The sequence below is a fragment of the Dama dama genome, chromosome 16 (genome assembly GCF_033118175.1).
Source record: "Dama dama isolate Ldn47 chromosome 16, ASM3311817v1, whole genome shotgun sequence".
Taxonomy (NCBI): domain Eukaryota; kingdom Metazoa; phylum Chordata; class Mammalia; order Artiodactyla; family Cervidae; genus Dama; species Dama dama.
In genome coordinates, this window is record NC_083696.1 from 27,733,164 (window position 1) to 27,850,972 (window position 117,809).

Here is a 117,809-nt window from a genome sequence, read left to right on the forward strand (position 1 = left end):
GCTCATTGAAGTTAAACAAATTAGAGGGGGCTGTTATATTGGGGAGAGAGATGTTAAGTGGCCTCAGGGTCTTGAATACCACCACATAAGATTTGTTCATTCCACTAGGTTTAAACTTCCAGAGATGGGATAAAGAATTTATATCCTGTCACAAGTAAGCAAAAGAAATCTAGACAGATTCACACAAAAATATCCCTTCACAGATAATTGTTATACCAACTGCATTTTATCAAAAGCAGAGCTAAGGCTTGGTTACTTGGCTAAAATGTGACTGTTTCAATAATTGACACTCACCTAAGTTACTTTGCAAAGAAGTGGGAATAGAAGAAGAAAAGGAACATAATGATTAGTAATAACACAACTCTGTAATGCATTATTTAAGAGATAATGTTGTTAGCAGATTTCATGAGTTTGAGCAATAATTCATGGTCTTGTTTAAATGGCCTTTTCCTGAATTTAGATATTTCTTAATTTAGGGTTTGAGCATATTTGCTTATATGGAAAAAAATAGTCCATTTCCCCTCCATTGTGTTTTTCTCACGTTCCAAGAAACAAAGGAGATGCCATTCTTTGGAGCAGCCTCCAGTCTGTATTGCTCAAGGCAGACAGTCACAAAGTGGCAGGTTTTTCCACCCTCTGCAATCTCAAGGAGCTGTGACCCAAGGGCAACTGTAAAACCCACGTGTTAGAATAATTTAGATTTCTTGTGATAGACTGAGTAAACAAATGGACAATGGTTCGACTTCATCTGACAATAGAACTCTGACCCACAAAAGAAAACTTTGCAGCAACCACTTCAGAACTGTCAGGACTTAGTGAGTGGCTAACAACTTCTTTTTTGCTTCCAATTCCAGGACAAACCAGAGAAATCAAAATATTCTCCCAAAACATAAAATGTATCATTTTTAGGTACTCTTCTTCCAGCTTGCTTATAATAACAGCCTCCAATCAGGGATTATGGAAACTTTCCACTTTTCTCATTATAAAGCTTTCCATCACCCAGACAAGATTTGTGTCCTTCCTTATATCATGTTGTTTCCATGTAGGGAACAAGTTGTTCCCATGCAGGTGCTCTTCACTTATTTCCACGTGTGAATGATACTTGCGTGGACGGCCATGCGTGTGTACATACTAAGTTGCTCAAGTGTCCAATTCTTTGCCACCCTATGGACTGTAACCCGTAAGGATTCTTTGTCCAAGGGATTCTCCACGCAAGAATACTGGAGTGGATTGCCATGCCCTCTTCCATGGTATCCTCCTAATCCAGAAAGACGCATCTCCTGCATCTGCTGCATTGGCAGGTGGATTCTTTACCACCGAACCACTTAGGAAGCCCCATTGATCACCCCAACTACTTCTAAATAAAGAAAAGGAAAAGAACAAAACAAAAATTTCTAGTCATTTGCCATACAATATATATTTCTGTAAGCACCCGAGAATTCCTGGCTGCTAGCTGTGTTTGAAAGGAAAGAGATTCTACTTCAAAGAGCATAAAATAGACATTTTTAATAAATTGATTTTAAAAAATATTTGTGCTTCTACAAAGGTTACTAATTTAATTTTAACTAAGAGTTTTCAAATCGATAAGCACCATGACTCTATTTTTGTTATATAATATAAAAGAGTTATGGGTGAGCGGTTGAGGGTGTTTATTTTCTAAAATATACTTTCTATAACGAATATGTTTCTTATATCATTTTTTAAGTAACTTTTAAAAAAGTTTCTGAATTAATTTCCTCAAATTTCTAGCTCTCCATTTTCTCCTCTATCCAAAACATTTCTTCTAACCATGTAAACCTAAATCCTAACATCAAACATAATTAAACCACATTTTAGAAGTGGATTTCTCATATCTCAAGAGAAGTACTTTGGATACTTCTCCTGAAGTAAGACAGTCTATCCTTCTCTTGAAGGAAGACAATAATCCATAATCCAGAGAGTGGAGAAGCAAAAGTGGTTTCCACCCTTTTCCTCGACTCTTCTCCTTTATATTAAGACAAATTTTCTGTAAATAGCTCGTTTCTGTTGGTTTTAAGACAGGCTTGAAAGGCGAGAAGACCCCCTGACCGGGAAAAACAGGAAAGGGGCATAACGAAATGCACGCCTCTCTGCATACCCACCCAGCCCACCCCTTTGCCTCCTGAGATTTGGGCAGTGACCAGTCACAAGCTTTGAGGAACTGCCATTCCGCTCCGATTCTTCTCAAATCCAGCTGGTACCACCCTCAACCCGGGAGGGACCACATCCGCCTGCGGGCCCAGGGTTCCTCCAGCCTGCTTCACCTTTGCTGTTGAAAAAGCGGGAACCCCTAGACAAGACAGTTCTCAGTCTTCCCGCAGATTTTCACTAAAAACTCTAGGACTAAAGGAGGTACAGAGTTACACTGAAAATCCAGTTGGGGCTCCCTGTAAGCTACTTTTGGTGAACCAGCCGAGCATAGGGATTGGAGGTAATTAGTTGATGTTGGTCCCCAGGAAGGCGCCGGACCCCTCCTCAGCACTGCCCACGGACCCCCAGCTCTTCGTATTCGGTTCCATGGAGGCTGGGACGGCCTTCCCGGGGACAAGTTGGAACAGAGTCGCATCACGCGCCCGGAGTACCCTACCCACGCCCGGAGGCCCTGCCCGCTGACAGCTCAGCCAATCGCCGCGCGGGCAGGCGGGAGGGGCGGGGCCGGGCGGGCCGCAAACCCAGGCCTTAAAGGCTGAGTCAAGCGCGACCTGGCCAGCACCTCGGACCTCGGCGACCTTAGGAGGGATACGTGCGACCGTGGAGTGCGCCTGCGCAGCTTTGGAAGCCGCAGGTCAGGGACCCAGTCGGGCTGAGGCGGGTCCGGGCCAGAGACTGGAGGAGGCGATATCCAGGGACTCGGGGGAGGGAGTAGGCGCGACCTCCAGGAAACAACAGCGTCTACCCGCCGGGAGTTAACGAAGTTGGGTCGGCACTGCCTGGAGCTTTGGCCTCCTTGAGGTGGTGAAGGGGGAAGGGCCATTTTTGGGAAACCCAGGGCGAAGCTGAGACCACAGGGGCGACTAGGCCGGTCAGTCTCTGGGCGACAGCGGGCACAGAGTCCCGGCGGATCGCGGTAGTCTGACCTCCGAACGCCGGCTTACGGGACCAGTCGGTCGCTGCGCCACCATAAACATCCTCTGGAAGCGACCGGCGTGCGGAGGCCTGAGAGTGGGGCGGCACGTTCCTGGGCTGGCCCCACCTGCAGCGCTGGTGTGGGCTCAGCCCGGCCGGGTTCTCCCAGCCCTAGCAGTCAGAGTCGGGCCCTGTCCGGCTCGAGAACTGGGGCTCAGGTCGCCGTCGTGATCGCGTGCCAGTTTGAGGGAGAGGGAAGGAGTGTGGGCTACACAGGACAAGGGGAGGGACGGGTGGAGGCCTGGGTGCACTTTGGCCCACCTTGTCTTGGGGAGGCTTTTCAGAAAGTTTTCAGGTAGCGAAGATTCGAAGGTGCAACTCCCTCTGCCGTATATTAGTCAAGAAGAAAGGTATGAGGTAGCACCTAATTCTTCGGGATTCATGTCTGTCCCTACTTTGGATCAGACGTCCTGATAAATAAAAATTTTTCGTCACCTCCGTACCTTCAGTAAGTAACCTGAACCAACGGTTTCCTAGCTATTATTATCTTAAGACTCCGACCCATAAGATGGCAGAGACCCTTGCGTGCCTGTATACCTGTGCATTCAGTCCTGTCCGACTCTGCGACCCATGGACTGTAGCCGCCAAGCTCCTCTGGCCATGGAATTTTCCAGGCAGGAATATCTAAGTGGGTTGCCATTTCCTTCTTCAGAGGATCTTCCCGACTGAGGGGTTGAACTGGAGTCTGTTTCGTCTCCTTCATTGGCAGGCGAGTTCTTTACCAGCTGAGCGATCCTTACCATGGTGAATTTTCAGTGCACGCATAGTCAAGTCGGTTTCAATTCCTATAGCACTTGTCAGCCTGTTTTTTCAATTTGATGGCTGAATCAAAATGTAATAATTTTGTGTAATATTTTATGTTTTTCTCTATCTGTATCTTTAATCTTTTTCTACAGACCTTTCATAAATATTTGAGAAGATCATTTAAGTGTTCTCAGTCCACTATAGTGACTGTAACATCTCAGAAGAAAGCTTTTTTTATTTAAGGATTGGCCTCATCAAATACTTATTTCTTTTTCTTTCTTAGGCTTTTGAAACATGAATCCTTCATTATTCCTGACTGTCCTTTGCTTGGGAGTAGCCTCAGCTGCTCCAAAACTTGATCCAAATTTAGATGCACATTGGCACCAGTGGAAGGCAACGCACAAGAGGTTATATGGCATGGTTGGTAACATCTGAAAATGTCCAGAGGGACCCCCCACAGAGAATGGTCTGTGCTGTTGGTCTGAATAATTTCTGGAGTAGTTTTGTCAACTTTGACCAAGGTAGTAACTTAATAGCATATATTTCTGAGCACAGCATGGGCATATATTCCTGTGTGGGAGTTTGGAGAACAGCTCCCAGAAGTATAAAGCCATTCCTAACAATAATTTTTCTCTGTCTGAAAATCCATTTGGTGAACGTGGGTTGGGTTTTAAGTAGAAATTAAAATGATCAGTTACATGTTTATATCTAGAATGAAGAAGGATGGAGGAGAGCAGTGTGGGAAAAGAATAAGAAAATAATTGACCTGCATAATCAGGAATACAGCCAAGGGAAACATGGCTTCACCATGGCAATGAATGCCTTTGGTGACATGGTGAGTGTAGCATGAGTTGCTGAATTTCTTGTGCCTCCTCTCCTCAGTGCTTTAGCAAAATAACTTCTTACTTTTTCTACATTTTATTTACTTTTCCTTAAAGACCAATGAAGAATTTAGGCAGGTAATGAATGGTTTTCAAAATCAGAAGCATAAGAAGGGGAAAGTGTTCCGTGAACCTCTCCTTATTGATGTCCCCAAATCTGTGGATTGGACTAAGAAAGGCTATGTAACTCCTGTGAAGAATCAGGTATGACAGTATTCAAATTCAGATATTTTTAAGAGTGTTTAGGTATATGGATTGTTGTTGGTCTTTGTATGTCTTGTAAACTGATGTCTCTTTTATTTTCAGGGTCAGTGTGGTTCTTGTTGGGCATTTAGTGCCACTGGTGCTCTTGAAGGACAGATGTTCCGGAAAACTGGCAAACTTGTTTCACTGAGTGAGCAGAACCTGGTGGACTGCTCTCGGCCTCAAGGCAATCAGGGTTGCAATGGTGGCCTCATGGATAATGCCTTCCAGTATATTAAGGACAACGGAGGCCTGGACTCAGAGGAATCTTATCCATATCTTGCAACGGTAAAAGGAGCTCCTTATCTTGTCATTACAGCTCTGCTTTCTAACATTTTCAGAGATAAGAGACACCTTATTCCGCATTCACATTTTAGATGCAAACTGTTAGAACTGCCACTATAAATTATCAGCTATTGCAGAGGTCTCTGATTTTAGATGGTTAACATAGTTTGTCTTCTATGCCACATGGAGAATATGCGCACCATTCTATGTGTGCATGCGTGCTAAGTCGAGCCAATCATGTCATCTTTGTGACATCATGGACTGTAGCCTGCCAGGCTCCTCTGTCCATGGGATTCTCCAGGCAAGAATGCTGGGGTGGGTTGCCATGCCCTCCTCCAGGGGATCTTCCTAACCCATGTCTTATTATGTCTCCTGAATTGGCAGGTGGATTCTTTACCCCTAGCGCCAGGTAGGAAACACCATTCTGTATATAATGCATATTTCTCCATAGTGAAAAATTTATTATGGCCAGGTAGATCTTAATGGCCTCATTGAAGAAATATCTACTACTTTTTCAACTTCAAACCAATCAATAGCATTTTTCTGGGCTGCTTTATAACAAAATTGACTTAGAAATCATTAAGTTGCAAACTGCTGAGTCTTAATGGTCCTAGAATTCATGTTACCCAGGAGGTGAATGGTAGTAATCAAGTTTTTTCCCCTTTACCTTTAAAAGGACACAAATAGCTGTAACTATAAACCTGAGTGTTCTGCTGCCAATGACACTGGCTTCGTTGACATCCCTCAGCGGGAGAAGGCCCTTATGAAGGCAGTGGCAACGGTGGGCCCCATCGCTGTTGCTATTGATGCAGGCCATGCATCCTTCCAGTTCTATAAATCTGGTAGGTGTTTGTCTTTTATTATAGAAATTCAGGCAGTCAAAATTGGAAAACACCACCATGATTGACTTTGGGATGGAGTCCTGTTTTCTAGGACTAAAGAATTTTGAGTCTATTCATTTATTTATTATTTTTTTGAGTGTATTCATTTAATAACGGTGTTTCCATTTGACATTATGCTTTAAGTATTTTCTCATGATGACAAACTCTTCATAAATATTTTTAAATGGCTATGTAATTAATTCTTTATATACAATCTATATGTAACTATTCTTCAATTGTTGGGCCCTTCTTCAAAGTGTTTTATAGTTAGAACTGTAAAGAATCCAATAGTTCAAGTATTTTTTTGTTTTGTGCTATTTTCTTAGCTGACATTCAAGGAGTCAAGAGGATTATGCTAATTATTATTAGTAGGTATTATTGGAAACCTTTTTTAGGTGGAAAATTTATTTTGTTGAATTTTGTTGATTTCTAGTAAGTCATTTTTATTTTTATTTTTCATCAGTCATTATTTTTGGTTGACTATTTAAGTCTTATTTGGAATTTGTTTATGATGTTTCATTGAATTTTGAGATGCTTCTCTTAATTAGTTGATAGGATGGGTTACTTTCATGTGTCACTTGGAGCTCCTTATCCCAACACTGAATTTTACTCTCCCAGGTATTTATTATGATCCAGACTGCAGCAGCAAAGACCTGGATCATGGTGTTTTGGTGGTTGGCTATGGCTTTGAAGGAACAGATTCAAATAATAATAAATTTTGGATTGTCAAGAACAGGTATAAAACCCCAAATGTTATATTTTAACTTGAAAAGAGGAGTATTTAATTACAGGTACAAAAATTTTGAAATCCCAGAAAGTCTTTCTCCTTGTTAGAGTAAACGGAAAAGTATTAATATGTGATTATAAGATTCTGTAGCGAGTTTGTTGGGATTACTAGTGTGTATTTGTAACATTGCATTTTTAAATTCTGAAAATTTTCTTAATTCAGAAACACATCCAGCCCAAGGGTTTTAGATAAAGAATTTTTCACCTATAGAGTTGAGAGCTGCCTTCCTTTTTCTGTCTCTAATTTTTGAACAAGGAATAGTGGGCAAAAAACATCTGCCTCTACTGATTCTTTCAATCTGAAAGATTGTCCAAGAGTCCAGTGGCCTCTGTGCATCCTTTCTTTCTATTATCATTTGATGTCCTGCCATTGCGTTTTACTCCCAGCACTTAGAGGTCTTTGAGGGTTGTAAGAATCAATTTTCACAACTAAAGCTCTTTAAAGTGAGGTGTAAGATAGCCTGTGGAGACAGGCTGCTACACTGGAATCTCAGTTCTGCCTCAATTTCCTACCTTAAAAAGTAAAGATAAGGACCCACAGGAGTAATATAAGTATATGTAACAAAACTTACAATTGTACCTAATACATGATAAGTACTATTTTAATTATTAGCTACTATTAATGAAACTAACGTGTACTTGATTCTTTGTATAAAATGGAAAACATATTCTTCTTTCAGTTGGGGTCCAGAATGGGGCTGGAATGGCTACGTAAAAATGGCCAAAGACCAGAACAACCATTGTGGAATTGCCACAGCAGCCAGCTATCCCACTGTGTGAGCTGATGGATGGTGATGGTAGAGGACTTGAGGACAGCATATCTGGAGGAATTTTATCTTAAAGCTGACCAAACCCTTACTGTATAAGATCATACGCTTGAATCATTGAGGATCCAAGTTGTGATTTGAATGCTGTGACATTTTTATAAGGGTAAAATGTTACCACTACTTTAATTACTATTATAAATAACTTTATAATGTTGAAGCCTCATTGCTTAACTCTAAGACTTTTGAATTTTCATTTTTTAAAAGGATATATAAAACTCTGCCTTTTACAATAAATTTTAATTCAATACATAAAGGTGGAACTTTCTCTTTTTAATGCATTAACTTATAGTAGTTGGGGTATATAATTGGCCTATAAAGACATAAGTGAATGTGCCAATGTTGCATTAGGACTAGACACTGGGTGACTTTCTAAATATTCTAGTTTTAAACATGCATATTTTACGTCAACTGTGTTACCTAGTGTTTCCAAAAGTAAATTTAATGGTTCTGATTACCAGATTTTCAGGTGCTTGTTAATAACTGGAGAAGTGTGTTCAAGATTCATAAGAAATGAGGCTGAGCTACAAGAATAGTCCTCTGGCCTCAGAAGACTAATGAGAGATCACTAGGGCACACTTGGGCTTAAGCTACCTAATCTCTGAATTAAAGAACCTCAGAAAGGAGCAAAAGAGGCTAATCATATGGCTACACAGTGACTACAAATAAAACAGTATTTTTGTATACTTAAAAGATGGGAAGGAAAAAAAAAAGAGGGGAAGGAAAAAAAAAAAAAGGGGAAGGAAATATGCCAACTTCTGGATGAATTAGGGATGATTATTTTCTTTAAGCTGTTGTGAAGAAACTATGTATTTTTATTAGGAAAAAAAATTGTAAAAATGCATGTACATTTCCTGCATGCTAAAGAAGCACGCATACATGTTTAAAAAGTCTCATGTTCCCAGTCAAAGAAATACAAAGAATAAGCTGCAGAAATATTTAATTTAGCTGTAATCTATTGTGAAGGAAATGAAAGATGGAGGACAACTGGAACCTTATATCCCACAAAACCTTTAATAGTCTTTGTCCACAGCCATTTCTGGAAAATACAGTTTACCACATTCAGCCAGGCTTTCCTTCATCTTACTTTACAACAGCAGGCTAACTCAGTGCTGTCTACAAACTCCCGAAGCAGCTAAAGACTAAGGAAACATGTAGATGCTAAATTGAGTGAAAGTATGATGGCTTTTTATTTAATAAAAGTTTCAAGTCTGCAAAAGCAGAATACCTCCTGTAGATGTCTAAATTGTATTTTAGTATATTTGATGTTTCTAAACCACATCTATCATCTAACAGGATTTTTTTTTCAGAGGAGACAATAGACTTGAAGTAGAGCTGGAAACAAATTTGATCGTCACAAAAATCTGAAGTACAAACTTACTACAAGTATTTCCTATAGTCCAGATATTTGAATAGTTCCTTATAATAGTTAAATTGCAAAGGAAGTAAAGAAAGCTGAGTCGGAGATGACTCAGCGACTATCACTCACTCACTGACTCACTTTAAGCACAGAATTTCACAAATGTTCATGATCTTCTCTATTTCTAAATAATAAACTATTGCTAAGAGTTGCCGCATGGTCTTGTTCCTTAGTACTATATTTTGAAACTTTTGTAGTTTATATATATTTAAATATTAAATTCCCACTTTTATGTGACAGCACTGTATGGGCTCTGGGGGCACGGGAGTATAGCAAACAGTCTCAGTCCCTCCATCATGGAGCACACATTCTCATGTTGCTGAGCCCATGCATAACCTCCATCCCTGCCGCAATGGCCACTTTGTTCACAAGCCCGTTGGTAATGATAGGAGTGGCTGGGTAAAGAATCTGGTATCCACAGCACACTTCATCCTATTCACTTGATTTACCGAGGTCACCCTTAGGTGAGCATTCACCTAGGACTCCGATATACCAATGCTTTTTGCCCATTCAGAGAGCTCTATCCACACACCTCTTCTCCAGACCTCTTTGCTGGCAATTTTCCAGTTATGTTCCAGATCTCTGATCATCGAGCCAAACCATGGCCACAGTCCATGGATCAGTGTATACTTACACATCTGGCCATTTTTCCTTCTAAGCAAAATGAACAGGATGCTCAACATTCTGCTTATAGGGAGAATTATCCTTTATCCCTGTCCTAAGAGTGTCCCAGAAATGGACTTTAGTGCTGCAGCTGTCCATTTCACTTGGCGCCTGCATATCATGCAAAACCATCTGTAGCTCATATTTAAACATTCATTCTCTACTAAGACCCAATAGCAATATAAAAGCTGTTTCTTAAAAGAAAGTAGTTATCCACAGAGGATACCATGACTTTGCTCCAAAAGCCAAGGGTCTGCATTATGATTTGCCTGTCAGTCTCAATGGTTCCAAATAGCATCTATTCTTTGCTACTGATACTTTAAACACAATTAGATCTACCGGATCACCTAGCCCAAGTGGCAGAGCAACTTACATGGCAACATTGGCATCCTGGACTTATTAGGGAATCTTGTTCTCTTGTTGTTCAGTTGCCCAATCATGTCTGACTCTCTGCGACCCATGGACTGCAGAGCACCAGGCCTCTCTGTCCCTCACCATCTCCAGAAGTTTGCCCAAGTTCATGTCCCTTGCATCAGTGATGCCATCCAGCCATCTCATCCTCTGACGCCCTCTTCTTCTGCCATCAATCTTTCCCAGCATCAGGGACTTTTCCAATGAGTCAGCTTTTCACACACATCAAATGACCAAAACACTGGAGTTTCAGCTTCAACGTCAGTCCTTCTGAGTATTCAGGGTTGATGTCCCTTAAGATGGACTGCTTTGATCTCCTTGCTGTCCAAGGGACTCTGAGGAATCTTCCCCAGCACCACAATTTGAAGGCATCAATTCTTTGTCACTCTGCCTTCTTTATGGTCCAGCTCTCAACAACCATACATGACCACTGGGAAGACAATAGTCTTGATTATATGGACTTTTATTGGCAGAGTAATGTCTCTGCTTTTCAACACTGTCTAGCTTTCCTGCTAAGAAGCAAATGTCTTCTGATTTCATGGCCACAGTCATCATCTGCAGTGATTTTAGAGCCCAAGAAGAGGAAAGCTGTCACTACCACCTTTTCTCCCTCCATTTGCCGTGAAGTCATGGGGCGGGATGCCATGATCTTAGTTTTTCTAGTATTCAGTTTTAAGCTGACTCTTTCACTCTCCTCCTTCACCCTCATCAAGAGTCTCTTTAGTTCCTTTTCCCTTCCTGCATATCTAAGGTTGTTTATGTTTCCCCCCCCTACCTTGATTCCAACTTGTAACTCATCCAGCCCAGCATTTCTCATGATGTGCTCAGCATACAGATTAAACAAGCAGGGTGACAGCAGACAGTTCTGTCGTACTTCTTTCTCAATCTTGAACCAATGAATTGTTCCATACAGGGTTCTAACTGTTGTTTCTTGACCTGCATACAGGTTTCTCAGGAGACAGGTAAGATGGTCTGGTATTCCCATCTCTTTAAGAGCTTTCCACAGTTTATTATGATCCACACAGTCAAAGGCTTTGGTATAGTCAATGAAACAGAAGTAGATGCGTTTCTGGAATTCCCTAGCTTTCTCTATGATCCAGCAAATATGACAATTTGATCTCTGGCTCCTCTTCCTTTCCTAAACTCAGCTTGGACACTGGAAGTTCTTGGTTCACATAAAGCTGAAGCTTAGCATGCAAGATTTTAAGCATGACCTTACTAGCATGGTGGGGCTCAGCTGGTAAAGAATCTGCCTGCATTGCAGGAGACCTGAGTTCAATCCCTGGGTTGGGAGGAGCTCCTGGACAAGGGAAAGGCTACCCACTCCAGTGGTAGCCTGGAGAATTCTGGCCTGGAGAATTCCATGGATTGTATAGTCATGAGGTCGCAGAGTTGGACATGACTGAGCAACTTTCACTTTACTAGCATGGGAGATGAGTGCAATTGTGTTTGTCTGAGTCCCACTCAAAACTAAGCTATTTGGGTTGCTCAATCAATGGACCAAAGTAGCTTGCCCAAATGAGAACTATGTTGCCTCAAGAAGCACACTAAGCATTGTGCCTCTTTTTTGGTTATAAGAGGGGCCAGATGAAACAACTCATCCTTCTTCTTAGAAGGGATATCTTGACAGGTTCAACTGAACAACTAGAAATTTAACTGAGATGAGGAGCCACTGAATTTTTGTAGAATTTATTACCCACCCTCTGACATGAAAGTGTCTTACTAATGGGACAAATAAGTCCACGGTAGTTGCTACTTCTTGCTTACTAGTTTCATTTAACATAATGTCACCAGTGTAATGGGTCAATATGATGTCTTGATGAAGGAGAAGACAATCAAGACCCATGCAATCTAAATTATGACATAGACATAGAGAGTTGATATATACCCAAGGCAAGACAATTATAATGTATTATTGACCTTACCAGTTGAAGACAAACTGTTTCTAGTGATCTATCCTAATATGTATGGAGAGAAAAGCATTTGCCAAATCAATATACTGTATACCAGAAACTAGGGGATTATTAATTTGCTTAAGCTATTTAATGGAACATCTGGAACAGCATCTACAATTGGAGTTACCACCAGGTTATATTAATGATAATTCACTGTATGTCCCCCAAATACATCTATTTTCTTCACAAGTCAAGTAGGCAAGTAGAAAGAGAATGGGGTGAAAATTACAACCCTTGCATCCATCAAGTTCTTGATGGTGGTACTAATCATTGTAATCTTGAGGGAATGAGTCATTCCTTTTGGTTTATTATTAATATTGTGCTTGATAGAGGTAGTTCTAGTGTCTTCCAATAGGCTTTTCCTACCATAACAGCCCTCAGTCCACATATAACCCTTTCATGAATCACAACTTTGTCATGGTGAAGGGACTTGCATAACTTAATGAAGCCATGCCATGCAGGGCCACCCAAGAAAGACAGGTCATAGTGAAAAGTTCTGACAAAATGTGCTCCACTGGAAGAGGGAATGACAAACCACTTCAGTATTCTTTCTGAAGAACCCCATGACCAGTATGAAAAGGCAAAAGGATATGACACCAGGAGATGAGCCCCACAGGTTGGAAGTTTGCTACTGGGGAAGAAGGCAGGTCAATTAATAATAGCTCCAGAGAGAAGGAAGAGGCTGGGAAAAAGTGGAAAAATGCTCAGTTGTGGATGTATCTTGTGGTGAAAGTAAAGTCTGATGCTGTTAACAATATTGCATAGGAACCCGAAATGTTAGTTCTGTGAACCAAGGTAAATATGATGTGGTCAAGCAGGAGATGACAAGAGTGAACACCAACATCTTAGGAATCAATGAACTAAAATGGACAAGAATGGGTGAATATAGTTAATATAACCATTATATCCATGACTATGGAAAAGAATCCCTTAGAAGAAATGGAGTAGCCCTCAAAGTCAACCAAAGAGTCTGAAATGCTAGACTTGGGTGCAAGGATTTTGAGCATAACCTTGCCAGCTTGTTCAAACTACCATATAATTGCACTCATTTCACATGCTAGCAAGGTTATGCTCAAAACCCTTGAAACTAGGCTTCAGCAGTATGTGAACCAAAAACTTCTTGATGTACAAACTGGGTTTAGAAGAGGCAGAGGAACCAGAGATCAAATTGCCAACATACATTGGATCATAGAGAAAGCAAGGGAATTCCAGAAAAACATCCACTTTTGCTTCATTGACTACATGAAAGTCTTTGACTATGTGGATCACAACAAACTGTGGAAAATTCTTAAAGAGAGGGGAATACCAGACCAGCTTACCTATCTCCTGAGAAACCTGTATGCAGGTCAAGAAGCAACAGTTAGAACTGGACATGGAACCATGGACTGGTTCGAAATTGGGAAAGAAGTATATCAGGACTGTATACTGTCGCCCTGCTTATTTAACTTATACACAGAGTACATCATGTGAAATGCCAGCCTTGATGAATAACAAGCTGGAATCAAGATTGCCAGGAGAAATATCAACAACCTCAGATATGCAGATGATACCACTCTAATGGCAGAAAGTGAAGAGGAACTAAAGAGCCTCTTGATGAGGGTGACAGACAAGATGGCAGAAGAGTAGGTGAACGTGGAGGACATCTCTCTCCTTGGATGCATCAGGAATATACCTTAGACAAAGAATATCTTGCAGAACACCAGCTCAGAGTGGCCAGGAGTCCCTGACCACCAGAAAGGAATATATAGATCCATATAAAACTTGGTAAGATGTAGGAAAGAGGGGGAAAAAAGGAGAGTGAGCAGGACTGGATCTGCACCCAGTGGGTGGGGGAACTGACACAGGGGTCAGCAATTCTTGCTGTAGCCCTACATACCCTGGACTGGACAGGGAGACAGTTCCTAGAAACCATGGTAGCTGGAAGCTCAAGTGCAGGGATTGGAGAGCAGTCCCAGGGTGAAGTCTGCTAATGACTATGGGTAAATGGCCCAAGGGCATGTGAGTCAGGAGATCCAGTTTGAAATGCCTGTGGAGGAGAGCTGGGCAGCTGTGGGGACAATACTCCTGAGTCACACACAGCGGGTGGAACCATCACTGCAGCCTCTCTCTTCCCACACACCAGCACCAGCAACAGAGCAATAGAGAAAGACTCCATGGAGGGTGGCCCTTTAAGTGCCTAATGTGTGGAGCAACAGAGAAGAACCAGCCAAAGAGGCCCTTGGAATGCTAACTGCCAGAGGCTAGGAAAATACTCTAATTGGGCCATAGTTCTTGCAGTTTCCCTCATAGCTCAGTTGGTAAAGAATCTACCTGCAATGCAGGAGACACCAGTTTGATTCTTGGGTCAGGAAGATCCCCTGGGAAAGGGATAGGCTATTCACTCCAATATTTTTGGTCTTCCCTTGTGGCTCACTTGGTAAAGAATCTGCCTGTAATGCAGGAGACCTGGGTTTGATCCCTGGGTTGGGAAGATCCCCAGGAGGAGCAAATGGCAACCCACTCCAGTATTATTGCCTGGAGAATTCCCATGGACAAAGGAGCCTGGTCAGATGGAATTCCATCACCTCCACTAGATTTGTTCCCAGTGATGCTTCCTAAGGCCCACTTGACTTTGCACTCCAGGATTTATATCTTTTCCCAAATTTGAGAAGTTTCAGACACTATTTTTTCAAGTACTTTTTCAGTGCTACTCTCTCTCCTCTCTTTCTGTGTTTCTGATGGCATGTGTATTAACTCTTTTGGTATTATCCTACAAGTCCTTGAGATGCTGTCTTTTTTTAAATTCTATTTTGTTGTGGTGGTTTCTCACATATGGTGATTTCTATTGATTTGTCTTCAGATCTCTGAATCTACCCTCTGTTGTGTCCACCTTACTACTGAGTTTATACAGCAAGTTTTTCATTTTGATTATTGTATTTTTCAGTTCTCTAATTTTCAGTTGCGTCTTTTTTGAATTTTTATTTCTTTGGTTAGATTTTCTATTTTTTATGTTTCCAAAAATATGTAACTGCTTGTTGAAACATTTTTAAGATGACTACTTTAAAACCCTTGTCAGACAATTATATCAGATATATCTTGGGGTTGGTGTCTGTTCATTGTCTTTTCTCATTTCTTTTGTGATTTTCCTGGTCTTGGTAAAACATGTGTGTTTTTGTTGTTGTTGTTGTTATATCTGAGATATTTTATATGTTATATTATGAGATTATGGATCTTATTTAATCCTCTTTTAGCAGTCATAGTTCAAGGGCCAGGTGGGTGTGTTTGTTCAGCTTCCTGTCAGGATCTTCCAAAACATCCTGGCCAAAATGGGGCACTGACTTACGTTCCTTTGTTGTGAATGGGTAGGGTAAAAGTTCAGAACCCTCATCACCTCATTGTCATCTGTCTGGCAAAGGTGGGGCACTGACTCACATCGCATCGTTGTCTCTGAGTGATGTTGTATGATCAACTCACTGCTTGGCTCTGCTGCCTCCCAGGTGGGGAAGAAGAGTGAGCAGAAGGCTGACTTACACCATTTTGTTACTGCGGGTAGGGTTAAAGGGTCAGCTCCCTATGGGGCCACACTGACATAAGGCGAGGGGGAAGCAAAGCATGAACTGCCTGTCATTGCACCATTCCATTCTGCCTCACTGATGCCAGATAAGGTAGAGAGTTAGCTCCCCAATAGGCCTTGATGACGGGGTAAGAGAGGTGAAGCCTCGTTGTAACTATGTCTGCCTTGTAAACCTTGTGAAGTTTCACTGTGGCCATGTGGGAGTGGAGGATCAGTTCAAGGCTTGATCCCACTGATGTTCTCCTGAAGAAGCAGGGGGAATCAGGCCACTGCCTGCATCTAGCAAAGTATGGAATTTCAGCCCTTTCAATACTATTCTTTCTCTGCTTATTTGTGTCTGGCTTTTAAAAATATGATGGCTTTGCTTTGTGAGAGCTCCTGTTTTTATTCTCTTCTCTCATTTCAATTTGAATCTCCTCTTTTCATCATCTCTGTTTTCCTTATCATGCTTGATTTTGATTCAACCGCAAGCAATTTCTTTTCATTGTGGGAACTTGTCCCACAAAAAGGGAACCCCAGCAGGTCAACTCAGAATTCATAGCAATTATATTGCTATCTCTCTCTCTTTTTATTCTATCTTAACATGGGCCCCTTGCACCAAAGTGGCATGGGAGACAATGAACTTCCTTTTAGAGCTGCTGTTCTCAAACTAGCCTATCTCATTGTTTCCCTTGCATTCTCTTGCACAGATTCTACTAGTGTGCAGATGGTGTGTCTCTACACCCATATTTTGGGATTTATGGGGATATCTTGTCATCTTTTTTCCTTTTTTTTTTGGTAAATTTATCCTTGATGCTTGATGTTTAGTTTTGTTTTGATATCCAGTTGTTCTGTTTTTTTTTTTTTTTATGACTAAACAACTTTTCTGACACTTTCATTGTCTTCCAAGAATCCCCTCTCTTTTTATTCTTCATTTTCTATCGTTCATTCTTCTCAGAACAGTCTGTGTGGTATTCTCTCTGCATTGTTTCTTCATGGATACAGTGGCATCACAGGTATTCACAGGTTATCCAAACAGAAGAGAGAATTCTCGTTTTGAGTCAATGACTGATTTAAGCCATCCCTCCCACAAGTTCAATGATGATGTGCTCAGTCGTTTCAGTTATGTTCGACTCTTTGCAACCTATGGACTGTAGTCAGCCAGGCTCCTCTGTCCATGGGGATTCTCCAGGCAAGAATACTAGAGTGGATTGCCATGCCATCCTCTAGGGGATCTTCCCAACCCAGGAACTGAATCCATATCTCTGGCATCTCCTGCATTGTAGGCAATTTCTTTAGCCAACTGAACCACCGGGGAAGCCCATTAGTGCATTAAGACCCCCTAAACCTTGTTCCCATTAGCTCATGGTATCAGAATGAGGAGAAGTAAACCTACAGGTCTGTCTCCTGACTGCCTTCCTAAGGCATGTAACTGGTCTGTTATCAACTGCACACAGGCCTCCTGAATGCATAGTTTCTCTAGTCCTACAGAGCTTCTTAAACTGCTGTTGTAAGGGACATATGCAGTAAGTGAGTGCACCAGTATAAAGACAAATGCTAATTGAATAGTGTCAGAACAGCTTTTCACATACTCCCATCAAGCACAGGATATGAAGTAAGTGAAGAACAGAACCAGGAGAAGTCATGTCCTAGAGCAGGGCTGGTGGACACTGCAAGTAGGCTGTGTAGGAGTGTCCCGTGCACTAGTAGGTAGCCAAGAGATGCACTTCACACCATGTTTCTACCAAGAAATCGGAAGAACCAGGTCTGACAGGGAAACATTCTATCCCTAAATAAAAACAGAGTGCAGTTCATGGCCTCTGAATGCACAGTTATGGCATAAAAGAATTTCAAATCTCTGTTTTCATAAACCAAAAATCTCAAGTCTTTGTAATTGAGTTTCACATTAACTGGCACTTTATTTGCTTAAAACCTAAGCATTGTCGGTTTGAGAAGTAATCCACTTAGATATATAGATCTCTCCATCTAAATTCTATGGTTTCTTCTTTTGATCCTTGATAAAAAAATTTTTTATCCAAGAAACAGAACAGATACATGAACCATTAGAGAATGAAATAGGAAATCAAGAAAGATTTAAGTTTTGGTGGCCCTTGCTTTTTTTTTTTAAAGTTCTTTAAAGACTGTAGCAGAATAAAAGGACCACTGGCTCCGAGTCTCCTAGAGACAATAAGTGATGAAACTAAAACAAACAAACCTACATCCCCAAACAAGTTTCAATTCAGTTCAGTTCAGTCACTCAGTCATGTCCGACTCTTTGCGACCCCATGAATCTCAGCACGCCAGGCCTCCCTGTCTATCACCAACTCCCAGAGTTTACTCAAACTCATGTCCATCAAGTCAGTGATGCCAGCCATCTCATCCTCTGTCGTCCCCTTCTCCTCCTGCCCCTAATCCCTCCCAGCATCAGGGTCTTTTCCAATGAGTCAGTTCTTCACATCAGGTGGCCAAAGTATTGGAGTTTCAGCTTCAGCATCAGTCTTTCCAATGAACACCCAGGACTGATCTCCTTCAGGATGGACTGGTTGGATCTCCTTGCAGTCCAAGGGACTCTCCACAGTTCAAAAGCATCAATTCTTTGGCGCTCAGCTTTCTTCACAGTCCAACTCTCACATCCATACATGACCACTGGAAAAACCATAGCCTTGACTAGATGGACCTTTGTTGGCAAAGTAATGTCTCTGCTTTTTAATATGCTATCTAAGTTGGTCATAACTTTCCTTCCAAGGAGTAGGCGTCTTTTAATTTCTTGGCTGCAATCACCATCTGCAGTGATTTTGGAGCCCACAAAAATAAAGTCTGACACTGTTTCCACTGTTTCCCCATCTATTTCCCATGAAGTGATGGGACCAGATGCCATGATCTTAGTTTTCTGAATGTTGAGCTTTAAGTCAGCTTTTTCACTCTCCTCTTTCACTTTCATCAAGAGGATTTTTAGTTCCTCTTCACAGGCAACCCCAATTCCCTGCCCTGCCCCATGGTAAAAAGCATGAATACTTAGGTAGCAGTTCAGAATTCATCTTCATCTCCTACCTGCCCCATCAATGGAAGTTCAAAGTCATGATTTTTTTTGGACATCCCTATTTTTGTATATAGAATATAAACTTGTATTAGATGATAACTGATTTTTTTTTAAATTCAGGTAGAGAAAGAAGCAATAACTTTTAACTAAAACCTTCTACATTTTTTGATTACTGTTCAACTTGCTACCATTTAGCAAAAAGCAAAATTTCATATGTTTACCTCAAATCTCATGACTTTACGACTGTGGCACACCTTCCATTAAAAATAAAAAGATGAAGCAGTCAATCCAGTGATTAATTTAACACGGCTTTCATTGGGAAAAGGGGGGATGGGGAAGAGGGGGTCATGACAAAGAGGAGTCCAATAGACAAAAAAGGTAAATTAAACATACAATGGTTTCCTTTAAAAAAAAAAAAAGAAGAAAAAAAGTTATTTTCAATTATCAATTATTATCAATTCAGTTATCAATGGTGATAATTGAAGTAAAGGAAACTTCAGCTAGTCTTTTACATCCAACAATGTGGAAAGATAGGATGTGTTTTTCAAGTTTAAAATTTCTATGTTGACATTAACATTTTATAATTAGGCATAATATAAACCAGTTAAAATTAATACATAAAACACTTGCTACATGACTAAGACCAAGAGACTGATTCTTCCCTACAAATGTTTTAGCAATTTTTTAAGTCAGCTTGGTTCCACAGTTGCCAAGCAATAGAGATTAAAATGAGTCTAAAAAGGTCATCTTTTAAAATGAAATAGAAAATAATTTTATCAAGAAATTAATTTTTCTAGTTGAGAATCAAAGGATAACTCAAAATCCCTTATTAAAGGAAGCCTATCCTTCTTTTAGAAATGGCCAATTTTCCACTGGTACTCACATTTAAAAATAATTCATCATGTGAAATTTGCATAAGGAAATAATGAAAAACTTACTGGTAAAAGGCTACTAATATGTCTTTCTTATGGTTACTAATAGATAAATATGCTCTAATTCTAAATAACTAAGGTTGCTTCCCGCCAATAACTCAGCAGTAGTTTGTACTTTTAAAAATGAAAAGATCTTCATGACCCAGATAACCATGATGGTATGATCACTTACCTAGAGCCAGACATCCTGGAATGTGAAGTCAAGTGGGCCTTAGGAAACGTCATGACAAACAAACTACTGAAGGTGATGGAATTTCAGTTTAGCTATTTCGAATCCTAAAAGATGATGCTGTGAAAGTACTGCAGTCAATAGGCCAGCAAATTAGGAAAATTCAGCAGTGGCCACAGCACTGGAAAAGGTCAGTTTTCCTTCCAATCCCAAAGAAGGGCAATGCCAAAGAATATTCAAACTATCGCACAACTGCGCTCATCTCACACACTAGTAAAGTAATGCTCAAAATTCTCCAAGCCAGACTTCAACAGTACGTGAACAGTGAACTTCCAGATGTTCAAGCTGGTTTTAGAAAAGACAGAGGAACCAGAGATCAAACTGCCAACATCCGCTGGATCATAAAAAAACATGAGAGTTCCAGAAAAACATCTATTTCTGCTTTATTGACTATGCCAAAGCCTTTGACTGTGTGGATCACAACAAACTGGAAAATTCTTAAAGAGATGAGAATACCAGACCACCTGATCTGCTTCCTGAGAAATCTGTATGCAGGTCAAGAAGCAATAGTTAGAACTGGACATGGAACAACAGACCGGTTCCAAATTGGGAAAGGAGTATGTCAAGGCTGTATATCGTCACCCTGCTTATTTAACTTGTATGCAGAGTATATCATGAGAAATGCTGGGCTGGATGAAGCACAAGCTGAAATCAAGATTGCCGGGAGAAACATCAGATATGCAGATGATAGCACCCTTATGGCAGAAAGTGAAGAACTAAAGAAACTCTTGATGAAAGTGAAAGAGGAGAGTGACAAAGCTGGCTTAAAACTCAACATACAGAAAACTAAGGTCCTGGCATCCGGTACCATCACTTCATGGCAAATAGATGGGGAAAATAATGGAAACAGAGAGAGACTTTATTTTTTTGAACTTCAGAATCACCACAGATGGTGACTGCAGCCATGAAATTAAAAGACACTTCCTCTTTGGAAGAAAAGCTATGACCAACCTAGACAGCATGAAAAGCAGAGACATTGCTTTGCCAACAAAAGTCCGTTTAGTCAAAGCTATGATTTTTCCAGTAGTCATGTATGGATGTGAGAGTTGAAAAATATCTTTATGTTGTTGGACAATATCTGTATATCTTTATACTGAGTGCCAAAGAACTGATGCTTTTGAACTGTGGTGTTGGAGAAAACTTTTGAGAGTCCCTTGGACTGCAAGGAGATCCAACTAGTCCACACTAAAGGAGATCAGTCCTGGATCATTGGAAGGACTGATGCTGAAGCTGAATCTCCAATACTTTGGCCACTTGATGTGAAGACCTGACTCATTTGAAGAGACCCTGATGCTGGGAGGGATTGGGGGCAGGAGGAGAAGGGGACGACAGAGGATGAGATGGCTGGATAGCATCACCGACTAGATGGACATGAGTTTGAGTATGCTCTGAGAGTTGCTGATGGACAGGGAAACGTGGTGTTGTGCAGTCCATGGGGTCGCAAAGAGTCTGACACGAATGAGCGACGAACTGAACTGATAGTCACTTTTCTCACAGCTTTTAAAATCCCACTGTTCACAGAAAACTGTAGAATCTTAAAATACAATTGACTTTTCATGAATCTAGGTCCTTTGGGCTTAGCCTATTTTTTTGGTCACATCAGTCTACATAAATGTCAAGTAATTGACTAAATTCTGAACACTTTTAATATAAATATGATTTTCCACATTTTATTAGATCTCTGATAATATGTTGTTAGAATAAGCACACACACATTCCCAAAATATTTCATTTTATGCATTCCAGGCGCTTTTTATTAAATTAACAAGAGCTATAGTAATTGGAATGGGGTGGGAGGTGGGAGGGAGGGGACAGACATATACCTATGGTCAATTCATGTTGATATATGGCAAAAACCAACACAATATTTTGCAAAGCAATTATCTTCCAGTTAAAAGTAAACTTTTTAAAAATGTCAAAAAAAAAAAACTATAATAATCAGGATAGTGTGATATTGGCATAAGGATGGACCTACAGAACAACAGAGAAGAATGGCAAATCCAGAAATAGACACAAACATTTATGTCTGTTCAATTAATTTTCTATACAGGAGCCAAAGTACTTCAATGAACAATGATAGTCTTTTCCATAAATAGTGATGGAATAACTGAATATTTGTATAGGGAGAAAGCTTAATCCTTACCCCATACTCCTTATTATGCATAAAAATTAACACAAAGTAGATCATAGACCTTACTTTAAAGGTGAAAAATATAGTTTCTAAAGGGTGAAAAATTTTTGTAACAAGGATTTCTTTACAAATAACGTTAAGCAAAAAGAAAAAATCAATAAATAGACTTCATCATAATTAAACCTTCTGCAATTTGAGAGAATCTCTTAAGAAAACAAAGATTAACCATGTGATGAAAGGTTTTATATGCCATGATCATCGATGTCAAATCCTGGTTATGATACTGCACTATAGTTTTGCAAGATATTACCATTGGGATAAAATGGGTATATCTCTTTACATTTCTAGCAACTGCATATTAATCTATCAGTTCAGTTCAGTTCAGTCACTCAGTCGTGTCCGACTCTTTATAATTATCTCAAATTAAAGACTTAATCTAAAAAGAGCACATCGCAAACTGAGAGAAAACATTTGCAAAATATATATCTAACAAACAGCCTATATACAAAATATATTTCAAGATTTTAGAGCTAAAAAAGTAAGATGATGAAACTTAATAAAGGTAAAAAATTTGAACAGATCACTCACTGAAAAAGTTGCATACAAATAATGACAGGAAAATATGTTCAACATAATTGTCTATCCCAGAGATGCAAGTGAAATCTCCATCCAACTGAGTGGCTAAAATTAAATGACTGACACTTTTCTGGTTCCAGGCTAGATGTAAGCACATGCCCCTATCTATGTTCCTCACACTGCCTTCAAAACAAACAGAGAACCAAAATAATTTTAGACGAAGTTGATAAAGCAAGCAACAAAAGATCCCAGAAGTAAGAAGTAAGAAGAGGGAAAAAGATAGATTGTATAGAGACCTAGAGACTAGAGAAAAGCCAGTGGTGATTGCCTGTAGGTTTTGTTTGTTTGTCTGTCTGTCTTTGTTTTTTGCCTCACATATCATAGCCTGGGCACTTAAGAGTCCTGTGACCTGGAAAGAACAATGGGCAAAAAGAGAAAAACTTCCAGAAAAAGCCCACTTTCTCCAGCATAAGAACCAGGAAAAAGGACAAAAAACTTTGACCATTCCTTCCCAATTTAGGAAAACAGAAAAGAGCACACACAAAGACAGACACACTCACCCCTTAATTGTCATTGGCCATTGCAGCTACAAGGATTGTAGACAGTCTTGTTTTTTACCCCACCCTGCAATAACAGGGAGACACCTTTTTGTCAGCCACAGAGCTGACATGAAGTCTTGACACTCATTCCTGACAAGTAGTAATGGAATAGCGCTTTACATTTACAGCCATGGAGACTCTGGGCAAAGACTGATTTTTGGTCTCTTCTCTTCAGGAACTAGGTGGAACTCAGCCCTCGCCAAATGACCACAGACTGTGGGAACACACTTGCCTTTCATCACTGATCTGCAATAGCAAGGTGGTGTCCCTTTCCCTCCACATGGGACACTGCAGTTGCAGAGAATATCAGCAAAGTTCTGTCTGTGCTTACTACCCTTTAGAAAAGGGGATACACCTTTTGACTAATTAATAGGGGGTGGGAGTACAGAGGACTATAGAGAGAGTTGAACTAGAGAAAGGAATTTTCTTAATCTTTGCATGAAGTCCTGGGCAGAACTCTGAACAGCCCATGCATAAACCAAAAAAATAAGAAAAGGTTTAAGAACTGAAAACTGGTGTGGAAATCTGCCCAGGTTTCAAATGCTGTCATAATTTAAAAAAATTAAAAGTTAAAAAAAAAACCCTGAATTTTGCAATAAGGGGCTCATTATATGAGCCACAGTCAGCTCCACAAAGCCACAGGTCTTGCTTTAGCTGACTGCATAGAGCTTCTCCATCATCATCCCTTGGGTTGTTGAAAAAGTTTGCCATGAACAGTGTTCTCTTGACAAAACTTTGTTACTCTTTGCCCTGTTCATTTTATACTCCAAGGTGAAACTTGCCTCTTGACTTCCTATTTTTGCATTCTAGTCTGCTATGATGTAAAAGACATTTTTAATTTTTTGAGTGCTAGTTCTAGAAGGTGTTGTAAGTCTTCATAGAACCAGTCAAGTTCAGCTTCTTCAGCATTAGTGCTTGGAGCATAGACTTGGGATTACTGTGATGTTGAATGGTTTGCCTTGAAATGAACTGAGATCATTCTTTCATTTTTAAGATTGCACCCAACTACTGAATTTCAGACTCTTTGGTTGACTATGAGGGCTACTCAATTTCTTCCAAGGGATTACTGTCCACAGTAGTAGATAAGATGGTCATCTGAATTAAATTCATCCATTCTCGTCCACTTGAGTTCACGGATTCCTAATATGTCAATGTTCACTCTTGCCATCTCCTGCTTGACCGCATCCAATTTACCTTGTCGTGGACCCAACATTCCAGGTTCTTATGCAATATTGTATTCTACAACATCAGACTTTACTTTCACCACCAGACACATTCACAACTGAGGAATGTTTCTGCTTTTGCCCAGCTACTTCATTCTTTCTGGAGCTATCAGTAATTGCCTCCCACAAGGGATCAGTTACACTGGGGCTTCCCAGGAGGTGCTAGTGGTAAAGAACCTGTCTGCCAATGCAGGAGACTCAAGAGACATGGGTTCAATCCCTGGGTCAGAAAGATCCCCAGGAAGAGGGCATGGCAATCCACTCCAGTATTCTTGCCTGGAGAATATCATGGATAGAGGAGCCTGGTGGGCAACAGTCCATAGGGTCACTAAGAGTCGGACACAACTGAAGTGACTTAACATGCACACACACTTCCTCAGTAGCATGTTGGACATCTTCCTGGGTGTCTTATAGGGGGAGCTCATCTTCTAGTTTCATATATTTTTGCCTTTTCATACTGTCTATGGGGTTCTTATGGCAAGAATACTGGAGTGGTTTGCTCTTCCCTCCTCCAGTGGACCATGTTTTGTTAGAATTCTTCACTATGACCTATCTGTCTTCAGTGGCCCTGCCCTGCATGGCTCATAGCTTCACTGAGTTATGCAAGCCTCTTCATCACACAAGCCCCTGTGATAAATGAAGGGGTTTGTTCCACTGCTTTCTGACATTTTTCAGGTGACTTCACACTTCCATCTTTCCAAAATGTTTATCTTTTCGAGCAAAGAACACTTCCAGGTGCCTTTTATAGTCTTCCAGGGAATTGAAATTTTTTCCAATAAGCAAATTTTGTAAAGACAAAAATAAATGGAAATCTGAAGGTGTAATGTCTGGTAAATAAGGCAGATGAATCAGAACTTCCCAGACAAGCTGTAACAGTTTTTGCATGATCATCAAAGAAACATGAGGCCTTGTTTTATCCCGATGGAAGATTATGCATTTTCTGTTGCCAATTCTGGAAGCTTTTCTGTGAGTGCTGCTTTCAGTTGGTCTAACTGGGAGCAGTGCTTGTTGGAATTAATTGTTTAGTTTTCCAGAAAGGATTCATAATAGAGGAATGCCTTACAATCCCACCAAATACACATCACCCTCTTTGGATGAAGATCGGCCTTTGGTGTGGTTGGTAGTGGTTTATTTCACTTGCCTTGTGATCTCTCCCATTTCACATTATTGTATGGTATCCACTTTCCATCACCCATCACAATTTGTTTTATAAAGGGAACATTTTCCTTATGTTTCAGTAGAGAATTGCATGCCGAAATATAGTCAAGAAGGTTTTTTTTCACATAAGTTATGTGGAACCCAAACATTAAAGTGATTAACATAATCAAACTTGTGCAAATGATCTTCAATGCCTAATTTGTATATTTTGAGTATGTCAGCTATCTCCTGCATGGTATAACATTCAGTTCAGTTCAGTTCAGTTGCTCAGTCACATCCAACTCTTTGCGACCCCATGAACCGCAGCACGCCAGGCCTCCCTGTCCATCACCAACTCCCGGAGTCTACCCAAACCCATGTCTATCAAGTCAGTGATGCCATCCAACCATCTCATTCTCTGTTGTCCCCTTCTCCTCCTGCCCCCAATCTCTCCCAGCATCAGGGTCTTTTCAAATGAGTCAGTTCTTCACATCAGGTGGTCAAAGTATTGGAGTTTCAACTTCACCATCAGTCCTTCCAATGAACATCCAGGACTGATCTCCTTTAGGATGGACTGGTTGGATCTCCTTGCAGTCCAAGGGACTCTCAAGAGTCTTCTCCAACACCACAGTTTAAAAGCATCAATTCTTCTGTGCTCAGCTTTCTTTACAGTCCAACTCTCACATCCATATATGACTCCTGGAAAAACCATAGCCTTGACTAGACGGACCTTTGTTGACAAAGTAATGTCTCTGCTTTTTAATATGCTATCTAGGTTGGTCATAACTTTCCTTCCAGGTATAACATTGATTGTTCTTAATGTCTCAGTTTGATTGCTATCAACTTCAACTGGTCTACCCAACCATGAAGCACTGTCCAGCAAGAAATCTCCAGCACCAAACTTCGCAAACCACTTTTGACATGTTTGGTCAGTCACAGCACTTTCTCCATACACTGCACAAATCAATTTTTGTGTTTCAGTTGTGTTTTCACCTTTCCTGAAACAATAAAGCATAATATGCCAAAACATTACTTTTTTTTTCATCATCAATATTAAAATGGCTACAAAAAATTCACCAATTTTGATAAGATTTTTTTAATGCATGCATTGTGACAGCTGTTACAACACAATCTAATTGTTTCAAATGAAGTTAAAGACAAATAAGTGCTACTAGAGCCTTCATAAGAAGAACAAAAATTAAAGAACCTTTTGGCCAACCCAATAAATCACAGAGAGAAAACAACCCTAGGGACCTATGGGACAGAAACCAAAGGTGTGACATTTAAATCATCAAAGCACAAGAAAGAGAGAAGAAAGAGTGTGAATAAATATTTACTGAATAAATATTTGAAGAAACAGTAACTGTGAAGTTCCAACACTTAGAAAAAGACACAGAAAAAAATCTAATGTCTGAGGAAGCTGAGCAAACACTAAAAGAAAAATCCAAATAATCTGTACCAAGACATATCAGAAGAAAATTTTTGAAAAATAAACACAAAGAAACATCCTTGAAAGCAGCCAGAGATAAATGAGGGTTAACCTCAGGTGAATAATGATTTGAGTAACAGCTGATTTATCATTAGAAATGATGGAAGCCAGAAAAGGCACAACCTTTCTAAAGTGCTAAAAGAATGAACTGTCAACCAAAGTTTTACATCCAGAAAAAAAATATTCTCTAAGAGCAAAGATGAAATACATATTTTCAAATGAAACAAAACTAAGAGAATCTGTCACCAGCAGATCTTCTCTAAAAGAATGATTAAAGTAAGTTCTTCAGACAGAAAAGAAACGAGAGCAAAAGAAAACTTAGAACACTCAAAATGGAGAAAAGTCAACAGGAAGAATAAATATATAGCTAATACAATATACTATTTTTTCTATCTTTTGAGGTTTTCCTTTTTAGTGGGTGAAAGCAAAAATGATAAAATTGTCTAATGTGATTCTCAGTGTAAGTAGTAGTAATATTTAAGACAATTATATTATAAAGAGGGAGGTTAAGGGCTCATAAAGTTTCTCTATATAATCTTTGAAGCAGTAAAATATTGATACTAGTAGCCAATGATATGTTACTGACCTTGGGAGAATGGATTACAAAAGATAAAGGCAAAATTTAAAAAAAACAAACTATATGCTATGTACAAAATCTCACATGAAATGTAATGATTTAGGTATGCTAAACCTAAAAATACCAAAAAGATATAACATGCAAACACTAAGCCAAGAAACTTGAAATGACTATATTAATATCAGACAAAGTAAATTTCAGAGCAAAAAATTTACCAGAGACAAAAACAACATTATATAACTATAAAATAGTCTATTCACGAAGAAAATTAACAGTTCTAAATATATCTTCATCAAACAACAGAGATTCAAAACACAGTAGATGAAGTAAAATCTGACAGAATTGAGAGGAGAAACAGACAATACATTATAGTTATAGTTTGGATGTTGGGCTATCCAGGTGGTGCTAGTGGTAAAGAACCCTCTTGCCAATGCAGGAGATGCAAACAGATTCAGGTTCTATCTCTGGGTCAGTAAGATCCCCTGAAGGCAGACATGGCAACCCCCTCCAAAGTTCTTATCTGGAGAATCCCTTAAACAGAGGAGTCTGGAGGGCAACAATGCATAGAGTCACAAAGAGTCAGATGTGACTGAAGCGAGTTAGCACACGCACATAGTATGGGATTTTAACACCCCTCCCTCAGTAATTGACAGAAGTAATGAACAGAAATTCAGAAGAGATAGAAAAGAATTGAAGGACCCAATCAATCAACATAATCTAGGGAACTCCTTGGTGGCCCAGTGGTTAGGATTTGGTGCTTTCACTGCTGTGGGCTGGGTTTGATGCCTGGTCAGAGAAATAAGATCCCAAAAGCCATGTAGCATGGCCACACACACATACACACACACACACATACACAAGCAAAAAACCAGGATCTAATTGAAATGTACTGAACAACAGCAGAATACATCATTTCAAGTATACCTAGAAGATAAAGACAGTCTATGTCCTGGGTGTTCATTGGAAGTACTGATGTTGAAGCTGAAACTTCAATACTTTAGACACCTGATGCGAAGAGCCGATTCATTTGAAAAGACCTTGATTCTGGGAAAGATTGAGGGCAGGAGGAGAAGGGGACGACAGAGGATGAGATGGTTGGATGGCATCACTGACTCAATGGACATGGGTTTAGGTGGACTCTGGGAGTTGGTGATAGACAGGGAGGCCTGGCGTGCTGCGGTTCATGGGGTCGCAAAGAGTCGGACACAACTGAGCAACTGAACTGAACTGAGCTGATGTCCTAGGGTATAAAACAAATATGAGAAACGTTAAAAGAATTAAAGTCATACAAAATATATTCTCTGACCACGGGGGAATCAAATTTGAAAGCAATAACAGTGATCAGAAAGCCTCCTAACCTTGGAAATTAAATAACACTTTTCTCAATTATGACAAACTCAACATTCCAATGGTCAAAATGAAACTTCATGAAAAAAATGTGTGTGTGAAAGTAAAACTATAGCATAACATCTGTTGGATGTGGTTAAAGCAGTGCTTATCAGGAAATTTAGAGGACTAAAGTTATATAGTAGGAAATAAAACCAATAATCTAAGCTTCCACCTCAAGAGAACAGTAAAAGAAGAGAAACTAAACAGAAAGCTAGAAGAAAGGGAATGATAAAGATAAAAACAAGAATCAGTAAAATTGAAAACGTGAAAGCAAAAGAGAAAAATCAAAGTCAAAGCTTTGGGCTTTTTTTAAAATTCAAATGAAATTGATAAACTTCTACCAAGACTGACAATGACAAAAGGAAGATACAAATACCAACATCAGGGATGAAAGAGAATTCCTACAGAATCCACAGATATTAGAAAGGATAATAAGACAATAACATGAACAAGTCTATACATAGAAATTCAACAAATTAGACAAAATGGCCTAATTCCCTGAAAACCACAAACATAGAACTGATCCAGGATGAAGCTGATTGTTTAAGTAGTCTTATGTTAAATAAATTGAATGTACAGTAAAAAGAAAACAAACAAAAAAACCGGCAAAAAAGGAAATCTCCAGATCAATTGTCTTCACTGGTGAATCTACCAAACATTTAAAGATATAATAATGTGTGGAATCTAGTCAACCTTACAGAAGCTGAGAGTAGAATTATAATTGCCCAGGGTTGGGAGGAGGATGAAATGGGGAGATGCTGGTCACAAGGTATAACATTTCAGTTATGCAAGATAAATAAATTCTGGAAATGTAAAGAACAGTGGGCAATGTGACTACAATCAACAGTACTTGAAATTTGCTATGAGATTAAATCTTAACTGTTTTCACCACAGAAAAAAAGAAAAAGAAAATGGTAACTGTGTGAGGTGATGAATATGTAAATTAGATTCTTTGTGGTTATCACACTATATATGTAAATCAAAGTATCAAGTTATACACCTTGAATGTAAATGATTTTTATTTGTCAATTATACCTTAGTGAAACTGGGGGTGACATAACATCAGAAATTGAAATTTTTATAAACATATTATTTTTATTTACAATTCTCCAAAAAAGAATAAAACAAATTTGATAAAACATGAGCAGGATCTGTATGGCAAAAAATACAAAATGTTGACTAAAAAAATAAAGAAAACAAATGGAGATACATGCCATGTTCATAGATTAAAAGACTCAGTATAGCTCAGATTCCTGAGGTTTTGGAGTAAAGTTTGCGTTTACCTCATGATAACCATCCTCCACCTGAAAAGCAGCTTCTGATTTGCCATTGGATCCTAAACTCCTGAACATGGGAAAGCAAGTGACTATGTGACCCAAAATATCCATCATTTACTTGTGTAATCTGCTTCACTGAATCAAAATAACGGATACATAAAGCTATTTCTTTGTTAAATGGGTAGCAAAATATAAGACCAGACCAGGGCTCCCCTGTGCTCCAGTGGTTAAGAATCCATCTGCTAATGCAAGGGACACGGTTTTGACCCCTGGTCCTAGAAGATCCCACATGCCAAGGGGCACCTGAGCCTGTGTGCCACAACTTCTGAACCCATGCTCTGGAACCTGCCAACAGTAACTACTGAAGCCCGTGCACTGTGTAGTTCATACTCTGCAACAAGAGAAGCCACCATAATGAGAAGCCTGCTCACTGCAACTGGAGAAAGCCCACACACAGCAACGAAGATTCAGTGCAGCCGAAAATAAATAAATTATATTTTAAAAAGAGACCAGACCAAAACAGAATCAGAAAGTATAAGCAAACTGTATAATAAAGTAGTTCACAGTATCATGATATCAATACTTATTTTAGGAAACTGTTGACCAAAACCACCTGCATACTTGGGCAGCCATAATGATAATAACTTGCAAGAGATGTTTTGCAACAAGAGGTCCAGATAAGGAATATGGTGCTGTAGCCAAAAACTAACTGGGAGAACTCAGGAGGGGCCTAAAAGACGGAGATGTCAGTCCATATTCTACCAAACTCCCATAATCCTTCTCACTGAAATTCATCTTGGCTGAGAGATGCACACACCACCAGGAAGGACCCTGAGTCATACCGAATACAGGTCAAGCAAGGTGATTGGCCAGAGAAAACCCAGGAAGTAATCCCATTACCATAAAACCCAAGATTGTAAGCCACATGTTTAGAGCAGTTCTCCTGGTTTCCCTTACTCTGCTGCTCTCTGCCCGAATACCGCTTCCCAATAAAATTTTTTGCCGTGTCAGTATGGGTGTCTCCTTGGACAATTCATTTCCAAGTGTTAGACAAAAGCCCACTCTCAAAGGCCTTGGAAAGGGTCCCCTTCCTGCAACACTTACTCTTACTAACTCAACACATGACCCCGAATGCACCTTAGAGCCCCATGGGGAGTCCCCTATAAACATTTAACAGAGGAGGAAAGAGTACGCTTCTTAGGTTACAGATATGTCTGCAAGGGATGGTGGCAGAATGGTGACCCTAAAAAGCTGTAGTGAAGATAAATCCTCCTTAGCGGGCAGAGTTTGGGGAGGTATATTTAATTGTCCACTTTGTTTAGAGGAAGATATGTCTAAAATCATACTAATTCCCTTGGACTGCAAGGAGATCCAACCAATCCATCCTAAAGGAAATCAGTCCTGAATATTCATTGAAAGGACTGATGTTGAGGCTGAAACTCCAATACTTTGGCCACCTGATGAGAAGAACTGACTCATTTGAAAAGACCCTGATGCTGGGAAAGATTGGAGGTGGGAGGAGAAGGGGACGACAGAGGATAAGATGGTTGGATGGCATCACCGACTCAATGGACGTGAGTTTGAGTAAACTCCGGGAGTTGTTGATGGACAAGGAGGCCTGGCGTGCTGCAGTCCATGGGGTCGCAAAGAGTCGGACAAGACTGAGTGAACTGAGCTGATGTTTAAAATCATACTAATTCAAGATTAATGATTCAATGAGTTCACTGGTAGTCTGGGACTGGAAAATTATCGAGGAGACTTGGAAGAGACTATGTGGATGCACTTCTAGGAGCCAAACAGAGAGGGAGGATACAAATAGTCACTAGTGGACAGGATAAGAGAAGGTGAAAAACAAGTAAAATTTGGGTATTTATTACTTTGGCCTTTTTTACTAAGCCTTGAGTTGGCCATTTTAATGTTCCTCTTCTGAAGACCATAGCTCCTCTTGGGGCAATCTTTCTTGCCAAGCTGTAGTTATACACCCAGCCCCCCACCATAGGCCTTGTGGTGATAATGGCTCCATACAGTCACTAGTCACAGGGTGTTCTCACCAACCCTGCCTGTTTTTTATTAGCTCTCCTTAAGTATCCCATTGTTTCCTAACAATTGACCACAGCAACCCTGTTCATAAACTCCACAAGAGTAGGGCTTTTTATCTCTTAATATTGTTTGTTAAAATCCCAGCATCTAGAATCAGGTCTACCACACAGCAGGTTTTCAATAAATGTTTGTTGAACAAATATATGTACAGCCCACTTTCTCTCCATTAGAACACTATAGACTTAAAAATAGTCACAACCTAGAAACTGAGAGTTACATTTTTGGTTTTTTTTTGTTGTTGTTGGAATGTTTAGGACTTCGAGCCTTGGAGACAGCATCTCAAGTGTCCCTCAGAGAATTGTTCAGAGGAGGAAAGGGGAAGAAGTCCGGCCATATTCAAATTTGCAACAAAGGGAGCAGGTAGTCTGAACATCAAAGATTATTGTTTCAATAATTCAATAAATTAAGGAATTTAGCACTATTCTGTGCAAGGGAAGATGCAAGGGTCTGGGCTTACTAAAATCATTCCTTTCAGATGCATTTCGGCTGTCTGTGGCCAGCATCTTGGGTTTTTACATCTCCATCTTGGGTTTTCACACTCCCTACAGGGAGTGGCTGCAGCCTGATGGCTATTAGAGAGCAGGTATTCTTCTTCCTGAATTCCCTTAGGACTCACCGGCTCACACAGAAGAGCTGCAACGCTCATGACTGTGACATCATTGTTTACTGATATGGCAGGAGACACTCCATTTCACAACATGAATAGCAATTCATTTGGCATCATTAATAATTAGTTTTCAAAAATGCATGTTATCTGCTATCTGGTGTTGGAATGGATATGAGAAAACAACATAAACTGATACAGTTTTTCTGAGGACAATTTGTTAGCATCTATTAAATATTTAACTTTGACAGGACCTATATGGAGGCTCATGGTTAAAATGGCTCATTATGACCATGACCTCACAAACAAAGAATGAAGTCGCACCGACCCTTGAGATTGATCACATTGCTCAAGCAGACATTCTGTTTTCCCACTAGTGCCGACTTTCTCAAGGCTATGCAACCACCAGATTCCAGACCTCAGGTTACGTGACCAGAAGACCCTAGCTGCAGGCTAAAAATTAACCACCCACTCAGAGAATTTTCCATTGGTGAGGTATAAGAAGGACCCCATCAGGAAGACAGGACACTGGTTCTTCTCAAGGGCCAGTCACTCTCTGGCCTTGTTTTCCTTTTAATAAGTTTCCCTTTAATAAGTTTCCTTTTCTTGCCTGACTGTCCAGCTCACTCTCTTTTCTCCACACTCGCCTTATAAACGTACCCCCCCCCCCTTTTTTTTTATGCCACCTGGCTTTCAGGATCTTGATTCCCCTGCCCAAGGACAGAATCAGGCGCTTGACAGTGAAAGCACAGAATCCGAACTCCTGGATCACCAGGGAATTCCCATGTGTATACATTGTAACTGGGCAAGTCTATCATTTTGGCATTTCTGCTATCATTTTGGGATTTCTGTTAAAGAAATAATTACAGACATACAAAAAATGTATCAGCAATGATGTGTGCTATATATTATTTATAAAAGTGAAAACTGGAAACAAACTGAACATCAGTCACAAAGAGATTGATTAAATAAACATGATATACCCCTACAATGCAGCCAAGGAAAAGAATTCTTTAGTTCTACATAGCCTGACTAGATGGGCTTCCCTGGTGGCTTAGACTGTAAAGAATCTGTCTGCAATGCAGGAGATCAAGGTTCAACCCCTGCCTCAGGAAGATACCCTGGAGAAGGAAATGGCTACCCACTCCAGTATTCTTGCCTGGAGAATTCCGTGGACAAAGAAATCTAGTGGGCTACAGTCCATTGGGGTCGCAAAAAGTTGGACACAATTGATTGACTTTCACTTCACTTTCAACCTGACCAGCTAACTGGATTAGGAGACACCTTGTACAAAAACAAGTAGTAAATAAGTAGTGATCATGCTTTTTGAAAAACACAGTTAGCTCTAACATAAAGTCTAGAAGTCAACATCAGTTAATACTGGTTTTATATGGAAGATGGGATGGAGAGTAGAGGGAAATTCCATTATCAAACAAGGACTTATAATTTAAAGAGAAACATTAAAATGTACTTACATTAAAAAATAAACAGGGGATAGGGTGGAGAGGGAGGTGGGAGGGGGTATCAGGATGGGGAATACATGTAACTCCATGGCTGATTCATGTCAATGTATGGCAAAAACCACTACAATATTGTAAAGTAATTAGCCTCCAACTAATAAAAATAAATGAAAAAAAATAAACAGGGACAACTGAAGTGTTTAAAAGAAATCAGGCTTATTTAATAGCTCTGCCCAGCACAGAATGGAAGGGCGATAAAATATCAAGTTGCGAAGCTTATTACAACACTAATAAATGTAGTAGGGATGACCATCTACTGAACTGTCACATTTTGCTCTCCTAGTACAAGGTCAATGGTATTTACCTTAAAAGCTGCATTTAAAGAAAAAGAAGGTTATTTGATTGTTAACAAACCAACTGCATTGCTTATGAAAAATACATTTTTTGTCCTTCCCAAAGAGTCCACATGACACCGAGTAGGGTCCATTTTTGCAAAGATGGAAAAATTCAATCTGATTAACGAGATATATCCATGATCATCAGGAGCTGACCAATGTAGAAAACTCCTTAGGCAGCTGAGGTAAACCTGAATTCCTTTCATGCTGGCCTGGGGACTAGCCAGGGAAGAGGGTCGAGGGTGGGGTGTGGGATGTAGCAGGAGCTCATCTCCGCAGGAGACATGCCTAGATCCCCGACTTTGGGGAAACCCACCCTGTCTTCCAATGAAGAGGAAAAGTTAAATTTTTACATAACCTCCTGCTCCTTCTGCCTCTGTAACTCAGCTTGCCCCTTGCAAAGTCTGGATCACGTAGGTCATGTAGTCTCAGAAAGGGGGGACTTAACAATACTAGGAACTGGAGCTTATCGCACTCACCCTTGTCCTGCTCTTTGCAACTGCCCAGCCCCTGCAAACCTGCTTAATCATGCCTGTGCATGTAAAGATCAGGCATCTCCCTCCCCATCTTGACTGCTGTTCCCAAGCGTGCAAAACCCCTTAGTTTAAACCAGCTTATTAGTAGCTGGTGTTGCCCACTATAGTCTCTCTATAAAAACTCTGTAACCCCTGTATTCTGGGCTCAGAGATTAGAGTGTTAACTCCTTTGGGCCCGCTGGCGTAATAAACCTGAGTTGGCCAACTCTCCCCAGTGTGGTTCTTGGTTTCTGCAACACCAAGACCCAGGCGTGGGAGCACGCCCACAAATTCCTGCAGGGCAGCTGAGGACGCGCCCAGTCCAGCAGTAGCACATCCTCTCTGCCGGGAAGACGCCTCCGGATCCAGCCAAGCCAGGCGGGAGACGCCCAGACGCTTGACCGCGATGGATTCCCTGAAGGAGGCATAGCGCGGCCAGAGGACGCCAAGAGGGAGCCGCGGCGGTGGCGGATGGGGCGCAAGGGCAGAGCCCGTTAGCGCTGCTGAACTGTGTCCACTGCACTGTGCCCACTGCCCTCTCTGCTGGCCCAGAGCCCTGTCCACCCTGGCAGCAGGGAACTCTGAGGAGGCTGAGCACCAGGGGCAGGGTGTTCCAGGCACGGGTGGGGGTGAGAATTTCCTAGGAAAGCTGCTGAAGCTTTATGTCTTTGCTTACGTAGGTTGCACTAACTTCTTGATGACTGTATTCCTCTTTTCACCTTATGAATAGGACCAAACTTTAAAAATCATTGTTATAGAAAAAATGATGTTTGATGTGAATTAATATTGACCTTATTAATATTAACCAGATTGCGTATATTTAGTTAGTATATTAACTTTAAGTATATAAATATTTACTAGTAATTTATATTAATATTAACTAAGACCTAGTTAATATTAATATATATATTAATATATTAGTTCTTATTTAGTTAATATAGTAACATACTGCACATGTTAACAAGCACAATATATGTAATTTAGTTAAAAGATGTCCCTATAATATTATTCTCACATGTACCTAATTTGGTTAAAAACAAACCAGGATGTTTACTTAAGGTGGCAGCAGAGTCATCTCTGAGAAATACGTGTTTTTTGTTTTTTTCACACTGTTGTGGGAGCTTAGTTACCTGAGCAGGGAGCCAACCCAAGGAAGCTCAGAGTCTTAACCATGGGACTGCCAGTGCTTTTCTTGATAATCATTTTCTTATTTTGGATTGTCTGCATTTTCATATATTAATCATTTTTTAAATTCCTCTTTTCCCTTTCCTGAGATAAATTCTGTTTGTCTCAAATACTTTCTTTTATAGCATTGCTGTGCTCAATGTTCAAACGTCTTATTTGCCTTATTCCCAAAATGAGTCTTGACTTCTTTTGGCAACCTTGAGTTTTAATAGAAGCACTGATGGAAGAAGAACACCTATTCTTTTCTTTGTATTTAAAAAAATGTGAGAAACATAGTGATGGAATAAATGTTAGGTATTAAAGCAGGACTCCAAGCAACAGTTAGAACCAGACATTGGACAACAGACTGGTTCCAAATTGGGAAAGGAGTATGTCAAGGCTGTACATTGTCACCCTGCTTATTAAACTTATATGTAGAGTACATCATGTGAAATGTCAGGCTGGATGAATCACAAGCTGGAATCAAGATTGCTGGAAGAAAATATCAATAAACTCAGATATGTAGATGGCACCACCCTTATTGGCAGAAAGTGAAGAGGAACGAAAGAGCCTCTTGATGTAAGTGAAAAAGGAGAGTGAAAAAGCTGGCTTAAAAGTCAACACTCAAAAAACAAAGATCTTGGCATCTGGTCCCATCACTCCATGACAAATGGATGGGGAAACAATGGAAACAGTGAGAGACTTTATATTCTTGGGCTCTAAAATCACTGCAGATGGTAACTGTAGCCATGATATTAAAAGATGCTTGCTCCTTGGAAGAAAAGCTATGACCAACCTAGAGAGCATATTAAAAAGCAGAGACATTACTTTACTGACAAAAGTCAGTATTTTCAAAGCTATGGTTTTTCCAGTAGTCATGTATGGATGTGAGTTGGACTATAAAAAAGCTGAGCACCAAAGAACTGATGATTTTGAACTGAGGTTTTGAAGAAGACTCTTGAGAGTCCCTTGGACTGCAAGGAGATAAAACCAGTCAATCATAAAGGAAATCAGTCCTGAGTATTCAATTGGAAGGAATGATGTTGAAGCTGAAACTCCAATACTTGGGCCACCTGATGCAGAGAACTGACTCATTTGAAAAGACCCTGATGCTGGGAAAGATTGAAGGCAGGAGGAGAAAGGGAAGACAGAGGATGAGATGGTTGGATGTATCACTGACTCAAGGGACATGAGTTTGAGCAAGCTCCTGGAGTTGGTGATGGGCAGGGAAGCCTGGAGTGCTGCAGTCCATGGGGGTCGCAAAGAGTCAGGACACAAATGAGCGACTGAACTGAACACATATTCAAGTTTCCCAAACTGTCTCCAAATGATTTATGAAAAAACTGCTATTTCAATCGGGAGCCAATAGAGGACCACCCGTCGCATTTGGCAGTTAAGTTAAAATTTAACCTGTTCTCTTCAAGATCCTTGAGATTCTGGACAGGTTACTTTAAAGACACTGCTCTAGTGCTTTCTGAAATGCATAAAAGCCTCCAGAGAGACCACAATTGTGGTCGCGGAGGTCTATGGGAAATGTAGTCTTGAATCCGTCTGTTTCACCGCGCGGCACTCTGGGAAGAGCATTCTGGGCTTCTTCCGCGCGTGTGCAGCCGTAGCCCCGCCTCCTCACTTGTCTTCTCTGAACTCTAGGGGAGCGGTGTCGTAACGTGGGTTCTGCTCGGAAAGTGAAGGGTGCGCACCTGGGGTGAGAGTGCGAGGGGGCGGGGGTTCAGCTGGGAGGGGGTGCCTTTGTGCCTAGGGATGAGAGCGGAAAATCTTTGAAACGCACTCCCACCAACGCTGGTGTACATGCCGGAGCGGGCCCTCAGCCTGGGAAAGGCCAGTAAGGGGTGACCCGGGCCCTCGGGATCCCAGGGTGCAGGTCGGGTTGGTCCGGTTAAGAGCACGTGTTCAGTCTAGGCCTGGTTGTGTGGGACCTTGGACTTGACCCCGCCTGCAGCCTGACAGGGGAAAAAACCCATGTCGGCGACAGGAGAGAAAGTGAATTTATACCGCTGATGGCCATGGGTCTGCAATGAGAACCCTAGCTCTGGAGCCAGAAGGGCCTGGGTAAATCCCAGGTCTGTCACCTGTAAGCAGGGTTACAGAAGGAACCTGGATAAGAGTCCAGTTTCTCGTATGAAAATGACTAATGATGACTGTTTCATGGTGTTGCTTTGAAACTTAGACCTAAGTCATCCCTTGCAAAGTATTTAGACAAGTGCCAGATAATGAGCACTGAGTAAGTTACAGTGCTATTATAGTTGGAAGACACTTTATTCTTTTTCATTGGACGGCTTTATGTAACCTAACAACCAGTTTAACAAAAATGGGAGGCTCAGGATGATGGAACGATGTGCTCAGGTCATAAGTTAGTGGTACGGGAAATCAGATTCAAGGGCAGGTGTGCTTTACTTACAGCCTCGGGCTTTGTCTAAATATCACACCAGCCTAAAACCGCTATTGTAGCCTTCACAGCCCTTAGCAAAGTGGCCTGCCCCCAGTTTCCAGAATATAAGGAACGTGAATGTAGATGGAATCCTACCATGTGTCAGATGTGTTCTGGGAATTCTAGTGTCTTTTCATGTCACTTGGGGCAGACAGAGTTCCCTGGCCCCTTCTGCATTGTCAGGATGTCTCTCTTTTACATGTAATATAATAATGAATTCCAAGAATTAGGCGTTTGCTCCTAAAATGAATTTGTTTCTTAGATCAACATCCCACTTACCTTGAAATAAAGCGATCCTTGTGAGGCTGGAAGCAGGGAGTCTCTATAAAAGGGAGTCTTACCTGGAAGAGAGCATGCATAAGACTGTAGACCTCACTCCAGAATCTCACCGCAGAGACAGACCGGGCCTAGAAAGGAGTAGATCCTAAATTTGCAAGATCAGAAGCTGTTCTTAATCCCCCTGCTCAGAATGAGCCAGTCTTCGTGATGATGCCACCTCCAGAAGCCACCAGACTCTTGACAGTGGGGAGTTTGGGCCATTGCTGAGAAGAGCAAAGTGAGCTGAGGTGGTCCAGGGGCAGGCTACTCAGGAAGAGACATTTTGTTGGAGAGCTTGTGAGGGCAAGGGCTGGGGGTAATAACCAGCAGAGGGAGGATATGCTGTCTCTGCTCCCCTTAAACGGCCCCCACTTATTACAGGTGCTGTGCTGCTGTCATACGTGTCCATCACATGTGACACTTGTGACATCCTGATCTCACAGCATCCCAGAATGATGATATGTGAAGGGCTTTCCAAGGTCAGCTATTTTAACTGTCTTGAAAACTTTAAAGACGAACCTGAAAGGTTCAGTAATTTGTCCAGGGAAACTCAGTTTGTGACAGAATTAGGAGGAGAAGAGTGCACTTGATGCCGTCATAGGTTCGTCACCAAAAGCATCTTATCAAAAAGGCCTTTTAACAAATACATCACAGCTAAAACAACTAAAATTTCTTGCCTTATAGCATCCTATCTAGGCTTTTTGTGGATTCTTTATACCAGTGGGTAAATAATATTATTAATAGTAAGAAAAATAGATAAATGATATATACTGAGTATTTTTCTGCTAAGTTAGTTTTCATGAAAGAATAATGTCTTATTCTTTGGTGTATTTAATTCAACTAATCTGTTGTTTTTATTTATTTGTGTTATAAGGACAAATGCAGTATTTTTAAACAGTTGAGAAAAGTTTACATTCACTTAGTAAAAAACCGCAGATGTAATCCTCACGGTCATCTCAGAGTCACACAAAGAGAGGTGATGCCACCTGGACATGATCCCTCTCGTGCCTTTTCAAGGCCCAGAGGAAGATGAGGAAAATAAGGAAGATGATCCCCAATTGGGGTGCTGAGATTTGGGGGGGTGAATCTGGGAGCTACATGACAGGTTAAATCTCATGACATCCATCTTCTTTCTGTCCTCTCAGCTGAACCACAATTCTCTACTCTCCCGAAAGCAGAAAATGAACATAATTCAGGTGAGCTCTTTATTCTTTCCCCATTCTGCATTGTACTGGATTTATACGTCTAAGAAGCATCCATGTATTAATGGAAAAGGAAAAATAGAAATAGATCAAGTCAATCTTGAGGGATAATATATACACTGTCTTACTATTCACTGTGATGTTTGCTGTCAGCCTTTGGTAGGTAACCTTTGTCAGGGTAAGTAGGTTACTTCCAGGAACCAGTTTGTTAAGATTTTACATTAGTCATGAATGCGTATTAAATTATGTGGATTAAAGAACCTGCCTGAAATGCAGGAGACCCAGGTTTGATCCCTGGGTTGAGAAGATCCCCTGGAGAAGGGAATGGCTACCCACTCCAGTATTGTTCCCTGGAGAATTCCACGGACAGAGTATCCTGGCAGGCTATAGTCCATGGGATTGCAAAGAGTTGGACATGACTGAATAACTAACACACACATACACACACACACACATTTTGTTTATCTATTGGAGCAAAACTATAGCTTATTTCTTTTATAAATACTGTAAACAGTATAATAGATTTTCTAGTGTACTAAATGCAGAAGGCAATGGCAACCCACTCCAGTACTCTTGCCTGGACAACCCCATGGATGGAGGAGCCTGGTGGGCTGCAGTCCATGGGGTCACTAAGAGTCGGACATGACTGATCGACTTCACTTTCACTTTTCCCATTCATGCATTGGAGAAGGAAATGGCAACCCACTCCAGTGTTCTTGCCTGGAGAATCCCAGGGATGGAGGAGCCTGGTGGGCTGCAGTCCATGGGGTCACTAAGAGTCGGACATGACTGATCGACTTCACTTTCACTTTTCACTTTCACACATTGGAGAAGGAAATGGCAACCCACTCCAGTGTTCTTGCCTGGAGAATCCCAGGGATGGGGGAGCCTGGTGGGCTGCCGTCTATGGGGTCGCACAGAGTCGGACACGACGGAAGTGACTTAGCAGCAACAGCAGCAGCAGCATACTAAAATCCCTGTGTAGACCTTAATTGCTAATAAGTTTGGTAAGTTACTTCTTACGTGTTTTCCTAGGACTTTTTGCTAGTACTGTATTTAGGATTTTTATTTTTGTATTACACATACCCTTTTGTTTCTGTGTCCAATTATGGTATCATGGCATGGTCATAGTCTCGTGAAAGGAAATGGGACATTTTCCTGTCCCTTTAATAATATTTTAGATGAGAAAACTGTGTTACGTGTAGGTTTTGTGAAGCTCACCTATGAATTATGGCCTTATGAAGACTTTTTGCATGAAGATTTTTAGTATTTATTGGTCATAAGTCTATGCTGGATTTGTATTTTTTTCTTTCATCATTACATTTTCATAGAAAATTGTTCATTTTTATTTAAATGTATTTTTATGAGCTTGTTTACAGTATTCTCTTAGGATTTCAAAGTATTTGTTTCTTATATCAGTAATTTCCTTTTTGATCAGCTTTAAAATTTTATTTCAGTATAATTGTTGCCATTCAGGAAAGGACAAAGTATGTTCTATTAGGCCTAATCTAAAGCTAAGAATTTCTGTGTCTGAGGGTCTTAGTATTCTGTGCTAGAAGTGGAATCTAAATATTGTGAGTAGAAGAGCATACACTTGCCTTGTTTGTGATTTTTACCTTTGGGTATGTACCTGTCAGCACCATTCGTTGACAAGAATATGCTTTCTCCATTGAATTGCATTAGCACTTCTGAGGGAAATCAACTAGCATCCTATGTATGGATCTGTTTCTGGATTCTGTTTACTTCTTTTTTTATTTTCTAAATATTTTTATTGAAGTATAGTTGATTTACAGTGTTAATTTCTGTTGCATAACAAATTGAATAAGTTGAATGTATATATGTGTGTGTATATATATATTCAGTACATTCTTTTTTATATTCTGTTCCATTATAGTTTATCACAGGATATAGAATATAGTTCCCTGTGCTACATAGTAAGACCTTGTTGTTTATCCATCATATACATAGTAGTTTGCATCTGCTACTCCCAAACTCCCAGTCCTTCCCTCCCCTGCCTCTGCTCCCACTTGGCAACCACAAGTCTACTTTTTATATCTTTGTGGACTCTGTTCATTTCTGATGATCTTAAATCCTTTTGCTAATACCACATTTTCTTGATGAGTGTCTCTTTACAGTAACTCTTGAAATCAAATAACATGTGTCTTCTAACTTTTTTAAAGAGTGTTTTGGAGATTCAAAGTTCTTTGCTTCTCTGTAGAAAGTTTTGAAAATCAGCTTGTTGATCTCAGGAAAACCTGCTGAGATTTTGATTTTGACTGCACTGACTCTATAGAATCTGTAATATAGCTCAATTTGAGGAGAATTGGCATCTTGTTCAAAATGAGTCTTCCAATCCATGAGCACATTATCTCTCTCACTGGGGGTTTCAGAGGGTTTTCGTTTTTTTTTTTTTAAGTTTTTGTTGTTGATGTGGACCACTTTTTTCAAGTCTTTATTAAATTTCTTACAGTATTGCTTCTGTTTTGTGTTTTGGGTTTTTGGCCATGAGGCATGTGGGGTCTTTGCTCCCTGATCAGAGATGGAACCCATACCCCCTGCACTGAAAGGTGAAATCTTAACCACTGAGTCTCCTGGGAAGTCCCAAGGTTTTCTTTTTATTCTTTTGAGTCAAAATCATAGTTCTGACTTACAGTTTTTACAGTTTAAAAGAAGTCTGTGTTTTGAAGATAAGACTCTAGTGGTGTAGTAGTGAAAGCAGGAACAATATAGGAAGCTATTTCTGTAAAATCCTAGCAAGGGATGATGATCATAAGAGAGTTATTTACAAGAAGTAGTCAGATTCTGGAGGTACCTTAGGTAAGAGCCAACAGTTTAAGAGTGTGTGTTTCTTCTCCACAACTTTACAAATACAGTATGTCATCAAACTTTTTGCATTTTTACAAATGTGATTAAAAAATGATAACTAAAATTTAGTTTTACAAGCTTTCCTCTTCTCATCAGTGAAGTGGAACATCTTTTTTGTTTGTAATTAATATATATTTCTTTTTTTATTAAACTTTTTTCTTATCCATTTTCCCATTGATGTGCTAATTTTTAATTACTATATCTAGCATGTCTTTATAGCCATTTCTTGGCAGTATAAATTGCACGATTTTCCTAGTTTTTTGTATTTTTTCTCTGCCCATGCTTTTTATTTTTATTTTTGTTTTTAACTGTGGTGAATTGTTTTGGCATTTGAAAAATATTTATTGAAATATAGTTGATTTACAATGTTGTGTTAGTTTCAGGTATATAGCAAAATGATTCAGTTATACAAATACACACACACATATTTGTACACAAACACACACACATACATGTATATATATACAGTGTATATATTCTTTTTGAGATTCTTTCCCATTAAAGGTTAATACAAGATAATGAGTATAGTTTCCTGTGCTATACAGTCGGTCCTTGTTGGTTCTCTATATATAGTGATGTCCATATGTTAATCCCAAACTCCTATTTTATCCCTCTACACTTTTTCTGTTTGGTAGCCATAAGTTGTTTTCTATGTCTTTAAGTTTATTTCTCTTTTGCAGATAAGTTTTGGTATCTTTTTAGATTTTACATATAAATGATATCCTGTATTTATCCTTTTCTCTTTAGGACTTACTTCACTTAATATGATAATCTCTGGATTCATCCATGTTTTTGCAAATGGCATAATTTCCTTTTTTGTGGCTGAACTGTATTCCATTGTATGTATGTATGTATGTCTTCTTTTGTGTATATGTATATCTTCTTTATCCATTTTATTGTGGAAGAACATTTAGGTTGTTTCCATGTCTTAGCTATTATAAATCGGTTCAGTTCAGTCGCTCAGTCATGTCTGACACTTTGTGATCCCATGAACCACAGTACACCAGGCCTCCCTGTCCATCACCAACTCCTGGAGCCTACCTAAACTCATATCCGTTGAGTCAATGATGCCATCCAACCATCTCATCCTCTGTCGTCCCCTTCTCCTCCTGCCCGCAATCTTTCCCAGCATCAGGGTCTTATCAATTGAGTCTGCCCTTCGCATCAGGTGTCCAAAGTATTGGAGTTTCAGCTTCAGCATCAGTCCTTCCAATGAACACCCAGGGCTGATCTCCTTTAGGATGGACTGGTTGGATCTCCTCGCAAACCAAGGGACTCTCAAGAGTCTTCTCCAACACCACAGTTCAAAAGCATCAGTTCCTCTGCACTCAACTTTCTTTATAGTCTAACTCTCATATCCATACATGACTACTAGAAAAACCATAGCCTTGACTAGATGGACCTCTGTTGACAAATAATGTCTCTGCTTTTTAATATGCTGTCTAGTTGGTCATAACTTTCCTTCCAAGGGGTAAGCGTCTTTTAATTTCATGGCTGCAGTCACCATCTGCAGTGATTTTGGAGCTGAAAAAAATAAAGTCAGCTACTGTTTCCACTGTTTCCCCATCTATTTGCCATGAATGACAGGACGGGATGCCATGATCTTAGTTTTCGGAATGTTGACTTTTAAGCCAACTTTTTCACTCTCCTTTTTCACTTTCATCAAGAGGCTCTTTAGTTCTTCTTCACTTTCTGCCATAAGGGTGGTGTCATCTGCATATCTGAGGTTATTGATATTTCTCCCGGCAATCTTATTCCAGCTTTTGCTTCCTCCAGCCCAGTGTTTCTCATGATGTACTCGGCACATAAGTTAAATAATCAGGGTGACAATATACAGCCTTGACGTACTCCTTTTCCTATTTGGAACCAGTCTGTTGTTCCATGTCCAGTTCTAACTGTTGCTTCCTGACCTGCATACAGGTTTCTCAAGAGGCAGGTCAGGTGGTCTGGTATTCCCATCTCTTTCAGAATTTTCCACACTTTGTTGTGATCCACACAGTCAAAAGGCTTTGGCATAGTCAATAAAGCAGAAATAGATGTTTTTCTGGATCTCTCTTGCTTTTTCAATGATCCAGCGGATGTTGGCAATTTGATCCCTGGTTCCTCTGCCTTTTCTAAAACCAGCTTGAACATTTGGAAGTTCATGATTCACATATTACTGAAGCCTGGCTTGGAGAATTTTGAACATTACTTTACTAGTGTGTGAGATGAGTGCAATTGTGTGGTAGTTTGAGCATTCTTTGACATTGCCTTTCTTTGGGATTGGAATGAAAACTGACCTTTTCCAGTCCTGTGGCCACTGCTGAGTTTTCCAAATTTGGTGATATGTTGAGTGCAGCATTTTCACAACATCATCTTTTAGGATTTGAAAGAGCTCAACTGGAATTCTGTCACCTCCACTAGCTTTGTTTGTAGTGATGCTTCCTAGGCCCACTTGACTTCACATTCCAGGATGTCTGGCTCTAGGTGAGTGATTACACCATCCTGATTATCTGGGTCATGAAGATCTTTTTTGTACAGTTCTTCTGTGTGTTCTTGCCACCTCTTCTTAATATCTTCTGCTTCTGTTAGGTCCATACCATTCCTGTCCTTTATTGAGCCCATCTTTGCATGAAATGTTCCCTTGGTATCTCTAATTTTTGTGAAGAGATGTCTAGTCTTTCCCATTCTATTGTTTTCCTCTATTTCTTTGCATTGATCACTGGGGAAGGCTTTCTTATCTCTCCTTGCTATTCTTTGGCATTCTGCATTCAAATGGGTATATCTTTCCTTTTCTCCTTTGCTTTTCTCTTCTCTTCTTTTCACAACTATTTGTAAGGCCTCCTCAGACAGCCATTTTGCTTTTTTTGCATTTCTTTTTCTTGGGGATGGTCTTGATTCCTGTCTCCTCTACAATGTCATGAACCTCCGTCCATAGTTCATCAGGCACTCTGTCTATCAGATCTAGTCCCTTAAATCTATTTCTCACTTCCACTGTATAATCATAAGGGATTTGATTTAGGTCATACCTGAATGGTCTAGTGGTTTTCTCCACTTTCTTCAATTTAAGTCTAAATTTTGCAATAAGGAGTTCAGGATCTGAGCTATAGTCAGCTCCCAGTCTTGTTTTTGCTGACTGTATAGAGCTTCTCCATCTTTGGCTGCAAAGAATTAATCAATCTGATTTTGGTGTTGGCCATCTGGTGATGTCCATGTGTAGAGTCATCTCTTGTGTAGTTGGAAGAGGGTGTTTGCAGTGTGTTCTTTTGGCAAAACTCTATTAAACTTTGCCCTGCTTCATTCTGTATTCCAAGGCCAAATTCGCCTGTTACTCCAGGTGTTTCTTGACTTCCTACTTTTGCATTCCAGTCCCCTATAATGAAAAGGACATCTCTTTTGGGTGTTAGTTCTAAAATGTCTTGTAGGTCTTCATAAAACTGTTCAACTTCATCTTCTTCAGCATTACTGGTTGGGGCATAAACTCAGATTACTGTGATATTTAATGGTTATTATAAATAGTGCTGTGGTAAGTATTGGGGTGCATGTATTTTCAAAGTATGGTTTTCTCCAGATATATACTTAGGAGTGGGATTGCTGAATCATATGGTAACTCTATTCTTAGTTATTTTAAGGACCTTCCATAATGTTCTCCATAGTGACTGCACCAATTTACATTCCCACTAACTGTGTAGGAGGGTTTTCTTTTCTCCACACACTCTCCAGCATTTGTTACTGGTAAATATTTTGATGATGGCCATTCTGACTGGTGTGAGGTGATACCTCATTGTACTTGTGATTTGCATTTATCTAATAATTAGTGGTACTGAGCATCTTTTCATATGCCTGTTAGCCATCTTTATGTCTTCTTTGGAGAAATATCCATTTAAGTCTTCTGCCCATTTTTTGATTGGGTTACATGATTTCTTTTGTTATTGAGTTATATGAGCTGTTTGTATATTTTAGAGAGTAATCCTTTGTTGGTAGCATCATTTGCAGATATTTTCTCCCCGTCTGTAGGTTGTCTTCCATTTTGTTTATGGTTTCCTTTGCTGTGCAGAAGCTGTTCCATTCAGTTTAGGTCCCATTTGTTTAGTTTTGTTTTTATTTAAATTATTGCAGGAGATAGATCCAGAAAAATGTTGCTGCGACTTATGTCAAAGAGTGTTCTGCCTGTATTTTCCTCTAGGATTTTTATATTATCCAGCCTTACATTAGGACTTTAATCCATTTATTTTTCTATATAGCATTAGTTCATTATTTTACATGTAGCTGTTCAGTTTTCCCAGTACCACTGGTTGAAGAAGAGACTCTCTTTTCCCCATTGTATAATCTTGCCTCCTTTGTGGTAGATTAATTGACCATAAGTGATTGGCTTTACTTCTGGGTTTTCTATTCTGTTTCATTAATCTGTATGTCTGTTTTTGTGTCAATAACATATTGGATTTTTTCCTGTTTATTTTTTTAACATATTTTTAAATCAGAGGATAACTGCTTTAATAATCGCATCATCGATCACAGCCTTATCATGGAGAAGGGACTTGCATACCTCAGTGAAGCTATGTGTGGCCACCCAAGACGGATGGGTCATATTAACGAATTCTGACAAAATGTGTTCTACTGGGGAAGGAAATGGCAACACACACCAGTATTCTTGCCTGGAGAAGCCATGGAAAGTACGAAAGGGCAAAAAGAAAAATGAGCCTCCCAGGTCAGAAGGTGTCCTACTGGGGTATGCTACTGGGGAAGAGCAAGAGATAACTCTATACATGGGCATCACCAGATGATCAGTACCAGTTTCAGATTGATTATGTCCTTTGCAGCAAAAGATGGAGAAGCTCTATGAAGTCAGTTAAAATAAGACCTGGAGCTGACTGTGGCTCAGATCTTCAGCTTATTTCAAAGTTCAGGCTCAAACTGAAGGAATTAGAGAAAAACCACTAGGCCATTCAGGTATGACCTAAATCAAATCCCTTTTGATGGAGGTGATGAATAGATTCAGGGGATTAGATTTGGTAGACAGACTACTTGAAGAACTGTGGACAGAGGTTGATAAAATTGTACGGTGTTACAGTGACCAAAACTATCCCAAAGAAAAAGAAATATAAGAAGACAAAGTGGTATTTGAGGAGGCTTTACAAATAGCCGAGGAAAGAGAAGCAAAAGGCAAGGGAAAAAGGGAAAGATATACCCAGTTGAATTTAGAGTTCCAGAGAATAGCAAGGAGAGATAAGAAGGTCTTCTTAAGTGAACAATGCAAAGAAATAGAGGAAAACTATAAAATGGGGAGGACTAGAGGTCTCTAAAGAAAATTGGAGATATCAAAGGAACATTTCATGCAAGAATGGGCATGATAAAGGACAGATACGGTAAGGACCTAACAGAAGTAGAAGAGATTAAGAAGGAAGATTATTCAGAACCACACAATAAAGGTCTTTTTCAGTCATGATTTTCTCAGGATATGTGCCCAGTAGTGGGATTGCTAGATATATGGTAATTTTATTCCTAGTTTTTTTAGGGAATCTCCATACTGTTCTCCATCGTGGCTGTAGCAGTTTGCATTCCCACCAGCAGTGCAAGAGGGTTACTTTTTCTCCACACCCTCTCCTGCATTTATTGTTTGGGGATTTTTCAATGATGGCCATTCTGACTCGTGTGAAGTGATACTCATTTTAGTTTTGATTTTCATTTCTCTAGTAATGAGCCATCTTGAGCATCTTTTCATGGTGTTGTTGGCCATCTGTATGTCTTCTTTGGAGAAATGTCTGTTTAGGTCTTCTGCCCATCCCAGTGTTCATTACAGCACTATTTACAATAGCTAGGACACTGAAGCAGCCTAGATGTCCATTGACAAATGAATGCGTAAAGAAATTGTGATACATGTATACAGTGGGATATTACTCAGCCATAAAAAGGAACACATTTAAGTCAGTTTTTGTGAGGTGGATGGACCTGGAGCCTGTTACACAGAGTGAAATAAGTGAGAAAGTAAAAAATATACCTTAACACATATATATGAAATCTAGAAAACTGGTACTAATGAACCTATTTGTGAGGCAGGAATTGAAATGTAGACTTAGAGAACAGATTTTGGACACAGTGAGGGAAGGGGAGGAAGGGACAAATCAGAGAGAATAGCTTTGAAACATATACATCACCATATGTAAAATAGAAAGCTAATGGGGAGTTGCTGTAGAACACTGGAAATTCAATGCGATAGTCTGTGATAACCTAGAGAGGTTGGATGTGGTGGGGATGTGGAGGGGAGGTTCAAGAGGGCGAGGACATTTGTATACATATAGCTGCTTTCATGTTGTTGTATGGCAGAAGCCAACACAATATTGTAAAGCAGTTATTCTCCAAGCTAGGCTTCAGCAATACGTGAACCGGGAAAATACGTACGTACAGGCTGGATTTAGCATCACATCTTGCTGAAGCCTAGCTTGAAGGATTTTGAACCTGACCTTGTTACCATGTGAAATGAGTGCAGCTGTATGTTAGTTTGAGCGTTCTTTGGCACTGCTTTTCTTTGGGATTGGAGTGACAACACCTTTTCCAGTCCTGTGGCCACTGCTGAGATTTCCAAATTTGCTGATATACTAGGTGTGGTACTTTAACAGCATCATTTTTTGGGATTTGAAATAGCTCAGCTGGAATTCTGTCACCTCCACTAGCTTTGTTCGTAGTAATGCTTCCAAAGGCCCACTTGACTTCATAGTCCAGGATGTCCAGCTCTAGGTTAGTGACCCCACCATTGTGGTTATGCAAGCCATTAAGAACTCCAGGATGGATGAATCCCAAGCTGAAATCAACATTGCTAGGAGAAATATCAACAACCTTAGATATGCAGATGATACCACTCAAATGGCAGAATGTGAAGAGGAACTAAAGAGACTCATGATGAGGGTGAAAGTGGAGGGTGAAAAAGCTGGCTTGAAACTCAGCATTCAAAAAACTAAGATCATAGCATCCAGTCCCATCACTTCATGGCAAATGGAAGGGGAAACAGTGGAAGCAGTGACAGATTTTCTTTTCTTGGGCTCCAAAATCACTGCAGATGGTGACTGCAGCCATGAAATTAAAAGACGCTTGCTCCTTGGAAAGAAACCTATGACAAACCTAGACAGCATATTAAAGAACAGAGACATCAATTTGCTGAAAAAGGCCTTTATACTCAAAGCTATGGTTTTTCCACCAGTCATGTACAAATGTGAGAGTTGGGCTGTATAAGAAGGCTGAGCACTGAAGAATTGATTTAGGATTGTGGTGCTGGAGAAGACTCTTCAGAGTCCCTTGGAGTGCAAGGAGATCAAATTAGTCAGTCTTAAAGGAAGTCAACTCAGAATATTCATTGGAAGTACTGTTGCTGAAGCTCCAATAATTTGGCCACCTGATGTGAAGAGCCAGCTCGTTGGAAAAGACGCTGATGCTAGGAACGACTGAAGGGAAAAGGAGAAGGAGGCATCAGAGGATGAGATGGTTGGAGATGAGACAGCATCCCCGCCTCAATGGACGTGAATTTGAGCAAACTCTGGGAGATGGTGGAGGACAGAGGAGTCTGACGTTCTACAGTCCATGAGGTTGCAAAGAGTTGGACACAACTTAGCAACTGAACAACACAACAGCAACTTGGTTTACAATGTAGTGTTGATTTCTGCTGTACAACAACATGAATCAGCCATAATTATATACACATGTGTGTGTATATATCCTCTGCCTCTCGAGCCTCCCTCCTCAATCCCATCTCACACCTCTAGTTTATCACAGGGTGCCAGGCTGGGCTCCCTGTGTTAAATAGAAGCTTCACATTAGCTATATATTTTACACATCATAGTGTACAGATGTAAGTGTTACTTCCTCATTTCGACCTTCTCTCTCCTTCCCCCACTGTGTCCACAAGTCTCTTCTCTACTTCTGTGTAGTAGAACTGTACTATTTTTCTAGAAACCATATAGATGCATTCTTTGTTTTTATGTTTCAGATGTATTTCGTTCTGTATAACAGGCTCTAGGTTCATCCACCTCACTACAGCTGTAGAAAATTTGTTCCTCTTTACACTGACTAATGTTCCATTGTATATATATCACATCATCTTTCTTGATTCATCTGGTGATGGATATCTAAGTTGCTTCCATGTCCTGTTGGTGTTGTTGTTCAGTCACTAAGTTGTGTCTGACTGTTTGTGAGCCCATGTACTGCAGCATGCCAGCCTCCTCTGTGCTTTACTATCTCCTGGAGTTTTGCTCAAACTCATGTCCATTGAGTCAGTGATGTCATCCAACAATCTCATCCTCTTTTGCCCCCTCCTCCGCCTTTCTGCAGTCTTTCCCAGCATCACAGTCTTTTCCAATGTGTTGGCTCTTTGCATCAGGTGGCCAAATTATTGGAGCCTCAGCTTCAGCATCAGTCCTTCCAGTAAATATTCAGGGTTGATTTCCTTTAGGGTTGACTGGTTTGATCTCCTCACTGTTTAAGAGACTCTCAAGAGTCTTCTCCAGCACCACAGTTTGAAAGCATCAGTTCTTTGATGCTCAGTGTTCTTTATGGTCCAACTCTCACATCCAAACCTGACTACTGGAAAAAACCATAGCTTTGGCTATACAGACATTTGTTGGCAAATTGATGTCTCTGCTTTTTATTTATTATTATTATTATTATTATTATTTTTTGTCATACATTGACATGAATCGGCCATAGATTTACACGTATTCCCCATCCCGATCCCCCCTCCCACCTCCCTCTGGGTCTTCCCAGTGCACCAGGCCCGAGCACTTGTCTCATGCATCCCACCTGGGCTGGTGATCTGTTTCACCATAGATAGTATACATGCTGTTCTTTTGAAATATCCCACCCTCACATTCTCCCACAGAGTTCAAAAGTCTGTTCTGTATTTCTGTGTCTCTTTTTCTGTTTTGCATATAGGGTCATCGTTACCATCTTTCTAAATTCCATATATATGCGTTAGTATACTCTATTGGTCTTTATCTTTCTGGCTTACTTCACTCTGTATAATGGGCTCCAGTTTCATCCATCTCATTAGGACTGGTTCAAATGAATTCTTTTTAACGGCTGAGTAATATTCCATGGTGTATATGTACCACAGTACTACCAGCAGCTCTGCTTTTTAATACACTAAGTTTGTCATAGCTTTTCTTCCAAGAAGTAAGCATCTTTTAATTTCATGGCTGCTGTCAACCATCTGCAGTGATGTTGGAGTCCAAGAAAATAAAGTCCATCACTATTTCCATTTTTCCCCCCATCTATTTGCCATAAAGTGATGGGACCAGATGCCATGATCTTAGTTTTTTTAATGTTAAGTTTAAGCCAGTTTTTGCAATGTCCTATTTCACTTTCATCAAGTGGCTCTTTAGTACATCTTTGCTTTCTGTCATTAGAGTGGTATCACCTGCATATCTGAGGTTGTTGATATTTCTCCCAGCCATCTTGATTCCAGCTTGTGAGTCATCCAGCCTGGCATTTTACATGATGTACTCTGCATAAAACTTAAATAAGCAGGGTGACAGTATACAGCCTTGACATACTCCTTTCCCAGTTTTGAATCAGTCCATTGTTCCATGGCCAGTTCTACCTGTTGCTTCTTGACCTACATACAGGTTTCTCAGGAGACAGATAAGGTGGTCTGGTATTCCCATCTCTCTTTAAGAAATTTCCACAGTTTGTTGTGATCCACACAGTCACAGGCTGTAGCATAGTCAATGAAGCAGAAGTAGATGTTTTCCTGAAATTCTCTTGCTTTTTCTCTGATCCAATGGATGTTGACAATTTGATCTCTGGTTCCTCTGCCTTTTCTAAATCTAGCTTGTACATCTGGGAGTTCTCAGTTCACATATTGTTGAAGCCTAGCTTGAAGGATGTTGAGCATGACCTTGGTAGCATGTGAGATGAGTGCAATTGTTTGACTCATTCAAGTAGTTTGAACATTCTTTGGCATAGCTCTTCTTTGGGATTGGAATGAATACTGACCTTTTCTAGTCCTGTGGCCACTGCTGACTTTTCCAAATTTGATGGCATGTTGAGTGTGGCACTTTAACTGCATCATCTTTTAGGATTTTAAATATCTCAGCTGGAATAATATCATCGCCACTAGTTTTTTTTGTAGTAATGCTTCCTAAGGTCCACTTGACTTCAACTCTAAACCTAGTCTGGCTCTAGGTTTGTGACGACACCTTCATGGTTATCTGGATCATTAAGACCTTTTTTGTATAGTTCTTCTTTGTTCTTGATATCTCTTCTTAATCTCTTCTGCTTCTGTTCGATACTTTTTTCTGTCCCTTATTGTGCCCATCTTTGCATGAAATGTTCCCTTGGTATCTCTAATTTTGTTGAAGAGATCTCTAGTCTTTCCCATTTTATTGTTTCCCTCTCTTTCTTTGCATTGTTCACTTAAGAAGGCTTTCTTATCTCTCCTTGCTATTTTTTGAAACTTTGCATTCACTTGGGTCTATATTTCCCTTTCTCCTTTACTTTTTGCTTTTCTTCTTTTCTCAGCTATTTGTAAGGCCTCCTCAGACAGCCATTTTGCCTTCTTGCATTTCTTTTCTTTGGGATGGTTTGGGTCACCACTTCCTATGCAGTGTTATGAACCTCCATCCGTAGTTTGTCAGGCACTTTGTCCATCAGATCTAATCCCTTGAATCTATTTGTCACTTCCACTGTATAATCAAGGGATTTCATTTAGTTCATACCTGAATGGCCTAGTGGTTTCACTACACCCCTAAATTTAAGTCTGAATTTTGCAATAATGAGCTCATGATCTGAGCCATAGTCAGCTTCCAGTCTTGTTTTTCTTGACTGTGTAGAGCTCCATCTTTGGCTGCAAGAAATATAATTAATCTGATTTAGGTATTGACCATCCATTGATGTCCATATGTAGAGCCGTCTCTTGTGTTGTTGGAAGAGGGTGTTTGCTTTTATCAGTGTGTTATCTTGGCAAAACTCTTGTTAGTCTTTGCCCTGCTTCATTCTGTACTCCAAGGCCGAACTTGCCTGTTACTCCAGGTATTTCTTGACTTCCTACTTTTGCATTCCAATCCCCTATGATGAAAAGGACATCTTTTTTTGGTGTTAGTTCTAAAATATCTTGTAGGTCTTCATATAGAACTGTTTGGCTTCAACTTCTTTGGCATTATTTTCTGGGGCATAGACTTGTATTACTGTGATGTTGAATGGTTTGCCTTGGAATTGAACCTAGATCATTCTGTCATCTTTGGGATTGCACCCAAGTACTGCATTTCAGACTCTTGTTGACTATGAGTGCTACTCCATTCCTTCTAAGGGATTATTGTCCACAATAGTAGATTTAATTGTCATCTGAATTAAATTCGCCCATTCCCTTCCTAAAATGTTGATGTTCACTCTTGCCATCTCCTGTTTGACCACATCCACTTTACCTTGATTCATAGACCTAACATTCAGGTTCCTATGCAATACTGTTCTTAATAGCATTGGACTTTACTTTCACCACCAGATACATCCACAACTGAGCATTGTTTCCACTTTGGATCAGCCTCTTCATTCTTTCTGGAGCTATTTCTTCACTCTTCTCTGGTAGTATATTGGACATCTACCAACCTAGGGGGCTTATCTTCCAGTTTCGTGTCTTTTTGCCATTTCATAGTGTTCATGGTGTTCTCAAAGCAAGAAAAATGAAGTAGTTTGACATTCCTTTCTCCAGTGGACCACATTTTGTCAGAACTTCTCCACCATGACCCATCTGTCTTGGGTGGCCCTGAATGGCACGGCTTATAGTTTCATTGAGTTACATTGAATTACAAGGCTGTAATTGATGTTATCATTTTGGTTCGCTTTCTGTGATTGTGGTTTTCATTCTGGAGGCCATGGGATTGCAGTTCTTGCTTCTTCTATCTACCCTCCGATGGATAAGGATAAGAGGCCTGTTCAAGCTTCCTGATGGGAGGGAATGGCTGTGGGTCTTGCTGTGGTGGGCAGGACCCTGCTCAGTAAATCTTTAATCCAATTTTCTGTTCATGGGTGGGGTTGAGCTCCCTCCCTATAGTTTGGCCTGAGATGGACCCATCCTGGAGTCTGCATCCTCTATGGTAGCGCTAATGTTGACCTCCTCCAAGAGGACTTATGCCGACACACCGCACCTAGCAGGACTGCTGCTGCCAGTGCCCTTGAGCCTGCGGCAGGCCAGTGTCAACCTCCACCTCTGCAGGAGACTCCCGCACACTCACAGGCAAGTCTGGCTCAGCCTCTTGTTGGGTCACTGCTCCTTTCCCCTGAGTCCTGATGCCTTCCAAGAGTCTCTGTTTCCCTAGTCCCCTGGAAATTGTTCTGTAGTCAAATTGCACTGACCTTCAAATCTGGGGATTCCTGGTCCCTTTGTCAGATCCCCAGATTGGGAAGTCTGATGAGGGGCCTAGAACCTTCGAATCACATTGAGAACTTTTTTGTTATAGTTGTTCTCCAGTTTGTGCATCACCCACCTGGCGGCTCTATGGTAGGGCTCCAGGCTCTATGCTAGGGCTAATGTCAGCACATTGCACCTCCCAAGACTGCTGCTGCTAGTGCTCCTGTCCCCACAGCAGGCCGCTGCTGACCCACACCTCTTCAGGAGACCCTGAAACACTCACAGGCAGGTCTGGCTCAGTCTCTTGTCGAGGTCATTGCTCCTTTCCCCTGGGTCCTGGTGCGCACAAGGTTTTATTTATGCCCTCCATGAGTCTCTGGCAGGTATGGGGTTTGGTTTTAACATGATCGTGCCCCTCCTGCCATCTCGTTGCGACTTCTCCTTTGTCCTTGGACGTGGGTTATCTTTTTTTTGGTGGGTTCCAACATCCTTCTGTTGGTGGTTGTTCAGCTGCTAGTTGTGATTTTGATGTTCTCACTGGAGGAGAAGGGTGCACATCCTTGTACTCGGCCATGCCCTGGCTATTGTAAATACTGTTGTATGAACATTGGGGTGTGTGTCTTTTTGAATTGTCATGTTTTCATGCTATATGCTCAGTAATGGGGTTGCTAAGTCATATAGTGAATTTATTCCTAGTTGGTTAAGGAATCTTCATGATGTTCTCCGCAGTGGCTGTACCAATTTACATTCTCATCAGTAGTACAGGAGCGTTCCCTTTCTCTACATCCTCTCCACCATTTATTGTTGGTAGATTTTTTGATGATGACAATTCTAATTGGTGTGAGGTGATACCTCATTGTAGTTTTGATTTGCATTTCTCTGGTAATGAGTGACATTAAGCATCTTTTCACATGTTTGTTGTCCATCTTTATGTCTTCTTTGGAGAAATGTCTATTTAGGTCTTCTCATTTTTTTAATTGGGTTTTGTTTTTCTTATATTGAGCTGTTTATGTATTTTGTAGATTAATTGTTTGTCAGTTACTTTGTAATTATTGTCTCCCATTCTGAGGATTGTCTTTTTATCTTTACAGTTTCCTTTACTGTGCAAAAACTTTCAAGTTTAATAAAGTTCCATTTGTTTATTTTTGTTTTTATTTCCATTGCTCTAGGAGGGGGTCAAAGAGGATCTTGTGATTTATGTTAAGGAATGTACTGTCTGTATTTTCCTCTAAGAGCTATATATTTTCTGGCCTTACCTTTGTCTTTAATTCAACTTGAGTTTGTTGTAGGAAGTGTTCCAATTTCATTCTCTTACATGTAGCTGTCCAGTTTTTCCAGCTAAGAGGCTATCTTTTTTCCATTGTATATTCCAGCCTCCTTTTTAAAAAATAAGGTACTCCTGGGTACATGGGTTTATTTCTGGGGTTTCTGTCCTATACTGTTTAGCTGTATTTTTGTTTTTGTGCCAGTTCCATATCATCTCTGTAATAGCTTTGTAATATAGTCTTTGTATATATATAGACTTTGTATATATATAGACTTTTATAATATAGTCTTTGTCACTTTGTAATATTGTCTGAAGTCAGTAAGATTGATTCATCTATCTCCATTTTTCTTTCTCACAATTGCTTTGCCTATTCAGGGTCTTTTGGGTTTCCAAACAATGTGTAAAATTTTTTGTTCTAGTTCTGGAAAAATTCCATTGGTAATTGGATAGGGATTGCTTTGAATATGTAGATGACTTTAGGTAGTATTCTCAAATTTTCACAATAGTGATTCTCCTAATCTAAGAACATGGTATATCTCTCCATCTGTTTGATCTCTTTCATCAATATCTTATAGTTTTTTGCATACATGTCTTTTATCTCTTTAGGTAGGCTTATTCCTAGATATTTTATGCTTTTTGTTTCAGGGATGAATGGGATTGTTTACTTTCTGATTTCCCTTTTTGATTTTTTATTGTTAGTATAGGATACAAGGGATTTCTGTGTATCATTTGGTATCCTGCAACATTACTGAATTGATTAGCTCTAGCAATTTTCTGGTGGCATCTTTAGGGTATTCTATGTTTAATATAATGTCATCTGCAGATAGTGAAAGTTTTGCTTCTTGTTTTTCAGTCTGGATTCCTTTTATTTCTTTTCCTTTCTGATTGCCATGGCTAGGACTTCCAAATCTATATTGAATAATAGCGGTGAGAGAGTCAATTCCTAGGCAGGTTGATAAGAAGTCTGGGGTCCCCGAGGAGGAGCAAGGGGTCTTGGGCTCTCAAAGCAGAGATAGGGGTCTGGAATTCTCAAGGAGAAGGAAAGGACATCTTTTTTTTCCCTCTACATTCCTTAGTCTGATGATTACACAACAAACAACTTAGTTTAAACTCTATACTAAGGACTGATGTTGAAGCTGAAACTCCAGTACTTTGGCCACCTGATGCGAAGAGCTGACTCACTTGAAAAGACCCTAATGCTGGGAAAGATTGAGGGCAGGAGAAGGGGACGACAGAGGATGAGATGGTTGGACAGCATCACCGACTGGATGGACATGAGTTTGGGTAAACTCCAGGAGTTGGTGATGGACAGGGAGGCCTGGCATGCTGCAGTTCATGGGGTCGCAGAGTCGGACAGGACTGAGTGACTGAACTGAACTGAAGGATTATATAACAACAGTGTATCCTGCTTGAGGACAGTTTCTCTTTCTGAAAACCTGGCTAATCCTGTTATCTTAAAATGTAAATTATGGGAATGGATCTAGTAAGATCTTTACAACCTTGAGACATTCTTTTGATTTATTGTAATAACTAATTAAAGAAGTATATAACTCACTTGCTAACACTAGCAAGGTGGGCATTCTCCATCCCCCTTCTGATGTCTATGTCAGAGGCTTTCTCTGTCCCTTTTCTTACTTTAATAAAACTGCTACACAAAAGCTCTTTTGAGTGATCAAGCCTTGTCCTTGGTCCCAAAGCTAAATTCTTCGGAGATCACAAATCTGACATCATTCACCTTAAGCTATCAGTGGCAAGAGTGGGCACCCATGTCATATTCCTGATAGGGGAAATGCTTTTAGTTTTTCCCCATTGAGAATGTTGTTTGGTGTGGGTTTGTTGTATGTGGGCTTTATTATTTATTATGTTTAGTAGGTTCTTTCTATGCCAGTTTTCTGGAGAATCTTTATCATAAATAGGTGTTGAATTTTATCAAAAGCTTTCTCTGCATCTATTGAGATGATCATGTTTTTTATTTTTCAATTTGTTAATAGGTATCACATTTATTGACTTAGGTATATTCAAGAATCCTTGCAGCCCTGGGATAAACCCCACTTGATCATGGTGTACGATCCTTTTAATGTGTTGTTGGATTCTGTTTGCTGTGATTTTTTTGAGGATTTTTGCATCTATATTCATCAATGATACTGGCCTGTGATTTTCTTTTTTTGTGGTATCTTTGTCTCATTTTGGGATCAGGGTGATAGTGGCCTCATAGAATGAGTTTAGGAGTATTCCTCCTTCTGCAATTTTTTGGAAAAGTTTGAGTAGGATAGGTGTTAACTATTCTCTAAATGTTTGATAGAATTTTCCTGTGAAACCGTGTGGCACTGGGCTTTTGTTTGTTGGAAGGTTTTTGATCATGGTTTTGACTTCAGTGCTTGTGATTGATCTGTTCATATTTTCTGTTTCTTCCTGGTTCAGTCTTGGAAGGTTATACTTTTGTAAGAATGTGTCCATTTCTTCCAGGTTGCCCTTTTTTTTTTTGGCATATAGTAGCTCGTAGTAGTAGTCTCTTATGATCCTTTGTATTTCTGCATTGTCTGTTGTAACTTCTCTTTCATTTCTAATTGTATTCATTTCAGTCTTCTCCCTGTTTCTTTGATGAGTCTGGCTAATTGTCAACTTGGTTTATTGTCTCAAATAACCAGCTTTTAGTTTTATTGAACTTTGCTCTTCTTTTGTTATTTTTTCATTTATTTCTGCTCTGATCTCTATGATTTCTTTCCTTCTACTACATCAGGTTTTTTGTTCTTTTTCTAGTTGCTTTATATTCTAAGGTTAGGTTGTTTATTTGATGTTTCTTGTTTCTTGAGGTTGGCTTGTATTTCTGTAAACTTTCATCTTAACACTTCTTTTACAGCATCCCATAAGTTTTGAGTTGTGTTTTTTGGGGGTAGTACCACACTGTTTTGATAACTATAGCTTCGTAGTATGATCTCTAGTCAGGTAGCCTGATCCCCTCTCCCCATCCCCCCAGTTCTATTCTCTTTTTCAAAATTACTTTGTCTCTTCAGGGTCTTTTGAAGATATTTGATCTTTATATTGTCGAATTTAGCATTTTTTTCTTTTATGCTTTGTTGATTTTTAGTCATTGTTGGGCCTTATCCACTATAATGATATAAAAGAATTGTTCTGTGTAGTCTTTTAGAATGTGGTTTATTTTTTTACATTTAAATCTTGAATATATTTTAATTTTCCCTGTTCTGTGGTGTGATGGCCATCTGTTTATCCAAATGACATTTGTATCCAGCCTTTTCTCACTCATTAAATGATGTTATCTGTACTCAAATAGGAAAGTGATTCTGTTTATCATTCCTCCTGCTATCCACTTTCTCTAGTTCAAGCTTATGCATCTGTCTGGGCTCTCACTAGTGCACTGCTCCTTTTGCCCACTTCTGCATTTGCATTAGACTGTGGGCAATAGTGTTGTAATTTTTTTTTTTATCTAGTATTACCTTACCCTCTATCTTCCAGAATTTTTTCAAAATTCAGGCCTTGTGCTGGGATGTTTTTCTGCATTCCTCTTTGGTCATATTTTTATTACTTTAAAAGTTTTGTATTGTACCTGAATGTGTTTTTGGAGACAGGAGATATAAGTATATGTGTTTAGTCTATTCCCTTAAGACTAGAGAAACAATTTTTGGTTGTAATTCTCTCTACTTTTAGTTTTCAGTACTCTTAATATTTTTGTTTTCTCTTTTCACCACTGAGAATTTATTTCTCAGCCTTCCTGGCTTATCTTTATACCTTACTTTTAAATTTTGCTATTCTCTTGAATTTATTCCTTGGTTGTTTTCTTTCCTAAAATTTCTATATCCTTTCTGAACCAGCCCTTTTTCTCTAATGACTTCAATTACCATCTTAAGGACTAATGTCTCCTAAATCCTTTTTTTCATTTTAGACCTCCCTTCTCCATTCCAGGATCATGCAGCCAATGATGAAATAATTCCATTTGTAAATTCTGCAGGTTTTTTTAGTACAATTGAACATCTACTCTCTGTGACCCAACCTCTGATTCTTATTTATTTTTCCAGTCTCTGTGTATGGCATCAGCATCTATCAGTTGGTTGTAGAGTATTTCTTTGTATAGCTATACAAAAAAACATAGTGACCAGATTTTTTTCCTCTAAGGATTAATTCCCATTCTTTATCTCTGTTGCTTTGCCTTAGGATAGATCATTCCTAAAACTGGGTAGTTTGTTTTGTTGCTGAAGATATTGTCCACTATTCATATAGAGTGGTAGTTCCTAATGAGGAGAGATTTTTCTTCCTAGGAGACATTTGCAAGTATTTGAAGATATTTTTAATTGATGCTATTGATATCTGATTAGTAGAAGTAGGGATACTGGTAAACATCCTGGAATACACAGGACAGTCTTCCACAGAAATAGCTTTATATGGTCCAGAGTGTCAGTAGTGACAAATTGAAGAAACCCTGTTCTAGAGCAAAGGCAGAGTTGCTCATCTTTTATAGCATTTTGTTTTAAACTCTAAACAGTTAAACATATGTTAGGAGAAAACCATGGTTTGAAAGTATACACTCACCCCAGTGTTCACTGCAGTGCTATTTACAGTAGCCACAGCCTGGAAGCAGCCTAAATCAAAGAATCTATATAGGTGTGGGGCATATATGCAATGGAATGTTACTCAGCCATTAAAAAATGAAATAATGCCATTTGCAGCATCATGGATGGAAAGGTGGGGAGGGAGGGATAAATTGGGAGTTTGGAATTGACATATACACACTGCTATATTTAAAATGATAATAAACAAAGACCTACTGTATAGCACAAGGAACTCTGCTCAGTATTCTGTCATAACCTAAATGAGAAAGGAATTTGAAAAAGAAATATATATATACATATATATATATATATAAATCTCTTTGCTGTACACTTGAAACTTAGAGAATATTGTAAATCACCTAGAGACCAATATAAAATAATAATTAAAACATAAACAGAAAACATAGTAAGAGTTAGTTTTCAAAAATATTTTCCACGTCCTGATTCTGAACCCTCAGATTGAGTAGAAATATGTCGTTACAGGCGTCAGTGTCATTCAAGGATGTGACTGTGGAATTCACCCGGGAAGAGTGGCATCAGATGGACTCTGCTCAGAGGACGCTGTACAGAGATGTGATGCTGGAGATCTACAGCCACCTCGTCTCAGTGGGTAAGCAGACCTTCCCATGCAACCTCCTCAAGAATGCAGATTCAGTTTATTCTTTTTAAAAATATTGATCACTTTTATAGAGGAATATTAAATGAAAAATAAAATTCAGCACTTCATTATACAAATCAATAAGTTTAAAAAGTTATGCAAAAAAAAAAAGTTATGCAGTAGATTACCATCATCAGAGTCATGGTTTGGAATATTTTCATCATCCCCCCAAAATTCCTTGTACCCCTTTGCAGTGAGTCCCTTCCTCTCATACCTCTTCTTAGATGCCAGGCAATCACTGATCTATTTTCTATTTCAATGCTTTTTCCTTGTTTTGAATCTTATATAAATGAATTTATATATAGTATCTTGTGTCTGACTTCCACATTTAGCATGATGTTTTTAAGACTCCTGTGTGTGGGTCCCCAATTTATTCTTTTTATCCTGAGTAGAATTCTTTTGTGTGCATATACCACAGTTTGTTATTCTTTCAGCTCATGGATACATGGGTGTTTTTCCAGTTTGGAGCTGTTGTGAATAAAGCTTCTGTTAACATTCACATATAAGTCTTTGTGTCAATATGTTTTCATTTCTTATGTAAATACCTAGGAGTGGGCTTACTAGTCTTCTGGTAAGTTTGTATGTAACTTATTCAGAAAGTTCCAGATGTTTCCCCATGGGGTCTGCTGTTTTTCATGCCTGTAAGCAATGCCTAAGAGTTCTCGTTGCTGTTTGGTTACCAGTATTTGGTTTGTTAAGTCTTACTATTTTCAACCATTGTAGTTGATGTCTAGTTGCATCTTATTGGATTTTAATTTGCATTTCTCTGGTAATTAACAATGTTGAACTTCTTTTCATGTGCTTTTTAACCATTCATAATCTCCTTTAATGAAGTGTTTCATCAAATTTTTTGCCCATTTTTTTCATTTTGGTTTTTAGTTTGGGTCTTATTGTTGAGTAGAAGGAGTTCAGATCTTACCAGATACATGTTTTGAAAATGTTTCTTCTCCAGGTCTGGCTTGTATTTTTAGAAGAAAATGTTTACAGATGGTTTTGGTTTGTATATATACTTAAAAAATTTTTTGTATGACATGATTAAGATTCAGGGATTTAGAACAATTACATTCTTCATGTTTCCCCTAATAGTTATATCTTACATAACTATAGTGTAGTCTTAACACAAGGAAATAGACATTGGTATAAGGAATGTGAATAGCTCTGTATCATTTTTTTACTTTATAATTTTTTATTGAAGCATGGTTGATTTATAATACCATGTTGGTTTCAGGTGTACAGCAGAGTGATTCAGTTATATATTCTTTTCCAGATTCTTTTCCCTGATAGGTTATTACAAAATACTGAGTATAGTTCTCCGTGCTACAGAGTACATCCTTGTTGTTATCTGTTTTTTTTTTTTTTTTTTTTCATTTATTTTTATTAGTTGGAGGCTAATTACTTCACAACGTTTCAGTGGGTTTTGTCATACATTGACATGAATCAGCCATGGAGTTACCTGTATTCCCCATCCCGATCCCCCCTCCCACCTCCCTCTCTACCCGATTCCTCTGAGTCTTCCCAGTGCACCAGGCCCGAACACTTGTCTCATGCATCCCACCTGAGCTGGTGATCTGTTTCACCCTTTTTTTTTTTTTTTTTTGCTTTTATTTTTGCTTTTATTTCCAATATTCCTGGGAGGTGGGTCATAGAGGATCCTGCTGTGATTTATGTCAGAGAGTGTTTTGCCTATGTTCTCCTCTAGGAGTTTTATAGTTTCTGGTCTTACATTTAGATCTTTAATCCATTTTGAGTTTATTTTTGTGTATGGTGTTAGAAAGTGTTCTAGTTTCATTCTTTTACAAGTGGTTGACCAGTTTTCCCAGCACCACTTGTTAAAGAGGTTGTCTTTTTTCCATTGTATATCCTTGCCTCCTTTGTCAAAGATAAGGTGTCCATAGGTTCGTGGATTTATCTCAGGGCTTTCTATTCTGTTCCATTGATCTATATTTCTGTCTTTGTGCCAGTACCATACTGTCTTGATGACTGTAGCTTTGTAGTAGAGTCTGAAGTCAGGCAGGTTGATTCCTCCAGTTCCATTCTTCTTTCTCAAGATTACTTTGGCTATTCGAGGTTTTTTGTATTTCCATACAAATTGTGAAATTATTTGTTCTAGTTCTGTGAAAAATACCGTTGGTAGCTTGATAGGGATTGCATTGAATCTATAGATTGCTTTGGGTAGTATAGCCATTTTGACAATATTGATTCTTCCAATCCATGAACACGGTATGTTTCTCCATCTGTTTGTGTCCTCTTTGATTTCTTTCATCAGTGTTTTATAGTTTTCTATGTATAGGTCTTTTGTTTCTTTAGGTAGATATACTCCTAAGTATTTTATTCTTTTTGTTGCAATGGTGAATGGTATTGTTTCCTTAATTTCTCTTTCTGTTTTTTCATTGTTAGTGTATAGGAATGCAAGGGATTTCTGTGTGTTAATTTTATATCCTGCCACTTTACTATATTCATTGATTAGCTCTAGTAATTTTCTGGTAGAGTCTTTAGGGTTTTCTATGTAGAGGATCATGTCATCTGCAAACAGCGAGAGTTTCACTTCTTCTTTCCCTATCTGGATTCCTTTTACTTCTTTTTCTGCTCTGATTGCTATAGCCAAAACTTCCAACACTATGTTGAATAGTAGTGGTGAGAGTGGGCACCCTTGTCTTGTTCCTGATTTCAGGGGAAATGCTTTCAATTTTTCACCATTGAGGGTGATGCTTGCTGTGGGTTTGTCATATATAGCTTTTATTATGTTGAGGTATGTTCCTTCTATTCCTGCTTTCTGGAGAGTTTTAATCATAAATGAGTGTTGAATCTTTTGTCAAAGGCTTTCTCTGCATCTATTGAGATAATCATATGGTTTTTATCTTTCAATTTGTTAATGTGGTGTATTACATTGATTGATTTGCGGATATTAAAGAATCCTTGCATTCCTGGGATAAAGCCCACTTGGTCATGGTGTATGATTTTTTTAATATGTTGTTGGATTCTGTTTGCTAGAATTTTGTTAAGGATTTTTGCATCTATGTTCATCAGTGATATTGGCCTGTAGTTTTCTTTTTTTGTGGCATCTTTGGTTTTGGAATTAGGGTGATGGTGGCCTCATAGAATGAGTTTGGAAGTTTACCTTCTTCTGCAATTTTCTGGAAGAGTTTGAGTAAGATAGGTGTTAGCTCTTCTCTAAATTTTTGGTAGAATTCAGCTGTGAAGCCATCTGGTCCTGGGCTTTTGTTTGCTTGAAGATTTTTGATTACAGTTTCGATTTCCTTGCTTGTGATGGGTCTGTTAAGATCTTCTATTTCTTCCTGGTTCAGTTTTGGAAAGTTATACTTTTCTAAGAATTTGTCCATTTCATCCAAGTTGTCCATTTTATTGTCATAGAGCTGCTGGTAGTAGTCTCTTATGATCCTTTGTATTTCAGTGTTGTCTGTTGTGATCTCTCCATTTTCATTTCTAATTTTGTTAATTTGGTTCTTCTCTCTTTGTTTCTTAATGAGTCTTGCTAATGGTTTGTCAATTTTGTTTATTTTTTCAAAAAACCAGCTTTTAGCTTTGTTGATTTTTGCTATGGTCTCTTTAGTTTCTTTTGCATTTATTTCTGCCCTAATTTTTAAGATTTCTTTCCTTCTACTAACCCTGGGGTTCTTCATTTCTTCCTTCTCTAATTGCTTTAGATGTAGAGTTAGCTTATTTATTTGGTTTTTTTCTTGTTTCTTGATGTAAGCCTGTAATGCTATGAACCTTCCCCTTAGCACTGCTTTTACAGTGTCCCATAGGTTTTGGGTTGTTGTGTTTTCATTTTCATTCATTTCTATGCATATTTTGATTTCTTTTTTGATTTCTTCTATGATTTGTTGGTTATTCAGAAGCGTGTTATTTAGCCTCCACATGTTTGAATTTTTAACAGTTTTTTTTCCTGTAATTGAGATCTAATCTTACTACACTGTGGTCAGAAAAGATGACTGGAATGATTTCAATTTTTTGAATTTTCCAAGACCAGATTTATGGCCCAGGATGTGATCTGTTCTAGAGAAGGTTCTGTGTGCACTTGAGAAAAAGGTGAAGTTGATTGTTTTGGGGTGAAATGTCCTATAGATATCAGTTAGGTCTAAGCTGGTCCATTGTGTCATTTAAGGTTTGTGTTTCCTTGTTAATTTTCTGTTTAGTTGATCTATCCATAGTTGTGAGTGGGGTATTAAAGTCTCCCACTATTATTCTGTTACTATTAATTTCCTCTTTCATACTCGTTAGCGTTTGCCATACATATTGCGGTGCTCCTATGTTGGGTGCATATATATTTATAATTGTTATATCTTCTTCTTGGATTGATCCTTTGATCATTATGTAGTGTCCTTCTTTGTCTCTTTTCACAGCCTTTATTTGAAAGTCTATTTTATCTGATATGAGTATTGCGACTCCTGCTTTCTTTTGGTCTCCGTTTGCATGAAATATTTTTTTCCAGCCCTTCACTTTTAGTCTGTATGTGTCTCTTGTTTTGAGGTGGGTCTCTTGTAGACAGCATATATAGGGGTCTTGTTTTTGTATCCATTCAGCCAATCTTTGTCTTTTGGTTCGGGCATTCAACCCATTTACATTTAGGGTAATTATTGATAGGTGTGGTCCCGTTGCCATTTACTTTGTTGTTTTGGGTTCACGTTTATACAACCTTTCTGCATTTCCTGTCTAGAGAAGATCCTTTAGCATTTGTTGAAGAGCTGGTTTGGTGGTGCTGAATTCTCTCAGCTTTTGCTTGTCTGTAAAGCTTTTGAATTCTCCTTCACGTCTGAATGAGATCCATGCTGGGTATAGTAATCTAGGTTGTAGGTTATTCTCTTTCATTACTTTCAGTATGTCCTGCCATTCCCTTCTGGCCTGGAGGGCTTCTATTGATAGATCAGCAGTTATCCTTATGGGAATCCCTTTGTGTGTTATTTGTTGTTTCTCCCTTGCTGCTTTTAATATTTGTTCTTTGTGTTTGATCTTTGTTAATTTGATTAATGTGTGTCTTGGGGTGTTTCGCCTTGGGTTTATCCTGTTTGGGACTCTCTGGGTTTCTTGGACTTGGGTGGCTATTTCCTTCCCCATTTTAGGGAACTTTTCAGCTATTATCTCCTTGAGTATTTTCTCATGGCCTTTCTTTTTGTCTTCTTCTTCTGGGACTCCTATGATTCGAATGTTGGGGCCTTTCACATTGTCCCAGAGGTCCCTGAGGTTGTCCTCATTTCTTTTGATTCTTTTTTCTTTTTTCCTCTCTGCTTCATTTATTTCCGCCATTTTATCTTCTACCTCACTTATCCTTTCTTCTGCCTCCGTTATTCTACTCTTGGTTCCCTCCAGAGTGTTTTTTATCTCATTTATTGCATTATTCATTTTTAGTTGACTCTTTTTTATTTCTTCTAGGTCTTTATTAAACATTTCTTGCATCTTTTCAATCTTTGTCTCCAGGCTATTCATCTGTAACTCCATTTTGTTTTCAATATTTTGAATCATTTTTATTATCATTATTCTAAATTCTTTTTCAGGTAGATTCCCTATCTCCTCCTCTTTTGTTTGACTTGGTGGGCATTTTTCATGTTCCTTTACCTGTTGGGTATTTTTCTGCCTTTTCATCTTGTTTAGATTGCTGTGTCTGGAGTGGGCTTTCTGTATTCTGGATGTCTGTGGTTCCTTTTCATTGTGGAGGTTTTACCCAGTGACTGGGGTTGGATGATTGGCTTGTCAAGGTTTCCTGGTTAGGGAAGCTTGCGTCGGTGTTCTGGTGCATGGAACTTGATTTCTTCTCTCTGGAGTGCAAGTAATGAGTTTTGAGATGGGTCTATGTGTTAGGTGTGACCTTGGGCAGCCTGTATGTTGACATTCAGGGCTATGTTCCTGCGTTGCTGGAGAATTTGCATGGTATGTCTTGCTCTAAAACTTATTGGCTCTTGGGTGGTGGCTGGTTTCAGTGTAGGTATGGAGGCTTTTGGACGGTCTCTTATTACTTAAAGTTCCATGTAGTCAGGAGTTTTCTGGTGTTCTCAGGTTTTGGGCTTAAGTCTCCTGCCTCTGGATTTCAGTTTTATTCTTCCAGTAGTCTCAAGACTTCTTCAACTATGCAGCACTGATAATAAAACTTATAGGTTAATGGCGAAAAGATTCTCCACCGTGAGGGACACCCAGAGAGGTTCACAGAGTTACATGAAGAAGAGGAGAGGGAGGAGGGAGATAGAGATGAGCAGGAGGAGAAAAAGGGGGACTCAAGAGGAGAGAGACAGATCTACACAGTTGTCTGTTCCCAGAGTGTTCTCTGTAGCCCAGACACCCACAAAGATTCACAGAATTGGATTTGGAAGAGAAGGGGAAAGGAGGAAATAGAGGTGTTCTGAGGTAGAAAACGGAGAGTCAAGATTGGGAGAGAATAATCAACACACTCCTGAATAAAAATGGGAACTAAATATTGGATTCTTAAATGTCCACAATTTATATCATATACTGAAAAACAAAGATTAAAAATCTAGAGTAGAGGTTAGACTCTTAAAAATACTATATTAAAAACAAAAACACCCCAAAAAATTTTAGAAATATATATGAAGTTTGGTTTAAAAATAGGGCTTCTCTCTCTTTTTTTTTTTTGTAAGGTTATAGTGTAATGAAAATGAAAATTAAGGAGTAGTAGAGGAGTAATAGAGGGCTTTAAAAGGAAATAAGAGAAAAAGAAAAATAGAAAATAGAAGAGAAAAAGGAAAGAAAAGAAAAAAAAAGAAAAAAATTTTCCTAATTAAAAAAATCGTAAAAATCTATGAAAATGGAAATTAAGGAGTAATGGGGGAGTATAGGGAATTTTAAAAGAAAATAAAAGAGAAAAAATAAAAAAGAAAGGAAAAAAAATTTTTTTTTAACTTAAAAAAAAGAAAAAAAAAAGTAAAAATATATCTAGGAATTTCTCTGGAGCTGTTGCGGTCAGTGTGGGTTCGGTTCAGTTTCAGATAGCTCCTCGTTCCAGCTTACACTTCTCGATATCTACAGGCCCCTTCCGGTGTAGTCGATGTTATCTACAGGGATTTTGATCTGTTGCACCGGTCCCTTCTGAAGCGGTTCCCTTTGTTTATTTGGCTTCTGTTTGCTGGTCTCTTCAGTGCCTCATTTCTGCCCTGACACAGGCGGGCGGAGGTGGTCTCTTATTCAGGTTGCTAGTTCCCTCGCGCTGCGGGGAGGGGCTGGCGCTGCTTTCCCCGTCTACGCTGCTCAGGCTCCCTGCTGTTCTATATGGAGCGTGCTCTGCGCTGCGCGGTTCCAGCCCTCGGGTGTTCCACAAAAGCACAGAACAAGCACAGAACAAAAAGCTGCACCTGCTTTTTGTGCCTTCCCCGTCAGAGCGGCTCAGGCAGCCAGGAGCTTGACGGGCGCACTCTCCCCAGGTGCGGCGCGCCTTCTGCCGTCTGCGTCCCCAGCCCCAGTCCCCGCCCGCGCTGGTGGGATGCCTGCTCCCTGTGTCTCACCACGACCCTCGGAGGATGTCGACCATCCAGAATCTCAGGAGGTCTTTGATTGGAAACTGGAGGCCTGTTTGCAGTGTGGTAGGTCCTTGGGGCTGAACCTGCCCCTTTCCCCTACCCCGTGCCTCCAGCCTCCGGCGGGGCTGGGCCAGTCTGTAGCCTGCGAGCTCTTCTCTGGACTTGCTCGGTCCCTTTGTTCTGCGAAGGGCCGGCAGTGTGTTCGGGCCAGTTAATTTTCTCTCTCTCTTTTGCTATCCCACAGTTTAAGTTGGTAACTCACAAAAGCTCCCTCTGATTGTCCTCAGGGCACTCAGGCCCGGTCCTTACCCTAAGCAATGCCACCCGCTCCTCTCCGTTCCGCCCCCACTTGCTGGTGGCGGATGCGGGTGTCTGGGGTACTCTTCTGCTGGGAGTTGCTTTTAGGCACGTAATCTGTGGGTTTTATTTATTGTTCCTCTCCCAGTCAGGTTGCCCTCCGAGATTCAAAAACATCCCCCAGACCCGCCAGTGCGAGGGTTTCCTGGTGTTTGGAAACTTCCTCTATTAAGACTCCCTTCCCAGGATGGATCTCCTTCCTTAGCTCTTTTGTCTCTCTTTTTATCTTTTATATTTTGTCCTACCTCCTTTCAAAGACAATGGGTTGCTTTTCTGGGCACCCGATGACCTAAGCTAGCGATCAGAAGTTGTTTTGTGAAGTTTGCTCTGCGTTCAGTTATTCTTTTGATGAATTTGTAGGAGAGAAAGTGGTCTCTCCGTCCTATTCCTCCGCCATCTTGGCTCCTCCAATCGTTATCTGTTTTATATTGGGTTGGCCAAAAGGTTCATTTGGTTTTTTCCCATAAGATGGCTCTAGGAGTGCTTTAGTTGTCTTTAATGTCGTTCTAAACCAGTTTGTTAAATTTTATTGTGACAGCTGTCATACCAGCATCTATTTTAAAAAAAACTTACCAAAATTGGTGAATTTTTGTGTAGCTATTTTAATATTGAAGATGGAAGAAAAAAACAACAGTTTTGACATATTATGCCTTATTATTTCAACAAAGGTAAAAATGTAACTAAAACACAAAAATAGATTTGTGCAGTGTATGGAGAAGGTATTGTGACTGATCAAACATGACAAAAGTGGTTTGTGAAGTTTCGTGCTGGAGATTTCTTTTTTTTTTTTTTTTCCAGTGGGTTTTGTCATACATTGACATGAATCAGCCATGGATTTACACGTATTCCCCATCCCGATCCCCGCTCCCACCTCCCTCTCCACCCGATTCCCCCGAGTCCTCCCAGTGCACCAGGCTGGAGCACTTGTCTCATGCATCCCACCTGGGCTGGTGATCTGTTTCACCATAGATAGTATACATGCTGTTCTTTTGAAATATCCCACCCTCACATTCTCCCACAGAGTTCAAAAGTCTGTTCTGTATTTCTGTGTCTCTTTTTCTGTTTTGCATATAGGGTTATCGTTACCATCTTTCTAAATTCCATATATATGTGTTAGTATGCTGTAATGTTCTTTATCTTTCTGGCTTACTTCACTCTGTATAAGGGGCTCCAGCTTCATCCATCTCATTAGGACTGGTTCAAATGAATTCTTTTTAACGGCTGAGTAATATTCCATGGTGTATATGTACCACAGCTTCCTTATCCATTCATCTGCTGATGGGCATCTAGGTTGCTTCCATGTCCTGGCTATTATAAACAGTGCTGCGATGAACATTGGGGTCGTGCTGGAGATTTCTTGCTGGACGGTTCTCCATGGTCAGGTAGACCAGTTGAAGTTGATAATGATCGAATAGAGACATAATTGAGAAGAATCAATGTTATACCATGCAGGAGATAGGTGGCATACTCAAAATATTCAAATAAAGATTTGAAAGTCATTTGCACCAGCTTGGTTATGTTAATCACCTTGATGTTTAGGTTCCACCTAGGCTAAGTGAAAAAACCTTCTTGACCATATTTCACATGTGTTTCTCTACTGAAACGTAATAAAAATGTTCCATTTTTAAAACAAATTATGATGGGTGTTGAAAAGTAGATACTGTACAATAATGTGGAGTGGAAGAGACTGTGGGGGCAAGTGAAATGAACCACCACCAATCACACCAAAGGTATCTTCTTCTAAGGAAGATGATGTTGTGTATATGGTGGGACTGTAAGGGAATCCTCTGTTATGAGCTCCTTCTGGTGAACCAAACAATTAAATTCCAACAAGTATTGCTCCTCGTTAGACCAACTGACAGCAGCACTTGATGAAGAGTGTCCAGAATTAGTCAACAGAAAATGCCTAGTCTCTATCAGATAATGTAAGACCACATGCTTCTTTGATGACTAGGCAAAAACTGTTACACTTTGGCTGGAAGTTCTGATTCACCCACCATATTCACCAGCCATTGTACCTTCAGATTTCCTTTTATTTTCGTCTTTACAAAATTCTCATAATGGAAGAAATTTCAACTCCCTGGAAGACTGTAAAAGGAACCTGGAACAATTCTTTGCTCAAAAAGATAAAAAGTTTTGGGGAAATGGAATCATGAAGTTGCCTGAAAAATGGCAGAAGGTAATGGAACAAAACAGTGAATTCATGGCACAAAAAAATTCTTGGTGAAAATGGAAAATGTGTCTTCTTTTTTAAATCAAAGGAACTTCTTAGCCACCCCAATACATAGGGGTGTTTATAGGTTAATCCCAAACTCCTAATGTATCCCTTTCTTCTCCTTTCCCCTCTGGTAACCATAAGTTTATTTTCTGTGTCTGAGTCTGTTTCTATTTTGAATTAAGTTCATTTGTATCTTTTTCTTTTTATTCTGCACAAAAGCATATTTCATGATATTTTTCTTTTTCTATCTGGTTTACTTCACTTAGCATGATAATTTATAGGTTAACCATGTATCTGCAAAAGGCATGATTTTATTCTTCTTATGGCTGAATAATATTTCATTCTGTGTATGAGATTATATGTATCTATCTTACCACAACTTCTTTATCCACTCATCTGTGTATGGACATTAGGTTGCTTCCATGTCCTAGCTATCTTAAATAGAAGTGTGGTAACACTGGAGTATATGTATCTTCAAAGCATGGTTTTCACCAAATATATGCCTAGGATTTGGAGAAGGAAGTGGCAGCCCACTCCAGTATTCTTGCCTAGAGAATCCTGTGGACAGAGGAGCCTGGCAAGGCTACAGTCCATGGGGTTACAACTTAGCGACTGAGCACATGCCTAGAATGTGCTTCCATGGGTCATATGATAGCCCTATCATTTTTAGTTTTTTAAGGAACCTCCATATTGTACTCCATAGTGGCTACACCAATTTACATTCCCACCAGCAGTGTGGGAGGATTTTTTTCTCCAACAGCTTCTCTAGCATTTGGTACTGATAGATGTTTTGATGATGGCCATCCTGACTAGTGTGAGGTAATAACCTCATTGTACTTTTGATTTTCATTTCTCTGATAATCATTGATATTCAGCATCTTTTCATATGCTTGTTAGCCATCTGTACATCTTCTTTGGAGAAATGTCCATTTAGGTCTGCCTGTTTTTTGATTGAGTTGCTTGGTTTCTTTTGTTACTGAGTTTCATGAACTGTTATGTGTTTTGGAAATTAACTCCTTGTTGGTAGCATCATTTGCAGATATTTTCTCCCAGTTTGTAGGTTGTCTTTCATTTTTATTATGGTTTCCTTTGCTGTGCAAAAGCAAAAGTGTCGTTAGGCCCCATTTGTTTATTTTTGTTTTTATTTCCATTACTGTAGGAGACAGATCCAAAAAAATATTGCTGCAATTTATGTCAAAGAGTGTTCTGCCTGTATTTTCCTCTAGGATTTTTATAGTACCCAGTCTTACACTTAGGTCTTTAATCCATTTTGAGTTTATTTTTATTGAGTTTATTGAGTTAGAGAATGTCCATAGTTTCATTGTTTTCATGTAGTTGTTCAGTTTTTCCAGTACCATTTGTTGGGGAAGAGACTGTTTTCTCCATTGTATAGTCTTGCCTCCTTTGTCATAGATTAAGTGACCATAAGTGTGTGGGTTTATGTCTGGGTTTCTATCCTCTTCCATTGATCTCTGTGTGTTTTTGTGCCAGCACCATGCTGCTTTAATGACTGCAGCTTTGTAGTCAGGTCTGAAGTCAGGGGCCCTGATTCCCCCAGCTCTGATTTTCTTTCTCAAGATTGCTTTGTCAAGTTTCAGGATCTTTTGTGTTCCCATTCAAATAAAAAAGACTGGGTTCTAGTTATGTGAAAAAAGCCATTAGTAATTTGATACAAATTGCATTGAATCTGTAGATTGCCTTTGGCAATATGATCATTTTGAAAATACTGATTCTTTCAATCCAAGAACATGATATATCTTTCCATTTGTTTATGTCATCTTCTCTTTCTTTCATCAGCATCTTGTATCAACAGTTATCAGAATACAGGTCTTTTGCCTCCTGAGGTAGTTTTATTGCTAGGTACTTTATTCTTTTTGATGCAGTGTTAAAAGGATTGTTTCCTTAATTTCCTCTTCTGATCTTTCCTTGCTAGTGTATAGAGATTCATAGATTTCTGTGTATTAATCTTGTATCCTGCAACTTTATTGAGTTTATATGTAAGCTCTAGTAGTTTTCTTCTGTGTATTCTTGCCACCTCTTAATCTCTTCTGCTTCTGTTAGGTCCTTGCTGTTTCTGTCCTTTATTATGCCCATCTTTGCATGAAATGTTCCTTTGGTATCTAATTTTCTTAAAGAGATCTCTCTTCTTTCCCATTCTATCCTTTTGTATCTCTCCTTCCTATTCTTTGGAATCTACATTCACTTGGGTATATCTTTCCCTTTCTCCTTTGCCTTTTACTTCTTTTCTTTTCTCAGCTTTTTGTAAGGCCTCCTCAGACAACCATTTTGCCTTCTTGCATTTCTTTTCTTTGGGATGGTTTTGGTCATTGCCTTCTATGCCTTATTGAGAACCTCCATTCATAGTTCCTCAGGCACTTTGTCTAGCAGATCTAATTACAAACCTCCATCCATAGTTCCTCAGGGACTTTGTCTATCAGATCTAATCCATTGTCTAACCTATTTGTCACTTCCAGTGTGACATAATCATAACAGACTTGATTTAGATCATACCTGAATGGTCTCATGGTTTTCCCTACTTTCTTTAAGTCTGAATTTGGCAATAAGGAGCTCATGACCTGAGCCACAGTCAGCTCCAGGTCTTATTTTTGCTGACTGTGTAGAGCTTCTCTATCTTTGGCTGCAAGGAGTATAATCAGTCTGATTTCAGTATTGACCATCCAGTGATGTCCATGTGTAGAGTCGTCTCTTGTTTGTTGGAAGAGGGTGTTTGCTATGATCAGTGTGTTCTCTTGGCAAAACTCTTGTTTGTCTTTGCCTTGCTTCATTTTGTACTGTAAGGCCAAACTTGCCTGTTACTCCAGGTATCTCTTGACTTCCTACTTTTGTATTCAAATCCCCTACGATGAGAAGGATATCTTTTTTGGATGTTAGTTCTGGAAGGTCTTGTAGGTCTTCATAGAACATTCGACTTCAGCTTCTTCGGCATTAGTGGTTGAAGCATAGACTTGGATTACTGTGATGTTGAATGGTTTGTGTTGGAAATGAACAGAGATCATTCTGTCAAATTCTTGTTCACTATGAGGGCTACTCCAATCCTTCTAAGGGATTCTTGCCTACATTAGTAGATATAATGGTCACCTGAATTAAATTCTCTCATTCCTGTCCATTTTAGTTCAGTGATTCCTAAAATGTTGATGTTCACTGTTGCCATCTCCTGTTTGACCACATCCACTTTACCTTGATTCATGAACCTAACATTCCAGGTTGCTACTCATTATTGTTCTTTATAGCATCGGACTTTGCTTCCACCACCAGACACATCCACACATGAGCATCATTTCTGCTTTGGTTCAGCCTCTTTATTCCTTCTGGAGCCATTTCTCTGCTCTTCCCCAGTAGCGTATTGGAACCTACCAACCTGGGGGCTCATCTTCTGGTGTCATATCTTTTTGCTGTTTCATGCTGTTCATGGGGTTCTCATGGCAAGAATACTGAAGTAGATTGCCATTTCCTACACAGAAGAACTATATTAAAAAGGTCATAATGACCCAGATAGCCATGATTATGTAGTCACTCACCTAGAGTTAAGTCATACTGTAGTTGAAGTCAAGTGGGCCTTAGGAAGCTTTACTATGAAGAAAACTAGTGGAGATGATGGAATTCCAGCTTAGATATTTCACATCCTAAAAGATGATGTTGTTACAATGCTACACTCAAGTCTGCCAGCAGATTTGGATGTCAGCAGTGGCCACAGGACTGGAAAAGGTCAGATTTCTTTCCAATCCCAAAGAAGGGCAATACCAAAGAATGTTCAAACTACTGTACAATTGCACTCATCTCACATGCTAGCAAGGTCATGCTCAAAATCCTTCAAGCTAGACTTCAATAGTACATGAATCAAGAACTTCCAGATGTACATGCTGGATTTTGAAAGCAGAGGAACCAGAGATCAAATTGCCAAAATCTGTTGGGTCATAGAAAAAGCAAGAGAGTTGCAAAAAAAACATCTACTTCTACTTCATTGACTATGCTAAAGCCTTTGACTGTGTGGATCACAACAAACTGTGGAAAATTCTTAAAGAGATGGGAATACCAGACCACCTTACCTCTCTCCTGAGAAACCTGTATGCAAGTCAAGAAGCAACATGGTACAATGGACTACTTTAAAATTGGGAAAGGAGTATGCCAAGGTTCTGTATTTTCACCCTGCTTAGTTAACGTCTATGCAGGATACTTTATGTGAAATTCTGGGCTTGATGAATTACAAGCTGGAATCAAGATGGCTGGGAGAAATATCAAAAACCTCAGTTATACAGATGACACCATCCAAGTGGCAGAAAGCCAAGAGGAACTAAAGAGCCTCTTGATGAAGGTGAAAGAGGAGAATGAAAAAGCTGGCTTAAAACTCAGCGTTCAATAAACTAAGGTCATGGTGTCCAGTACCATCACTTCATGGCAAATTGATGCAGAAAAAAATGGAAACAATGGCAGATTTTCTTTTCTTGGGCTCTAAAATCACTGCAGATGGTGACTACAGCCATGAAATTAAAAGATGCTTGCTCCTTGGAAGAAAAACTATGACAAACCTAGACAGTGTATTAAAAAGTAGAGACATCACTTCGCCAACAAAGATCTATATAGGCAGAGCTATGGTTTTTCCTTTGATCATGTACAGACATGAGAGTTGGGTCGTAAAGAAGGCTGAACACTGAAGAATTGATGCTTTAGAACTGTGTGTTGGAGAAGACTCTTGGGAGTTCCTTGGACAGCAAGGAGATCAAACCAATCACTCCTAAGGTAAATCAACCCTGAATATTCATTGGAAGGACTGATGCTGAAGCTGAAGCTTCAGTACTTTGGCTTCCTGATGCAAAGAGCCAACTCATTGGAAAAGACCCTGATGCTGGAAATGATTGAGGGCAGGAGGAAAGGGAGGCAACAAAGGATGATATGTTTGGATGGCATCACCGACTCAATGGACATGAGTTTGAGCAAACTCTGGGAGATAGTGAAGGACAGGGAAGCCTGGTGTGCTGCAGTCCATGGGATCACAAAGAGTTGGACGTGACTTAGTGACTAAACAACAACAATAAAGGAGTATTCTGGTAGTATTTTTAGGATTTTCTGTTTATAGTATCATATCATCTGCAAACAGTGATAGTCTTACTTTTTCTTTTTAAATTTGGATCTTTTTTTTTTTCTTCTTCATCTGATTGCTGTGTTTAAGAGTTTCAAAACTATGTTGAATAGAAGTATCAAGAGTGCACACTCTTGTCTTGTTCCTGATCTTAGAGGAAATCCTTTCAGATTACAGCATTGTGTATGATGTTAGCTGTGGACTTGTCATATGTGGTCTTTATTGAGGTAGGTTCCCTCTGTGCCTGCTTTCTAGAGAGTTTTTATTGTAAATGGAAGGTGAATTTTATCAAAAGCTTTTTCTGCATCTGTTTAGGATCACATGGTTTTTATTCTTCAGTTTGTTGATGTGTATTACACTGATTTGTGGTTATTGAAAAATCCTTGCATCCCTGGGATAAATCCCACTTGATTATGGCGTATGATCCTTTTAATGTATTGTTGGACTTGATTTGATAGTACTTTGTTTAGGAGGTTTGTATCTATGTTCATTATTGATACTGGCTTTCTTTTTTGTGGTGTCCTTGTACAGTTTGGGTGTCAGGATGGTGGTGGCCTCATAGAATGAGTCTGGAAATGTTCCTTCCTCTGCGATTTTTTGAAATAATTGCAGAAGGATAAGTGTTAGCTCTTCTCTAAATGTTTGCTAGAATTCACCTGTGAAGCTATCTGGTCCCGGACTTCTCTTTGTTGGGAGTTTTTTTAAACACAGATTCAATTTCAATACTTGTAATTAGTCTGTTTATATTTTCTGTATCTTCCTGGTTCAATCTTGGGAGATTTTACCTTTTAAGAATTTAACTGTTTCTTCTTGGGTGTCCATTTTATTGTTGATTTTGTTGGCCTGTAGTAGTCATTTATGATCCTTTATTTCTGTGGTGTGGGTTGTAACTTCTACTATTACAATTCTAATTTTATTGATTTTTGGCCCTCTCTGTTTTTCTTGATATGTCTGAGTGAAGGTTTATCAATTTTGTTTTTCTTTTTAAAAAAGAAGGCTTTTTAGTTCCAGGCCAGACTCTGGCAACATCACCAGTTGAAATAGCTCCAGGCCTCCTGTGGGTTTTTGGTTGACCATGAGTAGCCAGCTGGCCTTTAAATCCCCATCTTTTCATGACACTTTGAAAACCTTTACCAATAGTTTTGGCTGTGACATCCACATATTGTCCTGGGCGAAAGTGAGCAGCATAAAGAGGAGTGCCTGGCTTAATAACAGCATTATCTGTTATGTTAAACATTTTAACTTTCTGCTTTGGTGGCAGTCCAAGTTCTTGGTAAAATTCCAATATAGATATAGATTTATGGAAACGTGACACAGTTTTTCCTCCTACAGTCAGGGCTGCCATTTTTCGATTATGATTTTCCTTTGGAGTATATTTTAGGACATGACAGTCTTGTACCTGAAGTAATGTGACCACATGCTTCTTACCATCTTTGGTCCATAAAGGCATCATGCCTAACTTCAGTGCAATAAGGCCCACTCTAGAGGAACCTGGTTCCTAAGGATGTATACTGTGTTATCTAGGATTTATAAATTTATAACATAAATTTATATTATTTATATAATGCTGGCCTCATTCAATTTGTTGGAAATTTTTTCCATCTCTTCTGTTTTCTGGAAGAGACCATATAGAAGTTTTGTTTATTCTTCTTTAAATATTTGGAGGAATTCCCTAGCAAAAGCACCAGAGCCAGGAGATTTCCTTTTTGGATGTTTTAACTTACAAACTCAGTTTCCTTAATAGTTAGAGTACTATTTAAATTGAGTCTATTAGATTTAAAGTGTAGAATTTCTCATAGTCTCTTATTTTCATTTTAATGTCTGTAGGATCTGTATTTATATCCTTGTTTTATTCATCATGTTGATAATTTGTTCCCTCTCAAATAAAATTTGTCAGTTTCATTGCTTTTTTCAACCAGCTTCTGTCTGTCAACTACAGACTCTTCTCTGTAGTTTTTCTGTTTTTAATTTCACTGATTTCTGCTCTTTATTTTTTTCCTTCTGCTTAAGTTGGGTTGTGATCTTTTATAGTTTCTGCCTGTGAGACTGTTTTAGATGTTTCTTTTCTAATGTAATAACTTAATGATATAAATCTCTCTCTCTTCACTGTTCTAGCTGCATTATACAAATTGTATGTAAAGTCACTAATTTATAATTTATATCTCCTTCTCTGATAGAATCATCACATGATATATGATCTTGAAGAAATGAAATAAAAGTGTAATAACTGTTTGCTATTGTTCAGTCACAAAGTCATGTCCGACTCTTTGCGACCCCATGGACTGCAGCACACCAGGCTTCCTGTCCTTCACTGTCTCCCAGAGTTTGCTCAAACTCATGTCCATTGAGTTGGTGTTGCCATCCAACCATCTCACCCTCTGCCTTCCCCTTCTCCTGCCCTCAATTTTCCCCAGCATCTGGGTCTTTACTTAATACCTACTATTTGGTAGACCCCTTTACAGTCTCGAAGATGTATAACATATCCTCAATTTTCATAGCATGGTCTGAATACTTAATCCAGTCATTGAACTAACTAGTAAAGAAGTATTAATAATTATGAACAAAATACAGAGCATTTCTGCTTTCAGGGAGTGTGACATTTTGAGAGGGAAATAAATTATATAAACAAATGTAAGTAAATTTGATAGGCATCAGGAAGCAAAAATATATAATGCAGTTTCTCTAGTAACTGTACTTTAGGGAGTGCCATGAAACCTTTCTACAAAAAAAGTATGATATGAAACTTCCTTGGCAGTCCAGTGGTTAAGACTTCATGCTCCCAATGGGACATGGTTTCTATCTCTGGTTAAGGAAATAAGATTCTGTGTGCTTCATAGTGCAACCTGAAAACATTTTTTTAATAAAAATAAAAATGTATGATATTTGTTGATACTGGATGAAGAATACATCAAGAGAGGTGTTCAGTGAACTATGTACTATTTTATAAAGTTTTTCAAATTCAAAAAGAATTATTAAGATAAAGTGTTGCTTGAACACATCTCTAAAGAAAGTATAGGAAGAAATGAAATAAGGAAATATAAATATTCCAAGAAGTATATGGTAACTCAGCAGTAAAGAACTTGCCTGCAATACAGAAGACATGGGTTTGATCCCTGGGTCAGGAAGATCCCCTGGAGCAGGAAATGGCAACAAGAAAGCAAGAAGGCATATGGTATAACATATGGAAAAGGACCAAGAGAATATATTGAGGCGATATTCTGAAGTTTTTAAGCAATAGGTAGTCATTAAGGGTTTTAGATAAAATAGTAACTCAATCAGATTGTTCCTTTAATAAATGTATGTTTTGGGCACTAAAAAAAATTCCGGGTGTATTAGATTTTACATAGCAAGTTCATCTCCAGGAATCTATCCTAAAGCTATATCTGCACAGATATAATATGATACATATGCAAGGTCATTCATCACAACATAGTTTATAATAGGAATAAAACAATAACAACCCAAATGTTCATCATTGATTGATTGACTTAAACTTAGATTATATCTACCCACAAGTGACTGTTATGCAGTCTTATATTATGCAGCCATAATATAAGAAGAGTTTATACACAGATAAGGAGTAATATTCAGTATATATTAAATCAAAAAGAAGCAGAACAGTGTGTATTAAAAGTTATCTTTTGAGTAAAGAAAGGGAGAGGGGAATATATGCAATTGCTTATATCTGCAAAAATGAAAATACTGGAAGAAAATCAGAAAATAATAAAAATGGGAGGGAGGGGAATGACTGGAGGGGATGGGAATGACTGGAGGGGACAGGAATAGATGTGACTTTAATTATACCTTTTTATACAATTTGAATTTTTTAACTACATAAATATTTTACATACTTAAAAAACTACAGAAAATTTTTAAAGCAGTTTTTGTAAGTGTGAAAATTTGGAGACTATTTCATACAATTTTGATTAGACATACTTCACCTTGTTCCTTCTCTTAAGTACAGCTAAAACCCTAGACATTATATATAAAACAAACATAATATTTTGAACAGTCGGTTAAAAAAACAATCCAGAAACACCAACGGAACAGGAAAAAAAAAAAAAAACAAGTAAAACCTGCTTCCTCTAGACAGGGAAAAGGATAGAAACAGTGTAGAAAAATAGAAAATTTTAGATAGTTGCCCTACCTCAGCTAAAACACCCTGGAAAAACTGAAGCCCACCTCCATTAGTAAAGACTGACTTCCCTCATTCTGCTCTAACAAGTACACCTTTCCAATAGTGTGATGACCGAGAAAGCCTGATGGGGACCAAGACTTTCAGCACTGATTAGCAGCAAAACGTAGCCCCAATCCCTCCCTCGGGGTGTCTGGTGAGAGGCCAAGTGGAGAACCTGCACTTCAAACCTCATCTGGCAGCAAAAAACAGGATCTCTCTTGCTTCCACGGTGTCAGAGGCAGCCTACTATAATAGAAGATAAAGAAGATTCACAGTCACATAACATAATGCTTAGAGTGATCAGGATGCATTTGAAAATATTAACAGTAATAAGGTATAAGGTGAACTAAAGCGTATGGATACGTTAATGACTGCAGTAGCACAAGGGATGGCAAAGATCATAGGGAATAAGCTATTAACAGGTGCTTGCACTAAATTTGAAGTGAATTGTTAGAGTGTTACTGTAATACAGACACAGATTACTTTAAAACGTATATTGTAAACACTGGGCAACCACTAGAAAGATTTTAAAAGAAGTGTAAATGATACACTAAGAGAAGAAATGAAATGGATTCATATAAAAAGAGTGACTATAAGAGTGATACACCATGCTAACACTAACCAGAAGAAAATGGAAGTAAATATATTAATTTTAGACAAAGTATACTTTAAAACATGGAAAAATACCAAGAATAGAGAAAATTATATACTGAAGTCAGTTCTCTAAGAAGACATTACAGTCCTAAATATTTGTGCACCTAACATAAATTCAAATACAGGAGGAAATTCAAATTCAAAATACAGGAGGAAAAAACTGATAGAACTGGAAAGAGAAATAGTTAAATCCACTATTAGAGTTGGAGCCTTAAACTCTATTCTGTCACTATTAACAGATCAAGAAGGCATAAATTTAGTAAGGATATAGATGACCTGAACAGTGCTGTCAACTAATTTGGATCTACTGATACATATACACGTACATATATGTGTGTACACACACACACACACAGACTATTCCAATTACAAGAGAATACACTTTATTTGCAAGTATACATGAAATATGTATTCTAATACTTTGGCCACCTGTTGTAAAGAACCAACTCATTGGAAAAGATCCTGATGCTGGGAAAGATGGAGGACAGGAGAAAAAGGGAGGGGGCAACAGGATGAGATGGTTGGAAAGCATCATCAACCCAATGGACATGAGTTTGAGCCAACTCTGGGAGATAGCAAAGGACAGGGAAGCATGACATGCTGCAATCCATGGGGTTGCAAAGAGTCACACATGATTTAGCAACTGAAAAACAATGAAAACAACAGATACATAAAGTATTAACCAAAATAGAATGCATTCTAGGCCAAAAACACACTTCAACAAATTTAAAAGTATAGAAATTAAAAATATATTCTCAGATTACACCAAAAGTAAATAAGAAATCACATATAGAAAGATAGCTGGAATACTCCAAAATATTTGCAAATTAGCCGAAACATTTCTAAATGGTGCATGAGTCAGAAAAAGAAATCATAAGAGAAATCTTGAGAATTTTTTTAAATGAAAAAAAAAACCAAAACAAAACTTGTGAGATGCAGCTAAAGCAGCACTCAGAGGTTAGTTTATAGTACTAAGTGCACATAGTAGGAAATAAGATCTAAGGTCAGTAACCAAAGTTTCCATCTTAGGAAACTAGGAAAAGGAAGTTAAACCTAAAGCAAGCAGAAAAAGGAAATAATAACAAGGCAGAAATCAGTGAAATTGAAAATAGGAAAAAATGAAGAAGAATAAGATAAGTTCTTTAAAAAGATCATTAAATTGATTAATCCCTAGCTAGGCTAACAGAGAAAAGAGGAAAGACAAATTACCAATATGAGTTATAAAAGAACAGTCAGCACTACTGATCCCTTAGACACTAAAAATATATAATAAGGGAATACTACAAACAGTTCTGTGCCCATAAAGTGGACTATTTGAATGAAATAGACTGGTTCCTTGAAACACAAATGTCCATATGTACTTGTGATGAAATACCTAACTTGGATAGTTCTATACCTGTGAAAGAATTTTTATTTAGAGTTTAAAACCATCTAAAAAAGAAAGCGCCAGACCTAAATGATTTCACCAGTAAATTCTATCAAACTTTTAAGGAATAATACAAATTCTGTACAAACTCTTCCAGAAAAGTAAGCAGCAGGAAAGAATTCCCCACCATTTCATTAGTCCAGTATTAATATACAATGGGAAAACTAGAAGAAAGCTACAGACTAATATTTCTCATGGACTTAGATCTAAAATCTTTTATAAATATTAAAAAACCAAATCTAGCAATTTATTAAAGGGTATTATATTCAAATTTGTTTCACTCCAGAAAGGCAAGACTGGTTCTACATGTATAAACCAATAAATGTAAGTCACAGTAACAGACAGTAAGAAATACTGTGTGATCATAGCAATGGAAAATTTTTAAAATTTCACTGAATTTCCAAGGCATTTGTATATTTGCATCCCCCACAATATCATGTTGAAATCCCAGCCTTCAAAGTATTTAAAGGTGGGGTCACTAGGCAGTTACTTGGTCATGAGGCCAAAACTATCATAAATGGGATCAGTGTCCTTAGAAAAGGAACCCCAGAGAGCTTACTCACCTTTCTATCATATGAGGATACCTCAAGAAATCAGCCATCTATGAACCAGGAAATGGGTCCTCATCACACAGCAAATCTACTGACACCTGGATCTTGGACTTCCCAGCCTCCAGAACTATAAGAAATAAATGTTTGTTGTTTATAGACCACATAGTCTATGGAATTGTTGTTACAGCAGCCTGAATATACTAATACACCATTCATTGAGAAAAAAAAATCACTCTCAGAAAATTAGGAATATGAGAATATGACCCAATAAAGGATATATATGAAAGATCTAATGCTAACAACATATATGTTGTGGGAGACGGAACACTTTCCCTCAAAGTTAGAAAATAAGGTAAGGATTAATTTCTCATCACTATTATTTAGTGTTTTACTAGAACTCCTTACTAGTAAAGTAAGGTTAAGAAAAGGGGGAAGAAAGTACATAGATTGAAAAGGAGCAAAAAAAACTGCCTTTATTCACACATGACATTTCCTATATAGAAAACCCCCCAAAATATACCAAAACATTCCTGGAAATAATAAGCAAATATAACAACTTTACAGGATCCACGGTCTATTTGTAAAAGTTATTTCTGTCCTGTATATTAAAAATGAACAATTGAAACTTAAGTACAAAATATAATAATAATTGTGTTAAAAAGAGGAAGTACTTAAGGATAAATCTACAAAATGTGTTTGCAGAAAACTACAAGATGCAGATGAAAGAAATTGAACAATATCCAAATGATGGAGAGATGTTTTTTATTTATGGATTGGACAACTTAAGATATCCGTTCTCTCTACTATCTTGATCTATAGATTCAAGGCAGTGTCAATCATGATTACAGGAAATTTTTATCAATAAACTGATTCTAAGATTTATATGGAAAAATCAAGGGATCTACAATAGCCGAAATAAATCTGATGAAGAACAGAGAATGATATTTCCCGATTTCAAGGTTTATGATATTGGTGAAAGAATACTCTTGTTATTGAATGGAACAGAATGGAAACTTAGGTAGATACACACAAACATAATAAAGTGAATTTTGACAAAGTTCAAAGGCAATTCAATGGAGAATGTATAACCTTTCATCAAGTAGTGCCAGAACAATTGAATGGCCATATATTATAGAAACAACAACCTCAAATTCAGGCCTCATATCTTACCCAAAAATAAGCTTAATATGGGTCATATGCATAAGTGTAAAATGCAAAACAGAACCATCTAGAAGGCAAAAACATAGAATATCTGTGAACTAGGGTTGTCAATACATTTTTACATACAACACCAAAAGAAGATTTATGAAAGAAAAAAATTGATATATTGGAATTCATTATAATTTTTAAATGGTGCTCTAAGAGACACTGTTAAGAGAATGAAAACAAAAACCACAGACTGGAAGAAAATTTGTTAATTGTACTTGTACTCAGGAATTGTACAGAATATACAAAGAGCTCTTAAAATTCAGTAGTAAGAGATAATGATGTCAGTAAAATAGTGAGCTAGAAAACTTGAAGCTCTCATTCCCCCATAGAAACAGTTTTTTAAAAGTTTGTCAGAACTCTGAAGAGTGAAGTTTTACAGTTAAGCAACTAAACAAATACACGATCAAGAAAAGGTCATCTACAAAAATGGTAGAAAATTCTTTAGTGTTTTTACTCATCCTTGTCCCTCAGATTGCTGAGTACAGTGATGGTCTTGGTCTTGAGCAGATGGCTTCCCAGTTCCCAGGTCCTTCCTATAACCAGAAAATTTACAAATTAATTTGCAAAATTTGCAAATTATTTTGTATGTCTGTTCTGACCTATCAGGGGAATACCTAAAGGGTTAACTCAAGATGTTCATCTGTTTCACATAATACAGAGTACAGGCAGGAAAAGTGACAAGACATGCTCATAAAAGACAAAGCAGACTACAAGTCCACAGATGCCTGGGGCAAGAGACTATGAGTGGACACACACCATAGGCCATCTGAGACAAAGAGGGTAAGCTGGGGAGAGAGTCTTGATAATTAGGACATTCAAAAGTAGCCAAAAAGATAGGTAAATTTAAAAAGCCATTGACTTGCCTGGGCAAGACACATACTCAGAATCTAAGACTGGAGAAGACCTTAAGCTTCCACCACAGTCTGACTTGTGGCATAAGACAAACCTAGGTAAGTGTGAAGGAGTGCCACAGAATAGATCCAGTTTGCAAAGTTAGGGAGAGGTGGTTCTCATTTTTGTGTTCTTTGTTTTTGGCAGTTTTTTTTTTTTAGCTTCTGTCAAGGAATTCCATCAAAATAATACCTAAATGTGAACCAGAGGAACAGAGAGTTGGTGATCCACACACTACAAGCAATTGACTTTACAAAAAAGTAGTTTGGGTAAGTCTCAAGACACTTGGACTACTACAGCCTCCAACAGTCAAAATAATAATAATAATAATATTAGCAAACCCTGGAAAAGAGGAGAATATGATTTCCAGAGTTGACATATTTTAATAATCAAATGCCCTATTTTCAATGAAACATCACAGAGTATACAGAGAAATGGGAAAACATGCCTCATTGAAGCGAACAAAATTCTTTGACAGGAAGAACCACCCTTGAGGAACCCAGACGTCAAATTTTCTGGATAAGTATTTTAAGATAACTGTCTTAAATATGACCAAAAAGCGAAAAGGTAACATAGAAAAGAACTAAAGGACATTAGGAAAACAACATATGGATACAATTGGAACAGCAAAAAAAAAAAGGGAAAATTAATAGGAACAAAACAAATTCTGCAGTTGAAAATTTTTCTGAAATGAAAAATTCACTATAGGACTTCAACAAGAAACAGAAAGACAGGAAAAGAGCCAGAAGATAGGACAATTGAAATTATCTAATCTGCAAATCACAAAGTAACAAGAATGAGGAAAAGTGAACAGACCAAAAGACTTTTGGGGTACCATTAAGAGGAACGATGAATGCATAATGTGAGTCCCAAAAGAGAAGAAAGAAAAAGGAACAAAAAGTTATTTGAAAAAATAATGGCTAAAAACTCCAAACTTGATGAAATACATGAATCTATAAATCCAACAAGTTTGATGAACTCCAAGTGTAAGCCCCAAAAGACCCAAACTGAGAAACATACTCTGTCCAAATATATACAGAGAATCTAGAAAGCAATGAGTAAAGTGACTCATCACATGCAAGGGACCCTGAACACAATTATCTCCCTATTCCCCCCAGAAACTTTGGAGACCAGAAGGCAGTGGAAGGCAGTGGAATAATGTATAAAGTGGTAAAAGAAATGAACTGTCAAGTGAGAATTCTATATCCATAGGAAATGGCAACCCACTCCAGTGTTCTTGCATGGAGAATCCCAGGGACTGCGGAGCCTGGTGGGCTGCCGTCTGTGGGGTTGCACAGAGTCAGACATGACTGAAGCGACTTAGCAGCAGCAGCAGCAAGATAGTCCTTTAAAATTGAGGGAGAAATGAAGAAATTCTAAGAAAATTAGAGGGAGTTCATTACCACTGGAGTTGCCCTTAAGGAATGTTAAAGGAAGTCCTTCAGGTTGAAATGAAAGGGTGTTAGATGGTGACTGTCATCTAGAATCTCCAGTAAAGGCAAAGTCATGGACAAATAGAAAAGCCAGTTTTAGTTTTAACTTTGGTGTGTTGCTTCACTGTTTATATTCTGCAAAACTAACAAATAAATAAAAATGATTATGAATCTATACTATTGGGCTCACAGTGTATACAGATGTAATTTGTGAGATCAGTAGCATAAACATAGAGGATAGAACTGTAGAGCTTATGATCAAATGATTGATGTCAAGTTGACATCAATTTAAATTAAATTCTTATAACTATGTATATAACCCCCGTCATAACCACAAAAAAAAAAAAAATCTACAGAATATACATAAACAAATGAGATGAATCAAAATTTATCAGAACAAAACAATCAGCTAAACACAAATGGTGCTAGTCATGGAGAAAATGAGGGCAAAAAAAACTATAATATATACCAAAAGCTGGTAGCAAAGTGACTGAAGTAAGTCATTCCTTGTCAGTAAATACTTTAAATGGATTAAACTGTATCAAAATATATTGTCAGAATTTAAAAAATTAACCAACTTTATGCTGTCTTAGACTTAACTTAGATCTAAAAACACACTTAGGTTGAAAATGAAAGATGGGAAAAGATATTCTATGCAAATAGTAACCAAAAGACAGTAGAGGAGGCTATTCTATTAATAGACAAAAGAGACTTGGAGTCAGAAACTGTTACAAGAGGGAAAAAAAGGACATCATTTATTGACAAAAGGGTCAATCCACCAAAAAAAGAAATGCATAAGCATATATGTATCAAACATCAGAGTCTCAAAATATATGAAGCAAACACTGACAATTGAAGGGAGAAGCATATGATTCTACAATAATGAACACTTCTGTATTCCACTTTCAATAATGGATTAAACAACCAGAGAAAGATTAAATAAAGGACTTGAACATCATAAAACAACAACCTGACAGAGAAGACTCCATCCAAGTTCAGTAAACTACACATTTTTTTCTGATGTGCACGTGGATCATTCTCTAAGATAGACCACAAAACAAGTTTTAACACATTCTAAAAGACTGAAATCAAATGTAGTATCTATTCCAAACACAATTAATAAAAGTAAGAAATCATTAACAGAAAATGGAATGTCATAAATATATAGAAAATAGAAAGTGAAGTCACTCAGTTGTGTCCGACTCTTTGCAAACTCATGGACTGTAGCCTACCAGGCTCCTCTGTCCATGGGATTTTCCAGGCAAGAATACTGGAGTGGGTTGCTATTTCCTTCTCCAGGGGATTTTCCCGATCCAGGGATTGAACCCGGGTTTCGCTCATTGCAGGCAGACGCTTGACTGTCTGAGCCACCAGGGAAGCATGTAGAAAATAGCATGCTGTTAAACAAGCAGTGAGTGAAGAAATCACGAAGGAAATTAGAAAATACCTTGAGACAGTAAAAATATAAATACAGTATACCAAAACTCATGGGATGTGGTGAACATAACACTAAGGTGGGAATTTATACCTGTAAACACATATATCAAACAAGAAAAAAGATCTCAAATCAATGACCTAACTTTACACCTTAAGGAAGTAGAGACTAAAGAACAAACTAAACCTAAAGTTAGCAGAAAGAAGAAGATATTATAATACAGATTAGAAAAGAGATAAATAAATGGATAAACAAGAAATCAGTGAAACCAAAAGTTCTTTGACAAAGAAGCAAAATTCACAAACCTTAGCTAGATGAATAAGAAAAAAAAAAAGAAGAAGAAGGCTCAAATTACCAAAATCAGATATGAAATTGGGGCAATATTACCAATTCCACAGAAATAAAATATCTATGAAAATACTATGAGTGTATGACAGCAGATTGGACAACCTAGACGAAATGGTCAAATTCCTAGAAACCCTTTGTCTTCCAAAACAAAATTATAAAGAAATAGAAAATAACCTAGATCTATATGTAGTTTCTAGTATAATTCTCCAGTTAAGAGAAACCAAAGTTCCTTGGAGAAATGGCTGGTTCTAGAGCTGGAACATGGAACATGCAAGATGAGTATGTAAGAACATAAGGAAATACTCAAAAAACAGAATGATGGGGGCATGTCAAAGACCACAGGAGCCTAACTGAAAGAGCTTGCAATAGCTAAAGCTGCAACAATTTGAACAATAAAATGATAAATAATAAAATAGTGTTGGTTTATAACTCAAAGTATAAATTACTTATGAGTCCATACTAGTAAGTGTGGTTGATTAATACAATTAATCATACAGATAAGTATGATTAAGTAAGTAAATGGGAGAGAACCAAAAAATCTCCAACACAGAATTACTAACAACATAGTTACTGTACCTTCAAGGAGGTGGAGCAAAATTTCCCACCGCTTGCTTCCCTTGTGGTTCAGTTCGTAAAGAATCCGCTTGCAATGTAGGAGACCAGGGATCGATCCCTGGGTTGGGAAGATCCCCTGGAGAAGGGAACGGCTACCCACTCCAGTATTCTGGCCTGGAGAATTCCATGGACTGTAAAGTCCATGGGGCTGCAAAGAGTCGGACATGGTTGAGTGACTTTCACTTTAGTGGGCTTTGCCTAGTGACTTCCTTCTCAGAGTACAATATAGGGACTTAGCTGACAGTCCAATGTTTAAGACTCCCCACTTCCACTGAAGAGGGCACAGGTTCAATCCCTGGTCAGAAAAAAGATGCTGCATGCCACTCTGCATGCTAAAAGTTAATAATAATGATAATAAAGAATTCAATATGTATGGGGGTGAGGTTGGGAAGTAACTACATTGGAGAATCCTGGTATACTTTTAACCAGGTTATCATCAATGATTAACCATATTGATAGCATGTACCCTTGATTTGGTGGGGTAGGAATGCCAGTCATTTTACCTCTGGGGTCCTTCTCCCAGAAACACAATATCATTTTTAACTATGAGAAAAACATCAGACAAACCAAAACTGAAGAACCTTCTTACAATGTCCTCTAAACTGTCAAGATTATATTAAAAAAAAAAATGGTTACTTATAGTCTAGAGGAAGCTAAAGAGACAGGATAACCAAATATAATGTGGTATCCTGGATGGAATTGTGGAACAGGAAAAGAAAAATGATTAGGTTAAAAAAGCAAGGAAATCTGAAGAAAGTATGGATTTTACTTAATAATAGTGTATCATTATTATATTAACAGGTATGACAAACATGCTAGTAATAAAGAATGTTAACAGTAGGGTAAGTTGGATACAAGTTATACAAGAATTCTCCTTTCTCTCTCTGCCATTTTTCTGTGAATTTAGAAGTTTTCTTAAATAAGACATTTATTTGGGGTGGGGGGAACCTCCTCAAGGCATGAGTACAGCGGAATGGAGGGGAAAGGGAGAGGGGAATTACTGTATGACAGAACAATGTAAATGGCTCAGTCATTAAAAAGAGAAAAAGTAGAATACAGATAAGCAGAACATCTCTAAGGGAAGGTACATTATTTGGGCAATCTGATTGTTGCTGCTAACACTGTGGTTTTAAAAAGTCAAACCAAAATTAGAATAAGTTCACTTTAATTCAAATTTAATATGTAAGTTTTTAATTTACATGCAGAGTACATCATGCAAAATGCTGGGCTGGATGACTCACAAGCTGGAATCAAGGTAGCCGGAAGAAAACAACCTCAGGTATGCAGATGATACCATTCTAATGGCAGAGAGCAACGAAGAACTAAAGAGCTGAGGGTGATGAAAAAGCTGGCTTGAAACTCCACATTCAAAAACTAAGATCATGGCATCTGGTGCCATCACTTCATGGTAAATAGGTAGAGAAAAAGTGGAAACTAGTGACAGATTTTATTTTCTTGGGCTCCAAAATCTCTGCGGAGAATGACTGCAGCCATTGCTCCTTAGAAGAAAAACTAGGACAAACTGGACATCGTATTATAAAGCAGAGACGTCACTTTGCTGACAAAAGTCCATATAAGTTATGGTTTTTCCAGCAGTTTTGTATGGATGAGAGAGTCGGACCATAAAGAAGGCTGAGTGCCGAAGAATTGATGCTTTCAAATTTTCATTCTGGAGAAAACTCTTGAAAGTCTCTTGGACAGCAAGATAAAACCAGTCAATCTAAAGGAAATCGACCCTAAATATTCATTGGAAGGACTGATGCTGAAACTGAAGCTCCAGGATTTTGGCCACCTGATATGAAGAGCTCTCACTGGAAATGACCATGATGCTGGGAAATACTGAGAGCAGGAGGAGAAGGGGGCAAAAGAGGATGAGATGGTTGGATGGTATCACCAACTCAGTGGACATGAGTTTGGGCAAACTTCGGGAGATAGTGAAGGACAGGGAAGCCTGATGTGCTGCAGTTCATGGGGTCGCAAAGATTCAGACAAATCTTAACAACTGAACATTAACAACAATAAAAAAGTGTGGTCTAAATTTCAGTTCCATCCCCATCACTTAATTCTATTTTGTTAATATATCAGAAAGGTAATCTGGGGTTTGGTACAAGGGTAAGTAAAGATTTCCAAATTAAATGACAAGAAGCATTAACTCTGAGTTGCAGTGTAAGAAACAAAGCTGGCATATCTGTTGTAAAAACATGAAAACAGTAAATTCAAAAAGTGGAAAGACATTTAAAGTTTAACCAAAACCTAAAGCTAGATTTCTTTCTCTTTAGATATTGAGACATAAAATGCATCCGTTGGTTCTTTTGTAGTTTGGGCTTATGAAGATCTTCTGTCAGGCTTCCCAGCCTAGGGATCCAACAAAGGGACTGGGAATCCCCAGGGAATCTGACCTTGAAGGCCAGTGGGATTTGATTATAAGACTTCCACAGGACTGGGGGAAACAGACTCCAGTCTTGGAGGGCACAATCAAAATCTTGCACACACCAAGACTCAGAGGAAAGGATCTGTGACCCGACAGGAGACTGAACCAAAAACTACCTGCTAGTTTTGGAAGGTCTCCTGTGTGGGCATGGATTGGCAGGGGCTCACCACAGGGATGGGGGCACGGGCAGCAGAAGTCTGGGAAAGTCCCCCTTGGTGTAAACCGTCTTAGAAGTTGCCATTAACCCTACTAAAGAGCCCGTATACCCAAGGCCTGGGTTGCCCCAGGCCAAAAAACTACCAGGGAGGGAGCACAACCCCCCTCATCAGCAATTAAAGCTTTACTGAGCATGGCCCTGCCCAACAGAGCAAGACCCAGTTTTTCCCCACTGCCAGTCCCTCCTATCAGGAAGCTCACAAAGCTTTTTAACCTCCATCAGAGGGCAGACAGGAGAAGCAAAATAACCACAGTCCCACAGTGACTAAAACAAAAGCCACATTACAGAAACTTAGCTTGGAAAAGCAGAAAGTTATATCCTAGATGAAGGGACAAGATAAAACCCTAGAAAAAAAGGACTAAATGAAATGGAGATAGGCAACATTCCAGAAAAATAATTCAGATTAATGATACTGAAGATGATTGAGGATCTTGGAAAAAGAATGGAGGTAAAGATTGAGAAGATGCAAGAAATATTTACCAAAGACCTAGGAGGACTAAAGAACAAACAGGGATGAATAATACACTAGAAGAAATCAGCAGGAGAATAACTGAGGCAAAAGAACAGATAAGTGGCCTGGAGGCCAGAATGGCGGAAATCACTGCCACAGAACAAAATATAGGAAAAAAAAAGAATGAAAAGAAATGAAGACAGCCCAAGAGACCTCTGGGACAACATTAAACACACCAACATTTGCATTATAGGGGTCCCAGAAGAAGAGGGAGAGGAAAAGGACCTGAAAAAATATTTGAAGAGATAATAGCTGAAAACTTTCCTAACATGGGAAAGGAAATAGTCAACCAAGTCCAGGAAGCACAGAGAGCCCCAGGCAGGATAAACCCAAGGGGGAACACACTGAGACACATAGTAATCAAACTGACAAAAACTAAAGGCACAGATAAAATATTAAAACCAACAAGGGAAAAACAACAACATAAAAGGGAACTCCCATCAGGCTATCAGCTGAGTTCTCAACGGAAACTCTACATACCAGAAGGGAATGACATGATATATTTAAAGTGATGAAATGGGAGAACCTACAACTAAGGATACTCTACCCAGAAAGACTCTTCTTCAGATTTGTTGAAGAAATCAAAAGCTTTCCAGATAAGCAAAAGTTAAGAGAATTCAGCACCACCAAACCAGCTTTACAACAAATGCTAAAGGAACTTCTCTAGGCAGGAAACAAGAAAAGGAAAAGACCTACCTACAGAATATAAACCCAAAACAATTAAGAAAATGGTAATAGGATCATACCTATCAATAATTACCTTAAATGTAAATGGATTAAGTGCACCAATCAAAAGATATTTAGACTGACTGAACAGATGAAAACATGTGCATGTATCCAATTCCACTTACCATATCACTCTACTTAATCCCCCCAGATTGTATATACTTATTTTATATTGTTAGGTTAATCATGTTCCCATTATGACTTGCAGTTGTAATTATCTTTTATTTTTGTCTGTTGATTATGAAAATTGATAAACATCTTTCTCTACTGTGATTATGTAACTGTAAGTTAATACCATTGTGTCATCACTGGTCAACAGAAAAATGATAGAATTCTATATCACCAAAACTAGCATTTAATAGAAAACCCTGTAACTACTTTTTAAAATTCAGATGCATATAAGAATTATCTTGGAATTTTTGAAAAATACAAATGCCCAGGTTTTGCTTTTTTTTTTTCCACCAGAGCTCCAGATATGTTTCTAATGAGTAGCCATGTTTAAAGATTACTGAACTATATGAAGATCTTTTACTTTTATCTAGTTTGTTTCACTTTTTTATTTCATATTTAGTGCTCCCATTTCATTTATATTTCCAATTTCTCCATCTCTTCTTTTTTTTTTTTTTGATGTTCTTTCTCAAGTCTTTATCAAGCATAGTAGAAATGCTCTTGTATACACATATATAAATAATACATATAATATATATATTTTAGAAAACTTAAGAATTTTTGCCTAACTAAAAAATTTATGGCATTTTTATTGCACTTGTTTGACTTAGTATAAATAGAATGTTAGATTTCTAACTTAAATAAATAGATATGCAACAAACAACAAAAGTTTACTGTATAGCACAGGAAACTATAGTCAATATCTTATAATAACCTATAATGGATAATAATTTCAAAAATAATATATGTATATATGTATAACTGAATCACAAAAAAAAAGAATTCTACTTTTTGAAATTTAGTAATGTTTATCTTTTTGCCAGTTTTTCTAAATGTCCTATGGATGTCTAATAACAATGTATGAGATACAAAATTTTAAATATATTTGTATAGGATATGAGTACTATAAATAAAGAGAAAAGACAATTTGGTACTGACATAAAAACAAATATAGATCAATGGAACAGGACAGAAAGCCCAGAGATAAACCCATGCACCTGTGGTCACTTAATCTATGACAGTGAGGCAAGAATATACAATGGCCAAAAGGCAGTCTCTTCCATAAGTGGTACTGGGAAGACTGCACAGTTACATGTAAAAGAATGAAATTAGGACATTCACTAACACCATCTACAAAAATAAAATCAGAATGGATTAAGGACCTAAATGTAAGACTGGACCCTATAAAACTCTTAGAGGAAAACATAAGAACACTCCTTGAAGGAAATGGCAACCCACTCCAGTATCCTTGCCTGGAAAATATGATGGTGGGCTTCAGTCCTTGGGGTCGCAAAGAGTCGGGCACAACTGAGCGACTAACACTTACTTACCTACTTGACATAAATCAGAACAAGATTTTTTTGACCCATTTCCCAGAGTAATGAAAATAAAAATAAACAAGTGGGACCTAGTTAAAAGCTTTTGCACAACAAAGGAAACCACAAACAAGACATAAAGACAACCCTCAGAATGGGGAAAAATATTTGCAAACAAAACAACTGACAAAGGGTCAATTTTCAAAATATAAATAATTTTAACTTTAAGTAGTAAAAAAGATCATGCAGTTGACAGTGTAAACACAGGGAACAAATCACTCATTTGTGGGTGGGTAAGCCAAAGAATGCTCAAACTATCACACAATTGCACTCATCTCACACGCTAGTAAAGTAATGCTCAAAATTCTCCAAGCCAGGCTTCAGCAATATGTGAACCGTGAACTTTCAGATGTTCAAGCTGGTTTTAAAAAAGGCAGAGGAACCAGAGATCAAATTGCCAACATCCTCTGGATCATCGAAAAAGCAAGAGAGATCCAGAAAAACATCTATTTCTGCTTTATTGACTATGCCAAAGCCTTTGACTCTGTGGATCACAATAAACTGTGGAAAATTCTGAAAGAGATGGGAATACCAGACCACCTGACCTGCCTCTTGAGAAATCTGTATGCAAGCCAGGAAGCAACATTTAGAACTGGACATGGAACAACAGACTCGTTCCAAATAGGAAAAGGAATATGTCAAGGCTATATATTGTCACCCTGCTTATTTAACTTATATGCAGAGTACATCATGAGAAACACTGGCCTGGAAGAAGCACAAGCTGGAATCAAGAGTGCCAGGAGAAATATCAATAACCTCAGATATGCAGATGATACCACCCTTAATGGCAGAAAGTGAAGAAGAACTAAAAAGCCTCTTGATGAAAGTGAAAGAGGAGAGTGGAAAAGTTGGCTTAAAGTTCAACATTCAGAAAACCAACATCATGGCATCTGGTCCCATCACTTCATGGCAAATAGATGGGGAAACAGTGGAAACAATGGCTGACTTTGTTTTTCTGGGCTCCAAAATCACTGCAGATGGTGACTGCAGCTTTGAAATTAAGATGCTTACTCCTTGGAAGGAAAGTTATGACCAACCTAGACAGCATGTTGAAAAGCAGAGACATTACTTTGTCAACAAAGGTCCGTCTAGTCAAGGCTATGGTTTTTCCAGTGGTCATGTATGAATGTGAGAGTTGGACTATAAAGAAAGCTGATTGCCAAAGATGGTGCTTTTGAACTGTGATGTTGGAGAAGACTCTTGAGAGTCCCTTGAACTGCAAGGAGATCCAACCAGTCCATCCTCAAGGAGATCAGTCCTGGGTGTTCATTGGAAGGACTGATATTGAAGCTGAAACTCCAATACTTTGGCCACCTGATGCGAAGAGCTGACTCATTTGAAAAGACCCTGATGCTGGGAAAGATTGAGGGCAGGAGGAGAAGAGGATGACAGAGGATAAGATGGTTGGGTGGCATCACCAACTCAATGGACATGGGTTTGGGTGGACTCCAGGAGTTGGTAATGGACAGGGAGGCCTGGGATGCTGCAGTTCATGGGGTCGCAAAGAGTCGGACATGACCGAGCGACTGAACTGAAGAGTCTTTTGAAGAAGGGAATGGCTACCCACTCCCATATTCTTGCCTGCAGAACTCCGTGGACATAGGAGCCTGGTGGGCTGCAGTCCATGGGGTCGCACATGACTGAGTGACTCTCAAGAGACTTCTGGTCTGAAGTTCACATGGAAGGCTTAGAAGTTAAGACTCCCAAATAGAGAGGGATGGTTTTGTTTCCAGCTTGCCTTTCAGACCCTGCTGCAGGGTCAGGCTTATTGCTGACATTTTACCCCCATAAGTTGTTGAATAAATTGATACATTCAATTGTGATAAGTTTGAGGTGAATTGGAAAAACCTTTGAGGATGATTCTTGGAACAAAAGTGACATTCATGATCATTTAGTAAGTATACTTTATTACTTTAATGACCTAAATCATAAAATTAGGTTACATATTTAGGAGGTAGAAAACAAGTACCAAAAGTGTACCATTTGACCACTCCTCCTTACTTTTGACCAACCTCAGATCTCTACATTTTTCATTCCTCATTCTCCCCTTAAAGGTATTAATCCTACTGTGGTTCACTATCTAAAGTTATAGATCTGGAGCTACCAAGAAAAATGTTTTCAAGAAGTTTTGCTTTTAAGCCACTGAATGTATCCAATACTCAAAGGTACCACTCCAGAACATTTTACACCTCTCCAGTATATTAATTCAGAAGAAAACATGCCAACAGTTTAAAAAAAAAACACACATTTCTTAACATAAGAAGACTACTGAACATACCTACATGTGATTCTAGTATGTCAGAGTGGTTATGTAAACCTAAATTAGTAATGTGTTCATTGAAGTAGTTTGAAAAAGACATATTAGAACTGCATTACCAGTGTTTACCAAAGGTACATGTTATACTGCAAAATTAACCTAATAACAAAAAATACTACACTTCCTCCCAGAGAGCTACATTGTGCTGATATCCATAGATAATACTATAAAAGGATTTCATTATTGTGATATGCCAGGCTCACAATGAGTATGTTAGTACAGACATCCTGGGTTTAATGTTACTGTAAGAATGTCATTAGTGAAACATGTATAAGATATGTAGAAAACTAGCATTAAATCTCTTAAGGGCAGTGATTCAAACTGGCAGCTGCTAGAAAAGGTGCTTCTAGGAATAAAAAAATTAAATAGATTTAGTTTTAGCACATACTAGTTTTTAGTGCTTCCCCAATGTAATGAACTAATTCACATAAATTTCTGTTGCTGGAACTAATGGACCAAAAGAGTATGAATTTTGCCCCCTTTAACTACTAGTCCAGTCTTGAAAACAGAAGCAGTCACTTGGTAGTCTTCCACATGGCATTGTTAGGAGTAGACTGAACGGTCAGCAGGAAGTTCTGGTTGAAGTCGGGGTGTTTCCATCAAACTTCACAGTTCCACTGGTCACAGAAGGAACTGTAGTCTAGGCCTGAGTAGCTTGCTCACAAACTGGCCAGCAATTTAACAGATTGTCCTGGGACTCACTAGAAGGCAACATCTCAAAAAAAATTAGGGCTTCCAGCCCTATAGTAACAAATTCCATTCCATATCAAAATGGCCTTGTCCAGATTCAGCCTGGTTAGTGCCCATCTTCTTTTGTCCATTGTTTTATAATAAATGAACTACCACACAACTGCAGTCATCTCACACACTAGCAAAGTAATGCTCAAAATTCTCCAAGCCAGGCTTCAACAGTATGTGAACCGTGAACTTCCAAATGTTCAAGCTGGATTTAGAAAAGGCAGAGGAACCAGGGATCAAATTGCCAACATCCGTTGGATCATTGAGAAAGCAAAGGAATACCAGAAAAACATCTGCTTCTGCTTTATTGACTAAGCCTCTAATTGTGTAGATCACAACAAACTGAAAAATTCTTCAAGAGATGGGAATACCAGACCACCTTACCTGACTGAGAAGGTAGATTACCTGAGAAATCTATATGCAGATCCAGAAGCAACAGTTAGAACTGGACATGGAACAACAGACTGGTTCCAAATCAGAAAAAGACTTCATCAAGGCTATATATTGTCACCCTGCTTATTTAATTTATATGCAAAGTACATCATGAGAAATGCCGAGCTGGATGAAGCACAAGCTGGAATCAAGATTGCCAGGAGAGATATCAATAATCTCAGATATGCAGATGACACCACCCTTATGGCAGAAGGTGAAGAACTAAAGGGCCTCTTGATGAAAGTGAAAGAGGACAGTGAAAAAGTTGGCTTAAAGCTCAACATTCAGAAAACTAAGATCATGGCATCTGGTCCCATCACTTCATGGCAAATAGATGAGGAAACAATGGAAACAGTGAGAGACTTTATTTTGGGGGGCTCCAAAATCACTGCAGATGGTGACTGCAGCCTTGAAATGAAAAGACACTTGCTCCTTGGAAGAAAAGCTATGACCAACCTAGACAGCATATTAAAAAGCAGAGACATTACTATTGCCAACAAAGGCCCATCTAGTCAAAGCTATGGTTTTTCCAGTGGTCATGTATGGATGTGAGAGTTGGACTAGCTGAGTGCCAAAGAATTGATGCTCTTGAACTGTGGTGTTGGAAAAAAACTCTTGAGAGTCCCTTGGACTGCAAGGAGATCAAACCAATCAACCCTAAAGGAAATCAGTCCTGAATATTCATTGGAAGGACTGATGTTGAAGCTGAAACTCCAATACTTTGGCCACCTGATGCTAAGAACTGACTCATTGGAAAAGACCCTTGTGCTGGGAAAGATTGAAGGCGGGAGGAGAAGGGGACGACAGAGGGTGAGATGGTTGGATGGCATCACCAACTCAATGGACATGAGTTTGAGCAAGCTCCAGGTGTTGATGATGGACAGGGAAGCCTGGCATGCTGCAGTCCATGGGGTCACAGAGTTGGACACAACTGAGCGAATGACTGAACTGAACTCATAATAAATATTGGTCAATTTTTCAGCAGCTCTGCATGCCTGATCTACATAAGTTTAAAATCCCCAATATTCCTAACTCTCACTATTTCCCATCTCCTACAGTACATTACTGTTGTTTTAAAACACAATTTACTATTTTTAAGAGTCCTGAAAATGATAAAAGTTTATTTTATTTTTATCCACTTGTGTCCAGATTATGTTGCTCTTTTTTCCTATGTATTAATCCAAGTTTCCACCTGATCTCATTTTTCTTCCAGCTGAAGAATTTCTTTCAGAGAATTAACTTGCCTGTAATACATGGCAGTTGGTTATAAAGTCTTTCAATTTTTATTTGTTTGAAAATGCCTTATATTAGTCAAGTGTAAAATTCTAGGTGGGCTTTTTTCTTTCAGTACTTTAAAATTGTTACTTCATAGTCTTCAGATGTATAATTTCTGACAAAAAGTAGGCATCCATTCTTTTTTCTTCCTCCATGCATATTATGTCTTTTTCTATCTATTCAACATTTTCTTTTTATCTGTGACTTTAGCAATTTAATTATAATATTTCTTGGTGTGGTTTTCTTCATGTTTCTTTTCCTTGGCATTCATTTAGCTTCTTAGGTCCATGGATTTATACACTTCTTGGGTTTCCCTTGTGGCTCAGCTGGTAAAGAATCTGCCTCTAATGCAGAAGACCTTGGTTCAATCCCTGGGTTGGCAAGATCCTTTGGAGAAGGGAAAGGCTACCCACTTCAGTATTCTGGGCCTAGAGAATTCCATGGACTATATAGTCCATGGGGTTGCAAAGAGTCAGACACAACTGAGCGACTTTCACTTTCACTTCACTTTTAAAAATCTAACTTTTGCCCATTATTGCTCTTTTCAGTCTCTCTTTGTTCCTTCTGAAATGCTAGTTACCCATATTAGACAACTTTATCCCACAGGTCAGAGATAACTCTGTTTATTATTTTCTAGTCTTTATTCATTGTGGGTTTCTTCTTTCATAGTTTTTAACCTTAAAGTTATCCATTGTGCCTTTTGTTGTTTAACCTTCCATATGTGGTGGATATTAATCTTATCCATTTTTTTTGTTTCTTGTTTGGTTGATTTGTTTACTAATTTCAGATATTTTTCATATTGAGAATTCCAGTTAGGAACTTTTTAAAATAAATTCTCTTTCTCTTATCATATTCTTGAACATATAGAGTATTTTTACGGTTTTAATGGCCTTGATTATTAATTTTATGTGTCGTTTCTTTCTCTGTGGCTTACTGATTGATTTTTCTTCTTGATTACAATAATATATCCCTTTTATTCATATCAAGTGATTTCTTATTGAGGGCTAGATGTTACAGATTTTATGTTGTTAAGTGGTAGTTTTGTTGTATTGTCTGAAATCTTCTGGGCCCTTCCCTGGGATGAATTTAAATTACTTGGAATTACTTTAATCCTTTTAAGGTTTGCTTTAAGTTTTGTTGTATTGGATTCAGAACTCATTTTACTCTTAGACTCATTTGGCTCCTCTACCAAGGCAATAAATGCCCTCTGGTTATTCTATCCCATTGGCCGTGGGTTAGGAAGTTTTATACCTCTCTGTGTGCTTTGGGGATATTTCAGCCTACTCTTTTTCTCTGGTTTTCCCCCAACCTCAAGTGTTTTCCTTACATTTTCAAAAGTTAGTACTCAGGAGACCCTCCTGCAGATCAGACAAAGGCTCTGTATCCTTTTTCTCTTGTATTTTATCTTACAAATCCTATTTGTCATGACTCTCTTGAAGTCTAACTCTATTGCCTTAACTTAAGTGAGTCCGCGAGGCTCTGTTTTGGTGGTCTCTTTTTGTTTAGGGTTGAAAACTCTCTAAGCAATAAGCTGTGGTAATCACAGGGCTCACCTCATTTGTTTCTCTGTTCTCAAGTATCACTGTCTGTACTGCCAGTTTTCTAAAGTCTAAAACCCATTTCATATACTTTGTATGATTTGTTCAGATGTCTGGTATGGAGGGGTGTGTGTGTGTGTGTGTGTGTGTGTGGTCGTATGGAGGGGTGTGTGTGTGTGTGTGTGTGGTCGTATGGAGGGGTGTGTGTGTGTGTGTGTGTGGTCGTATGGAGGGGTGTGTGTGTGTGTGTGTGTGTGGTCGTATGGAGGGGTGTGTGTGTGTGTGGTCGTATGGAGGGGTGTGTGTGTGTGTGTGGTTGTATGGAGGGGTGTGTGTGTGTGTGTGTGTGTGGTCGTATGGAGGGGTGTGTGTGTGTGTGTGTGTGTGTGTGTGGTCATATGGAGGGGTGTGTGTGTGTGTGTGTGTGTGTGGTCGTATGGAGGGGGGTGTGTGTGTGTGTGGTCATATGGAGGGGTGTGTGTGTGTGTGTGGTCATATGGAGGGGTGTGTGTGTGTGTGTGTGTGTGGTCGTATGGAGGGGTGTGTGTGTGTGTGTGGTCATATGGAGGGGTGTGTGTGTGTGTGGTCACTTCAGTTGTGTCTAGCTCTGTGATCCCATGGACTGTAGCCCACCAGGCTCTTCAGTCCGTGGGATTCTCCCGGCAAGAATAGTAGAGTGGATTACCATGCCCACCTAGGGATGTAACCCGCGTTGCCTACATTAGCAGCCAGGTTCTTTACTACTAGCACCACCTGAGAAGCCCTCATGGAGAGGTAAATTGGTTCTTTTACTCCATTACGGCCAGATATAGAGTCGGTCCTTATGAAATCTTGTTTAAAGAACAGACATTGACAATTTTAGAACTTAATGTTATTTAGGCTTGTGATTTATAGGTTTAAGAAGAGTGATCCTTTATAAGAAAATGGTTTTTGCTGTCATTCCCTCCACCAAAAAAAAAATTCTGGCAAGCACCCTCAATGTGCCATTTCTGAAGCTGTACCTTTCTTCACATTCAGAAACAATGAAACCTATGCAGCTAACTCAAGTGCTAAAGTATTTCCCATTTACAGGGTACTGCTTTACAAAGCCAGAACTGATCTTCATGTTGGAACAAGGAGAAGATCCATGGTTATTAGAGAAAGAATTTATAAACAGAAGTTCCCCAGGTGAGTTATTGAATACTGGCACAAGGCAGCCAAGAAAATTAGATCTGAAGTGATCACCTAGATAGAAGTGAGCAGTTTGAAATGTTTTTTAGCACTCTCCTATTAGAGGTCTTTACATTTGAAATTTTAGAAATAATAAATCTAATAAAATGTGAGAAGGGGACAACTAAAAAAAAGGAATGGAATGTAAGCATGTTGATATTCTCATCTTTAAAAGATGGGAGCTAAGTATGCCATTTGAAACTAAAAAATTAAGTAATGGATGCCTATTTAACAGTAAAAAGATAAAAACTAAGAAAAGTTAATAAAAAACTGAAATTGGGAGTAACAGATCAGAAGAAAGAAAGAAATTAATTTTATCATTATATAATAAATTATTAGATACAATCTAAATTAATAAATGATTAAGGAATTGTATAGTTAGAAAGGATAAAGACTAGAGCAAAGTGCAACCTTCCTAACTGTTAAAAGTTATTTACATTTGACAAACCAAAGGAAACAGACCTGTTACTAGAGAACTTTCTTATAAATACTGTATCAGGGTCCTCAGGATCATCATCAGGTTTATTAATTCACCTGGAGGACTCAACGCACAGGCATACTCATAACTAAGATTTATACAGTGAAATCATACAGAGCAAAATCAGCAAAAAGAACAGGTGTATGGGGCAAAGTCAGTAGAAAACCAGTTACGACAACTCGTGTGAGATATCTACCTGGAAAGTTCATTTGCAATGAGTTACCCAGAGTTTTTACTATAGGCACCCGTGTATCAAATTCTAGGCTTTCAGATAGAAACTAATTATTCAGCATAAATATATTGTTTGTACAAACAGTTTAAGCACATTGAGCCCCTCTTAGCAGTTCTGGGAATCTTGGTAACCATCTTGAAATCTGTGAGTTCCCAAATGCTAGTTAAGGGCTCATCTTGTAAGCAGGCCTTTCTAAGGGTAAAGTTAGGCCTGCTGTGTTAAAAGTTTTCACCACAAAAGCTATGCAGACACACAACATACAACAGAGGAAGACTCACATATCTGACATATCAACTCTCAATGTAAATGGAAATACACCTATTAAGAGAAAAGGCTATCATATTGTATCAAAGATATTGTTCTTGCTTAGTCACTAAGTCATATCTGACTCTTTGACGACCCCATGGACTGTAGTCCTCCACGCTCCTCTGTCCATGGGATTTCCCAGGCAAGAATACTGGAGTGGGTTGCCATTTCCTTCTCCAAGGGATCGTCCCACTGTAGGGATCGAATCTGCATCTCCTGCTTGGCAGGCAGATTCTTAACCACTGAGCCGCTAGGGAAGCTCATCAAAGAGTACATCTACAAAATAGGAAGTTTGAAAATGCAGTCATGAATTATTAAGCCAGCAAACATAAAAGCAACTCAGTGTTATTTATTTCAAAGTTCAGTTCAGGTCAAAAACAGGTGGAAAAAGGACATTTTGATAATGCTAAAGAAGATAATTTTTAAAGGATACAAAAAAGTTCAAAATATTAGTACACCAAATAAATTGTCATCACGATTCATAAAACAAAAAACTGCAAGAGTTATAAGGAGAAACAAGAACCCATTAGATATAGTCAACCTTAATATGCCTCTCTAATTTTGTTTCACAGCCTGTGGACTCTAGAATGTGTGTGTGTGTGTGTGTGTGTGTGTTAGTTAGTCGTGTCCGACCCTGTGCAACCCCATAGACTGCAGCCTACCAGGCCCCTCCATCCATGAGATTCTCCAGGCAAGAACACTGGAGAGGGTTGCCATTTCCTTCTCCAAAAAGGAACTGTAGAAAGAAAGAAAGTGAAGTCGCTCAGTCATGTCTGACTCTTTGCAACCCCATGGACTGTAGCCTACCAGGCTCCTCCATCCATGGAATTTTCCAGGCAAGAGTACTGGAGTGGGTTGCCATTTCCTTCTCCAGGACTCTAGAATAGTGCTTGGCAAACTGTGGCCCACATGCCAAATCCTGCCTACTGATTGTTTTGGCAAAGAAACATTTATCGGAACACAGCAACATCCATTTGTTTACCTATTCAAGCTACAAGGCAGACTTGAATAGCTACAATAGAGACTGAATAACCAGTAAAGCCTAAATCATTAACTTTATGGCCTTTCACAGAAAAAGTTTACCAACATCTTATCTAGAAATATAAATAGCATATTTTATAAAGATTAATCTAATATGTTCTGAAAACAAAGCTATGCAAACACACTACATAACTATTCTTAAAGAATAAACTTCCTTTTAAATGACCTTAGAACATTGATAAAATGTAAAGGTGGCACCAAGTGGCGCTAACAGTAAAGAACCAGCCTGCCAATGCGGGACGCGTAAGAGACATAGTTTCATCCCTGGGTGTGTAAGATCCCTTGGAGGAGGGCATGACAACCCATTCCAGTATTCTTGCTGGGAGAATACCAGGGACATAGGAGCTTGGTGGGCTACGGTCCCTAGGGTCGCAAAGAGTTGGACACAACTGAAGTAACTTAGCAAAGTTATTTTTGGCAAATTCTACAAAGTAAAGATATTGTTATATAACACTAAAAATTGCACACAATATGAGAAAATTTTAAATTCTTCTATCTTAAAATTAATAATGAATATATAGATATATATCTTTAAAAACCTATTCTTCAAAATTAAAATATGATATGCAGAAATTTTTTTTTAATGAAAAGCATGATTATTAGACCCTTTGAGCTGTAGATGAAGCAATGCTTAGAGGAAACTATTTTCACCTCACGTACTTGTTTTTAAAAGCAATAAAGTTTTAGAAGAAAACTAAGCAAACCAAAAGATGCAATAAAGATAAAATATTATAGTTATAAGTCATTATAATTATAAAGCCAGTGGTTCTTGGAATAAAAGCAAATAAAATAGCTAACCTCAGCTAGAAAAAGAAAAGAAAGTACTATTACTCATTTTAAATTTTGGCTCAGAGTCCTACTTATATCATATAATCTCAGAATATTTTAGTCTATACGTGATCTCTTACTTTTGTAAACTCTTAACCCATGTGATGGATGTGTCTAAAGAAAATGAGATGCTGTGCCAGATAGCATAAGTTACTGAGAGTTCCTTTCCTCACCTGGATTACAATCTCCCAAGAAGAATGGTCTCTGTTTCACTCTTCCTGCCTGGGCACTTGTCACATAATAAATATTATATAATAATATTGTAGGCTGATTCCAAAGTCAGGTGGGGAGAGGTATTTCACATTGATTCACTCAGAAAACACTGTCCACAAATGTAAATTTCTGTGACTTTGGAATCATCAGGTATGGGTTGTTATTGCATCTGAGCCCTTATATGTGAAAGAACTCTAGGTAAATTTTAGACATGAAGCTTTTTATGTACCTCTAAATTTATATTATAGAGGGATGCAAAGAATATCACAGTGAAGGTTTTATTTTGAAAAAGTGAGCAAAGCTTCATAAAGCATATATATGGCGCTATAGATTAAAAGGTGAGCTATTATTTTAGGTACAACCAAGAAAGAGAAAATACTTCTCATTTAACTATGGATTTTCCTTCAATTTTAAGATGCCTCTTGATTTTGGTGATGGGTATTTACTATAAAGTCACAGATATGGGTGCTTTTATCCCTTTATAAAGTGAATGATATATAGGTAGTAGCTTCTTTAAGATTTTAAAATAAATGTTGTTTAAATTTGTGAGAAGGATGTTACAAACTTTGTTTTTTGTTGTTAAGATTTGGGAAAATAGTGTGCCCTGCCTGAAGGGTACCTAGGTTCTCAATAGTCCTAAGGCTAGAATGGAGGATAATTTAGGGAAAGAATGTGAGTATGAAGTTATTGTTGGAAATGAACCACTTAATGTGGACTGATACTCTATCAAGAATTAGAGCAGAAAATAATGTGTACTAGACAGGAGACGTGGGTTCAATCCCTGGGTCAGGAAGATCCCCTGGAGGAGGAAATGGCAACCCACTCCAGTATTCTTAACTGGGAAATTCCATGGACAGAGGAGCCTGGTGGGCTGTAGTCCATGGGCTTGCAAAAAATCAAACACAGCTGAGTATGCATGCATGCTCATGCTAAGAGGATTGGTAGCAAGAACACATAATGAGCATATAGTTAGTGTAAAACTTTCTTTTTCTGAATTACATCACTTTAATCTTTCATCTGTTGCTACCTAAGGTAGTATAGCCGAAGCCTTCAAATATTTTTAGCATGGGCATGACATTTTTACATGGAGTGTGGGTAGCAAGAGGACAGTAGCAGTCAAATATGCACAGGAAATTTGTGGTAAATAAATATAAAAAAAGGATACTTATAAGATTTCTAGGGCCAACTTGAAACACAATCCTTAAGATCTTGCAGTGAATAAAAACTAGATATGTGGGAAAATAGATGGAAATTAAGGACTGGACAGGAGCAAGACTGGTTTGGGGGATATAAGTGAACAAATTGAAAAAAAGAAAAGTAAAGATTTGATGATTAAGAGGGATTCACTACTGAACAACCCTGATATAATAGCAAGGCACTAGAACCAGGAAAGAGGGGTAACTCCAACAGAGGCAGAAAAATTACTCTCTCATCAGTTTTCTCACTTCCACCTATACGTTTATGTTTCTGATTCTCTTTTTCAACGTAAGAAAGTTGGTGTCACAATTCTTGTTTGTTTGTTTGCCCTACCATGCAGCTTGCAGAATCTTAGTTCCCAGACCAGGGTGGGGCTCCAGTTGGAAATATACAGACTAGTGGTTTTCTTACCATTGTACTCTGTTTCACTGTGAATATAGTCACTGGTGTGCTTCCCTAATGCAAACTCTATCTCAGTAAAGCCACTAAAAGCAATTCTCCATTGATACTTTTTGTTGTCTACTTAGAGCAAAATTCTTGCTGAATTCATTCCAGTCTTTGTTTCTCTGTTCCCAGGATTCAGCTCTCTTAAATATATCCTCCTTTCTTAATTGTTGCTTTCCTTTATATCCTCTTCTTTTCCCCGTTTTGAAAATTATGCTTTAAGTTACCAAAGATATGTGTAATTTCATTTCTAGATTGCTCTTTCTTTTTCCAGTAGAAAAAGTTTTTAACAACAAATGAAGAGAGACTATAAACTTGAAATTACATTATTTTGGGGAAACTGAGCCAGACACCAAGGAGTCAAACACATAATGGGGCATAGGTATATAAATCTCATTTCATAAGTGTGTTAAATATCATAAAATATTTTTAATTTTCTCATTTTTAGAAGAATCCCAACCTGATGAACTCTTAGAGGAGAGCCTAGAAAACCAAGGCAAACGTTTGAGGCAAGTTTTATTCATCAACAAATCATTGACTGTGGAGCAAGAAATATCAGGAAAACCATGTACTCTGGACATAAACATTTTTCCTGCAGAAACAATCCCCTGTAAATTTGACACTACAGGGTCTACTTACTTGCTTCTTAGCTCACTGGCCCCACACTGTCAGTATTCAAGAAAGAAGACTTATGTGCCTAATGTTTGTGAGAATTGGCTCTTCAGCATTAAGGATGGCAGAACTAATACTGGAGAGAATTCTTTGGTTTATAGTAAAAATGTGAAAACCTTTGGACATAAAGACAAAGTTATCCAGCATCAGACAATTCAGACTTTGCAGCAAGCTTTTGAATATAATGAATGTAGAAAACATTTTCTTGAAAAGACTGCCCTTGTTATGTGTAAGAGTACCTACCCACAAATGAAACCTTATAAATTCAATAAATTTGGGGAAAACCAACATGAGAAATCAACCTTGATAGTTTCTCAGAGCAGTCATCCAGAGAAGAGTCACTATGAGTTTAATAAATATGAATGTACTAAAAATGGAAATAACTTTAGTAGGATCACTCAAAAAACTGACATAGAAGGGAAATCTTTCAGCCAAAAATTACACATTAAAGAACAGGAAAAATTTTATATAGGGGTGAAATCCTTTAAATATGAAAAGAATTTCAGCCATAATTCAACCCTCCCAGTGCATCAGAGAATTCACACAATAGACCAATCCTCTGACTATGGCACATGTACAGAAACATTGGGTTACCAGTCAACTTGCAATGTGCATAAGAAAACTCAAATAATGTTGAAACCCTATGAGTGTAATGAATGTGGAAAATCCTGCACTAAAACTTCATGCCTGATTCAGCCTCAGAAAAATCACGTGGAGGAGAAACCCTTTGAATGTCCTCAATGTGGGAAAGCTTTCAGTGAGAAGTCACGTCTAAGAAAACATGAGAGAACTCACACAGGAGAGAAACCCTATAAATGCGATGGATGTGAGAAAGCTTTCAGTGCAAAGTCAGGACTAAGAATACATCAGAGAACTCACACAGGAGAGAAACCTTTTGAATGTAATGAATGTGGGAAATCTTTCAACTATAAATCAATCCTCATAGTACATCAAAGAACTCACACAGGGGAGAGACCCTTTGAATGTAATGAATGTGGAAAATCTTTCAGCCATATGTCAGGGCTGAGAAATCATTGGAGAACTCACACAGGTGAAAGACCATATAAATGTGATGAATGTGGGAAGGCTTTCAAACTGAAGTCAGGCCTAAAGAAACATCATAGAACTCATACAGGGGAGAAGCCCTATAAATGTAATCAATGTGGGAAAGCATTTGGTCAGAAATCACAACTCAGAGGACATCATAGAATTCACACAGGGGAAAAACCCTATACGTGTAATCATTGTGGGGAAGCATTTAGCCAGAAGTCAAACCTCAGAGTACATCACAGAACTCACACTGGGGAAAGACCCTATAAATGTGATGAGTGTGGAAAAACTTTCAGGCAGAAATCAAATCTTAGAGGCCATCAGAGAACTCACACTGGGGAGAAACCCTATGAATGTAACGAATGTGCCAAATCTTTCAGTGAGAGGTCAATCCTAAGAAAACATCAGAGAACTCATACAGGAGAGAAACCATATAACTGTAATCACTGTGGTGAAGCTTTCAGCCAGAAGTCAAACCTCAGAGTACATCAGAGGACTCACACTGGAGAGAAACCCTACAAATGTGATCAATGTGGAAAAACTTTCAGTCAAAAATCAAGCCTTAGAGAACATCAGAAAGCCCATACAGGGAAATAAAAATATAAATATAATTAAGATGGAAAAACTCTGAGCTGAAAATAAAGTCTCATAATACAAAATAAAACACATACAAGAGAACTCCTATGAATATAATAAAAACTTGGAAGTTCTTATGCAAGATACTAGCTTCACTCAACATCAGAGAACTTAACATGAGCAAATCTCTTGTAATATATTTTATATGGGCAGTTTCATCTTGAGTGTAGTCCTCATTGTAGATCAGAGAATGCAATCCAGTAAAGAAACTAAAATAATACAAGAAATACTCTAGGCATTCAATCCTTAGAAAACTCACACTGCAGAAGAACTCTGGGAATGTAATGAATATGTCAAAACTTTGTCCCAGCAAATCAAAATTCATTCATCATCAGAGAAATCTAACAGTGAGAAAATTGGGAATGGAGTAAGTGTGTGATAGTAAATGTTAGTCAAACACCAGTTTTTTCAATAAGCAGAAAATAACATAAAGGGTAGAGACCTTACAGTATATTAAAGCAGACAAGAAAACAAGGTAATGGATGTGGGGAATCCTGCTATGTCAAACCTCAATTTGACTAACACAAGAGTAATAACTATATGACATATGTCATATGATATATGACATAATGACATATTCATTATTCACCAATAACCATTTCCTCTTTTTCTAATGCCACACCTAGCTTAAATTTCTCAACTACTGTCATCCAACTTGAAATCATATTTTTAACCTCTGGATAGTGAAATGTAGGGGTCAATGGCAGGTCTTACTAAATACATCTCTCAAATTCTTAATGTTTTCTCCTGTCCCTTGTCAGAATGCAGTGATTATTACCCCCAGAAAAACTAAGGGGCTTATGCACAGAAGATGAAAGAGTACAAAATAGAAAGAAACAGGGCCAAAGAATAAATATTGAATGGAATTTTCTCCTGCGTGTACACAGACTTTTTGCTATGAGGAAATAGACTTGTTCTTTGCTGAGCTTCTGCAGGTTTGAGTATACTTAATACCGACATATACTCATCAAACCTATGAATATGATTTCTGTGGACATGTGAACTCAGTGTAGTATATCAGAAATATCACACAGGAAAAACACCTGGCAAATCCTGAATGACCGTAGCTTTTGTCCCTAACTCTTCCTCGTCAATCAGGTGAGTATCAGGGGAAGATATCTAATATTACTGCATATATAGGTAATCCATTACCCAAAAAATGAAATCTCATTGAATATCTGATAACTGAGCTGTGAATGTGTCAAAGCTTTTAATGAGTCGTCAGAGTTTAATATCACTCAGAGTTTGTTATGAGGGAAAAATTTGTCAGTTTGAGAAAGTTAATAGCCTTTATGTTAATCAAAACTGTTGTTCCTTGCATAATATTGAGACATTTAATGAACTATAACAGTATTGGTTCATGGACATTTACTAGAATAAGAAGATTTTTAAAAATAAGAAATAAATGGTATAAGCTACACAGTGTTGAATATATGTGAATATCTTCTGAGTTTTCTGTTGTCTACATCAGTTTGTATGTGCATGCCACTTCAGTGTTTGTTTTGTATGTATCCTAGAACTCTACAGCATTGTAATAGAACTATGTACCCCTTATTTAGTAACTATTCTGATCAGCTATGTATATTAATACATCATCTACATGTATATTAATAACAAATAAACCTTTCACAGGAAGTATCTGAAAATTTGGAATCCTATACCACATTTCTTTTCTCTTGTTGCCATTTTTACTAAGCTGTCTTTTTTCAACAAAGGCAAACCCTGTTTTCTGTGTACTTTTGTATTATCTCAGGGTCACTAATACAAATATTGTGTTGAAGCCTACACAAATACAAATTTATATAAATGTGTCTGTATTCTGCCTCTCTTCAATGTCACTGAATCCTTCCTCAGTTGTATCAAGTATATTGATAATCCATCCTTTAAAAGGCATTCTTCATTTGTTGTGTTTTTTATTTCCAGCATTTAAATTTTGCTATAATTTCTCTCTCTTCTGAACTAACCTTCTGATGTTGCATGCTATTTAGCTTCTTTTACAGTCATTTTATATGGTGGCTGGCATTCTGTGTCTCGGTTAAACAACTGCTTGAGTTCTTGTTTCTCCCTGCAGCTACCTAGCTCTCCAGACTGTGGACTGGTTTTTTGCCCCATAATCTCAGATATCTGATGTAGTTAAAAAAAGTTGTTAATTGAAACTCTTCCCAGCTATCTTCTTATTTAAGAATAGGAACAGTGCCTTTTCTGGCTCTCTAATGATCTGAAATGTAACTGAGAGTTGTTAGTTGATTTTGGACTGTAGCCTGCCAGACTCCTCTGTCCATGGAATTCTCCAGGGAAGAGTACTGGAGGGGGTTGCCATACTCTCCTCCAGGGGATCTTCCTGACCCAGAGATCAAACCTAGGTCTCCTGCATTGCAGAGAGATTGTTTACCATCTGAGCCACATATTTATATAAATTACACATCAATATATTTTATTTTAAAGATTATAAAAGTGAATTTTGGATCTCCAGCATATTATGGGACTCAGATTCTTAATTCGTCACGTGGCTCACTGGCTTTACTACTTGTGTATTTATTCCCTTCTCCCTCCAATGTGGCTGTGTGACCTTGGGCAAGACAATTCTCCTTTATATCCCTCAGTTTCCTCATTTGTGAGGGGTGCATAATGATGGTAGTTACCTACAATGCTTCTTGAGGGCATTTTCTGAGTTAATATGTGTCAGTCATTTTAAACAATGCCTGGCACAGAGTAAATGAGCTAAAAGTAATAACTAACCATTATCTTTTGAACTGTGGTGCTGGAGTAGACTCTTGAGAGTTCCTTGGACAGCAAAGAGATCAAACCAGTCACTCTGAAAGGAAATCCACCTTGAATATTCAGGTTCTGAACTGATCTGAAGCTCCAATACTTTGGCCTCCTAATATAAAGAGCTGACTCATTGGAAAAGACCCTGATGCTGGCAAAGATTGAGGGCAGGAGGAGAAAAGGGTGACAGAGGATGAGATGGTTGGATGGCATCATCAACTCAGTGGACATGAGTTTGAGCGAACTCTGAGGGACAGTGAAGGACAGGGAAGTCTGGTGTGCTGCAGTCCATGGGATAGCAAAGAATCAGACTTGACTTAGCAACTGAACAACAACAAACCATTATCTATTTTACTACTATTATTAAAAACAAAGCTTAAACCAAAATTATAGCTGATAATAATAAAAAATACATCAGGCCTAAAGGAGATTCAGCCTTGATATAGGTGGGAGTTCCTCATACTCTTGAGGCATTACTTTTTATCTGATGATACAATTCCTGAAATTTGGAAGCTTCAGATCTGTGCACTGGCCTATGTACCTCAGCCAAAAATGTTTTCCAAGTGTCCAATTCCCAGGAAATTGCTTTTCCACAAAAGCAGGAAAATCACCACCATCTATCCCCTTCCCCCCAGAGCTTCTCTGATAGAAGCCTGAGCTACACTGGAATATTGTCACTTGGGTTCTCTGTTACAAATTCTTGCATCCAGGGTAGGAGTTACACAGCAGATGTATAAATATTCTAGACAGAAGTCACACTTTAAGATAGTACCAGCAACACACACACACACACACACACATCCTCTAATGGTCACTACTGCCCTGAGTCCTGTTTCCCTGCCATACTGAAGGTGATTCCATTAATGCCTTTTAACACAGGAACTGCATGTTGAGTTCTCTTGTGTACCGGAATCACTTCATGGTGACCTCTCTGATGAAAGAAGATTTAGAGATCAGCAGGTGATTTGGCCCTAATCATGGGCAAAAGGCATGAAATTTTGCGTTCTTTAGCAGAGCTTATGTCAGAACCTTGAAAAGACACCATTTCAAGTAGTAGATAGCCACCTGCCAGGTTACAGAGTTTTGAGGCGCATGACTTGGGCCAGAGTTTGAGAAATCATCTTCAAGATCAGTGGAGAATTTTGAGAAGGACCTTGAGATAAGATTGAGCTTGATGAGGCAAATTTGGAGACTAGAGTGACATATATTCACTACCATGTGTAAACAGTTAGCTAGTGGGAAACTGCTGTTCAGTTCAGTTCAGTTCAGTCGCTCAGTCGTGTCTGACTCTTTGCGACCCCATGAATCACAGCACACAAGGCATTCCTATCCATCACCAACTCCTGGAGTTTACTCAAACTAATGTCTATCGAGTCAGTGATGCCATCCAGCCATCTCATCCGCTGTCACCCCCTTCTCCTCCTGCCCCTGGTCCCTCCCAGCATCAGGTTCTTTTCCAATGAGTCAACTCTTAGCATCAGGTGGCCAAAGTATTGGAGTTTCAGCTTCAGCTTCAGTCCTTCCAATGAACACCCAGGACTGATCTCCTTTAGGATGGACTGGCTGGATCTTCTCACAGTCCAAGGGACTCTCAAGAGTCTTCTCCAACACCACAGTTCAAAAGCATCAATTCTTCGGCGCTCAGCTTTCTTCACAGTCCAACTCTCACATCCATACATCACCTCTGGAAAAACCATAGCCTTGACTAGATGGACCTTTGTTGGCAAAGTAACGTCTCTGCTTTTTAATATGCTATGTAGGTTGGTCATAACTTCCCTTCCAAGGAGTAAGCGTCTTTTAATTTCATGGCTGCAATCACCATCTGCAGTGATTTTAGAGCCCAAAAAAATAAAGTCAGCCACTGTTTCCACTGTTTCCCCATCTATTTCCAGGAAACTCTGCTCGGTCCCCTGTGATGACCTAGAAGGATGGGATGGGGAGGCGGGAGGGAGGTTCCCAAGGGAGGGAATGTATGTCACTTGGGTTGATATACAAAGCTGATTCCCTTTGTTGTACATTAGAAATTAACAACATTGTAAAGCAACATACTCCAATAAAAAAGAAATTTTAATAAGAAGAAAATATTTAACTCAATTCTCAGAGGCCCCTCCATATTCCTAAGGGAAACTTACAGTCATCAGTGGTGAAGGCATGACTGTACCTGTAAATGCTTCAGCAGTAGGTGAGATGAAATCAAACGGAGTGATGAGACAAAGGGGCTTTTTACTTGATAGTATAACATTTTCATGTCAAAATTATTGGAACAGCACAGAAACAAACCATAGTCACAAGATACAGGAAAAAATAAGTATAGAAAATTATACTGAAAAGATGCGATCATACTTAAGCATGCAACAGAAGCCACTTTGCCATCAATTGTGGAACTTTATTCCCTGAACTAATGCTTTATATCCACAGATTTTAACTGGAAGTGAGGGTTTGGGGCCTTTATTTTTCAATTTACAACATATGTTTTGGTGACTTATCCTTGGAAAAAGCAAAATGCAATGTCTAATCTCTGTAGGAGGCTGAGCAATATCTTATCCTGAGTCTCCAAGCCAAGTGTTTGTCTCATGGAAGCCCCTTTGTAGCTGGCAGGTCCTGGACATGAAAGTGACCTTTCTGGCACAGATAGCACAGAGGTTGATGTCTCCAAACAGGCAAACCAGGTAGACTTCAGGGGCCTCCTATAAAGCCCTGCTAGTACCACACTGGAAATACAAGCCAGGCTACAAGGTTTGAGCAACTTCCCAGATCAAAATCTGTAATGGCTATTGAGGATCAGAAGCCTCTGGGATTTCTAGTTCTGCCTGATTTGACAGAGAACAATCCAGGGTAGGTAACAACTGGTGCCAGGGGCTTTCAGGATCCTGGGGATCATGGCAGATGTTTTTGCTGGTCTGCTTGCTGTAAGCTTCAGGCTGTCAAGCAATGTTTCCTATACATCTGCCTTTTCCGTGTAATCTTTAAGAGCAAAGAGTAGCTTCTGTGCATGAAAGAGTGCACAACAGCTGCTGACACGTACAATACTTAGCTCTCAACAACATCTGGGGAAGGCAATGGCAACCCACTCCACTACTCTTGCCTGTGAAATCCCAAGGATGGAAGAGCCTGGTAGGGCCTTTTTGGGATACAATGAAAACACTGCTAAGGGGCAGTTTATAGCTAAATAACACGAAAAGATTGGAAAACTTTACCAAAGAGGCTAAGCCATGGGGTCGCCAAGAGTCAACACGACTGAGCGACTTCCCTTTCACTTTTCACTTTCATGCACTGGAGAAAGAAATGGCAGCCCACTCCAGTATTCTTGCCTGGAGAATCCCAGGGACAGAAGAGCCTGGTGGGCTGCTGTCTATGGGGTCGCACAGAGTCGGACACGATTGAATGACTGAACTGAACTGATTAGGAAGGAACTAACAGATTTGAGCTTTGCAGAGGTTCATTTTGCAGAGGTGTGAAGGCAACTGAATTTAGTCTGGGTTGGGTGTTGTTGAAAAATAAGGCAGCAGTCACTCATATAAACTGAGAAGGGGCATTTCTAATTTTGAGAGTAGCAGAACAAAGCAGAACCATGTTGTTTTTGTCTCTACTTATCAAGATTATGGGTTTCCCAGCTGGCACAGTGATAAAGAATCCATCTGCAATGCAGGATGGGCAAGAGATATGGGTTCGATCCCTGAGTCAGGGAAATCCCCTGGCATCGGAAATGGCAACCCGCTCCAACATTCTTGCCTGGAAAATACCATGGACAGAGGAGCCTGGCAGGCTAAAGTCCATGGGGTCACAAATAGTCAGACACGACTGAGGAAATGAATACAATGCCAAAGGATAAAGTGGTCTTGCTTGTCTTGCATCATTGTGGTCATAAAATGACCTTGTCCACTTGGTGTTCAGTGACATTTTTATGTCCAACAGGAAAACAGCACTGTGTTGCTCTGAGACAAGAAGAGCTTTAATTGACAGCCAGGCTGTAAATGTCAGGCCAGTTCCCTAATGTCAGAGGCTCCTTTATACTTTGTCAAAGGAAGACAAAAATTGAATTCACCATTAGAACACCAGAGTGATAACTAATGCAGGCAAGATCCATGGATGAACACTAAATTGGTGACTGATACTTTAAGGAGAAATAATCTTTTACAGCATCAATGTATCTCTCTGCAAATATTTATTATTAATTCTAGTGGTGCCACATCTACTGTGATAGCACAGGACTTGGAAGAGGTGGAGCGCTGTGCATATCCATGGCCTCTCACAGGACACCTAGGCTGTGTTCCCAAGCCTGGGGCAGGGTTCCAGGCATGAGATAGGAGTGAAGGGCAAGGGTTTCCAGAGAAAGAAGCTGAAAGGCCTTATATTTTACAAACATTTGTATATTCCTTAAGAATTTAAGAAATTTAAATTTTAGAACTTCAGAATTGTCTTTTAAGTGCTTACAACTTGAATCCCTATGAAAGTTATTTCTTGTAATATAAATGCCATGGGTATGGCCTTAATTTGTTCCCACACCTACCTCACTGTTCTAACAAGGTTACTGAAGGTTCTTTTTCCACTACTGAAGCCAGTTCTGATACAAAAAAAACATTCTCACTTTCTTTTCTTCCTGGATTTGAACTTTTATTGCACAATGATCAGTTTATAAATGTTTTAGCAGCAGCATACATGTTAATATGGACACATGGCTATGCATTTTCAATTTTTTTTCTAGTCATTACTAAACATTTTTATTGTGATGAAAGTCAGAACTTTCCTCTTAGGCTTAATAAACAAAAAATATAAATATCAAAGAGAAAAACACATAAAAAATTCTTTAGAATTCTGATTGGAATTTTAATTATTTTCATCTAGGAAATAGTATTTATTAAAGTTTCT

General features: G+C 38.7%; 2 protein-coding genes and 1 pseudogene across 3 annotated transcripts; 2 read left to right on the forward strand and 1 right to left on the reverse strand.

Annotated features, from left to right (window-relative positions):
- The first annotated feature begins 2,666 nt into the window (after window positions 1–2,666).
- CTSV (cathepsin V) lies at window positions 2,667–9,361 on the forward strand. Of its 2 annotated transcripts, none has more exons than XM_061163653.1 (8): window positions 2,667–2,803; window positions 4,172–4,308; window positions 4,601–4,723; window positions 4,827–4,973; window positions 5,076–5,300; window positions 5,974–6,139; window positions 6,797–6,914; window positions 7,645–9,361. In XM_061163653.1, the coding sequence occupies exons 2-8, from the start codon at window positions 4,183–4,185 to the stop codon at window positions 7,742–7,744; spliced, it is 1,005 nt and encodes a 334-aa protein (XP_061019636.1). In that variant the 5' UTR covers window positions 2,667–2,803; window positions 4,172–4,182; the 3' UTR covers window positions 7,745–9,361. The 2 variants fall into 2 exon arrangements, with proteins under 2 accessions (XP_061019636.1, XP_061019635.1); XM_061163652.1 differs by lacking the exon at window positions 2,667–2,803 and adding an exon at window positions 3,835–3,853.
- A 28,897-nt stretch (window positions 9,362–38,258) lies between these two features.
- On the forward strand, window positions 38,259–111,977 carry LOC133071196 (zinc finger protein 782-like). Its single transcript, XM_061163654.1, has 6 exons — window positions 38,259–38,298; window positions 39,755–39,852; window positions 40,519–40,569; window positions 62,066–62,192; window positions 102,937–103,032; window positions 108,262–111,977. The coding sequence occupies exons 2-6, from the start codon at window positions 39,826–39,828 to the stop codon at window positions 110,130–110,132; spliced, it is 2,172 nt and encodes a 723-aa protein (XP_061019637.1). The 5' UTR covers window positions 38,259–38,298; window positions 39,755–39,825; the 3' UTR covers window positions 110,133–111,977.
- LOC133071199 (NTF2-related export protein 2-like) lies at window positions 98,115–100,286 on the reverse strand (annotated as a pseudogene).
- Window positions 111,978–117,809: the final 5,832 nt, after the last annotated feature.

Bases quoted from the DNA above. Each gene is read 5' to 3' on its own strand.
- CTSV (XM_061163653.1), top strand. From the start codon at position 4,183: ATGAATCCTTCATTATTCCTGACTGTCCTTTGCTTGGGAGTAGCCTCA. The intron at 4,724-4,826 runs GTGAGTGTAGCA...TTTTCCTTAAAG, and splicing joins TGAATGCCTTTGGTGACATG to ACCAATGAAGAATTTAGGCA. The intron at 6,140-6,796 runs GTAGGTGTTTGT...TTACTCTCCCAG, and splicing joins CTTCCAGTTCTATAAATCTG to GTATTTATTATGATCCAGAC.
- LOC133071196 (XM_061163654.1), top strand. From the start codon at position 39,826: ATGATGATATGTGAAGGGCTTTCCAAG. The intron at 39,853-40,518 runs GTCAGCTATTTT...CTGTCCTCTCAG, and splicing joins TATGTGAAGGGCTTTCCAAG to CTGAACCACAATTCTCTACT. The intron at 103,033-108,261 runs GTGAGTTATTGA...TCTCATTTTTAG, and splicing joins TATAAACAGAAGTTCCCCAG to AAGAATCCCAACCTGATGAA.